The following is a 144,179-nucleotide window of genomic DNA, read 5'->3' as shown; positions in this document are numbered from 1 at the left end:
AGCCACAGCCTAAAAATAAACGAAATGGGGTACCTCAGATTCCGGCTTTGATGGGCTGTCGTCGTCAGTTTCGGAGCAGTGTGCATTGTGAACGGTCCGGGACGGAGGTGTTGAGCAGGATGCATTTTGTGTACACATGGTTGTACCCGCAAGTTTACTACTTCGTTATAGTTTCTTCTTATTCATTTTATACAAAATTGCAACGGTCGTAATGCTTTTCAATGGCGGATTTGTTTCCTTCTTAATCGATTCAAAAAAGGGAATCCTTACAAAAAAAAATCAACAGGAACTTTTTTTGAGGATGGCTATTCTAATAGCAAAAAAACTGCGAGCAGGATACTCAATTTAGGATAAAGGGATTACGCAGGATTTTTGGAAGTGACACGCAGGCTATGAGATCAACAATATAGGCCTATACATGACACGACAGACCTGTCGTATGAGTCATGAGAAAATGTAAATACAATTTTTTTGTTGGGGGGGGGTCTAGGTTTTCAGGCACAGTTTTCTCGAGTATGACTTAATTTAAGAAAAATATATTTAAAGTCACCTGGAAATATATATATATTTTTTTCAAACATAAGAGTATATGCTTACGAACAATAAAACAATTTGTTTAGTAATTGATTGTCACGATTTATATGTTTAAAAAATATATAAAGTTGTTTGGGGGCTGACTCCGCCTACCCCTTTTGTGACGTCAATCGAGGCAGACTTTGCCTGCAATGCGTATAGTAAACACACGTGCAAAGTACATGTACGTCCAAGTCGTGAGTTGGTACATTTCAAAAAGTGTTTTTCTGCATTCAGCAGCAATACACCTGGTCGGCATTGCCGGAATTTTTTTTTTTTTTTTTTTTTTTTTTTTAAACTTACAAACTCAAAACTTGGTCCGTACATGTACTTTGCAATTGTGTTTACTCTACGCATTACAGGCAAAGTCTGCCTCGATTGACGTCACGAACAGCGCCCTCTCGGGTCGGGGTCTACTCTTAAATTTGTAAATAACATAAGAACTGATTTTTTAAAACCTTAGTTAACTGTTTGTTCACATTCCACTCATCAAAACACATATATTAGTGACAAAAGCTTTATTTTGAAAAAATATCACTTCCAGGTGACTTTAACAAGAAAAATGCTTCCAGTATGAACTTCATAATCAGTAAGCTTCCAGACCCAAGTTAATCAATAGTGTTTGGTTATCTTGACCAAACATGTTCAGTAAAATTGAAAAGCAAATTAATGTTGTTTTACTTAAAAATCTTGCCGGAATTAAAATGGCTAAGCCGTGTAGAAGACTATTGAATTCATCATGCACACTGATCATTATAAACGGCGTTCATTACTGGTGACCTTTGAGAAAATACCCAATAATAAATCAGACGTGCTTTTTTTATTGATATAATACTCATAAAGGTTGGTCCAAATTGGAAATGTTGTGTTTTCTAGTCACAAGCGTATCAATCAATATCAAGAAACGACGTTAAAGGGGCCCCATTACCTTCAGAAACGGCCTTCAGATTGTGTGTAATTTCCTGAATGAACTCTGCCCGCTGTTCTGTAGACTCAAATTGTGGACTTCACAACATTTTATGTAGACCGCATGTTCTGCCGGTTGTGTTCAAAGAAGCAAGTCGATGTTTTTCTTTAAATCACTTATCACAAAACACTGAAATGTGTTTTCGTCCATGAACAACTTTTGATTAGGAAACGGAGAAATAGTAAACAGCAACATAATGATAGATTTTAAGGCACTGGGCACCTTTTGTAATTTTGAAAGACCAGTATTCTCACTTGGTGTTTCCAAGCATAAGTATATAATAACAAATCTTTGAAAATTCGGACTCAATTGGTGATCGAGGTTGCAAGAGAATAATGAAAGAAAAACACTCTCTTTGCACAAAAGTATGTGCTTTTAGATGCCTGAACAAAAGGCTTCAGACTTTTAATGTTTGAGTGAGAATTACTTCTTTCTCGAAAACTACGTTACTTCAGAGGGAACCGTTTCTCGCAATGTTTTATACTATCAACAGCTCTCCATTGCTCGTTTATACTAATAATTATTTTGAGTATTCATTACCAATAGTGTCCAGTGCCCTTAAAGACTGGACACTTTTGGTACTTGTCAGAAACCAGTCTTCTCACTTGGTGTATCTCAACATATGCACAAAATAACAAACCTGTGAAAATGTGAACTCAGTTTGTCGTCGAAATTGCGAGATATAATGGAAGAAAAAACACCCTTGTCACACGAAGTTGTGTGCTTTCAGCAGATGCTTGATTTCGGGACCTCACAATCTAATTATGTGGTCTGGAAATCAAATTAAAATGTTCTAGTGGAAAATAACGTTACTTCAGAGGGAGCCGTTTTTTTTTTTTTTTTTTTTTTTTGTACTATCAACAGCTCTCCATTGCTCGTTATACCAAGTAAGCTTGTATACTAATAATTATTGTGAGTATAATTACCAATAATTTCCAGTACATTTAAAGACTATGAGCTACTTTAAAGACTCCATATTCCAATCCAAGCACGATTATTACACATTCGTGCCTACAACAAAAGCAAAAACCACAAACTAAATACAAATTGTCTCCATAAATACTCACTGTTTTATTAACACTACAGCCATTATCTGAACATGTACAGTAATATTTACATACACTATGTATATAGGTTTTCTCGTGGAAAAACCCACTGTGTTCTAAATAGGTAACATATTAGAATATACAATGCCATAATTTATAATTAACTAATATTAACTAATATAGCAGTATACGGTACATGTCTTTGTCATCAGTTTAGCCTGATATCGATTTGGTTAATTATAAACAAACTAAACACATTACATAAACCACCGCGCCCTAATTTCATAGAGCTGCTTAAGCTTACAAAATGACTAAGCACAAAAAAAATGCTCTTACCAGAATAAGATTACCAGTGAAACTACCATTTCACAAGTATATTGTGTGACTGTTTGCTCATTTCTGCTTAGCAGGAAATTTTCAAGCAATAAAGTCTGCTTAAGTAGCTCTGTGAAATTGGGCACAACAGGGTACCATAGCTTTCAGTTTGTACAGCATTTTCGTGGTTCGTTTTCAAACAAGGATCCAATGTTAGGCCATGTTCGAATCGACGGCTACAGCTACGACACTGCAGCTAGATGTCCGCGTCATCGTGCACTGAGGTATAGGACGTCCTTAGCAACACACTTAGCAACGGTCGTAGCCGTAGCTGTAGCTGCCAATTTGGATACGGCCTTAATAGTGTGGCGAGAACGACAACGGGCGAGAAAAAAAAAAACTAAATTCAGTTTAGTTTTGATTGGCAAACATGAACTTCGTACTTAAATTTGAGCTTGATCTGCGAGTTGTAATTTATTGCAATCAACGAGAAATCACGTCACAACTTTGTGAAAGATCTTTGATAGTCAGTTTGATGAAAAATATATATATACACACATCAAGTGAGGGGTTCGACGATTATTGAAAAAGATTAAGGGCTATCTGCCACCCATTGTGCGTATTAAATCCACCTCGTCACCATAATATTCCTACCCGGCCTTGTTTTAAACCGCAATTTACATGCACTTAGATCTCACCAGGCGAAATATCCGGAAATGTATTTTTCCCATTTTGATTGCATTCTCAGGAAAAACAAAAAAATTATGACAATTTCTTTTCTATCAGAAATGCAAAATCTTCGTTTTGCGGCGAGGCGATTTAAAACCAGTTTGACGTGAAACCAGTTCGTATTCCGACAAACAACACGGATGATGTGACGTCACATTGTCGTTCAGGCACAACATCTGTCCTCCCCAAAAAAATTATGACAATTTCTTTTTTAAGAAATGAAAGATCTTGCTTTGCGGCTAGGCGATTTAAAATCAGTTCGAGGTGAAACCAGTTCGTACTGCGAACAAACAACACGGATTATGTGACATCACACTGTTGTCCATGTGCGAAACATGTACTTAAAAAAAATTGACGACAACTTCTTTTTTAGAAAATGCAAATTGTTTTTTTTTTTTTTTGCGGCGAGGCGATTTAGAACCAGTTCGATGTGAAGCCAGTTCACATAACGACAAACAACACGGATTATGTGACACTACACTGTCATTCACGAACAACATCTGTCCCCTCTTTTCTCGCGCCATCGCTGTGTTTTTGCTTTTCCGCGCCAATTTGTTTTGTGTGAAATGACACCACATCTGTCCATTTCAGCGTCAGATGTCAATTCTTATACTGTGCGTTGAGTCCGCTTCGGGTTTTTTCCATACCCGAGTCTCCACCATAATCCTTTATCACGGCTCATTTTTTCCCATCAGAAACATAGGCTCTTTACGAAACCACGGTATCGGCTTAAGGCTCTGGCTACGGCTCCGTCTGCACTTTTGAAAAACGTACAGTTCGTTACTGGACATCAAACAGGCAGACGGAGCCTTATAAGCCCGAGCTTAAACCGTCGTTTCGAAAACGGCTACATGAAACCAACTCTGCTGTAAAGAGACAGACGGGCTCCTTTTCACGTAAGAACCGCAAAGTCATTGTGGCCTTCTGGATATCCGACAGTCGAGCAGGAACCGTGATATAGGTCTATGCCACAAAGTCATATTTCTGTCTCATTTTTATAACGTCATTGAACCTGTCACTAAATTGAAGAAATATTGAAACATGAATTGTCATAATTATTTTTTAAATAGGCCAATAATGTCATTACGTCCAAACGTCAAGTTAGTGGGAATTTTTATTCAGCTGTTTGTCAGTGTCACTTTAAAACTAGTTTCATTTTGTCGATTGGTTGTCATTTTACCGTCAGTCCGTTATGCTTGTTTATAAGTTATCTCATAAGAGCCATTTTTTTGTTTATTTTTTTGTTTGTTTGTTTATTTATTTATTTACTTACTTATTTATTTATTTTCAGGTTTTATTATTTTGTTATGTATGTATTAGGATTTTTTATTTACAATGTTTTTTTAAATTTTTTGTTTTGTATTTATTTTATATTTCAACTTTTTTTATTTGTTTTTTCTTCAGTTCACTGTGATTTGACTTTTTGATTTATAGTTTGTTAATAGCCCTATGTTTTGAAAGAGTGTCTGGTCCACGATTTCAAGTTGTGTGTTCCACTTTGACGACAAAATAATCATCGTAGTCGTTAGGCTTGATTCACTCTTTAATGGCAACTATTTTTACCACTGAAATAAATAAAATAAAACTATTGGAAATGCCAACATCGTAGATTTCTTCCCTTAAAAACAAATAATTTCTTTTACCAAAGGATACTTTTTTTCGCTTCGCGAAAAACAGAAATTCGAGACTGATATTTATCTACATGTTGTTACTGGGGATGGTTTTTCTCGAGAGCAGCTTGGCCGTAATACGATGACGAGGTTATGCCTGGACCGGGAAACGTCTTGAAAACACCTTTTAAGGACCTAACAAATTCAGGGTTCGATCCAGGCTCTGTTGCCGCTGGAGCCACACATGAATAAATACAAAAAAATCCTTAATTAAAAGTAAATAATAAAAATACGGTGGTTATTTTTAGTATGAAAGAGCATTTTGTGTATATTTAGCTTTTTTCTTTTTTTCAGTGTGAAGGTTTTGGCGAAGTACTACTGCCTTGCATCATTGTGTTTGGGACAGCTGCAAGCAGTCCTATTCTATAACTACCCAGCACCTGCAATTCTATAAAAAAAATGCTTGTGCTCCATACGCTTTCGGCATAATAGAAACACTTTCAATTTAAGTGGAATTATAAATTATACGTTGAAAAACGAAGATTTTTTTTTTTTTTGGGGGGGGGGGACCCAAGAGCCGACGGTTCTCCGTGATTCTGCAATTCTCAAAAAAAAATATTCGTAAATGATTCATCGGGGAGAAAAAAATGTAACTTGGCTTTGTTCCTACTCACCTGAAAGATTTGCCTGTGGGTTTCATTTTACAGAAATCGGGAAAGTACTGAGTATAATACAAAATTAATGTATCACTGAATAATATAAACTAATCTGTTCATGTGTAGATGAACAAATTTGAATAATCCATGATCACAAAAAACGTTTCCCTTTTATGCGACTGTATTTTCTAAATATCAAACTGATTATTGTACAAAGGTCTTGATTGCAACATGCAAATGTTGACGGCTCTGATTTACCCCCAAAATGTATGTTGTGCCTCACTTCGAAGGTATCGTATACCCGGTTTTGGACCGTTCGACTGTTTTAAAACTGTCTTATAAGAACAGGTGCAAGCTCGCGTGTCACGCCCATGTTTCAACACTTTTTACTGATCATAAACAAAGGTTTATACACACCCACGTGACACGCTCTCCACCAATAGGAATAGCGAAACTGTCTGAAGTATTTATGAATGTAGAAATATACAACACAACTATAACCCGTGACAATTTGACTTCAAAACGTGATAGCGTTTGTTTTTTTGAGATACCTCTGAAAATTTGAAGCTGTTATGTTCACGCGGGAAGAATAATCCCTAATTAGATTACTGTGAGGAACGTTTCTCAAAAGCAACGTTTCTCAAATTGAACTTTTTTTTTTTTTTTTTTTTTTGGGGGGGGGGGGTAAAACTGACACCTGTTTCCATTACCACACTTCTTGGCTGAGGAATGATTCTCAAAATGCCTTATGTATAATCGAAAGCTGAAATTTGTATTGCCGTTAATTTTAGGAGTGCAAACAAAACGTGTACCTTCCCTTGAGGGCAATTCATTTCATTCTCGAAGGTCTTCTCCGTACGAAATACAGTCATGCTATCTGCCCTCAACCGGCGATATCGGACAGACTTGAAATAACAACGGCCGATATATAATGAGTCGAAAACTCGCCCCTAGATTCCTTGACATTTCCACGACCTTGTCAAGATCGTTGTCGTCAATCACGCTTATTAACAAGCTCAAATGATTGACGCTAAGGAATTTGATAGATTTCATTCCACAATCTCGTTCCCCCCCCCCCCCCCTCCAACACAGTGAACTATTTTACATGGTCATGGAAGCTTTGGTTAAAGGCACTGGACACCTTTGGAAATTTATCAAAGACCAGTAATCTCACTTCGTGTATCTCAACATTATGCGTAAAATAATAAACCTGTGAAAGTTTTAACCCAAACGATCATCGAAGTTGCAAGTTTGTGTGCTTTCAAATGCCTAAAAAAAGAGGTCTCGGGTCTGAAGTATTTTATTATTTAAGTGAGAGATCACCTCTTTCTCAAAACTACACGTTACTTCAGAGGGAGCCGTTTTCTCACAATGTTTTATACTATCAACAGCTCTCCATTGCTTGTAACCAAGTAAATTGTTATACTAACAATATTGTTTTCGAGTTTACCAATAGTGTCCAGTGCCTTTAAAACCATCGGACAAACAACATAACCTAAAAGTCAGATCCAATGTATTGCGCATGTTGCTCTTTCCGCGAAGTGTTTCCCCCGACGGAATCATCAAGGTCCACACCACCTTAAGAAAATAGACTCAATATTAAATGTTTGGATTGGGGTTTCAAATCAAAGACAGAAGGTGAACATTTTGCAAGCCGGGCCTTCCAATAGCTGCACGACGAGACGTAGGGCTTTCAAAACGAAACGATAACAGTGTGAGTTATTTTGAGAAACAATTATTATATTTAATTGCAACGGATTTATCGTAACGCCATGCACTTCCTGAAAACTTTGTTGAGAATTTCAACACATTTCTAAGCATTATTATAGGTTTTGTACAGAATCTATAATCATGTTTAAGGATGCATGTGAAAACTAAAGACATTGGACACCATTGGTAATTACTCAAAATAATTATCAGCATAAAACCTTACTTGGTAACAAGTAATGGGGAAAGGTTGATAGTATAATACATTGTGAAAAACGGCTCCCTCTGAAGTGACGTAGTTTCGAGAAAGAAGTAATTTTTCACTAATTGGATTTCGAGACCTCAAATTTTGAATTTGAGGTTTCGAAATCAACCATCTACAAGCACACAACTTTGTGTGACAAGGGTGTTTTTTTCTTTCATAATTATCTCGCAACTTTGACGACCGATTGAGCTCAAATTTCCACAGGTTTGTTATTTTGTGCATAAAGTCTAGCCTTTGACAAATACCGATAGTGTCCAGTGTTTTTAAACATGTTTTAATATATAGATTCTTGGGTGTGTTTGAATGCTACAAACCATTTGAGCAGGTGTCAAAATGATTACCAAGTTTATTATTCACAAGATGTGTACAGTGTGATGGTCTCGTCCGCTGCAAAATACAATCTAGTACTCGGTGGTATGTGAAAATAGTGGCAAGAAACATGTTTGCCGTTGGGTCTTTTTCCTCCCAAAACAACCCACCGCTTTCTCGTGCTACACGGTTGCCTGGGGCGCACAGGCCGCGGTACGGGCTCTATAGACCGTCTTGTAAAAGAACTTGGCCCGTTGAATAGCTTGCGTCAGTAACTTTCATATTTACCCTTACATCTGAAAATAATCAAGACCCCCTTAAAAAAATTAAAGAGGCAGCTGATGGAAATTTGATTTGAAACTAGTCAAAATGAAATAGGATATGGTGTGTAGGCCTAACTGTTTACTCTCTTTCATATGAGTTTGGCATTTTATCAAACTCGTCTGTTTGCAATTTTGTCACGGGTGGGTAGGGTCTATCGTTTACCTATTAACTTTACATCGAGGACACGGTTTTTGCGTGTGGGCGACGTAATGAAAAACACACGGTATGCACTCCATTTGCTTCACGGCTCGTTTTTCACGACTGGTTAAAATTGTGTCCGTTCAAATTAATGTAATAAAACGCCATGAACCTAGTTTACGGGCAAACAACTCCAAAAACGTGCATGGTACCACTGAGAAAGGAACTGTTGTGTCAATAAGTAAACACCACTTTTTCACAGATTCACAATCCGTTTTTCATGGATTCACAATGACAGATTCAAGATTTGTTATTACGGATTCACATACGGTGTTACGAATACGCCATTGAAGATAAGTGGGCTATTTGAAGGTCACATTGTCAGGTGGTTATGTGATTAGGACTAATGGATTTTGAATCTATATGAACGGATTGAGAATTATCAGAAAGGATTGTGAATATATTATAACGGAGTGTGAAAAGAACGGATTGTGGATCTATAATATTGGCAGAGGGTTGGTATATAACATAATCATGGATTCACGGATTGTGAATCTATAAGATCAGATTGTGATGCTATAATTTAGCAAACGTAAAACTAACCCAGAAGAACGGATTTCGATTAAACAACAAGAACGAAAGGATTGCTAATTCGTATAAACCGATTTGGAAATCCGTAAAAAGGGCTTCTTGTGAATCCGTAACAAAAGACATGAGCATCGATGCGGATTAAAGAAACTTGATTATGTTTACCCCCGTTTCAAAAACACTAATCAACCACATTTTAATTGATAATTAAACAGGAAGATACGATGAAACCTCATGCTGACATATTGATAGCAATATGCTAACAAACATCTTAAAGGCAGTGGACACTATTGGTAATTACTCAAATTAATTATTAGAATAAAACCTTACTTGGTAACGAGTAATGGGGAGAGGTTGATAGTATAAAACATTGTGAGAAACGGCTCCCTCTGACGTGACGTATAGTTTTCGAGAAAGGAGTAATTTTCCATGAATTTGATTTTGAAGTCTCGAAATCAACCATCTAAATGCACACAACTTTGTGTGACAAGGGTGTTTTTTGCTTTCATTATTATCTCGCAACTTTATCTCTCAAATTTTCACAGGTTTGTTATTTATTGCATATGTTGAGATACAGCAAGTGAGAAGACTGGTCTTTGACAATAACCAAAAGTGTCCAGTGTCTTTAATATCAGTTGTTAATTTAACTAGAACGGAGCCTACATTGCGCAAAGATTTTTAAAAAAAAAATAGGAAGAGGAAAGAAATTACAAACCAAATTGCAATTTCAGCCAAACATTTCAATCCAGCCCTAGTCCAAACCCGCAGTTGAGCTCCAAGCTAGAAGCTAGTAACTTTCTTTGTATATCCTCGACCCTCACAACAAATGTAGCGTTCTAATTCATTTTAATACAATATTCCATTTCATCCTCAATCCACCTTGAAGCAAATATGAAGTTGGAAACTTCAGTCTCCGAAAAGGCATTACATGGGACCTGGAGAGAGAGAGCCAATGGTGGACTTATTATTACTAAATCGACAGGTGGGGACGGCTCTTCCCTTGAATACTGATTTGCACCTGGCTCATAGAGCTCGCCTCGGTTTGTAGGAAATAACATCGCCCGGTCGATTAAGACAATTCAATTTGTATTGCCCCAGATCAGACATTACGGCGTGTGAAATACACGGCCAAATAGATCGGGCTTTTGGGTTTGGGTTTTTACTAGAGAGAGTAATTGATGTTTCGTGTGACGGTTGTTAAAGGTAGGGGAGATTGGTTTCTGTTAACTTAATTTATATTAGGCTAAATTTTTGAGAAAGATATGCTTGAACAGAAAATACTGCTTGAATGCCACTTGCTTAGCTATAATGAGCAGGATACCAGTCACAAACTGCACAGATGATTGTTTGGGCTGGTGACCTTATTCTGGTTAGTGTAACTTTGTTTTGCTTAGACTATTTTTGTGCTTTAGCGGCTCCATGAAATTGAGCCCTGGTAATTCTGATCGGGAGTGTGTGGGCTCGCCCGAATCCCGATCGTCCTACTTGTTTTTCTTAGAGCAAGACACTGTAACCATTATTGATGCGTCCTTCGGATGGGACGTGAAGTAATTGTAGGTCCTCTATTTTTTATATAGGATTAAAAGTATTGAACTGTTCCAAAGACAAAAGGTACATTGCCTTTAAATGTTGGATCATATAAAATTGTTTTTTTGTTTTTTTTTGACGCGTTACTATTTTCTTACATGTTGCTGCGTCTTTCGGATGGGACGTGAAGCCGTGGTCATGTATATTTATATAGGATTAAAACTGTTTAAAAAAAATATTCTACCCCTTTAAACTTTCACAGCCTTTTGTTTCTATGTACAATAATTATTGGACTATTATAAATTGCGGATACTGCATGGTGTTTGACATGTTACAATGGTGCCCATATACTTTAATAACTATCATGGTTTGCAGTGGGTGGCATTACCAGGCTGTGTATTTAATTGAGGGTTGACCATTGCACCTTAAGTATACATTTCAAGGAATATTACAAAATTGGTTAATAAAAAAACTCGTCTAAGATCACAGATTTACATAAAACTTACACGGTCTAATGATGATAATAGTAGAAAGCATCCCTTGAAATATTTGTTTGAAGATAAATAAATAAAGCTATTTTCCCGTTTTTAGGTTGTTTTGGGGTTGTTTTTTTCTGAGACGATGTCATGCAATTTTTTTGTGTAATCGTTTTGCACTATTCCCATAACCCATATGATCTCAAACTTTATACAGGTTTGTAAGTTTATGTATATGGTGGATTTAAAAATTCGTTAAACTGCCAGCAACTGTTTCGTTAGCAAAAACTAATTATTTCATGTTCATATGACCAATATGGTTGAATATATATGTCGATATGTTTTACTGCGGGTAAACCATTTTACCTTGTAAATGTAAGTATACATTAAAATGTGCATTATACATAAAAGGAAAATGCTGTATCAGAACATGAGGCTGTATTAAAGACACTGGACACTATCGGTAATTGTCAAAGACCAGGCTTCTCACTTGGTGTATCTCAACTAAGCAAATGCATAAATTAACAAACCTGAAAAATTAGACTCATTTGGTCGTCGAAGTTGCGAGAGAATAATGGAAAAAGAACACCCTTGTCGCACAAGTTATGTGCTTTCAGATGCCTTGAAATGTAGACCTCAGCTTATTAAATAAAAAAATATTTTAGTGAGAAATTACTTCTTTCTCAAAAACTACATTACTTCAGAGGGAGCCGTTTCTCACAATAATGCATATTATCAACAGCTCTCCATTGCTCGATACTAAGTCAGTTTTTATCCTATCAACTATTTTGCGTAATTACCAATAGTGTCTAGTGCCTGTAAACAGAAGGTCCGCTTTTTTAAACGTTAATTATTTTTGTTTATGATCGTCGGGTCGAATAAGTCTTTTGTGTACAGTGTCAGTCATCGTGAAATGTCACTGCTGCACGTAGCAACAAAATTAAACGTGTCAAATTAGAGGTCGTCTCGAAATGATTGCAAACCGAACATCTCACATAACGGCGGTTGCGATTGGCTGAAATAGAACGTAGAAAACCCTATAACGGCTGGCGATTGGCTGGCGTTGAGTAAAGCACGCGCTTGAGGAGAACATCATTCATATCAATGGATTAATAATGAAGGCATGGTGAACGTCACGAAGTTGATCATTTGTAATTAATTTGGCGTCGAAGCTGGCTCAAAGTATACCTTTACTATTGTTGTCACATCAGAGATATGGGCATCTGCGTATTATAGTGTCATGCTTAGCACAATTGTTGTCGAAATTATTTAGAGTGAGCATGAACCACATCCATAAAACATGTAATGTTTATTTTACGGTTTTATGATTCTCAATTCTCTAAATTGGACAGCGCAATCATTTATCAGTCAGTTTGACCGTCTTTTTTAATCACCTTCCTTTAAAAGCAGTGGACATTATTGGTAATTACTCAAAATAATGATTGGCATAAAACCTTTCTTGGTGACAAGTAATGGGGAGAGGTTGATGGTATAAAACATTGTGAGAAACGGCTCCCTCTGAAGTGCCATAGTTTTCGGGATAGAAGTATTTTTCCACGATTTTGATTTCGAGACCTCAGATTTGGAACTTGAGGTCTCGAAATCAACCATCTAAACGCACACAACTTTGTGTGACAAGGGTGTTTTTTTCTTTCATTATTATCTCGCAAGTTCGATGACCGATCGAGCTCAAATTTTCACAGGTTTGTTATTTTATGCATATGTTGAGATACACCAACTGTGAAGACTAGTCTTTGACAATTACTAATAGTGTCCACTGTCTTTAAGGGAAGGTACACTATTGGTAATTGTCAAAGACCAGTGTTCTCACTTAATGTATCTCAACATATGCATAAAATAACAAACCTTTGAAAATTTGAACTCAATTGGTTATCGGAGTTGGGAGAAAACGATGAAAGAAAAAATACCTTGTTAGACGAATTTGTGTGCTTTCAGATAGGAATAAAAGACGAAGTCTTTTATTATTTTAGTGAGAAATTACCTCTTTTAAAAAAAAATACGTTACTTCAGAGGGAGCCGTTTCTCACAATGTTTTATACTACCAGCAGCTATCCACTGTCGTTACCAAGTCAGTTTTTAAGGTAATATTTGTTTTGAGTAATTACCAAACGGTCGTGTAGCTTCCCGTTAAACAACACAACTGACGGTCGATGATGGTGGTTTTAGAAATGGTGCGCCAATCTATATCGAAAGAATCTATATAAAAATGGAGTTTCTTGCCTTACTTGGGCCTTCAATGGAAAAACAGTCTAACTCAAAAATGTTGGTTTCTTATATAAAATCATTTCTGGGTTAATTGAGGGACATTTTGTCCATTTCCAAACTTCAAAGGCAATTATGGATGTGAATATACCATGACCTATCTCAGCTTCTTTTTACACTTCCATCCTGGTTTGTTATTATTATTAACACAGCTGATCTCTTATGTACTTGCTTTTATCAAACTGTTTTTTTTTTTACGTTAGGCTGTTTTGCCGTAGAGTAGAACCAAAGAACACAATTACGGCATTTCTTGCCAACATTTATTTATATCAACTCCTCTCATGACCATCTATAGAGAAAGCATGTTGTAATATATCAGCTGTCCAATAAGCAAGCGTTAATACAAACGCGATCTTTACTCAAACCCGTCGCATTCATCATGCTGGCTTTGGCTATTAACATAACCCATCGTAGCCTGTAAGCAGTTTATTTCGCTTACGATACGGGGCAGCCGTACTCGCTTAATGTAAAAGAGTGAAAAGGCACTCTTTGAAGAGCCACATGAAGGACAACTCTTTTTCGAGTGGTCTTCTACTCTTTTAGATTGAAGTTTTGCACCTTTTTTGTGTGATTTTTCACTCTGTCCTTGGGTGAAACCCCACTAAAAGATTGAAATAACCACCACTCTTTTTGAAGAGCCATATGAGGGACAGCTCGAAATGTAAAGAGTGGTGTTTTTCACTCTTTGACATTTAGAGAGTAAGCAAAATTTGCACTTCATAAACATTGCTAATCATATAGCGTAGCAAAAGGCACGCTGGCTCGCCGGTGTTTGTTGCCAGCACATTAACGTCGCAGAAGCTCAAATATCATTGCTGATTATTTTGCACACACCCACACACAAGCTGTCAAATTGCCCCCTTGATCGTTTATGAAAATACACTTTTGTTTACATACATTTTTCCCCTTCTTCTACTGGAGTGGCGAATTACATTAATCCCAGTGCCTGTAAATTCATTGTGAATAGCGCATTCTTTTCCAGTACTGTTTAGCATGGACTTTAAATTAGAAATAAACACTGCATTCCATTTTCATTGTTTCACTCATAAGGAAAAGGTGGCTAATTATTTTGCTTGTTTATACGTAAATGTCCATCAACTTGTAGTACCTGATACTCTGCAGCACTTGACGACAGGGTAAAATGCATAACCAGGCAAAAGCTGTTTGTACATTAAAGGATGCAGTGTATAGGCCATGGCCATTGGACATTTTTGTTCTTTCAATGTTTAAATCTGATAGAAGTTTCCCAACACTTGTGGTTTAGGATTTAGTATATCAGACATGCATAAACTGTGGTGTTCAAATTAACACCATAGGTGTTATCACATAAAAGATACCAAAGAGATAATAACAAAAATCAAAGGGTGTTAAAATAACTTAGGTTAAGTAAAACAAAAAATCAGAAATTAGTTTTAATTTGGATTTTTGTTTTGTATCTATAAGGGACAACACCCATTGTGTCATTTTAACACGATAACAAGATCAGCAAAAAGCAACTTCCTTAAAACCTACTCGAGCACGTAGTCCAGCGATAACAAGATCAGCAAAAAGCAACTTCATTAAAGCCAACTCGAGCATGTAGGCCAGTCATTGTACTATCTTGTCCGACTTGTTTCCCCCAAGTGCCAAATACCATTATGAGATTATGAGGTTTTTGCGTGTATAAAAACAACTTTCAGGGACACAGCTGTGGACGGGCTGAAACGCGGGTTAGTTTAAAACCTTAAACAACCATCGTGGCTCTACTGACTTGAATATAGACGTTTACTCAAGTCCCAATACCGTGACATCAACAGTAAACTGTTGTTTTGTGTCACGGTAAGCACAGTGTATACGGGTGGGTTACAACGGCGTCTTTTCGGAGTGAATAATGCGACTGCTTTGTGCAAGGCTAGCCTTCCCCAACCTGTTCCGCACGCAGGACCACATTGTGACGGCGAGCGCGTTTGATAGTGCAGTTGGCGCGATATGCTAAGCGACCTCTCACACGAGAACGGGACTTGAATCAAGTCTAACTTGACTAGTGCGTCTTGGGTGCACCGTTAGCCACGCCATTCCTTGGTTGCTGCTTGTTTGCTAAAAAAAATGACCCATGGGCAGCTGAGTCCACACCAGCCACTCAGTTTCTCATTTTGACCAATCTGGCTGTTTATAGATAGCCTTGGCTTTTTAGTGTTTAGATTATGAATGCACGACAAAGATGAACTTTGGATGTTATCATTGATGCCCCCAAGGGTATAGGGAAATTATGCTATCATATTTTTCGTTTTAATCATGCTGTATGGGCGGTTGTGGCTATACTTGGATATAATCACTAGTATATAATGGTTGGTGTTTTCGATCACACATTTTGGAAGTGGTAGATCAATTACCCAAAGAAATCTTCATAATTATACAGAATACCCAAACCAACATGTTAACATTGTTGCATAATAACACAATAGAAGTTAAAATGGCATCGGGGGTAAAAAAAAAAAAATTGTTTTACCATTAAACGCCGATATGTGTTAGCACTGTATAATTAAAAAAATTACAGGCATATTATTCGGGTTGGATACGAACCCACGACTTTAGGAATTCTAGAGCAGTGTCATACCAACTAAACCCGCGAGATTATGTAGTCAAGAACAAATTAAGAGCGAGTCTCCACTTTGCAATTTCGACCTTTAACATTGAGCGCTGTAATGAGTTGTATACAGCGATATTATTGAAGCTTTTATGTACAGGTTTATAGTTCCATCTTCACAATTCCAAAGTATATACACTCAGTATAGCTAGTACGTTTTTCGATTTAAAGACACTGGACACTATTGGTAATTGTCAAAGACCAGTCTTCTCACTTGGTGTATCTCAACATATGCATAAAATAACAAACCTGTGAAAAATTGAGCTCAATTGGTCATCGAAGTTGCGAGATAATAATGAAAGGAAAAACACCATTGTCACACGAAGTTGTATGTTGATTTCGAGACCTCAAAATCTAATTCTGAGGTCTCGAAAGCAAATTCGTGGAAAATTACTCCTTTCCCGAAAACCACGGTACTTCAGAGGGAGCCGTTTCTCACAATGTTTTATACTATCAACAGCTCCCCATTACTTGTTACCAAGTAAGGTTTTATGCTAATAATTATTTTGAGTAATTACCAACAGTGTCCACTGCCTTTAAGCTGTGTTGGGGTTGTTCCGAATACACCATGTATATTATGCAAATTTACAACATTTGTTTTTTAAGCATACTGCGTACAAACACTTTATACATTACCCTTGGATTATTTATATTACAACGTAACGAAAATAGCTTTAACAATTTTCAGATAGCCTCCAGAAGGGTGTATGTAATGATATAGTCCTTGTATAGCAAACACAATGTACGACAGATGTTGGTGTATTCTTCATGCGTAGTTGTATTCTTCAAGCTTAGTTGGTGACTGTTTTCTTTAGCTTTTTTTTATTGTAATTTCTTAAAATTGTAAACTATGAAAAGTGCAATAGTGTCACTCGTTTCTTGTTTTCTTTTTACGTAATCTGGCAAACAGTTTACGTGTGTGTGAGGTTTTTTCTTTCCTTTTGGAATTTATGTGATATTTTTTTCTTCAAAAAAGATAAAACAACAAATACTAGAGATTTATTGTTAGACCAGACGTGGAGACCTTTGGTTCGTTTTACACCAAACATTTCCAATGCTGTTGTGATAAAGACTTTGCAGGAGAACACTCCTATATTATTGTCAAACACTAAGCAGAGATCATTTTTGTAATCAAATTTTCAAACAGTCCGCTTATTCTGCGGCCTTAATCATTACTGCATCGTCACTATACCTTAAGCATTACTGAAAACGTCATGGCTGCCTGCGAAATGTGTGTATACCTGCAAACCATATCATTCAAAACACCCTTTAACGTAACCGGTTTTTTCTATAATTGGACCGAACCCTCCACAGAAAATCAATGAGTCAAAATTACATTACTATCACACACATGCACTCACTGCGTCGCTTGGTTTGGTTTGTCAAGTTACATGTAGATTTCAGAACAAGCACGATTGAAAAAAAAACGCTGTTTTGGGGTCTATTTCGAATTTTGCTCATGTTACTGGTTTCGGAAAGTGCAATGCAAAGATTACAGAGCACTTTTCTCTCGTTGCATGATAGTATTTGTTTAAACCATAGCAATATGACGTCAGTACTGTCAGCTGTAGAGCGAACGTGCCCATGCATGTGTTTGAAGTGGAGTGACAGGGATACTCATAAAGGCACTGGACACCTTTGGTAATTTGTCAAAGACCAGTATTCGCACTTGGTGTATCTCAACAATATGCATAAAATAACAAACCTGTGAAAATGCGGACTCAATTGGTCATCGAAGTTGCAAGAGAACAATGTGTGTGCTTTCAGATGTATAATAAAAGGCTTCAGCTGAAGTATCTTATTTTTTTAGTTAGAAATTACCTCTTTCTCATAAACAACGCTACATAAGAAGGAGTCGTTTCTCACAATGTTCTATACCATCAGCAGCTCTCCATTGCTTGTTACCAAGTAAAATTTTATGCTAATAAAATATTTTGAGTAATTACCAATAGTGTCCAGTGTCTTAACTGGAGTGAAAAGGGTAAACTCTTAACAATATTGAACAGGATATCAAAATCAGCCGAGATCTTTAAAGCGACGACTTTCGACTGGTTCACGAGTCGAGATCACTAGCCTTAAACAGGATTTCAGTAACTCCTGTTTTTTTTTTTTTTTTTTTTTTTTGCTTATCTGAAACGAAATCGCTCGTAGTGGATTTATCGAGCGCTTCATGCGAGAAATGAAAGATGCCCAGCGATCCTTGGGTTGGTTTCCAATGAATAGTGTAAAGCTCTTTGTTACAGAGCGTGGAGGGCGACAGGAAAATGCGTTGGATTTCTCGGTCTGTTTGGCGTTTAACTGGCCGCCACGTGTTGATCACTTTTTTTTCAAATCTCTCTCACTCGGTTGTTTCCAACTGACCTCTGGTGGTGAAGTTGTTTCCTTCCACCGCCTGTGTTTAGGCATACTCACCGTGTTAGTGGATGACGTGTGTGTGTGGGTGTGCTCACATGCGGGTTGACATGTCCGTGGTGACGACTGATGTGTTTTTGGAGTACCTCTGGCGTTGCTCGTTCCGACTGAAGGTGAAGGCTACGTAAAACGCGTGCCGGTATCTCTTATTAGTGACCGTGTACACGAAGGGGTTGACCACGGAGTTGAGGTACGTTAAAGTCCGGCAGACGGCCAGGATGATCGCCATGTGTTCCCGCGCAAACGTTTGAATGTTGAGCTCTCTGAGTATTAGATTTGCGAAGGAGGCGAACTGGAAAGGGGCCAGACATATGAAGAATAGAGTGCCGTTGACGATGAGCATTCTGGCCACCGTGTTCCTGATCTGGTGGCTCTGGGTCTGCGGGGCCGGGGCGTTAGTGGCCGACCCCTGCCTGGAGGTCGTCTGCTTCTTCTCCTTTGCCGCGACTCTCTTGTTCAAATTGGTAATGATTACGATGTACAGTAAAATGTTGCCTACCATTGCGATGGCGAAGGGTACCGTCTGCATGCCTAGCGAGACGGATAGCATCCACTCGTGGGACGGTACACAGGTTGCCGTCACCTTGGAGAGTCCCCTGAAATGCTCCAGATTCGGCCACGTGAAGCAACTCACATGAATGTCTGAGTTAGCCGGGACGAGACAGCATGCGAATGTCAGAGCTAGGAGCCAGCACACGCCGACTAGTTTGACCGTCCGTCCCTTGTCGCTTAGCATCCAATGTTGAACGGGCTTACAGATTGCGTAGAAACGTTCAAGCGATACCAGGGTGACCAGGAATAGCGACGCAAAGAATGTTATTAGCTTGAGGAGGTTGAAGGCGATGCATCCCGAGCGTCCCATGAATGACGCTGTGTCCAGCTCGATCGGGGTGGCCCAGTAACCCCACATCTTCTCCCCGATCGCAGCAACCAAAAAGGAGATATCTGCCACAGCGAGATTAGCCAGGTAATAGTTGGTCACTGTGTGCATCCACGACACCCTGACCATTACGAAGAGGAAAGCCAGGTTACCTGCTAAGCCAACAACGAACAAGATGGGCATAACCACTGTTAACATTGCAATGGTTATATTGTCCCGAAACCATCCATCAAGGAGGTTGGAATCTGTGATGTTCCCGAGATCATGGAAAGCGGTGCAATCCGATTGTTCAGCTCCCATTTTGACACGTTGGTGTGTTGTTGCCGAAAGAAAAAATGTTTTGTATCAATCCACACAGTAGACTGCACTAAAGAAAACTTCACTCAGGTAGTTATTCAAACTGCCAGCACTATCATCAGATCGATCAGTCCGTCATGACGATGTACGCTCATCATCCAAAACTAGGATGCAGTGTGCCTCTCTTCGTCTCTCTCTCTCAGTCTCTTCCCTCCCTGCATCAGGTGTACATTTCACCGAGACTGGCTGAACAACCCGCGCCGTTTATTTTGCGTATTCATCGGGTTGAGTCCGGAGCAAGCACCAACTGAGGCCACTTGTAAACTCTACTCCCCGTGTCATCTCCATCTCTCTCTATATATATGCGCGGCTTACCGGTCGTGACGCTCTCTGCCTCTGAAGCATCCAACAAGCCGAAGAGAAGAAGTAGGCGTGGTCTAGATGTGGCTGATGCTCACTCCAATGTTCGCGCACGCGCGGTTTAACAACACGGGGAAAGGTATTGGATGTTTGCATGTTGGGTCGTCATTGAGTGTCCAAATACACTATGGAGCTGTAGTTGTAATATGAACACGCACAGAGGTTCTACGTGAGATGGCTGTGTGTGTGTGCAATACCATGATGCTACCGTGATTGTCGGGGCGAATGTTTCTTTGATATGTGTACTGGCTAACTTTGTGATGATATCAAATTAAATCGAGCCCTTCCTGGTAAAGACTCAACCATACTGGTTGTAATATTAACGCACTCACCGCTATACATAGACTTTTTGAAACAGCCTGACTGTTTCATACATGCAAGACTGACAGTATGTCTGATCGTTAATGCAGTGAGTCGTGACGCTATTCGTGTAGTATTTTAATTTAATTTAATTCAATTAAATTGATTAATAACGTCACGTTAATAATCCAGGAGATTCTTTTTGAGTGGGCATATTACACTCAAAACACACCCCCAAAAAAATAATTTTTAAGTACAAAACATACAGTAAAAGACAACAGCGACCGTTTTTTTTTTTAAATCATGATCAATTATTATAAGGGAATACAACATAAAAACCATCAAAAATAGGGGAACATAAATGGAACTATAATCAAAGGAGGCCTAAACTTGTTTTAGTAGATGCCAGTAAACCAGGGGGAAACTGTGACAACGTGAGGGTTTATCTTTTGCATTTAGAGTTGAATATGTGACAAGCATTAGACAGATGACATTCTGAAAGCGCTTAGTGCGGGGGTTCGGTGGAATACTTCCTGAACTGAAAAGTCATGTTTGTGCAGGTTTGAAGCCATTGGACACTTTCGGTAAACAGTATTGTCCAAGGCCCACACTTCGTGTATCGCAACTTATATATAAAATAACAAACCTGTGAAAATTTAGGCTCAATCGGTCATCGGAGTCGGGAGAAAATAACGGGAAAACCCACTCTTGATTCCACACGTTTCGCCGTGTCATGACATGTGTTTAAAATAAATCCGTTAATCTCGATATCGAGAATTGATTATTGTGTTAATGTTTACTCAAAAAGTGAAGCATTTCGTTGAAAAAAATTTCAAGAGATGTCTTTCACCATTACCTTCTGTAAACCCTGTAAGTTATTTGTAAATCTGTGAACTTTTAAATTTTTTTTCCCGAAAGTGTCCAATGGCTTTAAGAACCCTGCATTACCTTCTTGTTTTGGGTTTTTTTTTTTCGTTTAATTTTGTGCGTGATTAATAAGTTTTTCAGGGCCTAATAAACGTCTAACCAAACCCATATTACAGACTTATTATTTATGTTGATAACTTTTGTCTAGGGATGCAGCCACATAAAACTTGTCATAAAAGACTGATGAAAATTCTCGCGAAAACGACAGATAAGAGCAGTTTTAATCATACGCCACTTTTTTTCTCTCTTATTTTTTTGTTCTTTTCAATCAAACAAAAACAAAAGATACTGGTAATAGTCTGCCATATATTTTTGTACCAGATATGAAGACGAGTTTACGGTTTTGTTTGTTCAATAACTCTTGAATTTATGTGCAATTTAATATGATACCAAAATTAACAATTCCATCTATGACTAGTGTGGTATGTTGCCTACCAGAAAGACCATGGAAGGTATACGTAGTGCACTTTTTTGTTTTAAAGACAGTGGACACTATTGGTTATTGTCAAAGACCAGTCTTCTCTTCTGGTGTATGTCAACTTAAGCTTAAAATGAAAACTTGAGCTCAATTGGTCGTCGAAGTTGCGAGATAATAATGAAAGAAAAAACACCCTGGTAACACGTATACTATCAACCTCTCCCCATTACTCGTTACCAAGTAAGGCTTTATGCTATTTTGAGTAATTACCAATAGTGTCCACTGCCTTTACAAGTTATTTGTTCTAACAAAAGATTCTCTCCAGCGAAACAAGAAAATACTAATGGCACAAGAGCAATCTCAGGTCTGAAGGACAAGGTACAAGGAAGTGCTCTTTTCTAATCACCACTCCACGTGGTGTTTCTTCTCTGTCTATAAACCTATACATTAAAGGCACTGGACACTATTGTTTAATCTACTGGAAAATAAAAACTTGAAAGCATGAAAACTTACTTGGTAACGAGCAACGGAGAGCTGTTAAAGGTAAAAAGTATTAAATGCACTGCGCCTTGAACACCCAGCAGGGTGGATATGTGCGCATTACAAGTCTTATTATTATTATTATTATTATTATTATTATTATTATTATTATTATTATTATTATTATTATTATTATTATTATTATTATTATTATTATTATTATTATTATTATTATTATTATTATTATTATTATTATTATTATTATTATTATTATTATTATTATTATTATTATTATTATTATTATTATTATTATTATTATTATTATTATTATTATTATTATTATTATTATTATTATTATTATTATTATTATTATTATTATTATTATTATTATTATTATTATTATTATTATTATTATTATTATTATTATTATTATTATTATTATTATTATTATTATTATTATTATTATTATTATTATTATTATTATTATTATTATTATTATTATTATTATTATTATTATTATTATTACTGCATAGTATTGGTATAGTTGCTCAAAATAATTGTAAGCATGAAAACTTACTTGTAAGCGATGTTGATAGTATAAAACATGGTGAGAAACGGCTCCCTCTGAAGTAACGTAGTAACACGAATGAAGTTCTGTCTCACTAAAATATTTGAATTCGATTTCGACACCTTAGAATTTGATGTTGAGGTCTCGAATCAAGCATCTGAAAGCACACAACTTGGTGTGACAAGGTTTTTTTTGTTTCCATTATTTTCTCGCAACTTCGACGACCATTTGAGCTCAAATTTTCACAGGTTTGTTATTTTATGCTTAATGTTGAGATACACCAAGCGAGAAGACTGGTCTTTGACAATTACCAAAGGTGTTCAATGTCTTTAAAGGGAATGTAAACGTTTGGTACCCTCCTTTAAAATTAATGGCAATAGCAACAAGTATTAGTTAGAAGTACATTAGCTTTCGATTTAATGAAGCATTTCGAGAATCATTTCACTTCAATATATAATGTTGTTTATGAAAAGAGATACAATTTTTTCGAGAATTCTAATCTGAGAAACGTTTCAGTCAGATACGTTTATCAGATCGGTTTACTCTTCTACTTCTTTTACATGCACCATGTAATAATTTACAAGGTGCCGTGGCGCAATAAATATGCTGCCAATCAAACCAGAAACACCGGGGCGAACCCCTTATCCTTATACGATTCGTGCGTGAATACACAGCGACACAAATGTATATTGATACCTCACAATGCAATGCCTCAAATCCCATCATACCCTCTCCTCGAACTGTGAACTCATTATCATTAGTTCGTCAATCATGACGGAGCACCCTCTCCTCTTGTAATTAAATCAATGTTGAAACCAACTCAGAATTGAAATTATAGTCTCCCCCCATTTAGGGGTAAACAACTCTCAGACTAGAAGGGGCATTAAAACATGCATTGCCCGGCAACGAGCGGCTTTCGAATCGGGGCCAGGGTATCAACTGCGGCACTGCACTATTTGAATGATGCATTGCCCGCCTGTGTTCATGTCATTTGAACGGGGACGGCCATTGATGATGTCACGTGAAAGTTTGATGATTGACTAGCTTAGGTTTTGTTTTCAAGAGTTCTGATATATTTTTTATAGATCAATGTTTTGGCTATGACTTGAAATTCTACTCACTGTGAATGAAGATGTGTATTTAAACATAATCTGTAGACATTGTGTGTCGTGTCGTACAAAAAGTACCCAAACCCTCTAAGTGACAATCGTGTAAAAAAACAAAAAAAAAAACATATTTGGGGAGATTGTTTAGTCGAATGAATTTGGTTGGTAAACTTATGTGTGGAACCAGCTCGGACAGTCGTTTCATCTGGAAGTGGTTGGTGTTGGAAGAAGGGTTTTGCGGCATATTAGTCCCTTACTGCATATCGTAATTTCAGCAGGTATAAATAAAAAATATAACACAAGGGAAGCTGACTGTGTAAATTTTTTATGATTTGGGGATGAACAAAGAGCGGGATGTGAACTAACGACCTCTGTATAACCGTGCCGGCACTTTAATCCGTAGGTTGGTGTTCCAAGGGAACAGCTTTGCGTTCGTCCAAAGGACAAACGCCTTACATCTATTATGTTTTTTAATTTAACATCTATTAAAGACACTGGACACTATTGGTAATTGCCAAAGATCAGTCTTCTCACTTGGTGTGTCTCAACATATGCATAAAATATGCATAAAATTGGTCGTCGAAGTTGCGAGACCATTATGAAAGAAAAAACACCCCTGGCACGAAGTTGTGTGCTTTCATAATGCTTGATTTCGAGACCTCAAATTCTAAATCTAAGGTCTCGAAATCAAATTCGTGGAAAATTACTTCTTTCTCGAAAACTATACTACTTCAGAGGGAGCTGTTTCTCACAATGTTTTATACCATCAACAGCTCCCCATTACTTATACTCGTTACCAAGTAAGGTTTTATGCTAATGATTATTTTGAGTAATTACCAATAGTGTCCACTGCTTTTAACTTGCTTACCGCAAATGAACATTGACTCTAAAAATGCAGTCCTATTTTCGCTTGCAATTAGGTTGTGTGTTGTGTTTCATTTATAAGCATACTCCAGATGCTTTGTACTAAGACAGATCCAAGATAAATAGCAGCATTCACTAATACATGAGATTCAATCCTTTGTTTCTCCGGAAGCTTACCACAGCTGGTGCCAAGTGGAGTTTAATTAATTAAAGTGTTATGCCTTATATCTAGTTACTATTATACACAGCCCATAATGGATGAAAACATACATTTTTATTTTTTATGGACTTACACTGTAAAAATGTACCGCATGACCAATGATTTAGTGTCTTGCCTACCAGAAAGGCACTGGAATGTGGGTCACGCGTTCTGTAGACCATGTAACCTGTTTACAAAAGAGCCAGCGAACCTGCTTTAAATTTCCCGCAGGCAAGATTTGTAAACAGCTCAATCAATGTAGGAAAACAGAAACTGATTTTTTTTATTTATTGGTTTATTTCATAAAAACATTACAAAGGAATGAACAGTATGACAACCGATATGGTTGAATTGCACTAGAACATGTACAGTATAAAACATTCTTTAAAATGAGCTAAAAGGTTAAACAGTTTTAACCACACAATATGTGATGAGCAAGAATTACAAACAATCAAAACAACAAACAATCAACCAGCACTTTACCAAAAAGCATGAGACTTAACAAAAATAGACGTAATCAAAGGGACAAATTGTGGATAAAAAGCCAGCATTAGAATCCGTTAAAATATAGAAGTTTCCACTCTACCTGATTTCTATCCACTTTTGATATTTTCAGCTTTTACTTTTAAAACTCTTGAACTTATTAAGAAATTGTGACGCGAAATCTCCCAGTATGAACTGTGTATAGTGTCTTACCTGCCAAAAAGGCCCTTGAATGTCAGTATCACTCATTCTGTGTATTAAAGACATTGGACACTATTGGTATTTGTCAAAGACTAGTCTTCACAGTTGGTGTATCTCAACATATGCATAAAATAACGAACCTGTGAAAATTTGAGCTCAATCGATCGTCGAAGTTGCGAGATATTAATGAAAGAAAAAAACACCCTTGTCGCACCATGGTCACACGAAGTTGTGTGCTTTCAGATGCTTGATTTCAAGACCTCAAATTCTAAACTTGAGGTCTCGAAATCAAATTCGTGGAAAATTACTTCTTTTTCGAAAACTACGTCACCTTAGAGGGAGCTGTTTCTCACAATGTTTTATACCATCAACCTCTCCCCATTACTCGTAATCAAGAAAGGTTTTATGATGATAATCATTTTGAGTAATTACCAATAGTGTCCACTGCGTTTAAACAAATCGTTAGCAAGGTGGAGAAACGGAGTCGAATGCAGAACTCGTAACCATTTAATTGTAGGCTCTCAACCTTTAAAGTCGACCCCCGTTGGCAGAAAGCTTGAACTTCTCTCACACCGGTTCGTGTGGATATTCATTTTTTACAGTTATATTTGGAAGGTTATTCGGGCAAATCATTGATGTGTTGGTAAGTGGATACAGTCTTTCTGAGCGAGGGCTGTAGTGGGCGGGGGTGGTGTTCATAAATCGAACTCTTTCATTTCAATTTTTTTACTTTCCGATACTCTAGATTGTTTTCGTTTTATGTCAACAATATGTATTCAATAAATTTCATCGCAAATGCTGGATTGATGTCTTTGGTCGAGGCAGTTGTTTTTTGTATGATTGGGATGCGTTTATATTGAGTTAAAGATGACTGTGTGTAGATAGTTTAGTAATTTGGTTTTTTGCTTTTTACAAATTAAAATTTATACAAAAAAATAGTGTGTGATTCACTCAATCCCATCTGAATGGATTGTTTACGTTTGGTAATTGGAACCCACCGTTTGTTTCAATTCTTGAGTGCGTTTTGGCGACCCCCAACCAGAAACATTGAGCTTTGTTCATCAGATACCAGAAATACAGAAGGCACCCTATACGTTCTTCGTTCATTACAAGCGTGTACAGTTTGCCGTGCATAGATCGGAACGTTGGTTGTGTGTGACCACGCAACACCAATGGTCTTGGCGGAACCAAGACTAGGGGCCAATTTCATAGAGCTGCTTAAGCAAAAAAGCACAAAAATAGCTTGCTTATTTTTCACATGTTACTGGCCAAATGTCATGCCACATGCATTGCTTGTGACTGGTTTTTAGCTGTTGTTTACTTAGCATAAATTTGAGTGGAGTCTTTGCCAGTAATCTGGTTTTACGAAGCAAGGATTTTTTTGCTGAAGCAGCTCTATGAAATTGGGCCCTAGTGCTGTTCCTTTTAGCCTTGACTGCCCCTATACGGGATGAGAAAACCTCACTAGAGAAAACAAAGTAACATCAAAACAAATCTCGATAGTTAAGTCATTGGCAATCGTTAAAAGAGCACTATTAACCCCCCCCCCCCCTCACAGTTGTTTTGTAAAATATCGACTCTAAGGATAATAAAATAATTTGGCTCTTGCCACAAAATTGTAACCAAACAATGAAATTGTCTTTCTTGATGGTTATACTACCTAAAACCAAAGCCGTAGCAATTAACAGTATGAGCGGTGCTCCAGATAAAAGCTTTGACGAGCTATTGGTTTATTCATTTTAACTTATAACAACTTGTAATCATTACAAAATACTGGCAGCCGTTTACGAGAGGCACTAATTTTTGCCCATAAAGACTGATTACTTTTGAACAAATATAACTGAAAATGACAACAATTGTACGTAAATGAGAAGCCTTGGCTATTTTGCAATTTTATTAAACTATGATTATAGTCTTAAAGGCAGTGGACACTATTGGTAATTATACTCAAAATAATTATTAGCATAAAACCTTACTTGGTAATGAGTAATTGGGAGAGGTTGATAGTTTAAAACATTATGAGAAATGGCTCCCTCTGAAGTGATGTAGTTTTCGAGAAAGAAGTAATTTTCCACGAATTTGATTTCGAGACCTCAGGTTTAGAATTTGAGGTCTCGAAATCAAGCATCTGAAAGCACACAACTTCGTGTGACAATGGTGTTTCCTCTTTCATTGTTATCTCGTATCTTCGATAACCGATTGAGCTCAAATTTTCACAGGTTTGTTATTTCATGCATATGATGAGATACAGCAAGTGAGAAGACTGGTCTTTGACAATTACCAATCGTGTCCACTGTCTTGAAAACCCAATCTATTTTTATTAAAGCAAACTCGGACGGTACGGTGCAGGGACTAAAGAGTTACAAAAATATGCCTTTTATCCGAGGACTTTGACCTTATGTTTTGCAAGCACGTTACGAAAACGAAAAACTAATCGTCATGGGGATGATGTATTGTTTGACTTCCCTGGCGCATAACCGTGTTGTTAGAACATGGAGATATTGACCCAACGCTTCCTCAGGTGTTGTCGTCTCCGAACCCTCTTAAGATTACACCGCCCCGTACACTTAACACTGACAGGAAAGATCTCTCTTTATTGTCCCATCCCGCAGACAGCCATTAAAGGCACCGGACACAACTGGTAATTTACTCAAAATAATAGTTAGTTAATCAAGTTACTTGGTAACGGGCAACGGAGAGCTGGTGACAGTATGAAGAAATGGCTTCATCTGAAAGAACGTAGCTTTTGGGAAAGTGGTATTTTCTCTCTCAAAATACTAAAACGCATCAGCTGGAACGTTTTAGTATATGCATCTGAAAGCACACAAAGTAATGCAACAAGAGTGTATTTTCTTTTACTATTCCCTTGCAATTTCGATGACCAATATTGGACCCAAATACATCAGGTTTGTGTTGTTGTGCATATGTTGGGATACACCAAGTGAGAATACAATACAGGTCTTTGACTGTTACCAAAGGTGAACCTTTAACACTGACGGGGAAATATATCTTTGTTGTCCCTCGCCGAAAGCAGCCATTAAAAGCTTCGTGATTAATGAGGGAGCGTAAATGGAAAGTTACTAGTTTAGGAGATTTAGACCTGTTGTGATGAGTGAGTTCGTTCGCATGAATTTATTTTTGTCGAAGGCAAAAGTGATTGTCTGTTTTCTATTTGCCGCAGTTGTTGATTCTAGAAACGGCAAGTATTAATATTTTATTCCCCTGGCGGTTTGGATTTCATGAGTCCCAGACACATCTAAAATGTCATGTATTAGTTTATGTTTCTCTTGTTGTTAATGTAATTTGTGAATCCGTTTCTTCTTTTTATTGAGTTTTTCTTTCCCTGTAACACTTTTAAAGGCAGTGGACACTATTGGTAATTTTCAAAGACTAGCCTTTATTACTTGGTGTATCTCAACATATGCATTGAACCTGTGAAAATTTGAGCTCAATCGGTCATCGAACTTGCGAGATAATAATGAAAGAAAAAAACATTGTCATACGAAGTTGTGTGCGTTTAGATGGTTTATTTCGAGACATCGAGTTCTAAATCTGAGGTCTCGAAATCAAATTCGTGGAAAATTACTTCTTTCTCGAAAACTAAGGCACTTCAGAGGGAGCCGTTTCTCACAATGTTTGATACCATCAACCTCTCCCCATTACTCGTCAGTAAGAAAGGTGTTATGCTAATAATTATTTTGAGTAGTAACCAATAGTGTCCACTGCCTTTAAAACATTAATTCAGTATCAATAAAATCGTTCCTTAGGCTCTAAAGTCTGTCCGATCGAGAGAGAGTTATTCAGCCTCAACAGTACAGCTAAAGGAATTGAAATAGAATTGAAACGATAGCAATACTTGTTTAATTCATTTGATGTTTTTGACATGGGATACTTAAATGCTAAGTTCATGAATGCAAATAGCTTTCTGGCCCTCTAAAAAATTTCTGAGAACTGACCCCCCCCCCCTTTTTTTAATGTGAAATAACTCGGTTTAGGATATCAATAACTATGACGCCCAGGTCATTATAATGGCTTAATAAGTCATTAGAGGGTTGATAAAGTTGGAACTCAATCTCCCTTTAGGTTTTTTCTTCGAGCATTATTAGCAGTATACAATCATTTTTTTATTTTTTTATTTTTTTTTCGTAACCGAGACGCTTTAGGCAAGTGAACAACGTTTGTAATTATCAGAGACCAGCATCCGCACTACATGTGACTCAACATTTTACATGAAATAACAAACCTGTGAAAACGAAATGAAACGGAATGTATAGGTTTGGTAATTACTTTCCAAATAAAAAACTGTTGGTTAGAGGCCTACATCAGCTTCGATGGCAAAATGCATGTTTAATGGATTTGGGTACCTTTTCAAAATGTCCATAGATTTACATTAAACTTACAGGGTTTGAAGATAATGTTAGTGGAAAGCTTCCCTTCAAATATTACCTACTGAGGTGCTGTAGTTTTTGAGAAATGAGTTAAACAATGTCATGAAAATACATCTGTAAATGCTTAAAATAATTGTCGTCACATGAGACGAAAACTATTTCCATGACATTGTTTTCCTCATTTCCCCAAGACTACAGCACCTCAGCACGTAATATTTTCAGGGAAACGTTCTACTATCATTATCTTTAAACTTCAAACTGTGTAAGTTTAGTGTCAATCTGTGGACATTGTGTTTTTTTGTCCTGTAAAAAGTTTTAATACACCAAATTTTTTAATCCAAAAAGCGTTACTGTCAGTAGGCTTATGCTTCTTAAATTGTTTATATCCATTAGGGATTAGTCTTCCTGCGCAGACTGTCCACTCCAGATATTCTCAAGATTGCGACCACCTTTTGAAATGAAATGTTCACAAGTCAGTTTCATTGTATACAGTCTACATTTATATGGGATGAAACAATCAAACGGTTCAACAACAACACAAATTATACTAAGCCTTTGAGCTCAATCGGTCATGGAACTCACGAGAAAGTGGTGTAAAATATGTTCATGTTTTTACTGTTAAACATAATAGAACTTTCCACTTGGCCCGCTTGGTGGCAATAATATTTGTGTCGTTTTTGTCTTGCTATACAGTGTGCGACTCTGTAGGAAGACGCTACTATTCATACGTTTTCTAAAGTCAATGCCCTCGTCTATAGCAGTAAAACCAACAAAGATTGTAATGGACATAGCCGTTCTGGCAACCACTTCCCATCCTCCTCTGACCCCATCCTCTTTGGCCACTTCCCTCCTTCCCTGACCTCATCCTCTTTGGCTACTTCCCGATCCCCATACCCCATCCTCTTTGGCCACTTCAACTTACACTGCGTCCGACGAAAAGCAACAAACAAAACCCTCAACGTATGCGACTAAAGGATCAATTATTTGGTGCTGTAGAGTAGCGTTGTCATTGCTCATTATTTTTCAAGACGAAACAGGACGGGCTCGGTAGAGAGAGGAGGCATTCTTCTCTTTCGGCGCTTGCACGTAAGCCGAGAATGGTGATCGTAGGCGCGGAATTGGGCGTTAAGCAGGTCCATGAAATTGGGCTCAAATAGCTATTACACTAAGTATAATAGAGATCAGGAGTGCAGAGTACAGTGTTACTTATCATAAGCCATTGCTCGTTTTCACGGTGAAACAGGAGGACATTTTGGTATAGATAAGATGACATGAAAGCCATGAAATTGGGCCCAAATATATGTTATACTAGTATAACAGAGGTCAGAGGTGCGGAGTATAACGTTACGTAGCATAAGGCATTGCTCGTTTTCACGGTGAAACAGAAGACGCACGTATAAGTAAGATGACATGACAGCCATGAAATTGGTTATACTAGTATAATAGAGATCAGTGGTGCAGAGTGTAACGTTACTTATGAAACAGGAGGACCTTTTGGTATAGATAAAGACCAACACAATTTGTCAAATTCTGTTCCAGACGCACACAGAATGAAGCATATCTGAATAGTTGCATCTGGTATTACGTATCATGCGATAACAGCCCATGCATCCTTCATCTAGACAGTGAGATGCTTCTCTTTTGGTATCTTTTACGAATATTTTGTTTTGCTATTTTAGAAATATTGATTCAAGAATTGTAATTTTTGACTTCACGAGACTTGATGAAACTTTAACATCTGTGGTTGAAATGTTAGATTGGAACACAAGGGCTATATATATGACGATTTCAATACCAAAGTAGTCGACATTCTTCAAATGACCCTTAGATAGTTTTATCCCGCCTTAGTATTGATTCATTGATCGTGACTTCTTTGAAGTGAAGCCGTCTTGTGTTTTGTTGTTGCAAAAAAATAGCACACGGGCAGCAGCATTCATAACAGGTTTGGCACGTTATACTGGCAAAGGAGGCAATTGTCCACATGCCCTTCGTCATTGCTTTGGTGCCCCCTTGCCAGTGTAATTGTACATTTCTTTCATAAAAGTGCCCCTATACTAAAACAACAGAGTAAGATTTTTTCAGTTAATGTAATCAGCAACTTGTCTTTCCGCCTTTGCCCTCAAGTTACAACAGTTGTCTTTAATGTTTGCGACTTTAGTCCTGAAGTCTTTAAATATTTTTAGTGAATAATTACCTCGATAAAGCTCAACATACGAAACCCGTACGCGATTACCTAAGTCAGCCTTCCTATAAAATAACCCGTTAATTATATTATAATTGGTTACACAACTTGCTTTCAGCCGTTGATAATTCAATACCTTAACCCGTCAGCATTTGAGCCGAAGCTAAGTTCTTAACCGACATAATTTTACCGTAGCAGGGCCACTCGACGCCCCTCTAGAATATCGGGGAGTCGCGACGCGTGCCCGCCGGCTTGGCGTGAGGGTACACGGATGGCACTAGTTATCCACTCGACAAGTGTGTCCCGTCAGATAAAGTTTCCTTGCAGCAGGAAAGACATTTTGATAAGTCCTGTCGTTTTTTATTTTGTTTGCTTGGAAAGCAGGATTATTTAATGACCAATTGGGAGGTAAAAGACAAGGGTGGTGGATTGAAAGGTTCATTTGAAGTTGTTGACCCAAAGCAATAGTGTTTTTGTGTTGTTTGATACCGGTATGGTTTGTTTGTTTGTTAGGGTGTTGGGGTGTTTGTATGTTACCCTTTACTTGTACTCTACCTAACTGAGTTCAACAGGGCACAATAATATTCGGTGTAATATTGGAATGATTACCATCTCTCACGCGCCGGAGTATCGAAAGGGATCATAATTTCCCCCTCTCAAAAGAAGACGGTTGCATCACGCTGTACGTGTTCCGTATCTGCATTGTCCACCCATCCGTAAAAAAAATTCGTATGAAGTAATTCATATCAGGGCTTCCCGTATTGCTCGTATCCGTATACGAACATATTCGTTTTATCCGTAAACATAAGCGTGTATTCGTATTACGATTTTTTTTGTATCCGTATTACTAGACTTAACCGTAAAAACATCCTCGTAATCATAATAGTGTAATCGAAATATCCATAATAAAATATCTGTATTTTCGCCACTTGGCCCCATGGTTATGAATCTTTACCTGAACTTGCAATGTAAAATTTTGCCCGAAGTCAAGAATTGGCGTCAAAATTCACATCTCCGCCTAAATTGCTTGATACAATTAAGGCGTCAACTTCAAAGTTCACGCTTCTGTGAGTAATGTGGAACATGAAGGCCTCGGGTTCAATTTCTCGATTTGACGCGAATATAAAAGACCGAAAGGGAGACATCATTTTCCCCTGTCAATTTCGGTTTATAGCTTGAAAAGAAGTCGGTGGCTTAGTGTCTGTAATTTCTCATTTGGACGCGAACATTAAAGACAACAGTTCTGCGTGTGACTTGGGGGCAACGACGGGAAGGGAAAAGAAATTACTTTCATGTGTGAGTCACCTGTACTTCAATCAAACTGTGTTGAGGAAAATACAAGATTCGTTTTTACAAATCCAAAATTATGTAGATGTTATTTACATGTAATTTTAGTAGTTACGTTTCACTCCTAAGCTAGGAGCTACGTCACACTGGTGACCATGTCCAATACATTTACACCCTTTCTGGGTGGACATAAAACGCCATCTACTCTTTCAAGTAATGATTGAATTAATTCACTCGAGGAATATGAAGGTGCACAAGTGGCGTGACTGAAACACTTAAGGATTGGGCGCTTATAGGGCTTTTGAATGAAATGTATATGGTTGGAAAATGTTTTTAAAGTAACATATAATGATAAAAGCCTTTATACACTTTCGGAACAGATAATTTTTTTAGTTTAAGTTCACAGATTTACAAATATATTTCAGGGTTTACAGAAGGTAATGGTGAAAGACTTCTCTTGAAATAGTATTCCATGAAATGCTTTACTTTTTGAGAATACTTTACAACAATTATCAATTCTCGATACTGAGAATTACGGATTTATTTTATGTCATGACACGGCGAAACGTGCGAAAACAAGGGTGGGTTTTCCCGTTATTTTCTCCCGACTCCGATGGCCGATAGAGCCTAAATTTTCACAGGTTTGTTATTTTATATATAAGTTGTGATACACGAAGTGTGGGCCTCTGGACAAATCTGTTTACCGAAAGTGTCCAATGGCTTTAATACAACTTTTCCTCTAAATTATCACGTTTACCTTTTACTTCGGAACTTTAACACAGTCTGCGTTTTTGTGAAGTTTTGGAATTTTCAGTCTAAATATAATGATCGTGTTACGTAAAATGGTATGGACTGGATTGTTATTTTCACCTTCTAAAACATCTTTTCAGCCATATCCCATTCCTTAAAAATGAAAATGTAGCCCAAATCGCCCAATCCAAGGCAAGGTGTCTCTATATACAATCACACTTGTCCAGTACACTATTGTTTTTCTCTAAACATGTTTTTCCAATGTAGATATTGTCCTATTCTGTTGAAACAGGCATTTGTTTTGGCTTTTCATAATGTCTTTGTTTTTTGTCACGTTTTTAACGATTGTAAATTATGTCGCAATTCAGCGGTATGTGTCTTTAAAATCTTTTAAATAATTATTCAACAGTATGCTAAACAGTTAACATTTTGTCAAAGATAAACGAGTTTTTCTTGGATATATGAATCACCATTGACAAGACAACATAAACGTCACAAGGCGTGGAACGCGACGACGCCTGAATGTTATGCTCCAACGACCTGTCGTACACAGATACACCTTTTGCGCTTGTAAAAAGAACTTCCCGAATAAAATTTTCACAACTTGTCATAGTTGTGTCTTCGACTCTAGTCTTAAAAAGAGGACACTGTTGGCAATTACTCAACATAATAATTAGAATAAATACTAACTTTGTTCCGAGTCTTGGGGAGAGGTTGAAAGTATAACACAATGTGAGGAACGGCTCCCTCAGAAGTAACAATGTTTTCAAGAAAGAAGTAATTTTCCACGAATTTGATTTCGAGACCTCAGATTTAGAATTTGAGATCTCGAAATCAAGCACCTGAAAGCATACATTTTCGTGTGACAAGGGTGTACTTTCTTCCATTATTATCCCTCAACTTCGACAACCAATTGAGTTAAAATGTGCACAGGTTTGTTATTTTGTGAATATGTTGAGATACACCAAGGGGGAAGACCGGTCTTTGACAATTACAAGTGTCATTATTCAATTCAATTCAATTCAATTCAATTCAATTCAATTTTCGTTGGTCCTACCATGGAGGAAATTCATGCGGAGGATACCTTTGGTAAACAATCCTAATTCATATTTATTTATAAAATATTTTGAGCAACTATTCTCTTAGAAGGAAGGTACACGTTTGGTAATTACTCAAAAAAAGGACAATTGGAGATCTGTTGATAGTATAAAACATTGTGGGAAACGGCTCCCTCTGAAGTAGCTTAAATTTTGAAATAGAGGTAATTTCTCGCGAAAATAATAAAAGACTTCTAGCTAGAAGTCTTTTATTCCTATCTGAAAGCACACAAACTCCTACAACAAGGGTTTTTTCTCTTTCATCATCATTTTCTCCTAACTCCGATGACCAACTGACCTCGAATTTTCACAGGTTTTTTTTTTTATGCATATATTGAGATAAGTGAGAACACTGGTCTGTGACAATTACCAATAGTGTACGTTCCCTTTGAAGGAATGTGGTTTTATAGAGAAGGATTCACATTAAAGCCATTGGACCATTTCGGTAAACAGTGTTGTCCAAGGCCCACACTTTGTGCACCACAACTTCTATATCAAATAACAAACCTGTGAAAATTTAGGCTCAATCGGTCATGGGAGTCGGGATAAAACAACGGAAAACCCACCCTTGTTTCCGCGCCTTTCGCCGTGTCATGACATGTGTTTAAAATAAATCCGTAATTCTCGTTAACGAGAATTTATATTGTTTTGCTGTTTTCTCAAAAAGTAAAGCCTTTCGTGGAATAATATTTCATGGAAGACTTTCACCATTGCCTTCTGTAAACCCTGTTAATAAATCTGTGAACTTTTATTTTTTTTCTGAACCGAAAGGGTCCAATGGCTTTAAGATAGAAACATGTCAATCTGGGAAACATTTCTGCATGAAACGTTTCTCAGATTGTTTATTCCAATTACGCGAAACACAACCGCTCGACTTTTTATGCGATATCTCACAGACGCACTGCAAAAACTGGGGCGTTAAATTGATTCTTACTGGTATCTATTTGTGACAACACCAACATAGTGTTAATATCCCAATTGCTATATCGTTGGTAAAATTAACACCTTGTTGGTGTTGTCACATACACATGCCAAAAAATTAACACCCCAGTTTTTGTGATACTATCCCCATTGCTATATCGTTGGTAAAACTTACACCGTTTTGATGTTATCACATACACATGCCAACAAATAAATTTAACACCCCAGTTTTTGTGTTACTATCCCCCTTGCTGTTATCGATGGTAAAATTAATACCGTGTTGGTGTTGTCACAATAGTTATGCCAAGAGAATCAATTAAACAACCCGGTTTTTGCAATGCGCTTCCACTTTTTGAAATGAAACTTTCACAGATACGTTGTTTTGTTTTTATCCAAACACCAAATTTACTATGCCCTTTAAATCAAACGAAGACCTAATTCCTTGAATAACTTCTCTGAATATAGACATAAAAACATAATGCCAGCCAGTCGCTTGTTTAATCCCATTTTCAGAGAAAAGAAGTCCAGTCTAGACAGTTGTTGTTTGTTCTGACAGGTTATGTCGTCCAAAAAGTATTTTAAACAAACCCACGGCATAATATTTTGCAGAGAGATCTGTCTCATACTTTTCTAGATCTTTGCCGAGGGGAAGTCTCGGAGAGAGACTATTTGCATCGTGTAATGACTTGTGTGGAGTGTTTGGGTTGATTTAAGTGTACGGGAGACACCCTCTTGAGATTACTTGTAATGCAAAATCCACAAAAGAACGATTTCAACGGGCGGCTTTTAAAGGTATTTGGAACGCACTGTACGTTTCAATCTTTTATATTTTAGTTGTTGACCATAAAACTAAGCTGAGAACATTTATTTTCTTAGGTGCTGCCGAAAGCATAGCAGTTATATTGTTCACACACTGCAAAAACCGGGGTGATAAATTGATTCTTCCTAGTATCTATATATGTGACAACACCAACTTGGTGTTCTTGATCCCCTTTACTGTATTGTTAGTGAAGTTAACACTGTGTCGGTGTTGTGACATATAAATACCAAGATACTCAAGTTAACACCCCAGTTTTTGCAGTGTCCTCATGAAGAATAATCTACAAGGAATACACAAATTAAGAAAAATTACTTGTCAGTAACGCTTCTCAGATACAATTTGTTTTAAGTGGATAACAAATAATATCTTTTCCCATATCCGCATTACTTCGGATTGAAAAGTTCCTCAAAATGCAATCCTTCATCAAAGCTGCTGTACTTTTTATTGCCATTAATTTTCAGAGTCATTACCAAACGTTAACAGACCCTTAAAAAAAAACCAAGGATTTATCTGTACATTTGTTTGGCTAAAGCTTCTTTGTCAAGCAAACAAGGGTTGAGGCTTGAAGGATCAGAACAACACCCTTTGCAACAGCCGCAGCCGCAGCCGCAGCCGGAGACGGTCAGAGCCCATGAAAAGTCACACGCGGAACTGCGTTGACAGAAAAAGCAAAATGGCGGCCTCGTGTACGGTTTCTTAAGTTTTGTGTAATGCTACATTATCCCGGGGTAAAACGTGCATGCAAGGCCCCAGTTCATCAAGCATGTAAGCACAAACAAACCGCTAAGCACAAACAAACCGCTAAGCCAAGGGAAATCTTGCTGAGCTAGCAGAACAGGTTACCAGCCAGCATTCTATAAAGTTATACATTGTTGCTTAAAAGTTTTGTCAAGCAGTATTTTCTGCTAAACAGCTGGGGCAATTTAACAAAACACTAAAATTCATTTTAGGGACATGTAATGTGACACCACACTTTGCTTAAGATTGATACACAGTTAAGATCGATCTTAACTCTTTGTGAAATCGACCACTTGGTTGATTCCCGTTTGCGTGAACCGTGTGCAGCAGGTGTTTCGTGAAACCCCAGACAAAAATTGTTGCGAGAAAACCTTTAACATATGACTTTAGCATAAGCCAATAAAAATGTATATATATACACTTGTTTGCCATCAAACACATGTTTTATTCAGTTTTCTCTTCACGAAAATGGACAAGGTCTGTACGGAATTAGAATTTCAAAAAACCTCATGTTTTTAACTGAAGTGGACTTACGAATTTACATTTTGACCTTTCGTCTGGCTTAAGTCAAATCCTAGGTATTTGAATATATGGTATGTTGTACGTATTTTCAAAGGAAAACAGTTTTTAATGACTTCATAAATCCTTGATCCAGATCGTTTTAGTTCAACTGAATTAATTGAAGAATCGTTTGGATCATAAACGGTTTGGTGGTTTCGGGGAAAGGATTCTGTTTGATTGTGTGTAAAATATTGTTTTCTCTTTTTTTTAAAGAATGTCTACATCTCTCTTTTGCTCGTTACCAAGAAAGTGTTTATGCTTATAATTATTTTGAGTAATTACGAATAGTGTCCTGTGACTTTATGCTTCTCCGGGAAAATGTAATTACTTTGGACTGGATGATTGCATTATTCATAACAACAATCTGTGAGTGTGGGGTTCTTCAATGGAGGCCTGAGTTGGTCTTCTGCCGTCCTGTCGCAGTTTTGTATAATGTCATCATGTGAATAATAAAGAGCAGCGACGAGCTCTGTAGGTCGGTGTGTTGCACTGTTATGACTGAGACGCCTATTTCCGACAGTTTCCGGATTCGTTTGTGCGCGTATAGTCTTGGAGGAAGACGTTCTCGTTTTCCTACCACACATAGCGCGGCCAACTCACCGACAGCGCCCGCGTCGCCCGTAACAAGAAACGTCTTGCACTAAGACTAACGGTTATAAACAGAGTCCAGCTGGTCATTATCAAACGCTTAAACACCCCTACTCAACGCACTCTCCGCCAATAGGAATAGCGAAACTGTCTGAGGTATTTATGAATACAAATTGTATATCTATATCAAGCACGATACCAATAAAAGAAATTCCGTATGAAATGTTTTTGATCTGGGACAAAAAGAAAACTAAAAGTCTGCAAAACAGTATCCGTTTTCTACGACGTGTATAAACTCTTGTATCCGTTGCTACGTGTGTGCAAAATACGATACTCGCGGATACGCATCACGTGAAGACACTAAGTGTCGACGAATCGGTATCTGTATGTGTATCCATAGACTTGCGAAACCTTTCTATTATATGGAAAGGTTTGCGGTAACACCATGTAATGACTATTTCTGGCTGTGGCTGTTGTATGTGCCGTAGCACCTTGTAAACCCTTATAGTGCTAACTAATAGGGTCTCAAAATTCATCACTGCAATAATCTATCTTTCTGAAAGTTTGTATATACTCGGCGCCTTGAGTACCTTGTTTGGCAGATACGTGCGCTATATGAGACTACGATATTATTATTGTTATTCCACTAAATAAACCCTCTTTATAGAATATGCAGTGGAAACTGCTGCAAGAACAGTACTTTATAGAAGTCGCACAGCTTGTTTTGTACAGTAAGTGGGCACATTTATTGTTTTCTTGAACGTGTTTCCTCTGCTCAAGTTAATATGGGGGGTCAGTCTTGAAAATGTCCCTCAATACTTTTCAGTAAATCGGACCGTTAGTTTCAGGGCCTATGTCATTTGAACATGTGTATGGAAAATGCGCTATATAAATACATTATTGTTAATAAATGTCATCCAAAATACCTCAATTTGGAAGTCCACAACGCTCAGGTCAAAACTGTGTAATGTTTGTCTATACACTGTATACACGTGTCCCTTTTTGTCGTGCTCTCATATTTGTCAATGAAGAACATTTTAATGACGCAAACGTTCTGTTTTCTTATATTCAGGGCTGCACACACAAAGAAAACAAAGTGTCGGCAATCGAGTAGTGGATTAATATGCTGTCAATTGAAGGGTAAGCATTTTATTATTTATAGATTACTTTTTTAATTTCCTCACTCTGCGGTTAACGCGGTTTGCGGTTAACCTGGTAACGCTATTTGTTATTTTGATTGAAAATTTAGGCCAAGTAAAAAAAGAAAAATGCTAAGCGTCACCGCCCGCTTCCTTTTTAGAGGCCGCCTCTTTTTTCATTTCATTTTATTATTATTTTTTATGCACATTGTCTTTTCTTTTTTTAAACGATCTCAGCTAAAACAATCTGAATGTCTTGTCCGAATGTCTTGACCAAAATGGTTCATTTATGTATTGTGTGTTTGAGCATTGGAAAAAAAAACAATGGATATTTGACATTTTAAAAAGAATGGCGGCCATCTTGAAATATAAAATAAATAATAAAATCCCCTCCTCCTTCCTTTTTTTTTGAGAAGTCCGAACGCTAAACATGTTTCTTTTTTTACTCGGCCTTAGCTGTTATTCCAATTGAAGCTGTTGAACATTGCCGATCGGGCGATGTGCTCGTTCGACTTTCACCAAAACTGTCGTTGTCTTTCATCATGGTGACTGACAATAAATGTGGCGTGTCACGGCCTAGCTAACGGAATTAAGGGAAACTGACTCAAGCTGGTGTTTCCGATTAGCAGTAGGTGGGTTAGAGTCTCAGTCGTGACATTTCTGCCCTTAAACGAAACACTTAACCATTATGCTTCGTGCTTCGGATGGGACGTAAAGCCGTTGGTCCCGTGTGTTGTGGATCACACGTAAAACAATTGCATTGCATTTATCAAAAAAAGAAGAGAAAGGGGTTTGCCCCGGTGTTTCTGGTTTGATTGGCAGCATATTGCGCCACAGCACCTTGTAATTCTTTACTTGTTGCTATGTAAAAGGAGTAGCTCATAATTCAAACGTGAGTCCCACATACCTTGCAGGAAATACTGTATGTTGACGCTGTATCACCCATAAATGTATTAAAATTCAACCTTAAATGTAAAAGTACGTAAACGTCATTGTGCGTCTACTATTTTTGAAGCCTGTACTCTAATTGTGTACTTGCTGTACTTGTTAAGCAAACCAACTCACCCACGAATCCAGCATTCAATTACACTGAGTTGTAATAAATAAATGTATTTGGCGAAATTACTTGGGGAAAAAAAAGGGTTAATTGCAGAGATTCCACGTGATTAGTCTAATCAATTAATGTAAACAAAAGCCCGCGTCTGGACTTAACGATTTTGGCTTTTTAATAAGGCTGAAAAGGCAACAGACGGAAGTTTGTAATACTGTTATAGCAACAGCCGAATACATCAATTTTAAAATGGTCGATGTTTATGTTATTATCATTAAACAGGCTCAGCTTGTATCTACTTGAGCTTGGGTAAGCGTACTCACTCTTTCTTATTAGTGATTTATTTCTGGGAGAGGGAATCCTTACAACAACTGTACTTCTGCACTTCATCGCGTAATACATGTTTATTGTATCCCGTACCTGCATGAACTTACAGCAGATGTGCACGAGTTCATTGCAAGGTTGGAAGTAGCCCTATATAGATAGGACTCTTTCTCTGTGCTGTACGTATACGAAAGTGTAAGGCCGCCAGGGCTAGGTCGAAAGCTACTCGAGATTTTGTTCTATTTTCTGTTCTCATATATAAGGAGTCAGTATGAAGGTATCTTTGGTTAAACAAAATGATAAATGAATCCATGCCCATTCATTCTGTAGTTTTCGATGAACGCCATTAATAAATACCTTTCGAAATGCGGTTAACAAAATAGAGATAGGCCTAGTCTGAAATACATATATACGGTAGGTAGTGGTAACACTTTGTATAGGATTTGAGGCATTGCATGGTGAGGTATCAACGCGGTAACTTTGCGGTCAAAGTGGAGGGAGGTGGCACACCCGCACGACTAAGTGGCGTAACTAAAGGGGAGGCACGCTCCGCCCCTTATTTACACCACTGAATGATACACGAACTTAAAGCGTGCAGCTGTCGTCAGAAAATCTATCGAAGTAAATAACAAACGTCAACCTCCGAATTCCACTTAGGAACACAGAAAAGAAATACATTTCGTTTCGATTTTCTGGATAATAACTTATCCATTTTTGTTATTTGTCAACTTGAGACGTGTCTATAGCTGTGAGCTGGTAGGTAGTAAACGCAAGCTGAGCAAACAGCACATACAGCCAGTGACGCTGAAACGTAACATGTCAAAACTGGTGTCTGGGTTGAACCGGGGCCCGGTTCGACCGTCGGCTTTGCGTGTGGCGACAGAATATTGCTTACAGATCAATACAATCTTTGCATTGTATTTTTTTTAATGATTTAAAGGCACTGGACACTGATGGTAACTGTCAAAGACCAGTCTTCTCACTTGGTGTATTTTAATATATAGACAAAGTAACAAACCTGTGAAAATTTGAACTCAATTGGTCGTCGAAATTGCGAGATAACAATGGAAGAGAAACGCCCTGTCACACGTGGTTGTGTATTTTCAGATGCATGATTTCGGGACCAGAAAATCTAATTCTGAGGTCTCGAAATCAAATTCACATATTTTAGTGTAAAATTACTTCTTTCTCAAAAAGTATAGGTTACTTCAGAGGGAGCCGTTCCTCACAATGTTTTATAATATCAACGGCTCTTCTCTATTGCTTGTTACCAAGTAAGTTTTTTATTTTAACAATTATTTTGATTATTTACCAATAGTGTCCAGTGCCTTGAAGCAAAAGCATCGCGTATCTGGGTTTAATTAAATATAGACCAACTCTCGGTAACAACGTTGATTTAATGAAATCACAGCGCACTGTAAGACATTTGCAGTTGGTATATGTAGGCTTTGGTTATGCTCGTTTGGACAAGTCTTAACCCTCACCCCGCCTCATCTGATCTAAGCGAAGTGCTTGGTCGGGAAGAGGTGCTTGATCAAGCCAGACCCTCTCTGGAGGAACAGCAGGGACCCCCCCCCCCCCCCTCCCTCAAACAGGACAATCTGTGGTGGAACTTGAGCCAGGCAGAGAAACGGGCTTGTTATATTTTACAAGTCTTGAATCTAAGTTGAAACTATGACCCAAATTGTACAATTAGTAGTGTAGTAACTTGCCTGCCAGAAAGACCATGGACTTTACATGTGTACTCTTTTTGTAAACTTGTTACATGGTCTATACACAATCAATACTACTCTGAGGATAAAACATGAACATGAAAGCTTCACATTTTGTCTTATTTCTGTATAACTTTTTGGTTGAAGACTGCCCTTACAACGCTCGTGATGCAGCTGGGTTTTTATCTTCGTCACTGTATTTGGTTGAGACAAAAATCGATCCCGTTTGGACCCGATTTCCTGACCTGATTCTTATTGAACCTTGCTGAAAAAGAACCTGTGCCCTCGTCAAATAATTGTGTTTTTTTTCCCGTTCAGTCTGTTTTGCAAGACAGGGAAATTACGAAGGCAAATTGAAGGAAGAAAAACATTGGCACGTTTTGCTTGTCAACAGAGCGAACTGCGTTCTCTCTAACAACATGGCCGCTGACTGGCAGGGGGGTAAGAGGCTCTCAGACTCATTCCAGATCCAGTGTCGTGTTGAGAAGGAGGTTAACAAAACACGTGGACATGATTGAAGTGTGAACAATTTGCTTCAACTCCAATCACAACATCGTTCCCTCTCGAGAGGGTTGAATAGGGGAAGGAAAGCTGCCCAATGCAATTGTACAGTAATTCTCTAGACATGGTTAAAGGGGTGTAATGTACACATAATCGGTATGTATAGACAGAAATGTAGATATAACAAGGATGTTGACAATAGGGAGTCCGACAACGTCATCCGTTATAAAAACCGGATGTCTTTGGTTCGACCCCAAATCGTATATCGTGTCTGGCTTGACAACAGCGGCTACGGCTGTTGGATAAGGAAGTTGCATGTTCACGCGACGATCAAGCCATAGCGGGAACCGCAGCGGATATTTCGCTTAATGAGCTATCGAAGATGCTCTTTTTACAGTTGATTTTTTTTCTTGCTCAATTTTGCTGAATCTACAGCTTTTTATTGACGTAAACTCTCGAAAGATTGCATTTTTGCCAATGTGACCTTCCTTATTCCCCACATCATGATTGTATATTGGCCCATGCAAACTTCCTTTTTCTTCGTTCAATCTGCGTGATTGCATTTTCGCCCATGCAGACTTCCTTATATGTTATCGTGTGATCCACATCATTGCATTTTCTCCCATGCAATCTTTCTTATTTCATCGTGTGATCCAAATGATTTCATTTCCTGTCATGCAAACTTCCTTGTGGGATCCACCTCTCGCCCATGCAAACTTCCCTATTTAAACCTGTGGATCCACACTATAAACTTTGAATGAGGCATCTGTCGTAACCGAAAAGGAAGTGCATCTATGTTAAAGCTTTACATTCATAGCCAGGAGACTGTACTTTGGTATAATGGAATGGTTGTTGGTCATGTTACACATCACGTCGGCAACATCCTTTTAAAATGTGTGCCATAAATGCATTTTCTCCCATGCAAACTCCCTTATGTTATCGTGTGATCCGCATGGTTGCACTTTTGCCCATGCAAACTTCATAATTTCATCGTGTGATCAACATAATTGTATTTTCTTTCATGCAAACTTTCTTATTTCATCGAGTGATCCACTTTTCACCCATGCAAACTTCCTTTTTTTCATCGTGTGATCCAACAAATGATTTCTCATTTCCTGTCATGCAAACTTCCTTGTGGGATCCACCTCTCGCCCATGCAAACTTCCCTATTTAAACCTGTGGATCCACACTATAAACTTTGAATGAGGCATCTGTCGTAACCGAAAAGGAAGTGCATCTATGTTAAAGCTTTACATTCATAGCCAGGAGACTGTACTTTGGTATAATGGAATGGTTGTTGGTCATGTTACACATCACGTCGGCAACATCCTTTTAAAATGTGTGCCATAAATGCATTTTCTCCCATGCAAACTCCCTTATGTTATCGTGTGATCCGCATGGTTGCACTTTTGCCCATGCAAACTTCATAATTTCATCGTGTGATCAACATAATTGTATTTTCTTTCATGCAAACTTTCTTATTTCATCGAGTGATCCACTTTTCACCCATGCAAACTTCCTTTTTTTCATCGTGTGATCCAACAAATGATTTCTCATTTCCTGTCATGCAAACTTCCTTGTGGGATCCACCTCTCGCCCATGCAAACTTCCCTATTTAAACCTGTGGATCCACACTATAAACTTTGAATGAGGCATCTGTCGTAACCGAAAAGGAAGTGCATCTATGTTAAAGCTTTACATTCATAGCCAGGAGACTGTACTTTGGTATAATGGAATGGTTGTTGGTCATGTTACACATCACGTCGGCAACATCCTTTTAAAATGTGTGCCATAAATGCATTTTCTCCCATGCAAACTCCCTTATGTTATCGTGTGATCCGCATGGTTGCACTTTTGCCCATGCAAACTTCATAATTTCATCGTGTGATCAACATAATTGTATTTTCTTTCATGCAAACTTTCTTATTTCATCGAGTGATCCACTTTTCACCCATGCAAACTTCCTTTTTTCATCGTGTGATCCAACAAATGATTTCTCATTTCCTGTCATGCAAACTTCCTTGTGGGATCCACTTCTCGCCCATGCAAACTTCCCTATTTCAACCTGTGGATCCACACAATAAACTTTGAATGAGGCATCTGTCGTAACCGAAAAGGAAGTGCATCTATGTTAAAGCTTTACATTCATAGCCAGGAGACTGTACTTTGGTATAATGGAATGGTTGTTGGTCATGTTACACATCACGTCGGCAACATCCTTTTAAAATGTGTGCCATAAATGCATTTTCTCCCATGCAAACTCCCTTATGTTATCGTGTGATCCGCATGGTTGCACTTTTGCCCATGCAAACTTCATAATTTCATCGTGTGATCAACATAATTGTATTTTCTTTCATGCAAACTTTCTTATTTCATCGAGTGATCCACTTTTCACCCATGCAAACTTCCTTTTTTTCATCGTGTGATCCAACAAATGATTTCTCATTTCCTGTCATGCAAACTTCCTTGTGGGATCCACCTCTCGCCCATGCAAACTTCCCTATTTAAACCTGTGGATCCACACTATAAACTTTGAATGAGGCATCTGTCGTAACCGAAAAGGAAGTGCATCTATGTTAAAGCTTTACATTCATAGCCAGGAGACTGTACTTTGGTATAATGGAATGGTTGTTGGTCATGTTACACATCACGTCGGCAACATCCTTTTAAAATGTGTGCCATAAATGCATTTTCTCCCATGCAAACTCCCTTATGTTATCGTGTGATCCGCATGGTTGCACTTTTGCCCATGCAAACTTCATAATTTCATCGTGTGATCAACATAATTGTATTTTCTTTCATGCAAACTTTCTTATTTCATCGAGTGATCCACTTTTCACCCATGCAAACTTCCTTTTTTCATCGTGTGATCCAACAAATGATTTCTCATTTCCTGTCATGCAAACTTCCTTGTGGGATCCACTTCTCGCCCATGCAAACTTCCCTATTTCAACCTGTGGATCCACACAATAAACTTTGAATGAGGCATCTGTCGTAACCGAAAAGGAAGTGCATCTATGTTAAAGCTTTACATTCATAGCCAGGAGACTGTACTTTGGTATAATGGAATGGTTGTTGGTCATGTTACACATCACGTCGGCAACATCCTTTTAAAATGTGTGCCATAAATGCATTTTCTCCCATGCAAACTCCCTTATGTTATCGTGTGATCCGCATGGTTGCACTTTTGCCCATGCAAACTTCATAATTTCATCGTGTGATCAACATAATTGTATTTTCTTTCATGCAAACTTTCTTATTTCATCGAGTGATCCACTTTTCACCCATGCAAACTTCCTTTTTTTCATCGTGTGATCCAACAAATGATTTCTCATTTCCTGTCATGCAAACTTCCTTGTGGGATCCACCTCTCGCCCATGCAAACTTCCCTATTTAAACCTGTGGATCCACACTATAAACTTTGAATGAGGCATCTGTCGTAACCGAAAAGGAAGTGCATCTATGTTAAAGCTTTACATTCATAGCCAGGAGACTGTACTTTGGTATAATGGAATGGTTGTTGGTCATGTTACACATCACGTCGGCAACATCCTTTTAAAATGTGTGCCATAAATGCATTTTCTCCCATGCAAACTCCCTTATGTTATCGTGTGATCCGCATGGTTGCACTTTTGCCCATGCAAACTTCATAATTTCATCGTGTGATCAACATAATTGTATTTTCTTTCATGCAAACTTTCTTATTTCATCGAGTGATCCACTTTTCACCCATGCAAACTTCTTTTTTTTCATCGTGTGATCCAACAAATGATTTCTCATTTCCTGTCATGCAAACTTCCTTGTGGGATCCACCTCTCGCCCATGCAAACTTCCCTATTTAAACCTGTGGATCCACACTATAAACTTTGAATGAGGCATCTGTCGTAACCGAAAAGGAAGTGCATCTATGTTAAAGCTTTACATTCATAGCCAGGAGACTGTACTTTGGTATAATGGAATGGTTGTTGGTCATGTTGTACATCACGTCGGCAACACCCTTTTAAAATGTGTGAATAGAAAAAAAATCAATTTGAGCCTTTTGATCTAAATGCGTTGCCTTTCCACACTCTATCTTAAAGTATAGTTTTATGCCCTGGTTTTTTCCCGATAGAGGTTTCGAATTGTTTCTGAACTAATTGATTGATAAATGATGGCGCTGTCCATTTCAGAGATAAGACTATTAGTTGACTTAAGAAACACACACCGTCAACTTTTGATTACATGTTTAATGGACATTTTTGGGGAAAAACTTGAATGGAGAAATATTTTGCAATTGTTGTATCACAGCATATAGTGTATAGCCTTAACTAAACTTAACTCAACTTAACTTAAATGCATTTATAAAGCGCTTTCAGCGCTGTACAGTCAAGAAAAACATTAAAATGCAGGATTAAAAAACAATACATGTAACAATGCATTCATTTCAAACCCTTGAATTTCGTTCTTAAAAGGGGCTTAAGCATTTTCCACGGGTAAGGGGCACTTCTATGACGAATTGAAATTTGTGTTGGAAATTTGCAAAGGGGCACCGCGGGAACAAAAATTATGACTGTATATACTTTAATAACTAAGAAACACGCGTATGGTGTGATTTCTCACACTAGAGACGGAGAAAAATATCCCGAAGCACGTAATATGATGTCGCGAGCCGGCAGCGTTGGAGGAAAAAAGAAAAAAACACTTTTCTGTCTGATGATAGATAATGTGTTTTGCTATTAAACGCCAGATGCTTTGTTTGTTCGGGCTTTACTGACAGTGCGGAAACGGCTCCCGAGGGATCCTTCTGTCAATTATGGTGAAACTCAGGATATATTTCTCATCTATTTTTGTTCTTCTCCTAATTTTTTTTCCTTTGTATTGTCATTGTGCACGGGTTCACGAAGCGGCACCGTTGCTGCGGCAAAGTGTGGGTGCATATAACGTTGGTGGGGTTGGACGTTAGTATTAGTGTACATTTTTAGCCTTAAGCGCGTTCCATACTTGACATCTTTCGGTGGTCACCACTTGACTTGGCCGAGTTTCTATCGATTTATTTTTTTCTGCAAAACACTCGATAGCGGGCGTTGTTTAAAGAGTTTCGATACTTTTTGTTTGTGGCAATGACATGAATCCCTACTCACTGTGAATGAAGATGTATGTATAATATAATTTACTGGTAGAAGTTTCAGCTTCATAATTCGTCAAATTTGTTAGCGAAAAAAATGCGATGTTTTCATGAGAGTCACGTAAAATACGCGAGCAAATACGTGAACGTGAACATCAGGAAATTGTGTGAAAGTCTCACATTGTTATCAAACGTGAAGATACTTTTTAATGATTAACACCAAGTTGGTGTTGTCACTATAGATAAAAACAACACATTTTGTCTGACGTTCACGTTCACGTTGACGTGTTTGCTCGCTCTACGTGCAGCTATAGCTTGGTATTTATACCAGTACTGGTATAGACCTGCATGCCAGTTCTGTTAAGAGAAAACATTATTTTCTTTACAATAGTTTACTCACTGCTCGAAATCTCCAGGGCCCAATTTCATGGCTCTGCTTACCGTAACCACAGAATCGGCGCTTACGGAAGCAGGGAATTCTGTGCTTACGGCAAGCGTATTTCACGGGTTGGCGGCGAATTTTGGCTTCTGCGCGTGCGTACTCCACGTTACTAGGCATTCTATGCTTACAAGGCTAGCGCAGAAATTCGGCGCTTGTAAGTAAGCGGGGAATCGGTGATCGTAAGCGCAGAATTCGGAGGTAAGCAGAGCCATGAAATTGGGCCCAGTACCTCCGCATGTAATATTTTAAGGTTGCCTTTCTATCATCATTATCTTCAATCCGTGTGAGTTCAATGTAAATCTGTGGGTATAAGGGAGGTTTCGCACGCGAACGGATAGGTTTACGCATACGTTAAGCTATCCGTAACCTAGTACGTGTTGAAAGCAGGATATCGATGTCGTCTGCACGTATAGCGGGTAGCGAGTAGCGTATGACGTCATAATGATGACGTATCCGTCGCACTTACCGTATCCGTTCGCATGCGTTTTGTGTTCTACAAAAATTACCAAAACCCTTTCAAAACAAGCGAACAGAACGAACGAATGGGAGTTAGTTATTTCCTTGTGTACGGACATTTTTCATGCATCTAAACCCCAAAGGATGTAAAATAGGTATTAACCTACGACGACATAACACTTCTACTTCTGTCTCATCCGCTCCTAATTAAACTGGGAAGACTTTCGGAACTTTTAAGTTATCCGAAATGAGATCTTCACTCGGAGGATCTGTCAAGTAATTTCACACTCTTAAACATTCCTGGGGTTGATTTCACAAAGAGTGAAGACTTGTTTTATCTCGAGATAGATCCGTGCAGACTCACACCATCTTTAGTGCTACTCCAACCAGCAACAATATTCCTCAACGGCATTTTCCATACATAATAGCCAAAAGCCAAATATCAAGAGATTTGTCCCAAAGAAACCAAGCGCATGAGGTTACATAGGTTTGCATATTGCAGGCATATCACATCCACACATATCGATCGATATTCGCCCCAACTGACTGCATATTCCTTTAGGTCTACGTCATGAATGTGCCCTCTTGTATAAGCTAAGGTTTCACACCTTTTTTTCTCTTTTTTTTGCGATACAAACCTGTACATTTTGAAGGAATTTGCATTTATAAATGCAATTTAAAGTTATATCCGGAAAGCATTTCTTTTTAATGTGATGCAATGTCTTCTAGTTTTGTTTGCCGAGTCATGATATAGGCAAAGCAAATACAGTATTTTGCCTGATGAAGTGTTTGATACACCAGGGCCAAAATTCAAATGGAAGTTTGCTAAGGGTTAGCGTACTATTCACAGGTTAGTGACAATGGATTTAGCATTGTGACGTCATTCATTCTCGTGCAATAAGCACTGGAAGGTTAGCATGCCTTTTCGTGTGCTGACGTTTAGCGGCGCTATGCAATGCAAACTCGTACAGAAAACACAAATCGGCCGTTAAAACCAGTATAAACTATTGGTAGTTACTCAAAATATTTATTAGCATAAAATCTTACTTGGTAACGAGTAATGGGGAGAGGTTGATAGTATAAAACATTGTGAGAAACGGCTCCCTCTGAAGTAAGTTTTCGAGGAAAAAAAAGTAATTTTCCACGAATTTGATTTTGAGACCTCAGTATTAGAATTTGAGTTCTCGAAATTAAGCATCTGAAAGCACAAAAATTCGTGTGACATGGGTGTTTATTCAGCGACCAATTGAGCTCAATTTTTCACAGGTTTGTTGTTTTATGCATCTGTTGAGATACACCAAGTGAGAAGACTGGCCTTTGACAAATACCTATAGTATCCAGCCGTCGATTTCACAAAACTCTTCCTAACTTAAGACTAATCTTAGGACTTAGGACGAGTCCCATACCCTGCACTGTAGCATGCAGACCTTAAGATTAATCTTTGTGAAATCAACCCCAGTGTCTTTAAGCAGCTGTATGAAATTGAGCCCGATCGCTAACGCAACCAATTATTACAGACAAAGAAATAACATTTTTGACATCATTCGTTTACGGGGATCGCACATAATTTCACATGCGTGGTTTTGTATAGCAACATGGCGGATAGTCCCATTAGGTTGAAAGCATGGCGCCAAAAGGATGAATCTCAATCGCTTTATCAACCAACATTCACTCTCTAATGCACTAAAACGAATCCCTTTGTCCACTGTACGGCACGTCAGACAACACTATACGACCAAATTAACAGATTGGATAATCACTTCTCGTTTCCCGCCAAAAACCGAATGGCGTAATGCACGGTTGAAAGATCAGTGATGACGTGGTCGTTTCACACTGTGTCCCGTTAAAGTAATCGTATCCTTAATGTAACCCATTACACGAGAGTAATGAGAGAGCCGATCAGGATGCATTTTTTTACTGCACACACCACCTTCTCAAAATATGCATCCCTTTGAAGACGTCTTCTGTTCTTTCCACTGTCCTTGTAGTTACGTTTTTTTTTCATAGACCTTGTACCCCAAAAAATCCTTGTGGAGCACCCGGTCTTTAGAATTTCCTTGTGGGTCCTTTTATTGACCTTTTTTTGTCTTTGGTATCAAGAAGGTACCGGAATGTGAAAGCATTAGAATTGCCACTGTCGAAGTGCTTTTCAATGGGGATTTTTGCTTTTCTAAATCGATTAAAAAAAAGGGAAGACTTAATGAAAATTATAACGTGCAGAAAACAAAATTGCGATCAGGGTAGCAGGACAAATTTATTGAATGATTTACGCAGCTTAGTGTGTCATTGATTGACAAAACATGTCCACTTGATTTGATTTAAACTTGTAATTTTGTCACTTTGTGAAAGTCTATTTTAACAATCGGTAAGCTTGCATTTCACACGATGATGTAATGGGTTTATTTTTAGTGTACACCGCGGTGTTTGTACATCACAATGTACGACTTGTATGTATTCTGTTAACCATGTTAAGAACTGCTTTTAATTTGAACTCTGACCCAACACGTGTTGTATAATGAAGTAGAGCAAGATGACAAGATGCAAATAACACCAACTTTTAAATTGTGCTTTTGTTTTCAACGAGTTTACTTTGTTTTTCTTTGCAATGTAAAGGAACATCCCTTTAAAGGGAAGGTACACGTTTGGTAATTACTCAAAACAAATATTAACTTTAAAACTGACTTGGTAACGAGCATTGGAGAGCTGTTGTTAGTATAAAACATTGTGAGAAACGGCTTCCTCTGAAGTAACATAAATTTTGAGAAAAAAAGGTAATTTCTCACTAAAATAATAAAAGACTTCGAGCTAGAAGTCTTTTATTCCTGTCTATAAGCACACAAATTCATCCAACGAGGGTGTTTTTTCTCTTATAATTTTCTCGCAACTTAGATGACCAATTTAGCTCAAATTTTCATCAGCTTGTTATTTTATACTTATGTTGGGATGCACCAAATGAGAAGACTGGTCTTTGACAATTACCAATAGTGTACCTTCCCTTTAAAATGTTATACTCATTCGTCGACAGGAGCTGAGCATTATAAAAGCAGGAAACAGTGTACAACCCGAGAATACACCACGGGCCTGGAATCAATTTCAAATTAATTGCAAATGGAACTCTCCGTAGAGCTTAAGATTTCACTCACTGCGTTCTGATGTGGGGATATCTGGATCTAAGATTCGAGGCTTTGCATAGTGGAGATGGAGTGACAGATAGATTTTCGTTCTCGGTGTATAAAAACATGTCGCATTCTTATACGATCGTTGCAAGACAAAACGGGCTCTGCTGATGAGATTCAATTCGGTTCAGTTCAAGATGACGTATGTTCCAGGCTCTTTATGTAAACTAGTTCCATTTGAGAAGGTAACAAAATCAAAAGAGCATGTATACAAAGTTGATATATTGTTAAGGCAAATAAAATATAAATAACTAGGAAATAAGGAACGAGAGCATGAGGCTGTTGGGTAAGCCGTGGTTTGTACAGTCTTTATACAAAAAAACAAACAAACAAACAAACAAACAAACAAACCCACAAACAAAAAGCGAATCACGAAATAAGGACAAGGCAGACAAGACGACGATGACATTGCAAAATGTTGACGATAACGTTCAGAGAATTAAAAATCCATGCTTAATGAAGACGACAAAAGTAAATAGATAAGTAGTGAAGGAGGGAAAAGGCTATGTTACACAGTGAGAGAGGAGGACTCTTTTATACGATAGCTTGAATCGACCCACGGACGGCATTTCTTAAATAATTGGAGATGAGCTGCTTGGGCTGTTCCCCGGGTGTCTTCCGGGCACTGGTGATGGGTTTAGGGGGTCTTTGAAGAGTCGTTTGTCAACCCCCTGTCCATTTTGATTACACTATTGACTCTTAGACAGAATGCACTTCTCATTTAGCTTGCAAAACCCTGAAGTGTGTAAGGTTTTGTGTTGAGTTTCATAAAGAAGCCTTTAGTAGATAGTTTGCACATAAACGGATTCACCAACCAGATGTTTTGTAGAAGGAAAGATCCACAATAAATGCCAACAAATTGGTCTTTGGTGAGGCGTTTGTCAACCTCTTGTCCACCTTGATTACCTTAAATGGACATTGACTCTTATACACAAATGCAATCCTCTTTTCGCTTGCAAAAATCTGCAGGATGTAGTGTTGTGTTTCATTAATACGCATAGAGAGATAGTTTCACATGAACGGATTCACCACCAGGTGTCTTGTATAAAAAGAAAGATATTGGGGGGAATTGAAAGGGTGTCTTTGGTGAGGCGTTTGGCAACCCATCTTAATGTCTGCATGCTACAGTGCAGGGTATGGGACTCGTCCCAAGTCCTAAGATTAGTCTTAAGTTAGGAAGGGTTTTGTGAAATCGACGGCTGGATACTATAGGTATTTGTCAAAGACTAGTCTTCACAGTTGGTGTATCTCAACATATGCATAAAATAACAAACCTGTGAAAATTTGAGCTCAATCGGTCGTCGAAGTTGCGAGATAATAATGTAAGAAAAAGCACCATTGTCGCACCATGGTCACACGAAGTTGTGTGCTTTCAGATGGTTGATTTCGATACCTCAAATTCTAATCTGATGTCTCGAAATCAAAATTACTTCTTTCTCGAAAACTACGTCACTTCAGAGGGAGCAGTTTCACACGATGTTTTATACTATTAACCTCACCCCATTACTCGTAATCAAGAAAGGTTTTATGGTAATAAATATTTGGAGTAATTACCAATAGTGCCACTGCCTTTAACTTGATTACCGCACATGGACATTGACTCTAAACATGCAGTCCGATTTTCGCTTGCAATTATGTTGTGTGTTGTGTTTCATTTATAAGCCTAGATAGATAGTTTGCACATGAACGGATTTACCTCCAGATATTTTGTACTAAGACAGATCCATAATAAATGCCAGCATTCCCTAATACACGAGATTCAATCCTTTGGTTCTCCGGAAGCTTGCCACAGCTGGTGCAAAGTGGAGTTTAATTAAAAACTTCAATAGAGATAACATTAGTTCACCTATAGGAAAAATAAGTGGGGATTGTGGGATACCAATATCCTTAAAGGCAGTTGACACTATTGGTAATTACCAATAGTGTCCACTGTCTTTAAACGTAGCTTCACCAGATGATCTGTGGCTAAGTTTGCTGACCTAAACTACTATGCCCCCAACCCTATTGCGTATAAACCTTTATCATGCTACCTCAATCTTGGTCATGTACCTCGCATCAAATAACAATAATGAATGCCAATAATCATTTTGAAAATAGGAATCATACTTTTTTTGTTTTTCCAACCTTTTTTGTTACATTGATATCAATGGGAGAATTTCAAGATGGCTGCACCGTGGTAAAGAACTATTTAGCGATGTCTTGATGGTGATTTGTATGCGCATTAAATGAGACATTGTTGTGTTGTACTGTCGTATTATTTAGCAACCTTCACTTTATTGAATATCGAAAATTTCCCTTAAAGGGTCTATGTACTTGTTTTGAGTAAAACAAATAATTTCTGTCTCAGTTTTAGCATGAAAAAACGTATTATGCTATGGTTATGGGATTTTACATGCTAAAATAATTTTCGTCTTCCTGTGACGAAAAGTATTTTGTGCCTTGTTTTACTCATTTCTCAAAAACTAAACAGCACCTCAGTTTTTAAGGGAAGCTTTCCACTATCATGATCTTCTAAACCCTGTAAGTTTAATGTAAATCTGTGGACATTTTGAAAAAGTACCCGAATCCTATTTGAGGAAACTTTTTTTAACAAAATGTTTAGTTCTTTATAGAGCATTTAGAATATATGGCGGAAAAATAAAAATAGTCATAATTTATTACAAAAGGAGAAGTAGCAGATGAAAATAACATTTCCAATTTCCTGAAGAAGGATCAATCATTGATACAGACTTCCGTTTGTCTGATAGCGTACGATCTCCCTAGAACAATGTCGTTCATCATTTACAAAGGTTCCTGTGGTCGCCCTCAACGAAAGACTTTGGTCGACGCCACAAATGCCCAAATAAATTAGACCTTTGATTGCAAATTTTCCGTCTTGACGTTAAGAGTTGTGTCAAACATGACTCCGCTTAAGCGCGGGTTAAAAAGTATCCAACGTCATTTTTGTTTTTACAATAAAACTGTAAAGTTAACATTTTCACCGAGGTACTCATTCGTCCGTCAATTGATGTCACTATTGTAAATATTGCTATCTCATTGTTTAATCTGTCATTAATTTTGAATTTGTTTGTACTTTGTTTTATTTTTTTTTTTTTTGATATGGAATCATAGGGGCTAATGCTTTACCAGTGAGTGTTTGGTCCGATGCTTAAGTAAAAGATTCGGCAACCATTTCAAAGTTAAAATGCTCAAAAACGGCTGAATTTGATGGGTTTTTTTAAGGACTGTTCTTCTTCATTCCTGGAAGACAGTTGAAGTCATATCGTAGTCTATTTTGTCGCCCAAATAGCCCAATTCGGCCGGTGTGTCCCTTCAAACTAAAATTTTGGTTTTACCCATATCCATCGATGTGCGTAGCACTGTATACTCTGTGAACAAAAAATCTAATCTAATAAAATACCTGAACACGGAGTCTGCGCTATAGTGTGCTATGTTCGTATGTCACAGTTGGTCAATATGATCACGTGGATGGTTGAAAAAATCCCCAACCCTAACAGTGCATTCGCAATTAAGTTTGGTATCCATACGTTAGTATCCTCTCGATGAAGCTACACCAATCCTCACTGGAATATTGCAATACTGTACTTTTCACTTTGCAAAGGCGAAAGTAGGCAGGACCTTCTGGACTATAGAGAAAGTCAACAAGGTATAGCATTGGGAACGACCTTTCTAAAGTATAACTCAAGTGGATAGGTCAATATTGCCCCCCCAAATGATTGAAACTCCTTCGTATCGCATGAGTTGAAATGAAGATTAAAAGAGAATGCTTCAAGTGGATCCATACCACTCCATGTTTGATACCAACGGGGCTGAGGTTGTGCGTTGTTTTTAACATTTAGTAGATCGGTGGGCCGTGTGGGTGTGTAAGTGCGGCTCACTTAGGGCTGCTTTGGGGTCTCAATTTTGTGCTTAAGGTTCCGATATCGGTGGGGAAAAGATTCAATACTGGGCTTGGGTATTAAAATCATTTGTAGCCACCATACTTAGACGAATGTGAGCCTGTGTGTACCGCATTGGATTATACTGATCAACACCGGTTTGAAGTTGTGCAATAATCGGCGCCCCCACGACGTTTCACGGTACTTGAAGTTGTAAGTTGGTTGTGAAAAGTGGGCCAGCGATCTACCTCGAGTGCCGTGAGGGTCTGACACCCTACCCCTGCCTCAGAGTGATTTGGACGGGGGAGCTGCTGGCTCGCTTTCGGAAGGTTTTTATTTTTTCCCGATTCCACTTAAGACATACGGTCGATTTCGTTTCATTGAAAATGTTTGAAAACACTTTTAGAACCATCAGGGTATACCGTTACGGCCTCGATATACACTTCTGAGAGTGAAGTTCATGGGTTTTTATTTCTCGTTGTTTTTTATGTGAGTGGATATCGATGGTTAAGGCACTACCCGTGCCCCCCTTTTGAGTCGGTTCAACTCTCTGAAGCAAACAACAGCACGATAGTAAACTCAACACATTTGCTGGTTGTAATGGTGTTTTCAAGGGGGGCCCAGAATTCACATGTAAAGTTCGCACACTTGCCTAGAATGCTTCTTTTTTCCTTCTTGTGTCTTAACCGGGAATGTTTAGCCGAGTTTTGGTCTAAAAGGTCCCGTCGATCTTTATTGACAGCCTCGGGAGAGTTCTCCTGGAGTCACATCTTTCTCTTAGATCAAGTTATCTCTGTAATGAATCGACCCTTTTTAAAAGGCTCTTTTTTACGATGAATGCAAAAAAAGATGCACGTATAATCGTCTGGCTGAACCGAAAACTGGTACACAAATGGGTTTTTAGCCCGGATTTTGCGTCGTTTTAACCCACTTCTTTGCCATTTTTTCCCCCTAACCTATGCCTAGAATGTAATTCAGAACTCATTCGTAACAAGAGATGAAATAACATAATAGCTTTTACACCCCAACAAAGATTGGCAATAAGGCAATAACAATAGAGATTTCCTTCGCGTTCTGAAAAATGCTTCCGTAAAATCCAAGGAGGGCCTTAGGGAAAAGTTGTAATAGAAAACTCGAAAATGCCGGCACTTTTTTTTTTTGTAAACTTACATGCTGTCAGTCTCGCTCAAAGAAGCTAATAAATTGTATCCGCCGTTATAGTCCCACCAGCAGTATGGATGGCATAATCCGTTGCGGCAATAATGCAACAGAGATCCATCATGAAAAAAAAAAAAAAAAAAAAAAAAATTCTCAAAGTGCAAGGAACAAAACTGGCAAATTTACATTCGAAGAAACCCTGCATCCGGTTATTTGTGTGAAAGGGTTTCGCTCTTATAGCACCGTGCACTAATAATCCAAGAAGGCTTGAATCTGAAGTGATTAATTTTGAAGCCTGCTGTCGCAATCAAATAAATGAACTGACATGGAAACTTTAGAAGATGTAAACCGGGTGAAGTTTGGTCAGGAATGAACAAGTCAATCCCTTCATGGATTATTGGATATCTAGTGTGTGGTGAGTCTCTTTCAATCTCGATTCATTGGATTTTGAAGGAACATGACACATAGTGAAGTCTCTATTTGAACTGTTTTGTGTGTGCAAACTGCTTTTGAATTTTTGTGAGTGAAAAAGTAAGACTTTGATATATGATAATATCATGGTAGTGTTGACAATTAACAATTGCCAGAGCAGTTTCCGGGCACATTTTGTATATTGGGGGAAAACAGATCAAAGTGAATTGGTTTGAGAAATCTTAAAGCAGAGGACACTATTGGTAATTACTCAAAATATTTGAAATTCTTCACGTTAATAAATACTACATACAACTTCATTCACAGTGAGATAGGGATTCATGTTATGGCCAAAAACTCTCTACCAAAGGTATCAAAACGCCTTAAAGGCAGTGGACACTATTGGTAATTACTCAAAATAGTTATCAGCATAAAACCTCACTTGGTAACGAGTAATGGGGAGAGCTGATGGTATAAAACATTGTGAGAAACTGCTCCCTCTGAAGTGACGTAGTTTTCGAGAAAAAACTAAGTTTCCACGAATTTTATGTCCAGACCCCAAATTTAGAATTTAAGGTCTCGAAATCAAGCAACTTAGTGTCACCATGGTGCGGCAAGGGGTGTTTTTTCTTTCTTTTATTAATATCTTGCAACTTCGACGACCGATTGAGCTCAAATTTTCACAGGTTTGTTATTTCATGCATATATGGAGATACACTAAGTGAGAAGACTAGTCTTTGACAATTACCAATAGTGTCCAGTGTCTTTAAATGATTTGAGTAGCCTACATGGTATCTCCCAAGAATATTACCGCACAGCAACATTCAACCATAATTGCTTCTATAAAACTAGGAAGGTAGTGCATTCTGCTCTATACTAGACTTGACTCGAGTCCCAATTCCATCGTCAACCGTAGAAAAATACTGCTTTGTGATGCTCTGCATTCCACAACCTGTTCTGGACCACATGTTGACGGCGAGCGCGAACTGTACTGTCATTAGGGACCTCTCACACGAGAATGGGACTTAAATCAAGTCTAGCTCTAAACCAGCCAGGCCCCTATAATTGATGATAACCATGCCTACATCCATACAGACTGTAAAGTCTGTAAAGTGGTTAACCCTGTTTCAGCCAAAGGAGTATGTGTGGTAACGTACCGCTGAAAAAAATTACTTGGGTTGACAACCCAAGTGTAATAGCCCTCAGCTTGACGTCGTCGTCGTCCGGTTTTGTGATTTCAGGCGATATCTCAAAATTTTGACTCCACAAAATTGCCGACCGTGTTTGTTCGCAGCGTAAAAGGAAAATACTGTACAATTTCGAGGCATGTTTGTGTGGATCATTTTATTCCACTCTTAAATTATCTATCTATCCATACGCATTTCAGAACAAACGGTTCAAAACGATTGTTAAAGACCAATTCGACCGATTTAAAGCAGCGTGTTCGTTGAATGGTATTCAAAAGGTACCTGGACGCATTTTTTTTTTGCACCGCAGCTAGGGGTTTAGACTGCAAGTTTCTGTTTTGAGTAGGAGACTACGTTACACGCTTTTTGAAAGAAAATCCTCCAATGGGGAGGTTCGCATAACGGCGTTATAGTCTCATCTCAAAAGAGCAGTAAAAAAAAACATCGTTGTGGTGTGAAGCAAAAAATTCTACCCGTCCATCATGTGGTTACAGCTTTAGTCCTCTTTCGTATTGACTGTATAATTATGGCGGCTTTCCTTCATTTGATGAGATGTCATATGAATTGACATCACTCACTTGAATGTTTCCCGTGCAAACAAAGTTCTGGGTCAAAAGCTCTCAGAGCAGCTGGACCAATGTCTTGGGTCCTCTTTCGTCATTTCTTTCCTCCGTCGAGTTTTTCTCTGTTTCGTTAACTCTTAACTTCTTCAGACTCATCTCTTACCAAAGTCTATTTGTACGTGCGCTGATATCTTGATGGTGGAAAAGTGCATTTGAAATGGTTAAAATTATGTTCGGTTATGTTATTAGACCATGTGGACCTCTGTTTACAATGAATGTGACGTTGTACATTATTTGGGTATTCTGGCAGGCAACATACTGCATTGGTCATGATGGGAAAGTTGACATTTTGTGTCATAACTTCCACATAAATCCAAGAGTTATGAAAGTAAAAGCTGGACAAGTTTTGAGATGTGCCCCTTTTTATCATATCAAAAGTTGATAAGAATTAGGCACTGCAGTCTCCATAAAATACATGATTTTATGTTTCCTTCCAATAGGCTGTGTACAATTCGTGCCTGCGGGAAGTCCAGGCTCTGTGGTTCTTTTGTTAACATGTCACGTCACAGGTCACATCGTCTATATTTTCTGCGATGAGCATTTTTTTTTACGCTTATCAGATTTCTGCCTAACGTCCCCAGCTAATGTCCATGCCCCACCCCTTTTAAAAACCAGGAGCCTTTTATGTTAAACTGCTCACAGATAAAATGTTGTGACATTTTCAAGCTGTTGTGTATTGGAATAAATTTAGAAATAATTGTCTTAGAGCCATGGGACACTTTCGGAACAGAACAAAAACTAAAAGTTCACAGATTTACAAATAACTTACAGGGTTTACAGAAGGTAATGCATTGGTTAAAGACTTCTCTTGAAATATTATTCCACGAAATGCTTTACTTTTTGAGAAAACATTAAAACAGTATCAATTCTCGATATCGAGAATCGAGAATTACGGATTTATTTTAAACACATGTCATGACACGGCGAAATGTGCGGAAACAAGGGTGGGTTTCCCGTTATTTTCTCCCGACTCCGATGACCGATTAAGCCTAAATTTTCACAGGTTTGTTATTTTATATATAAGTTGTGATGCACGAAGTGTGGGCATTGGACAATACTGTTTACCGAAAGTGTCAAATGGCTTTGAATATACACGCAGATTATGTATTTGTTTTTACCTCCACATCAAACTGTCTTAATGAAAAATACAAACGCAATAATACAAATTTCATTGTCCCCGAAAATGCTCTTACAACCAAAATTAATCCCATTTTAATCAAACTGAAACCTTACCTTCACTCTCTAGATTCAATGAGTGTTGCACGACGACAACAATTCGATATAATTTAGGTGTTGATGGATTATTCTTGACGATATAATTAATATAGGTTTTCTCGGTCAAATTCGGCAAATGAGCAGTCAATTAAATTTGCATGCGTTCGAATTAAAGCTGTTTTTCTTTTCCAGTTGTACTGCGTTTCAAATTCAGAATTCGGCCATTCAGTTTCGTTTTGGGTCGAGTCAAATTCCTTAAGCACTCTGTTCAATTTAGCGTAGCGTCATTCTTTTTCGTGACACACACGCCTCAAGAAGCGTCTGTGAATTTGCATGCTGCTTTGATGAATTGTTACATTGAATGATTATTTTGTTAAATCCAAATGACACAATCGAATGACCCTTTTGAGAAGCATTCGATTTTGGGCGAAATAGAATAGCTTGGTGGTTAAATTGGCTGCTCTTTTTTTCCGAAATTGACCGAGAAAACCTATATTTTATCTCCTTGTGACATCAACGTTTCACATTCGTTGTGTACTTGTTATTCGATGACACTTAAAGCCAGTGGACACTATTGGTAATACTCAAAATAATTATTAGCATGAAACCTTTCTTGGTGACGAGTAATGGGGAGAGGTTGATGGTATAAAACATTGTGAAAAAAGGCTCCCTCTGAAGTGCCTTAGTTTTCAAGAAAGAAGTAATTTTCCGCAAATTTGGTTTCGAGACCTCAGATTTTATAGAACTTGAGGTCTCAAAATCTAAATCTAAACGCACACAACTTCGTTTATTATCTCGCAACTTCGATGACCGATTGAGCTTAAAATTTCACAGGTTAGTTACTGTGAAAGCTAGTCTTTGACAATTACCAATAGTGTCCACTGCCTTTAACATCACAATACTAAAAATGCTGTTATTGTATGACTGCATTTCAGAACTTTAAACCGTAAAGTTTGACAATTTTGTACACCGGACGCCAAAGTTTTCGAGAACAACCTAACTCGGGAAGGTAAGCAAACCGCACGCCACTTCTCGGCATAAAAAAATGTCGACCATTAATTTGCTATATTTCCGCAAAAGAGTTGTTGTCTTGTCAGGGTTTATGTAAAGAGCTCTTAAAAATTGCTGACTATAAATTATTATTTTATTATGAATTCAAATCGATTATTACAAATTGGCTAGTGACTTTTAGATAAGTCTCGATGCATTTACTTGTATCAGTAACCCGTACAAGAACAAATATAACGTGTTGCTGCATGTAAATTGAATTTCTGCCTGCGCTTAATTATCAACCAAAACATCCATGTCTTAAATTCGTTTGAAGAAATTTACAACCCAGTGTAACATTTTGTTGTCCACAAGTCCAAAGCACTGAGCGTGAAACTAGAAAAAGCACGTTTGTTTGGTTGTTTTGGGGATTTTGTTTATTATTTTGTTGAATATTTTTCATTTAATATTTATATGTACTTTTTTTGTGGGGGGGGGGGGGCAATCGTTTCTTCTGTTCCATTGACGTCACAAGCTATAAAAAAAAACTTTCCACTTGATTATTTCTCGTCGTAAAAAATGAAAAATGTATTCTTCGCCGTTTGACTTAAGTTAATTTTTAACAGATGTTGTACAAACTTTGTAGTGCAAAACAACAAGTACTCCAGATTAATATTGACTGGAGGTAAATATTTATGACTTTTGGGAAAACATCTCAAAATATAACATGGTATATATCGTCAGTAATTAATAGTTGAGAGTAATTCGCCAATTTCAACCATACAGTTTTGTCTAAAACAACATACTCCAGACTAATATTGAGGTAAATATTTGTGACTGTGGTTGAAACATCTCAAAATATGGCATGGACAATATTGTCAAAAACGATTGCGAGTTGAGTGTAATTCGCTAATTTAGCTTAAAATTTGACGGCAAGTTTTGGCTGTTCCATTAAAATCTCTCACACTACGCAAACGAATGTAGAGGTTTCTTTTGCCAATGCCATAAGCTAATCTTAAAATATAGACGCTCTGAATATATGACAGACTTGCATCTTATAATACCCCTCGATGTCAGCAACGGCTGAGAAAATAATCCTCAAGTCGGTTTGTCACGTCACATTAGCCACTCAACGAAAGACGAAATTCTTGTCCTTTCCCCCCAAATTCCTGATCCAGTCTTTTTAATACTCTCTCTCCCCCCCCCCCTCCTTGTTTTCAACCTCCCATCCCCCGAAGACGTAAGAGCATCACTATGTTAATAGACACGGGTCTTGTTTATGTGTATACGGCCAGCTTAAAGTGGCCTATTTTGAAGGAAGCAGATGTTGAATTTCGGGAATTGTTGAGATGGTTTCGTAGCAATATAAGAACAAGAAATCTCTAAATCTCCACAGACGAGGTCTGTACATGATACGTTCAGCCACGAAGCGGCTTAAAACAACAGCGAACATTGTAACGACAACGAGTAGGCTATTACGTGTATTACCGACATCTGAGTCGATTTATGTTCGTATCATATCGATGCTTGTCACTGTACATCAATATGCACATTAGTTATTCGAGATATAAAAAGACAACCTGATACTTGTACAGTACAGGTTTGTTTATTGGGTTCTTGGGGTTTTTTTTTTGCTGATAATTCACATTGATGTGTGTTAATCTATACCAGCTCAGTACCAATAAATCATATAAAAACCAATCAATCAATTAATCAGTCAATTAATCAATCAATTTATAAATAAATAAATAAATAAAAAGTCAATAAAAAAATATAAATCGATCGTTCAATCAGTCAATAAATGAATAAATACATCAATCAATCAATCAGTCGATCGATCACTCAGTCAATCAAGAGCCAACATCAAGAGTTTGCTCGCTGTCGCTTTTATAGAGACGCGAAATGATTGGTTAAGCCTGCTGGAATGGGTGAGCTTTGAGGAGTTGTATACTGTCATTGACTATGTTGAATGAACAGTCCTCTCCATAAAACATAAAGCTTATTACACATCTTTGGGAATGTGGAGAATCTTGCACCCAAGTAGAACATTGAGCTTTGAGCTCAACATTAATGGATCGAGATGCAGGCTAGATAATGGACGTTGTCTCTGATGAGATCTTAGTTTGAGCATGTCTGTGGTCTACTGAAAGGCTTGTTTGAGCTTTGAACATTAGAAAGATATCTCACTTTAGATCTTTGTTTGAGCATGTCTGTGATGCACTGAGGGGCTTGTTTAAGCTTTGGACATTGAAATGATATCCATAAAAGTTGTCTATGTTCAGATTATAGATTGGGTTTTTAATGGTGAGCTTTGAATATTGAAAAGTACCAATCGAAGAAATCTATGTTGAGATCTTAGTTTGATCAAGTCCGGTCTTGAGCTTTGGTCATTGGAATGATGTCCATGGAAGATGTCTGTGTTCAGATCTAAATTTGAGCTTCTCTGCAATGTACTGAAAGGTTTTTAATTGTGAGCTTTGAATATTGAAAAGTATCAATGGAAGATGTCTATGTTCAGATCTTAGATTGAGCTTATCTGCGATGTGCTAAAAGGTTTTTAATGGTGAGCAGCTTTGAATTTTGAAAAGTACCAATGGAAGATGTCTATGTTCAGATCTTAGATTGAGCTTATCTGCGATGTGCTAAAAGGTTTTTAATGATGGTGAGCAGCTTTGAATTTTGAAAAGTACCAATGGAAGATGTCTATGTCCAGATCTTAGATTGAGCTTATCTGCGATGTGCTAAAAGGTTTTTTAATGGTGAGCAGCTTTGAATTTTGAAAAGTACCAATTGAAGATGTCTATGTTGAGATCTTAGTTTGAGCAAGTCCGTGGTCTATTAAAAGGCTTGTTTGAGCTTTGACCATTGTGATGATTTCCATGAAAGATGTCTATGTTCATATCTTAGGTTGAGCTTATCTGCGATGTACTGGAAGGTTTTTAATGGTGAGCTTTGAATATTAAAAAGTACCAATGGAAGATGTCTTTGTTGAGATCTTAGTTTGAGCTTATCTGCAATGTACTGAAAGGTTATTAATGGTGAGCTTTGAATATTGAAAAGTACAATGGAAGAAAACTATTTTGAGATCTTAGATTGAGTTTGTCTGTGGTCTACTAAAAGGCTCGTTAATGGTGAGCTTTGACCATTGGAATTATTTCCATGAAAGATGTCTGTGTTGAGATCTTAGATTGAGCTTATCTGCAATGTACTGAAAGATTTTTAAAGGTGAGCTTTGTTTGTTGAGATCTTAGTTTGATTATGTCCGTGGTCTACTAAAAGGCTCGTTAATAGTGAGCTTTGAACATTGGAATTATTTCCATGAAAGATGTCCATGTTCAGATCTTAGATTGAGCTTATCTGCGATGTGGTAAAAGGTTTTTAATGGTGAGCTTTGGACATTGTGATGATTTCCATGGAAGATGTCTATGTTCAGATCTTAGATTGAGCTTATCTGCGATGTACTGAAAGGTTTTTAATGGTGAGCTTTGAATATTGAAAAATACCAACGGAAGAAATCTATGTTGAGATCTTAGATTGAGTTTGTCTGTGGTCAACTAAAAGGCTCGTTAATGGTGAGCTTTGACCATTGGAATGACTTCAATGGAAGATGTCTATGTTCAGATCTTAGACTGAGCTTATCTGCGATGTACTGAAAGGTTTTTAATGGTGAGCTTTGAATATTGAAAAATACCAATGGAAGAAATCTATGTTGAGATCTTAGTTTGAGTTTGTCTGTGGTCTACTAAAAGGCTCGTTAATGGTGAGCTTTTAAAATTGTAATGATTTCCATGGAAGATGTCTATGTTCAGATCTTAGATTGAGCTTATCTGCGATGTACTGAAAGGTTTTTAATGGTGAGCTTTGAATATTGAAAAATACCAACGGAAGAAATCTATGTTGAGATCTTAGATTGAGTTTGTCTGTGGTCAACTAAAAGGCTCGTTAATGGTGAGCTTTGACCATTGGAATGACTTCCATGGAAGATGTCTATGTTCAGATCTTAGACTGAGCTTATCTGCGATGTACTGAAAGGTTTTTAATGGTGAGCTTTGAATATTGAAAAATACCAATGGAAGAAATCTATGTTGAGATCTTAGTTTGAGTTTGTCTGTGGTCTACTAAAAGGCTCGTTAATGGTGAGCTTTTAAAATTGTAATGATTTCCATGGAAGATGTCTATGTTCAGATCTTAGATTGAGCTTATCTGCGATGTACTGAAAGGTTTTTAATGGTGAGCTTTGAATATTGAAAAATACCAACGGAAGAAATCTATGTTGAGATCTTAGATTGAGTTTGTCTGTGGTCAACTAAAAGGCTCGTTAATGGTGAGCTTTGACCATTGGAATGACTTCCATGGAAGATGTCTATGTTCAGATCTTAGACTGAGCTTATCTGCGATGTACTGAAAGGTTTTTAATGGTGAGCTTTGAATATTGAAAAATACCAATGGAAGAAATCTATGTTGAGATCTTAGTTTGAGTTTTTCTGTGGTCTACTAAAAGGCTCGTTAATGGTGAGCTTTTGACATTGTAATGATTTCCATGGAAGATGTCTATGTTCAGATTTTAGATTGAGCTTATCTGCGATGTACTGAAAGGTTTTTAATGGTGAGCTTTGAATATTGAAAAATACCAACGGAAGAAATCTATGTTGAGATCTTAGATTGAGTTTGTCTGTGGTCAACTAAAAGGCTCGTTAATGGTGAGCTTTGACCATTGGAATGACTTCCATGGAAGATGTCTATGTTCAGATCTTAGACTGAGCTTATCTGCGATGTACTGAAAGGTTTTTAATGGTGAGCTTTGAATATTGAAAAATACCAATGGAAGAAATCTATGTTGAGATCTTAGTTTGAGTTTGTCTGTGGTCTACTAAAAGGCTCGTTAATGGTGAGCTTTTAAAATTGTAATGATTTCCATGGAAGATGTCTATGTTCAGATCTTAGATTGAGCTTATCTGCGATGTACTGAAAGGTTTTTAATGGTGAGCTTTGAATATTGAAAAGTACCAATGGAAGAAATCTATGTTGAGATCTTAGATTGAGTTTGTCTGTGGTCAACTAAAAGGCTCGTTAATGGTCTGCTTTGACCATTGGAATGATTTCCATGGAAGATGTCTGTGTTCAGATCTTAGATTGAGCTTATCTGCAATGTACTGAAAGGTTTTTAATGGTGAGCTTTGAATATTGAAAAATACCAACGGAAGATGTCTAGGTTGAGATCTTAGATTGAACAAGACTGTGTTGTACTAAAAGGCTAAGTGAGCTTTGGAAAAATATCCATGGAAGATGTCTCTGTTTAGATCTTATCGCGAGTCTCTATGATATACAATATACTGATGGGCTTGTTTAATAGCGCGGGACGCTTTTGCTAATTACTCAAAGTAACTGTTGGCATACGAAAGTGCATGCCCTGACAGAACAACAAACAAACCCACTAACAAGCAGACAGACAAACAAATATATACTGCTTATATAGGCATGTAGGCTACATGTACTATAGGTTACGTGTACAATAGCTTTTGTGTTTTGTTCTTCTCGGGACAAGTTCGGTTGCGAGTGGTGAACAATACCATTTTGGAAGATATTTCACTGCAACAACTTCCGATAGTGATACATAAGTTTCAAGTAAAATCTTATCAGTTTACACACAAGAACTAATAACAGGACAATAGGTCAGGACACTCGTTTTCTGAACAAGTTTTAAAAGTTTATTGGAATAACATTCAAGTAGAAAATATTTACCGTGCAACTTTGTTTAAAGAATACACCAGTAAGCTCATGTAGCTGCGAGTCACCATCATCAGAAACTGTCGACAGATCGGGGGAAATGTCACGTCATGGCTCTGCTTTTTACCGTGGAATTCTGCGCTTACGGCCCAACAGAACCGCCCACTTTTAAAAGGGCGCCTCAAGCGCAGAAGTGTGCGGTAAGCAGCGCATGGTAATGTAGACATGGCTTTTTCCTTTGGGCGGAAAATGGTTTTAAGAATTTGTCCCCCATCTCACAATAACAGTATCTGTACAATCGGGAAGACCTATATATGCCATCATTTACTTCCAGCGTCACTGTGTGTTGTTTTAAAACACAACAAGAAAACAATGCTAACAGCACTCTGAATTAATTTAATATAGATGTTAAATTTGCATCGGGGATAGAGAGTATTTATTTGTATTTTACCCAAAACGCTGTGTGTAACACTGCATGTTTATTACTTGTTATACTTTCCCCGAGTCAAGTGTAAAACGGAATTGGGGAACGTACTGAGTATTCATCGGCGTATTGGGTGAAACACAATTTACACTCCAGTTAAAGGAACACGTTGCCTTGGATTGGTCGAGTTGGTCTTTGAAAAGCGTTTGCAACCGTTTTTTTGTTATAAAATGCTTATGGGTAGAAAGATGTTGTAAAAGTAGAATACAATGATCCACACAAACATGTCTCGAAATTGCACGGTTTTCCTTTTACCTCGTCAATTAACACAGTCGGCCATTTATGTGAGTCAAACTTTTGACTCCCATAAATGGCCGACAGTGTTAGTTCGCAAAGTAAAGGGAAAACCACGCAATTTCGAAGCAAATTTGTATGGATCATTGTATTCTAAAATATCTTTCTAACCATACGCATTTTATAACAAACGGTTTCAAACGCTTTTTATAGATCAACTCGTCCGATCCAAGGCAATGTGTTCCTTTAACTTGTTAGAAAGTTACATTTTTAGGAAGCAGATAATACGTTACCGATACGAACCAAATAATGTACCGCACAACGGCCTTGTAACACGAGACAATTTTTTCCCATGCAACTTGGAGGCAACCAACTGCAGTTATACATGCTACAGGATCACTTCGGTATCATAGAGTAAGTAATATCTTACGATCCCTAAGAAGAATGTGAGAACATTTGAATGTGAATGCCTTCTTTCTTGTATTTTACCTGGAACTGGCACTTTGCCTGGAACTATAGTTTGCCTCGTGTGGCATGGTCGTAACGTAAACTAGAGGTGCGGTAGCGTTCTCTAAGTATTATCAGTAGGATTTGAAACTTTGCATGGTGGAAATACGATATGGAAAGGTTTGCGGTAACACCATGTAATGACTATCTCTAATGAGTTGGAGAACCACCCCAACTCATTAGAGATAGTCATTACATGGTGTTACCGCAAACCTTTCCATAACTGAGTATTATCGTTCTCACTCCATAACAGTCTGCACACCAGTGTAGAGTCCGTACAATTACTTGTAACAGTTTAAAGAAGGCATCCATATTTTTATGAGAAACCCTTACCTCTGTTTTTATTGTGTTGATGAATCTAATGAAACAAACATACCCATCGAGCACGGGTGTGTACCATTTCCAATAGAGAGACAGAGATAGTAACTGCAAAACAGCACTTAATAGTATAGATACATCACCCGGGCGCCACAGGGACCACTATATTAGAGTAAAATCCTGCCTGTGGCTTGTATACACAATGAGTATGTTATGATACAGCGTCTGCTGTTATCCCCGTGGCTAACATAAATGCACAGTACTTCCTGCTGGATGGGAGTCGAGTCTCTTAAATCCACTTGCTGAGCCAACATACAATTTTGTAATAACTTTTTGGCGGCCATTTTGATGTTGCTCAGAGGAGCAGAGATAGGTGACTGGTAGCGTTCAACCTGAGGCTTTCACGAGTGAAAACTTTGAATGATTTTCGTACAACAAAATGGATTTTCAAATCGAGGCTTGCATGAAAATACATGCAAGCCCACGGTGGCCATTTAACAGGGCCAAGAAGGGTGCCACACGCCACCCCACCCCCTCCCCAGGGATTGTATTTGCATCTGCTCTACATAAACACATGGCAGGGTGGAGGCTTATGGCCTTGACACACGAGGCAACTTTTACAGGCAACCTGGTGGCAACCAACTGCCATATATGCTACCCTACATAACCACTTCGGTAGCACATGAGTAATTATTTTTGTTAACTAGTGTCAGACAGCAGGAGGGTTGATGATACCATATTGCAGAACAACATAGTTAATGTGTCTTTCAATACAACATGGTATTAAATGGTCAGACAGTAGGAGGGTTGACCGAGTAATGTGTAGATGCCTTCACCAAATGATACCCATTGCAGGCCAACAGTTAATGTGTCATTCAATACAGCGTGTGTGATATTAAATGGTCAGACAGTAGGAGGGTTGACTATTAATGTGTAGCCTTCACCACATGATACCATATTGTAGGCCAACAGTTAACGTGTCATTCAACACAACATGATATCCAATGAACAGACAGTAGGATGGTTGACTGTGTAATTTGTAGATGAAGTCACCACAAGAAACCATCTTGCATGCTCTCTATCATCAAACACCACTGCCATTCAACTACCACGGAACCATGTTACAGATTACACCCACACTCAGTGTCTATCAGTAGGGACTCACGTTCAGCTTAGCTTAATACTTTCCTTTTCTGCTCATCTCAAATGAAGATGGCCGTGACAGATATAGGGCAAACCAAACAAAGGGAAAACTGTAAAAATACAATTCTAACTGTCCTTGTGTTTTTGTTATCACAATATGAAAAACACCGAGATTATGGCTACAGAGTGACAGCGGTGATGTGTGCATCATGGCTCAACACTTTGTCAGTTACAATCACTGTCGGTGTTTATTGTAGTTTTTGATTGTTTCACGGGGTAATGATTAACCAATTAATAACCTAGATCATGACAGTTGCCCTAATGAAGGATTGGTTTGTCAACACACTGAAGAGAGACTGATCAAGTCACTCGGAGGTCAACAAGCCAACCCTTCACCCCCCCCCCCCTTTCCTGGGGAGAATAAAGCAATGTTCACACTGGGCTGGATTGACTTGCAAAGCAGGAGTGTGTTGGCGACCCCAACAATAAGCATGGTCAATCGGTTGAGCGTGTTCGGTTGAGGCCAGTGACGATGCTGTTCAGACCAACCGGCGTAACCGACTTGTTGGCTCGGTTGGGCTTTGGTCGGGGTCGCCTAAACGCACTCATTATGTACATGTAGTGCAATCATCAAACTTCAGGCCTTTATGCTTCGTTTTTTTTGAAAGGGCAAGGGCACCAAGGCATTTTCTCCCTGGTAAAGGGCACCCTATGAGGAAATTGTAAACTTCTACTTGAACATTTCAAGGGCATCAAGGCAATAACCAAAGGGCATGGAGGGAATCGCCTCTGTTACCTCCACGAATTATTAGGCCTGAAATGTTCTTTATCACATTTCTTCAGCCGGCAACAATACGTCCCCTCCAACATTATATAACGATTTCCCTTTGATAGCAGAGCAAAACGCTACACAAAATGCTTTAGTTGCTACTAAAAAACCAGCAATTGTTACTCAATACTAGCATCCAGTGTGCACAAAGTATGCTAAGTCTGTGGAAATATTTTGCAATGCCAAAGTGCTAGGTGAAACCGTTCCCTGTTTGGCCAGTATAACTGAAAGAGCTTAAAGGAACACGTTGCCTTGGGTCGGTCGAGTTGGTCTTTGAAAAACGTTTGTAACCGTTTTTTTATAAAATGCATATGGGTAGAAAGATGTTGTAAAAGTAGAATACAATGATCCACACAAAGATGCCTCGAAATTGCGTGGTTTTCCTTTTACCTCGTCGACTAACACGTCGGCCATTAATGGGGGTCAAAATTTTGACTCCCATAAATGGCCGACGGTGATAGTTCGCACAGTAGAAGGAAAACCGTGCAATTTCGAGGCAAACTTGTGTGGATCATTGTATTCTACTTTTAAAACATCTTTCCAACCATATGCATTTTATAAAAAACGGTTACAAACGGTTTTGTTTTGACCAACTCGTCCGATCCAAGGCAACGTGTTCCTTTAATTAAGTAAATATTAAATTAAAATCCTACAAAGAATGTCCAGGGTCAAAGCAACCAAAACATAACAAAGGAAATGTAATTTGTTTGTACCCTGGAAATAATAAAGCCATGTAAGAATAATTAGGCACGCTTTTATATTTAATTATAACATAAATGCATTCATAAATCCATTAACAATGAAGTCAATTATTTCCCAAGTGGACGGAACTCTCTTGTTTTGATTTAAAAAAAAACGTAAGATATTTCGATTCTCAAGATCGCGGTTGAAGGTTGTTTCATCTATGACGTGACTTTACCCAGTCCGGGCTGTTTGAGGTTGAAACCACCGCCAGTGAAACGAGGGCCGTCCGTACGCTGTGGTTGGATGGGGGCTGAACCAGCCTGTGCCATTGACCGATCTCGCTCTCTAGAAATTAAAAAAAAGTAACAAAATTAAGAGTTATGTACACATTCGTTTTGACTTCATGCCTCTTTCAGATTAAAGGCACTGGACACTATTAATTGTCAAAGACTAGTCTTCACACTTGGTGTATCTCAACATGCATAAAAAAACTGTGAAAATTTGAGCTCAATCGGTCGTCGAAGTTGCGAGATATTAATGGGAAAAAAAACCTTGTCGCACCAATAGTCACACGAAGTTGTGTGCTTTTTAGATGCTTGATTTCATGATCTCAAATTCTAAATCTGAGGTCTCGACATCAAATTCGTTGAAAATTACTTTTTTTCTCGAAAACTACATCAGTTCAGAGAGAGCCACTTCTCACAATGTTTTATACTATCAACCTCTCCCCATTACTCGTTTCCAAGTGAAGTTTTATGCCTTTAAGGCGTTTTGATACCTTTGGTAGAGCCAGTTTTTGGCCATAACATGGTCCCTATCTCACTGTGAATGAAGTTGTATGTAATATTTATTAACATGAAGAATTTCAGCTTCATTAGTATTCAAGTTTTTGAGAGAGAAAAAAAGGAAAATTCACAGGGCAATATTTTCAGGAGAGTTGCATAAATCCGTTGTACGTATATACATAGTATAAAAAATTATTTCATGAAATTGTGTCACGTATAACTCAAAAACTACAGCACATTAGAAATTATACTTTAAGGGAAGCTTTCTATATTAATATCTTTAAAGGCAGTGAACACTATTGGTAATTACTCAAAATAATTATTAGCATAAAACCTTTTTTGGTGACGAGTAATGGGGAGAGGTTGATGATATAAAACATTGTGAGAAACGGCTCCCTCTGAAGTGCCATAGTTTTCGAGAAAGAAGTAATTTTCCACGAATTTGATCTCGAGACCTCAAGTTTAGAACTTGAGGTCTCGAAATCAACCATCTAAACGCACACAACTTCGTGTGATAAGGGTGTTTTTTCTTTCATTCTTATCTTGCAAGTTCGATGACCGATTAAGCTCAAATTTTCACAGGTTTGTTATTTTATGCATGTGTTGAGATACACCAACTGTAAAGGCAGGTCTTTGACAATTACCAATAGTGTCCACTGCCTTTAAATCGTGTAAGTTTTATGTAAATCTGTGGAGATTTGTGTTTTGTGTCGTTCAAAAAGTTCTCAAACAAATTGATACTAAAAAACGTTAAAAAGAAAACACCCATTTATAGTGACGAAAAAAAGTAGACTAATGAAAACAAATAATATAGCATATAGTATAAACAGAGAGAGAGGAAAGGTATAAACAATAAATATTTATTCTGAACTGTACAAAGCGGGCGAATTCATCCTAACAAAATACCCCAAAGACATCTACATGTATTTAACCAGGGCAGCCATAAAATATATGTAAATATGAGTAGATCTAAAAGACAGTGCATAGTGACGTAAAAAAAAAGTAGAATAATGAAAACAATTAGTATAGCAACTAATATAAATAGAGAGGGAAGAAAGATATAAATAATAAATATTTATTCCGAACTATACAAAGCGGGCGAATGCATTAAACAAAAATATCCCGTAGACATCTTTGTATCCAGGGCAGCCATAAAATAAATGTAAATATGACTACATCTAAAAGGCAGTGCTATCTTTAAAATAAACCAAAAAAAACGTTCTCACTGTATTTCCTGAAGAAAAATACATAAAAAACACTGCTCCTCCAGAGAAATCAATATTGTTTATATTAAAGTGAGATTTGAATTGAAAGAGTATTGGTTGAATCGATGGAGTGGGAAACCCACTGAAGTGGAAGAAAAATCCGAAGAGATTTCGAGCAGATTCTAAAAAGGGAACGGTATTGTGAAGATTTTACTGATAAGAGAACTCATTCACGCAATACATAAATTGTTAGAACAACTGACGTGTAAGAAAAGCAGAACAAGTCATGCTGATTGAGGCAAAGAGACTATATTCCCAGGAAAAATGGCACCAAGTCCGGGCATAAATATGACACAAACATGAAGAAGAAATTGTGTGAAAAACTTTGTTCTGGACAGTAAAAAAAAAAAAAATGTTGATGTAAAAAAATAATTGAGACCAGGGCCAAATTTCATCTGAACGATTCCAAAAACTAAAGGTATACTTTGCCTTTGGTTATTGTCAACAACCAGTATTCTCACCTGGTGTATCCCAAAAAATGCACTAAAAACAATATGTGACCATTTTTACTCAATTGGTCGTCGAAGTTGCGAGAGATGGACGAAAAAACACGAAATTTAGTGCGAAATTACTTCTTTCTCAAAAACTACGTTACTTCAAAGGGAGCCGTTTCTCACAATGTTTTATACTATCAACAGCTCGTCACCAGCTCGTTATGCTAACAATATTTGGAGTTAATTGCCACTAGTGTCCACTGCCTTTAAATGAGGACAGCTGTAATAAGGTTAATGACACAAACATCCACTCATGATGAGAATATCTATCTGTGTGAGGGTCTGGGACAAAGGCTAAGAGAGTCAACGACACCTCTCAATAGATTGCTCCTCATCGGCTTGAGGACCTCATAAGCCTCAGGGTGAGGATGACGCCTCCTGTCAGTTACAACAAGGCGTGGGACGACTTACATTAAAGCAATGCTAAAAGTCGTTAAAGACACTGTACACTATTGGTAACTACTCAAAATAATTGTTAGCATAAAAGCTTACTTGGTAACGAGCAATGGGAGCTGTTTATAGTATACAACATTGTAAGAAACGGCTCCCCCTGAAGTATGTAGGCAGATGAAAGCACACACATCATTCTCTTGCAATTTCGATGACCAATGAGTCCAAATTTTCACAGAGTTGTTATTTGATGCATTTGTTGGGATACGCCACGTGTGACTACTGGCCTTTGAAATTGCCAAACGGGTCCAGTGCATTTTAAGCGTAGTTGCCGTGGCACTCAGTGACCTTGCAAATTATACAGATTTGTTCATGTGTCTAATATGTACTCTGAAAAAAAGGTCTCGACATTTTCGACACTTATCTAGCCTAGAAAGTAACGTGGAGAGGGTATAGGATTAAAGCGTAGTACTGTATGTAAAGTTGGTATTATTTGAGTAGAAAAAGAGTTCACGCATGCATCAGTAAAATACGCGTAAACTAAGATATTTTTACGTAAGGTCACGGCAAACATTTCACAAAGCTGTTAACGAAGCACAACAAGTAGCAATATATATGCTTGAAAGGTTGCCAGCTACAACAGCATGAGCATGTGATGGTATTCTGATCATGATTGTTTTCGTTTATGGAAAATAGCCTGGCAATATTTTCTGCCCTAGTGAATTATCTTGTTGGTTGATATACTAACACATAAAATATAATGGATACAAAAATGAAAGTTTAGATCTCATCATAGTGGGGGTGAATTTGACATAAAGTATATGATTGCCTAAACGTGTTACTCTACGTGTGTAGATAACATTTATGTGGAAGCTTTGTAAACTATTGTTAATTGTGCACCTGTGAGGCCTAGCTTTAGGGCTCGTATTACACGAGGCCAGAGTCTCTGTTGCCCTGGTTTTGATGGCCACTGTATCCCAGTTAAAAAATTATCCCATCCACCTTACGATCTTCCAAAGGAAGCCCTTTCACAAAATGAAATATTGCCTTGCCCTACTCAAAGATGAATATCGAGGCAACGGTCTCTGGTCCCGGTCTAGGCCTCTGTACCCAAGTTAAAAAAATGTACCCCAGTTAAAAAAAATGATCCCATTGGCCTAACGATCTTCCAAAGGAAACCCTTTTCACAAAATGAAAGATTGCCTTGCCCTCTCAAAGATGAATAACCAGGCCAGGGTCTCTGATGCCCTGATCTTGGCCTCGATCTGTACCCCTTCAAAAATTATCCCACCGGCCTTACGATCTTCCAAAGAAAGCCCTTTCACAAAATGAAATATTCCCTTGCCCTCTCAAAGATGAATATCCAGACCAGGGTCTCTGTTGCCCTGATCTTGGCCTCTGTACCCCTTTAACAAATTTCCCATTGGCCTTACGATCTTCTAAAGGAAGCCCTTTACACAAAATGAAATATGGCCTTGCCCTCTCAAAGATGAATATCCAGACCAGGGTCTCTGTTGCTCTGGTCTTGGCTTTGTACCCCCTTCAAACAATTTCCCATTGGCCTAACGATCTTCCAAAGGAAGCCCTTTACACAAAATGAAATATGGCCTTGCCCTCTCAAAGATGAATATCCAGACCAGGGTCTCTGTTGCCCTGGTCTTGGCCTCTGTACCCCCTTCAAAAATGCTCCCATTGGCCTAACGATCTTCCAAAGGAAGCTCTTTTTTCAAAATGAAGATTGCCTTGCCCTCTCAAAGATGAATATCCAGACCAGGGTCTCTGTTGCCCTGGTCTTGGCTTCGTACCCTCGTCAAACAATTTCCCATTGGCCTTACGATCTTCCAAAGGAAGCCCTTTACACAAAATGAAATATGGCCGTGCCCTCTCAAAGATGAATATCCAGACCAGGGTCTCTGTTGCCCTGGTCTTGGCCTCTGTACCCCCTTCAAAAATGCTCCCATTGGCCTAACGATCTTCCAAAGGAAGCTCTTTTCACAAAATGAAATATTGCCTTGCCCTCTCAAAGATGAATATCCAGACCAGGGTCTCTGTTGCCCTGGTCTTGGCCTCTGTACCCCTTTAACAAATTTCCCATTGGCCTTACGATCTTCTAAAGGAAGCCCTTTACACAAAATGAAATATGGCCTTGCCCTCTCAAAGATGAATATCCAGACCAGGGTCTCTGTTGCCCTGGTCTTGGCTTTGTACCCCCTTCAAACAATTTCCCATTGGCCTAACGATCTTCCAAAGAAAGCCCTTTACACAAAATGAAATATTGCCTTGCCCTCTCAAAGATGAATATCCAGGCCAGGGTCTCTGTTGCCCTGGTCTTGGCTTCGAACCCCCTTCAAACAATTTCCCATTGGCCTTACGATCTTCCAAAGGAAGCCCTTTCACATAATGAAGATTGCCTTGCCCTGTTATATCATGGAGGTAGCTATATCTAGGCCTGCCAGCTCCTACTAATGCTCTTCTCTTCCTCCATACATGGAGAGACGAATTAGGACAGTATCAGGTCGTTGCTCCGTGTGGAAAAACGCACATAAAGGTCTCCCCGTGACTCAGATCTCTACAGATCACTACAGGTGACCAATCATGGCTTTCCACAAGCATGCACTTTTCAGGCAATAAACCAATATTACACGATTCCCGACTCCCCTCCGGTCAAGTAATACCACTAATAGTAACCCATGAGCTCTTGTTTGTTGATACGAGACACATACACAGGGCACGCAGTCTTTACCCGTCCAAAACGCTTTAGCGTGACCCTGTCAACTAACAGTAAAATACAGCATTTATGTACTGGGAGCTCCCTGAGCTATTCATTTTTATATCTTAATGGCATCTTGCCGATTGCATTCTGGGTTGTATTTTATTTCCGAGAGGATGGATGGAGGGGAGGGGGGATAATTCCACGGCACGGTGATCATAATCTTGATGGAAAACAATTTCACCCTGTAGCCTGTGGGAGAGTGTGTGAGCACTAGCAGAAAGGAGCAATCCAATCTGGGGTTTCATCCAGTATTCCAATATGGACAAATCCCTTCCTGCCTTAACGGTGGATTTAGAGACGAACATTATGAGTTGAGATGATAAGAAGTTATCTCTCATGAATAGCAAAGTAAAAACAATCTTTTATACCAAATAACTAAAAACCAAGATTAGGTGACATTTTGTTTTCTTAAAATGATCAATAACCACCGAACATTCTAGCTTTGACGACAGGCAGCCTTCACGGTAGAAGTGCTGTTCCTATTTTGCCTGGGTGAAAAGCAAACAGATGTAGAGACTTTTTCGCAAGACTGGCAGATGATAGATCATGGATAATTAATCTAAATTGATGCCTCAATGACAAACAGACAACTCCGAGTCTGTTTGAAGTTTCTTCCGTCGTCAATAATCAATACTGTGCGCTGCAGGGCCAAGTTAAAGGGGTTGAGGCTGGTTTTCCCGTAGAGTTAGTACTGGATACTGGATACTATTGGTAATTACTCAAAATAATTATCAGCATAAAAACTGACTTGGTAACAAGCAATGGATAGCTGTTGATAGCATAAAACATTGTGAGAAACGAATCCCTCTGAAGTAACGTATAGTTTTCGAGAAAGAAGTAATTTCTCAGTAGACTTCATGTGACATAAAGGGTGTTTTTTCTTTCCACTCGCAACCTTGTTGACCAGTTGAGCTCAAATTTTCACAGGTTTGTTATTTTATGCATAATGTTGAGACACACCAAGTGAGAAGACTGGTCTTTGACAATTACCAATAGTGTCCAGTTTCTTTAAACGTTGTGGTATCTATTCTGTGTAAGAACGCTATATAATTGCTTGGATTATAACTATTACTAGTATTGTTATAACTTCCATGAACAAACTAATCTATACAGTGTCTGTGTCATTCGATGCTTACCTGACTTGTTGGTCCTTTCGTTTCTGTGTGTAGTACTTCTTCTTCACTTCTTGTAGCTCTCGAGCGAGTCGTTCTATCTCGTACTTATACTCCTGAACTTGAGACTCGTACATGTTCAGCTCTGATGCCATCCCCTAATGAATGAGGAAAAAACAAAAAGGAGAAAGAAGTTTAAATCATGTGCCAACCTCATTCACAGTGGTGTGGTCTCGGCCTAATGAATGAGTAACAAACAAAATAGATAAGGAAAGTTAAACTCACGAGTGTGTGTGTGTGCCAACCTTGTTCCCAGTGGTGTCTGATTCGATCTCGCCAAGTATTGATAAGGACCATACCATTTGGTAAACAAATCGAGCTGATGGACATGGACACTCGAATGTCAGCAAAACACTCATTGTCTTAATAAATGTTTATAACCAAATTCAACATTTTCTGCAAACTTTCATTTCAATATGTACCTCCAGTGTGGGCATATTTCCTTTGCTTTTGATAGTTGGATAACCGTTTTGGACTATAGGGTGAGCCACCTGTATAAGGTCTGACGTCAATGCTTCAACGGCTCCTCGATCCTCCCATGTTTTTGTGATTGGTGTGCATGCATGCAGTCAACGGCTATATCAAATGTTGGGAAACAGACAAGACACACACACACACTCCCCGGTTGGAGTGATATCCGAACATGGTTATTGCACTTAAGATACCCTAAACAGCTTGATATAAATGCATGAGGAGGGAATCCAAAGGTGAATGTTCAACTCATCAGTGGAATAATACAGCATCCCCCAACGTCCTCACGAACAGAGTTCCTATTTCCTCATTTAAATATGTTGGTACTCGTGTTGAGGTTGGGGTTTTGTTTCTTTCTCTCTTGACGTTTTCCAAAGTTGATACACGTTCACGGTGCTATCGTGTTGCACTCTCTTGGACTTGCTACAAAACCCCTTCCACCCGAGAGCAATTTAGCTATAGTGCCCCTTGCTAGTGGTTGTACAATTTTAACAAAAATGTACCTCATGGACAACAATTTTCTCTACTGTCAAGTTCTCATGCAAAATCTTGTCAAACATTGCTATAACCATGCTAAAATCAAGCCAGGGACCCCAGTTAAATTGCTGTCGTGTAAAGAGCACTAAGAAGGGCCATCAAATTGCTCCCTTAGATTGGAGTTGGGCACTACCTGCGTGATTAATGAACTCTGAAACAATTTGTTTGACAGCTTTGGCATTTTAAGATGTCTAACCGCGGGCAAAGTTTGGGTTGGAATTTGTCGCAAGGAGTTCAAGGGAAAAGTGCGAGTCTGACTACGGGATTTGACTACAGTTTCATTGCGTTTTGGTTGTTCATTTGTAGAGCAGCGCCATGAGCGCCGCTTGCGGCGGACACCGACGCTATAAAAGTGTCCATTGTTTTTATAATTATTATTGGTTCAATTTGTTTTGGGTTCATACAGAAAGCTTGACTAGAGCGGGATTTAAAACAGTGATCATCAAATAAACGTGTCGGTGCTCTAAAAACTGAGCCGATTCGCCCTTATAATGGCAGTCTCCCAATATTGTTGTCAGTATCTTCGTTCAGAATGAATGCCAGTCATAAGTCATGTGTATGTGTGTAACTTTACTCCCCTCTTTTGGAGACTAAAATTTATTCCAGAATACCAACCTCAAACGAAAACCATTTCAAATGGATATGAATGGCCATTTTCAAAAGAGAGAAAATGAGAATTTCTCTAACAATTTGTCTGTTGTTAAAATAAAGAAGAGCAGCTAAGTGTCGTATATTTGAACAAGTTGGCAATATGATAACCAAATGCCAACGGACCCAACTTTAGAGAAAACCCAGTCTCAATGGAGGCACTTAGTTTGTAAATTCTTTGGATAAATTTGTTAACTCTACAACTCTATGGAGCACAAATCGATGCTGGATAAAAAGGCTATTTCATCCTCAAAGAGTTCTGACGGAGAATCTGAGACTAGTCGACAAACATCACCAGCGATGGCTTTATAAATAAATATATAAAAAAAACTTCTTTTTGTCCTTTGGTAACCTGTAGGCCTACTCGTTTTCGATTTCTGAGAGTGACAAAACAAAAACCACACAAACCAAAAGGTAAATGGGGGGGGGGGAGGGAGAGACACAAATGGGAAAAGGGTGAATGTAACTTATAAGTGCATTTAACTTAATGTGTTCAGGCTATAATATGAGCAGTACGTCATTGCCTGCAGAACAGCATGCGTGTTTGCACAGGCATAGAGTGGAAATTATCCAGTACCCAACATTGGTAAAGAGAAGGGCTGAAGCCCTGCATCACAAACCCGCGCATTTCACCCCCATCCATCCGCACTCTTGACTAGCCTCGGGGAGTCGACTGATTTGTAAGGGGTCAATTGAGGGGAATTTAATAGACCCCCTCTCTCTTTCATCCTAAAGAGGAGGTGGTTTATAGCCACTGAATCTGCTGGGAAAGAAGTAACATTCTTAGCGATCAAAGGAAAGAAAATCTGACTCCCCGCACGGTTTATGTGTTCACCCAAAGGAGAAAGTGACTCAACTCGCTGCTTTGGATGCAATTTCAATGAAAAGGTTCCATTGGGAATTGATTGGTACAGGTTGCTATAAATGTTTTCCCTTTTGTATGCAGTGAAAGAGCCTGTTACACTAAGCCAGGATAACAAAGTTAAATAAAAGACACTTTTGCTATGAATAGATTTCTCTTCTGTTTGAAACTTTGTATCCACAAGGATAAAGGCAGGCACTGGTCCTACGGGCTCACTGATTTCATTTGGATAATGGTGAAATTAGATAAACGCGCAGTCACCAATAAGCTTTCTATATCGGTGCTGTCAGCCACACGTTTGGTCGTCTGTGGTGTGCCAAGTTTGTATTTAGTGTGAGGTACATGCACGCATGTAATGTTTATTTAAATATATGCATGTACGTAGGATTTGACTTTGAATATCTCAATGTGATATGAATGACAGGTCAAAGGTACATTTGTACGGATCCGGACACTCGCTCAAAGCTGGTAGCTGGCGTAGTTCACGAGCCTCGATCTGTGACGTCAGTTGTTCATGCTATTTATATTGGTGCATTCGTTTAGCTTCCCTGGGTCGACCCCGGTCTGCCCCCGGTACGTTCGAATACCTCTGACGTATATCTAGGGACTCACCCGGGTCACTAAAAAGAGTGGGTCGTCACTTGGGGGTGAACCGAGGTGCATGCCGTCACCACGAGAGGGCGAGTGTGATCTTTCGATTAGCTCTTGTCAGGGGCCCACCCGAGTGAAACCGCGGGGTCGACCCAGGGAAGCTAATCGAACGCACCCAACAAGTAGATCCATGCACCATTATTGCATGACGCGCCATGTTTTATTTCAATAGCCAGACAATGTCAACCTGTGTTGTAGTTCCAAAACAATAAGGCTACGAGCTCATCCTGCCATCTTTTTTTGCCCATTAGTTTTAGCCCGCACTCCCTGCTTGTTCAAACAAGAGAGCCCTTGGGACCCCCCCCCCCCCCACCCCCTGTGTTTGCTCAAGATCGAGTGACACTTCCGGCATTAGAACAAGAAAATTGCATATGATACAGATCTTTACGGTTTATTAATATCTTCATTTTAATAAAAACGGGCAGTTTATGGCCTTGTTATTTGTAACTGGGTAGCTGCCGATGATTGCCGACAGGCAGGTAGTAAATTATGCGATAAAACCATCAGATCTCTTGGAATTAATTACTCGGTATAAGTTAAAGGGTACTGGACACGTGACTGTTTAGGCGTTTTTTAATTTCGCGCGAAATAGAGTAACTACATGTATTGTGGCTGTGGTTCATGCCTCATTGTTCAAACATTTTCTAGGAACATTGATGATTCCCATTGCTTCAAGGTGATGGAAATACACTTGGGCATATTAAATGGTCCCAATATTCAACTACGAAAGAGGCTTGAACGGACTATACATTATAAGCCCAGGGCATAAAAAATGCCTGCCGAGTTATTCTTTGTGCTATTTTACCTTTAGGCGTTTCCTGATTAGACGAGCATCATAAAATCAGTGCACATACCAAATGGGGGGACATATTATAATGAGGGGGTGATATTGAACACCTCGCCTATCAAACAAATGTGTGACTATGAAGAAGGGGAAGATGAACACACGGGGTGAGCTCATATTCGGTACCTTCTGGAGAGACCAAGGACAAAACATAAAATGGAAAACAAAAGGACTCTGCAGTCCTTCTGATATGAAAATCACATGCGTGTGGGAAAAAGCACTCCTCGATTTTCCCGAGGGGTGTGATCTTCGGAGTGAAATTGTTAGCGCGTAGCGCGACGCCATTACGGCGTGGGGTCTGGGGCCCGCCACGTATGGAAATATTCTAAAGACCGGGGTGGTCCACAAGATATTTTGTCTCATACAAAGTCTATGGGGGGAAATCTTAACTCTACAGGGACAATGGAAAGAACAAAAGATGTCTCCACAGGGATGTATATTTGAGAATGTGTGGTTTGAAGAGTGTGAGTGGCTATTGATATCATGGAGGGGGGTTTTTGTTGGGGTATGGTACTCTTCTGTCAGGTTAGAATGAATCAGGAAGGGCTAACCCCTGCTCATCATCAACCCGAGATAGCAATAACGTGAGACGCCTTTGGTTCGCGCAATAAATGAATCAGCAATGTATGGAGGGGAAGACTGAGCAGCCAACAATGGTAATTTGTCAATATGGTTCAATGTATTGGTGATTGTCAATGGTAATGTATCTCTGCACTTTATTTGACTCGGCACATGAAATGACAAACCATGTGAAAAGATGCAGCTCAATCGGCCAGTGGAGTCACGACAATAGTGCACATTCCATTATACGTTTTCTCTGTCTTTAAACGTCATGGTCTCAAAACTAATTTGTTAACTCATCTCTCACTAACTACAGCCTTTCAGGCAAACAGTTAACGTCCAACCTTGACCACTACCATAAGTTATTTGTAAATCTGAGAACTTTTATCTAAAATATCTTAGAAATGTTTGCATATACCTTTAATCATTTCTTCACTATAGGATCTAATAAAGATTAATTGAATTGAATTGAATTGAATTGAATTGAATTGAATTGAATTGAATTGAATTGAATTGAATTGAATTGAATTGAATTGAATTGAATTGAAAGGGGGAAAAACGAAATCCTATGTATTGGTCTGTTTATGTTCGTGTGTGATCAGCGAACTACCCTACTTACGAGACGACCTAGAATGACCCAAGTCAATTTGATTTGATTTTCAAAACGTATTTGTTTTGAACTGAATAAATTTTGTTTAGATGTAACTTGTGACCAAGCAAGGCATTGTATAGTAGACCATATTATTCAAATCTAATTCGCGAATGGCTCCCTGCTTGGCCCATGTAAAAGTCACGCTACACATTGGTGCCCAATGCTCTTATTAAAGCAATCGCACAACATCGGTAAACAGTATTGTCCAAAGGCCCATCACACTTCGTGTATCACAACTTATATATAAAATAACAAACCTGTGAAAATTTAGACTCAATCGGTCATCGTAGTCGGGAGAAAATAACGGGGAAACCCACCCTTGCTTCTGCATGTTTCGCCGTGTCAAGGCATGTGTTTAAAATAAATCCGTTATTCTCGAGAACTGTTGTTTTAATGTTTTCTCAAAAAGTAAAGCATTTCATGAAATAATATTTCAAGGGAAGTCTTTCACCATTACCTTCTGTAAACCCTGTATTGATTGTAAATCTGCGAACTTTTAATTTTTGTTCTGCTCAGAAAGTGTCCAATGGCTTTAACATAATAGCTGCACATTCAAACTGAATGAAAAGTGCTGTAACCTTGACAAGATATACAGGCCCGCTGGCTTCACTTGTGACAAGACCACTCCACCTTGTTACCACACAAATACAATTCCAGCATTAGGTTAATTTGACGTGCCCAAGAAAATAACAGTAACTGGATTAAGACATAAACCTGAAGGCTAGGAGTACTTTTCGAGATCGTCTTCATACTCAACTCTTACTTATACATTTACAAAGTCAGAAATGAAGAGACTCGACAAAAGACTGAAATTTTCCGTGAAATTAAATTGCAACTTTGCTGATGGGGTGAATGATTTAAACCAGATCATTGGGAGCTACAGTCTAGACCAAGAGTGTGTGTTAACCGAGATTCTGCTACTCGGTGCATTGCTCAAAAAGTATTTCATGCATGCATTAAATAGTTCATATTTTCACTCTATTTCCCTCGTCTCGCACCCCTAGTCTCTTCCTATAAAGGGGCAATACATTCTCAACAACTCTTATTAATTCTTAAAAATTCGATATTTAGGTTTTATTTGTTTATTTCAGTCGCACCTGTATGCCTATACGTGCCTTTTTTACAAATGTGATCGGTCCACACCTACCCCCCCCCCGGGCTCCACATATTTTTCTCGAATGCCAAGTTCTGAAACGGGTTTAAGATACGATCCACTGATTCAGATTATGTAGTAAAATAGGCCACTATCTGAACATGATCACCCTAATCCATCAACATTTGAACCTATACTTGTGCATTTAAGTCAGAAAATACAAATTTCTGCGAAAACATCCACCCCCGAGAATCTTCGTCATGTAACATATTGTCTACAAATGCATGTTGTTTTGTTTGCCTCAAATGGAGATAGCATGTTGTCTTTGAGGGTAGTGATTATTTCGGAAGGAGAGTGAGCATTGTATGAGTACATGTAGAACACGAGAAAAGTAACGCACAACACACATATCCTGGCCAGGAATCGAACCTTGACTAAAGTTTAAGAGGCGAGCACTTTACATAATAGCCACTCAAGCCATCCCATAACAAAACATGCTTTCCACTTGAATGAAACTTCTGGCAATGTTTCACCTGCAGCTACAAAGTGTCTTTGTTTTGAAAGTACAAAAAAGGCACTGGACATTTGTTAGGTCAAAAACCACTTGGTTTGGTGTATTCCAATGCATCAAATAAAAAACCTGTGGAATTTGGGCTAAATCAAATTGTCAAAAGAATAAAAACACCTTTCCCTATAAAAAAATTAATTGCTTCATTACTTTGTGTGCTTTCAGATGCATAAGTTGTTTATTGATATTTGAATGAGAAATTATTTCTTCCTCAAAAACTACGTTACTTCAGAGGAAACCGTTTCTCGCAATGTCTTATACTATCAATAGCTCCCCACTGCTCGTTACCAAGTAAGTTTTATACCAACAACATTTTGATTAATTACCAATTAGTGTCTAGTGCCTTTCATGACCAAAAGAAGATAGCTTGCATAAATAGTTTGTTTCCTCTCGACAAACTTCAATTCCGAAATTGAAGACAAAATAAATGTTCTCTCAACCTATGATGATGTATTGGTTTTCCATAAAGACACTGTGTGTATACACCACCAGACTGATTTTCCTCCGGACGGATTTGTAAATTAATACCCATGCTGAGAATTTCAGGCTGAGGGTTTACTCTATCCATCAAGTCAAACAGCATTTCGTATAAGGTACGGCATATCACTCTATATATCCACTCAGAAAAAACGTGTATTGACAGAGACAATAATTTACATTAGCAATCAGTCAGGACCGTGTCCATTACGGACTGTTTTCATGACATCACATCTCAGGGTTTATCCAAAGAAACAAAAACCATCAAGAATAACACATGGTGGTTGATTCAATGGGGAGGTAGAGTGGCCCTAACGTAGATTACGACGAGCTAACACGTGCACTCTATATATACACCTATAGAGTATAGACTTGATTCAAGTCCCAATCCCGTGCCATCGCAAGAAAACTATTGTTTTGTGATGCTCTGCATTCCCCTGACCTGTTCCGCACGGAACGGGACAAGCACCCCACATTGACTGCGAGCGCGCACTGCTATTACACCTTACAACCCTGTTGTCGGTTTTAAGCACCTCTCAAGGTACAGTTTACCTTGTATATAAATATTGCTGTTTTTAATCCATGCTAGATACATATTTTTATACCTGATATTCTTAATTAATATTGTTATCTATCTGTTTGTTGTTAAATAGTTTTAAGCGTTTTTGTCTGTACTGTTTGAATCATGGCCAGTTTTAATTTCCCCAACGTGGGATAATAAAGTTCTTATCTTATCTTATCATACTGCCTCCATCTTGGTCATGTTCCTCGTATCGAATAACAATAATGTATGCTAATAATCATCTTGCAGTTATAGGAACCAGACTATGTTGTTCTTCCAGCCTCGGTTTGTGTCATTGATATCAGAAGGAGAAATTCAAGATGGCTGCACGCTATGAAGGTCTATTATACGGCTTATTTGCTAGTTGGCGTGATTAGGGACCTCTCACACGAGAACGGGGCTTGAATAAAGTCTATATATACACACCAAACGTCAAATCCCATCCTCTCTGGCTAATTTGAATTTCGAAATTGAAGATCCATTCCCGCTATGTTTCAATCTTGAAAAGGTAACGAGGGGGAGAGCTTAATTTAAGAGAATTGTGTGCTGAAGACATTGTCAACACACACTGAGATGGCACTTCCAGAAATTGTGTATTTGCCGACAATGTGAAGGCGTTATTTCCTGCTGCTCATTTGCGTCAGACGTTAAAATGTTTTTCCTGTGAGCGGATCTATAACGACCATTAGTGGAACAAATCAATAATTGCCCTTAACTGAAGTGGACGGCTCTCTGAGTAAAAAAAAAAGAAGAAGAGTAATTTGGGTATTTGTTACGCCTCTTTCAGAAGCATGATCACCAATTATGGTAAAAGCTTCCAAAGTTTTTAGAGCAGTGCAGTTTCTTGAACAAACTTTAACGTTTTACTGAACTTATCTTAGTTCCAAGTGATCATAAATATATTTTGGAATATAACACTTCATTAACAAACATTGGAGAAAAAGAGAAGGATTATGAGACATAGTGCATTTACCTCAGTCCTTTAATTTGTAGGAGGGCGTGGCGGTGTCATATTCTGTTTTGTTCCTAGTAGAGTTCAAGCATGATTCAACGAGCCCTTCTCTACCATACTGGACTAAATTTGGGTAAACTGCGTGTGTCACATATATGTAAAAACTTCAAAGAAAATGTAGTATGCCCACACTTTTACACAACAAAACAAACCTGTAAAAGTTTAAGCTCAATTGGTCGTTGAAGTCATGAGGACAAACAGGGGGAAACCGTGTTTTCACTACGAGTTTTTGACCTGCATGGAGTTTAAAGCATGGATTATGACGTCAGTTTAACATCAGTTTCGGATCATTTTGACAAAGAGTATGGGTCATACTGACCCAGAAATGGGTCAGACGGTCAGACCCCAATGGGAACATGAATCCGGGTCAATTCTGATGGCCCAAGTGTGTTTAAAGTGTACTACAATGTAATTTGTTATCATTTTAAAAATGATCACATATACATGTTACTTTCTTTATGAACTGTAAAGGCCACGACAAGCGAGCTAAACTTCCTTATTGTGTTACGCGATTGATCTAAATGCCTTGGGGGACTACTTCAACTCTAATACTATGGTCATAGCTTGCTCTATGGTCATAGCTTGCTCTATGGTCATAGTTTGCTCTATGGTCATAGCTTGCTCTATGGTCATAGAGCATGCCCTATAGCAGGGATAAAATGAGATGGGTGAGGGAACAGCTGCTTTTCAACCAGGTAGAGACTACCAGTAGCCATTAATATTACACACTAACTTACTAGATTTGTGACTACTGCACTATAACTAATTTAACTTTAGGTCAATTTGCCCGATTGTTGAGCGAATCATCTCGCACAAGTTGGCGCTGATTAAGGTAGGGTATTAAAGCTGAGCATTAAAGGAAAAAAAAAACACCTTCTTTTAAGTATTGCTCCTGTGGTGGTCCGGTAAAGAAAGTGCACAATTACTACGTTAAAATATAAAATATTGATTGGATGCCATGTATACGTCGGTCAACGTCTTTCCAGACACCTGTTAAAGATGCGATGTCAGATTTTGGGCCGATTTGACCCAAAAATTTTGATTTAAAATTCAATAGGTAATTTGATCGGGGTCGAGAAAGTTACAAGCTTTCGTTTGAGCCATTGCTCGAAAAAGTCCGCTAATTATTAGTAGCAGTGAAACAAACTGCTCAAAATTAGTTTTTGTCGGGATCCCGACAATATATCACGTGACCAATTCTTATGTGTTTTATAAGAAACGTTTTAAATTGTTGTCATGGTTCCTGACCATTAAAAGTAAAAGTTAAACTTTTTTTCGTTAGAGCGGGTGATACTCTTTGAAATGCCATTCACTCAAAAAAATATATTTTTTAGTACAAAATATCAAGCCTCTGCACGTAATACGGTATATAGGTCTCCCAATGTTTAAAAAAAATTGCTACAGTCCCGGGCCAGAATCGGGCTTGACCCGTCACTAAAGCAGACTCCGAGTGAACACCCTTTTAAAAAAGGGGGTTCTGAGAACACTTTTCTGTCACATATTTTTCGTAGTGTCAAATGGTTTAGGTTGAACGATCAAGTAACTGTGTTTAGGTTAAACACTGTGTTTAGCAACCTTTCGTCTTTAACTGAACACCTTATGCTTCCTATATAAACACATTATAAACACAATATAAACGCATAACAGGTCAAACTAAACGCGTCAAGCGTTTACAGTTTATACAGAGCAAAATCTTGGTCAGCCTGACCACGAAATGGGTCAGGTCCCCCTGAGACCCAGAATCCAGGTCATTATTCTGACCTAGGACTTTTTTGTTGAGTGGATCTATTCTTGTGAAGAACAGGTGAAGAACAGTTGAGGCCTTTAAGCGCAATCTCAAAATCTATGTGTGTTCATATTGCTGATGTTGTTTTTGTCTGTGAAGCGAAATTGTCATTTTTGGAATTGCGCTATATAAGAGCTATACTTAAGAATGAAAAAAAAAAACACTCAGCTGCCATAACAGCGGTTGTGTAAGGACAGTTTAAACAACAAACAGGAAGGAGCAGGTTTGGGCAAACATTTCAAACGCTCCATCTTATCTTTAATAACCTTTTCGGAATGAAAAACGGAGGATTCTCTTCAAACCCTATCATCTGAGGAAATCAACTTTTGAATATTGGGTACACGTTGAGTGAGCCGATGATCTATATAGATAGGGCTTGTCCTGGGATCTTTCTACGCTGACAATTTGAGCCGTTTGTTAACTGGGAACGATTCTGGCTTTAGCTTCGAGAGAAGCAGAACACTGTCCACCGTGTTTGGTTTTTATCAGTACACATCCCAAGACAGATACATATCTAGTGTTTGTTATTGACGGACAGTATACAGTCGCGAAAACATGTTTGCTGAAGGCAGACCGATATCAGGCCTGTAGTTAAACGGACAGGCCACGGTGACCACGGAGACCACGGCCACCCTGGCGCCCGGTGTTGGCCTTGGTGCCTCCTTCAAGTTTCCCATATTCTGCATTTGTGAGGTGCCCTTTGCAAAATGAAAATGGATTTGTCCTGCAAAAGATGAAATGCAAGGGCTGTGATACCGAATGTTCAATGGAAAGTTGTATCTATAGCCAAGTCACGGTTTGGGTTTGGGTTCTGTCAACATAATGCTGATTTTGTTTTATCTATTAGGCAAAACTATCCACTGCAAAAACTGTGTTTAAAATTTAAACCCTATGTTGTACCCATTTTTTAAACATGTTTTAATGATAACCTTGCTTATCATTTGGACACCTGCTCACATGGTTTCTACGATTCATATACACTAAAGAATGTAATCATGTTTCATGTTTAGCGCTATAATAATAGGACTCTTACTCTGTGCTGTCACTGTTAGTATAGTGTAAGGTCGTGTACATCTGAAAACAAGTGTGTACAAAACTTATGCTTCGAAAAGTGTTGAAAATCAAATACTATTTAAAGAATGTATAGGTACCGTGATCTTTAAAAGTCTACAGTGTGTATGTTTCAGGGTGCAGCAGTGCCTACTTGTTGAGAAAACAGCGACCACAGAATGTCGAATTTATCCACGTTTAGCGAGGTGACAGCCGGTACCATGGGCTGCACCTATGGACGTATATTGAGGGCGGCATTTCAAGCTGACACCGCGGAAATGCCCAAAGTTGCTTGCAGGCATGCTTATGGAAATTCAAATTTTCCAACATTGATTTCTAATCGACAGGGGCACTTTAGACGAAATAATTTCGCGGGATGCCTACTGGCAGTACACGAAGGCCAGGGAGGACAGGGCCCAATTTCATAGAGCTGCTAAGCACAAAAATTTGCTTAGCATGAAATTTCTTCCTTGATAAAATCAAGATTACCAACCAAATTTCCATATGTTGCATATTGCTTGTTACTGGTATTCAGCTGTTGTTTGCTTATCCTGAAAACCAGGTGGAAATTTGGTTGGTAATCCTGTTTTTATCAAGGAAGAAATTTCATGCTAAGCAAATTTGTGCGCTTAGCAGCTCTATGAAATTGGGCCCTGGTAGTCTTGGCCTTGGTGCCCCTTCAACAATTTCTCATAGACTAAAGATTTCCAATTGGAATTCCCCTTTGCAAAATAGGGGCCTTGCCCTTCTTTAAAAGCTGAAATTCCAGGCCTGCTTTATAACTAGCAAGCAGGCGATTGGATACAGAACTACATTTTCTTTTCGGTACATTACCAAAGTAATGACACTGTGTCTGTTTGAGGAACAATTATGGGTAGACATGTGTATTTGCTACACGGCTACAAATCGTGTTGAAATGGAAAGAGAACTACATTATACAAGTTGAAACCAATATGTTTGTTTGGAAATGAGACACCAAAACTAAGCTTTCATGTAGTATAGGGTCAACATGGAAACTGTCTGTCAAACTACGCTTCAACAACATGTAATTTCATTATAGACGATGTCAGAATTCAATTTGTCAGCAAAACCTAAGTTTGCTGTTATAACAGTTTTGCTCCCAATATAATAAAAAGGGACTCTCTGGAATTCTATCTGAGCCTGTCGTCAAACATACTCTTACAAAATAAAATCCTCTTCATGTTTTTCAACATCCCCATTTTGTCCCAGGTTGGGAAATATTACCGAGTGATCGGATTACGGGGGAAAGCTGTTTCAGATTTGAAACACATAGACATGTAACTCAATATAGATCTCCATTAATGGGGTTTTGATATCTCTCCTTAATGACGTTATCCCAAAGTTGTTTCCCGATGTAAGCTTCACTCTTTCAACAGATGACATAAAATGGTTATCTCATCTTATTGTTGTATACACATAATTTCTCCCTTGACATAGTGCTGTTTGTTCATACAGAGTGGTGAGTATTACATTAAAACTTCTTTAACAAGTTCCTTTGTAATACCTGCTTTCAACCTGCGTCCAATGCCGCACACGGCTGTCAGGTTGTGTTTTGTCACCAATCAATTTTTGGGGAAACACTTTTACGGAAAGTAGCCTCATAACTCCTAAGGAGTAAATGCTATGGGGTTGAGATGGATTCAGGGGTGCTTCGGGCCAATGAGCATTGACAATTTAACAAAAGGCTAATAAATGTAAGATGCTTTGAATTGTAACTGTATTGAAGAAGAAAGAAACTTCCCTGTCTTCTGTCAATTTTGGTTCTTGGCTAAGAGGTTGGGTGGAGAGGCCAAAATGCTATATGAAACACTTTCATAACACTGTAAGAAGTTTGCGTCACAGTTCATGTAAATCCCCTGGGCCTTTATAGACAGTATTTCAACGTCATTTAAACAGAACCCAAAACCCGAATACTTAGGCTTCAGGCAATCCAGATTTGTGTAGATAACCTTAGGATGAATGTGATCCGATATGCAGAATAACATGTTTTCACCATGCTGAAATTTCAATTTTTTTAAAAGGTTTCCCCCCCCCCCTGTGATTCTTTTGTTTCTTTTTGGTCAGCTAATCTTAGTCTCCCCTTGAAACTTGGGGTTTTGACGTACTTAGATGAAAACTCAGTTCTCTTGTCTCTTCCCCCCCCCCCCCCCACCCCCGGCATCCTTCCCAGGGTATGCCATGGTACATCATGGGTTGATTATTGCAAATGGACGTGTGCAATTGAACATCTATTTTAAACTTTTTTAAATACATTGTTTCGCTTCTTTTGTTGGGGTTTCTCCAGGCCCTGAAGTCGTCAGAGGACTCTACACACAATCGCATCTGCTGAGGATCCCCCCCCCCCCATTTTCATTAAGAGGAAAAGTTCACACACACAAAAAATTTGCACAAAGACCGTTTCTTTCAACATTCATCAGTTTTTTGATTGCCTGTGTCTCTTTCTCTATCGTTTCTCGGAAAGAAGACGGAGTGTTATCACAAGCAAAAATCCATCTGGCATGGAATAAACTCCACATAGTTAGGAGGGTTGGGATTGCAGTCAGTCAGGCCCAAATGTCAAATGACGTCACGGCTGTACCTGAACTCATCACAATCACAGGACAAAAATTAATCTAACACCAGTCCCCAGTTTGTCACCGAACATCAACTTGTGTCAATATTATTTGCAGTCTGGAGCTGGTTATGGAGAGTACACTTTTGAGTTGAAGCCAAGTCATTTGTTCTTGTCAAGTCAATCTTTAAGACAATATAAGCTCTTCTGTACCCAGTACAAAAAAAGGACAAATCCCCAAATATTTCCCTTGTGGGTTGTCTTTATGTTGCTTGATATTTAACAATGTTAAAGGTGCAAATTGAAAAATGTTTCTCAGTTGAACTTTTGAGTATGTAGACCTGTCACCTGATTCATCTGATGTCATCATCACAGTAATATTTGTAGCACCATTTCTGAAGCAAGTGTCTCTTTAAGTATATTTGGTGCACGCACTTTTTAGGCCACATGGCGTTCATGCTTTAACACCATAAGAGCAAGTTCTTGGGCCAATTTCATGGAGCTGCTTTAAAAGCCAAAAAGTTACTTAAGCACGAAAATAGCTTGCTTGTTTTACCCATGTTACTGACCCGAAACCACCGCGAAAACCGCTACGCCACGATCACCGGCTGGTGCTTGGTCCGTCGTTGGTGACGATAGAGAAGAAGCACTGTAGCATGGTAAATTCGAGAGCCTCGTCACAGTTTCTGGTCAAGTCTGGTCGAACTTGCTCTTATCTTAATCCTAAGGCCGTGTCCGAATTGGCGACTTCGGCTACAGCTACGGCTAGGGCGCGCGCGTCTGCTATTCTTCAACACTGACAGACGCGCTGATGTAGCCGTAGCTGTAGCCAAAGTCGCCAATTCGGACACGGCCTAAGATGGCCAGTGTGGCAGACTATAGACTGGTCCCCTGTCTTAAAGACAGGCACTGGTCTTACAGGCCAAACGATTTCATTGGATACAATGATTTCAATGAATAAAGGTGCAGTTACATATAAGCTTTCCATATTATTTCCGTATTATGATTGGTCTGATGTGATGTTATTTGTCAGCTTGCCAGTAACTATTGGAACGTCCAACATTTGAGTAATTCCTGTGGTTACTCCTAGTTGTCAACTTTTTATGAGTTTTGAGTCTTGAGGTGTTGTACTCCTCTAAAAGCATTGCTGCTGTCCTGTAGATGGTGGGTTGCAAAATCCATATGTGCTTTATGCTTTCAATGTATTTTGTGTGTTAGAATGTTTAAGCATTCCCAATCATTTAGACCTTCACAATCGTTGTTAGTCTTGTAAATAGAAAAAACACTATACAAGAAATGTGGATGATTCATTGACTTACCTTCAGCTGTTTGGTCTTGTCCTTCATAGTCTGCTGGTAGATCTGCAGTTGCTCAGCCACCTCGGGACCAGGCTGTCTGGCCAGTATGTGTTTCAACTCAATATACAGTTTTTCTTTCTCCTGTTGAGGAAGAAACAAACAAATTAAATCAGAGAACGTTGAATACACTTTAATGGGTTTTTTACAAAGTTAAAACGTGGTTTTCAAAATGATCTCTCTGCTTGCTGTGGAGTGAAGATTAACTTTCTGTTGCAATTTTGTTTTCACACTTTCATCAGAAGGGCGTGTGTAAGTTTAGAATTAGCTCCTAGCCACAAACTGGAATTAATTTGTTTTTGTCAGGAGGGTCTTAGAGCTCTATAGGGACAGTCTAGACACTCGTGTAGGAGCCAACTAGAAGCATCTTTCTGTCTGAAATCCAGAATTTCGATTTGAAGCAAAACTAATTCCCATCAACAAGGGGGCAAGTTCTCCTCAGTGAGTGAAGAAATAAATTCAGTCATGTAGAAGCACATTTTACATCTGAAATTCTGGTAAGAACCAAGCCAGTTTCATGCACAGCGATGTTTGAGATCCCCCCCCAGGGGGGTTATTAGGCGTATGTAAAGAAAAAAATTCAGTCATGGTAAAAGCCTATGAGTTCGGTCAATTGTCCAGGGCCCAATTTCGTAGAGCTGCTAAGCACAAAAATTTGCTTAGCATTAAATTTCTTCCTTGTTAAAGACAGAATTACCAACCCAATTTCTGTTTGTTCCATATTGCTTGTTACTGGTACAACCAACTCTCCTGCTGAACAGCAATGTTCGAGTCATTCAGTCAAGAGAGTAAATTTGTCAGGTGTATGTAAAAACCATGTACAGTAGGTGTACGGGGGCCAGGTTACCAACTACACGTAACCCCCCTGCACAGCATTGCTCAAGAAATTTGTTCAAGAGGGTAAGTTTGTCAGTAGTGTTAAGAAACAAATTCAGTCAGGGTTAAGCTACGAGCCCTTACAGAAGTCCAGGTTTTGATAGAAACTAAACCAACTCTCCTGATGAACAGCAAATGTTCGAGTCATTCAGTCAAGATGGTTAATTTGTCAGTTGTACATGTACATGTACGTATGTGATTATAAAGTTTAGACAAGTCACCTCTTGTTAAAAAGTCAATAGTCTCAGCTTTTTTCCTCTCTGCTGCTGGACACACGTCTGACAAGATGCATCTTTAAGGTCCTTGTTCAACTAGAAAGTAATCCTGACGAGTATAGATTTGATAACGATCTTCCTTCATAATGTCATATGTCTGGGTTGCGTTTTTTTTTTTGTCTCCTCCAACATTATGTCAAAAAGCACTGAACAGAAACAAACATTGTGCGATGACGAGCTTGTATGTGCAATATTTAATTTGATATACTGTCTGTTTCTATTTAATTCTCGTTTGATGAGTTCACCTTTCACGTCAAAACCATCATCTTTGGTTCATGCCTTAAGGGTATGATGTCAAGTCGTTGGAGACGTTCTTGATATTCGAGGGCCAGTAGCTCATAAGTTTGTCTTGTCAAAGATAAACCTGCTTGCCTTAAAAGCAAAATGTAATGCATTTTTGCCAATCTCTGTTGTCAGATGTCTTGTAAATGTACCATTTGACGTTTGATATTATTCAATTGCTGTCAATAGACCCTTCCCATTAAATGTGTTAATTGCACATTGCGCGTGCGCACTAACGTTTTGGTTGGCAAAATGAGGGAACATCGCGCTGTTTTGTACACGGCTAATGGGTGCGTGACGCAGACGCGATTGCGCGTCTGCTTAGTGCCAACCAACAGGGTCTGTACGCATGCGTGAATGTAATTAGCATATTTCATGGGAAGGGCCCATTAAATACATGTATGCATCTGCGGCATCTGGGGAAAATAGTCCCAAACCACCAGCGTGTGTGATGATAATGTATACCAGTCATAAGGAATGTCATTTTCATTGTATACATGTATAGGGTGTTAAATTTGTACCAGGATGGAGTATATTACATGTGTTTTACCCTTTACACATAAGAAACAAAATCCTAGGTACATCTATAGGTCCCACTCCATGGGGTGTGAGCCATTTCTAGGTCAGGCTGACCTGGAACCTGCGACAAATTGACCCAGAAGTGGGTTATTACTGACGCAACATTTGAGATTTTTTTTTTACAAGGATTCTGATCAATTAAACAAGAAGTGGGTAAACGAGACAGAATCGATAGTAACCAAAATTTAAAAAACATGTTTAACTCTTTCCGGTACACACTGACCCTAAATGGAGCAGGCCTCTCAGGCATGCCATCCAGGTGGGATTTGAACCCAAAACCCTTCTATCAGCAGAATATTTGAATATTTTCACAGGTTGATTGACTTCCAGTGCACAAACAAACTTTGATTCCTATAACAAGTTTTAACACAGAGGACTACCAAAATTCATGTTCCCATAAATATTAAGCTTCTTCAAAGGGCGGTTTCGGGTGGGATTTGAACCCAAGACCTTTGGATTTCTACCAATAGATAATTTTGAATAGTCTACAGGTTCATTGTCTTCCCGTGCACAAACATGTTTTGATTCCTAATTATAAGTTTTACACAAAGTAGAGGATGTTCCCATAGAGAAGGAATCTTCTTCAAAAGGTGTAGCTTTTTCCTTCTACTTTGTCTGAACAAACAACCACCCCTACGCATGACACACATCGAAGATCTCTTTTGTTCCAGTGTCGGCAACAAGCCTTTAATTTGCGTGTATCCTTTCGAATAGGTTCAAACAAATACAATAAACTGCCACTCAGTGCCGCTGGCCATCATGTAACATGGGAAATCAAGTATCTCTTCCATCTGCCAGGCTTGTGTCAACAAGAGAAAAAAAACTGGCTGTTATGAACCCAAGAAACAAACTACATGTGTATTGACCCTTTTTTAAACAGTAGAAACACATTTTTATGTTTGTCATGTCTCCTTCTTCGTTGAGTGTACTTCGTAGTCTTTAAAGGCAAACTTTACGATTGTTTTTATCCTTTTATAAATATAGATTCAAACCATAAAACTAACATGTGAACATTTATTTTCAAAAGGTGGTCGTGTTTTTGAGATACCGCCGTAATTCTGAAGCCCTTATGTCCATGCAGGAAGAATAATCTGCATATGGTATACACAATCTGAGAAGCGTTACTGCAGTCAACGCTTCTCAGAATTAATCTTTGGGGGAATATAAAAAGTGATATCTTTTTTCCATAACCGTAGTGCTTTTTTCACAAAATGCTCTTTACTATTGAAATAGTTTTTATTGCTCCTAATTCCTAGGGTGATAACAGATACCGCAAACGTACACCTTCCCTTTAACACACATCCCAGGTAAATGTCTTTCAAAAACTCACATAGTGGCTATAACATAACCCAGAACAACACCCATTAAAATAACACTGCAGGAAAAATAACAGTGTCTAAGGAGAAAAACAAATTCCACCACTCGAAATTGCTTTTTCTGTGTTTGGACAAAACCCGCATGCTGTTTGATCTGAAGACACAGTACTCAGTTTATCAACTGGGAGAGTTTGAAAACCTTCTGTAGTGAGTCAAAACATAGGTTTTCGGAAGCAGGCACAATTTGTTTTATATGAGTATCAGTATTTGTTGCTGACAAAAACCACATGAAACATACAGTGAACACTAAGTGCGTACAAGGAATAGGCCCTTAACAAACATTATTTTTTTTTTACATTATAAAAAAAAACATTGTGGAAATTTAAGACTTAAAAGCGAAGCCTTTTAAAAAATCTACAAAATAAACACAAAGGACAATGTTAGAGGAACACCGACAAAATTTGAAAAATCGCTTCAGTTTTTTAGGTCACAGATTGTCTATACTTGTGAAATTGTCTCATTTTTTCACAAAAGGCCATTTTTGAACAAGAGTATACGAGTAGGCGATGAGTTCTAAACTGGCTGATTAAAACCAGCAGGGTCGCAGCCGTGCGATAAAGGCCTGAGCCGAAAGCGAGTGCATTTATTTCATTGCCACGACCCTAACAAAAAAAATTTGCTCAGCAGGAAATTTCTTCCTTGATAAAAACAGGATTACCAACCAAATTTCCACTTGATTTTCACGATAAGCAAACAACAAATCTGAATACCAGTATCACGCAACATGAAACAAACGAAAATTTGGTTGGTTATCATTGTTTGACCGAGGAAGAAATTTCATGCTAAGCAAATTTTTGTGCTCAGCAGCTCTATGAAATTGGGCCCTTGGGCCTTTCTCAAACCTCAGCTTGGGCTCCGGCTCAGGCCTAGGCTTCGCGCGCTATTTACGCAGCTCAGCCTTAAACCTGCATGTTGGAGCAGCGCGTATTGCACAAACATCGGCACGCAGAGCCTGAGCCTAAGCCGAGGTTTGAGAAAGACCCCTGATCTCTCCACTGTCTTGTCTCTCATGTGCGTGACTTGAGTATCAAGGCTGCCGAAGAGAAAAGAAAAAAAACTAACCTGAATCAGAAGTTCCTTCTCCACCACCTCCTCTGTCTTCTGTATAAGACGCCTCTGCAGAGTCTGGATCTTCTGAATCATCTCGTAGGTGCTGGGGTCAGAGCCCTCCAACTTCCTCCAACGGTGGATGTTCATGGGGTTCTCCAGCTCCTCCTCCAGGGCCTTGCAGCGAGTTCGCTCCCGTAGGAGCTCTCGCTGGAGGTGGTAGACTTCTCGTCTGGAGTGGACAACAAATCAATAAAGTCATGACTAACGTGATCCTCTAATAATCTAATATCTGTCTATTTTTAATGTATAATCATAGCCAATGGCTTTTGTTAGGCCTGGGGGACTAGTGAAATTCACTGCTAGACTAGTCCCACTACAAAAATAGTCGCGAGTTTAATTATATTTTCAACAATAGTCGTGAGGAACACAATTGGTTCACCAAAAAAGGTATTTGCGCCTACTTTAATAGTTCAGTAGTTGTTTGCCTGATTAACCGGTCCAAATTACATTTAAGTTTGCATTGTTGTGACTGGTTCCCAACTTAAATTTTGCTTAGCAAAGTAATTTGTCAAGCAGTATTTTCTGCTTAACAGCTTTAATATTGGGCCCCTGGTATGTGAGGGTTATCTCTTTTGACTGCAGGTTTGGGGGTTTTCTTTACAGTCCTTCCCTGGATGGTTTCTGCTCAGAATAATATTGTCCAAAGAATAACTCTTAAAAAACAGGAAGAGTGCTAAAAAAGAAGAAAAAAGGTACCTTAGATCATCGACATTGGCAACACTCTTGTTCAAAATATTCTTCTCCCTTCTCAGTTTCTTGATTTCTAATTTCAGGAGTCGGACGTCTTCCAGGCGCTGCCGGTACTGCATCTCCCCCTTGGCCAGTGTGGACTGCTGAATCTTGATTTTTTCGTAGAGTAAGGCCAGCTCGTCGTTACGACGGACCAGTTGGGTACCGAGAATGTCTCGCTCGCTTATCACCTTGTTTCGGAATGAGGGGAGAAAAACAAATCGATTATAATAAGGTGGGTGTTTATTTCTACTTTCTCATTTTTAAAGCTTGTCAGTGTGGAATATTGGCAGACCTCAAAATGACTCTCGGCCATCAAGTCGAGCACATTGTAAGAGCTCGACCCACAGCACCCACAGCAATTGTCAATGTGCCCAGTGCTTTTGCTGTGGTTTCAACACAGACTTGCATTTTCCCCATAAGTGTCCCTTACATGTACCACCAGGAGAAAATTGCTGTGCCGCTTAAAGAGTGACGTTCAAGGACTGTAGGTGTGGTTTGGGAAATGACAAAGATCTCCATACAATAAGAAATATTCGTGTTTCAAACAAACATGCACCATGACGCACAAGTCCTCAATCAAACTTCTTAAAAGAGATTGAAGTCACACATGATTCTACCGAAAACCTCACATAACAAAAAACCTCACTCATTCAATACATACTAATGCAACTTTTGGTAGATAAATCATAAAAGATTAACTGGCTCAATGCAACTCATGGTTGGGCTTCTAGTAATCAGTGGAGCCAGTTTGTGTGTGATGGGCATGGCTTACAGTGGTTCTGGATAGGACAAGCAGTCAGTCCCTGCATGCCTGATACTTCACGAAGACAACAAGGGCGATTGCCTCCATGCCCCCTGGTCATTGCCTTGGTGCCCTTGACTTGCTCCAGTAGAAATTTTTCAATTTTACTCATAGGGTGCCCTTTACCAAGGGAAAAATGCCTTGGTGCCCTTGCCCTTTCAAAAACGAAGCATACAGGCCTGAACTGTCTGTGTGGATTTAATTTAATTTGTTGTCTATAATTTGGAGCTCCTAAATTGAATTTGTGAACAAAAGTGGTTCAGAAATTGTTCAGAAAGAAAACACAATCGTTTTTCAAGAAAACAAAATCATATTGTGGATTTCCAGTTTCCTTCTTAATCGGATTTAGAGCGTGCTTTAGAGAAAGGTCTTTTCTCTACAGTTCATGCAACCTATTACAGATGTGGAATTGCAATTGATTACTTTACAGCACTTAGCCGACGATCTTGTTATTTTAAAACCTTGCAATACCTCCCTCTAAATAGGGATTTTGAGCTGTGTGTCTAGAGCACGTAGGCTCTTCTCTGTGCATTTGTTTTGACATGTTCTTCCGTGCAATTTCATCTTGCTACACAAAGGGCTTCATCTTTTAAAGTCGTGTGTCCACAGGCACTCTAATGACCTACAGAATGCATTAGCGCAGTTTATTTGTTATAGCTGTCAATGCACTTTACTGCAGTCAATCGAATTACAAGTGTTTACTTTGGACTTAACTAAACGATCAAACAAAATGTGGAAGTTCACATTTGAAAGAAACTATTTCTATTTTGTGCATATGCTACGGAAATATTAAATATAAAAGTAAATAATTATGTATACACAAACAGCTCGTTCTGAACAATATTTTTGTTAAAGGCACTGTACACGTTTGGTAATTATCAAAGACCAGTTTTCTCACTTGGTGTATCCCATCATAGGCATAAAATAACGAGCCTGTGAAAATTTGGGCTCAATTGGTCATCGCAGTTGCGATAAAGATGAAAGAAAAATACCCTTGTTGGACGAATTTGTGTGCTTTCAGCTAGGAATGAAAGACTTCTAGCTAGAAGTCTTTTAATATTTTAGTGAGAAATTACCTCTTTCTCAAAAACTACGTTACTAGAGGGAGTCGTTTCCAACAATGTTTTATCAACAGCTCTCCAATGCTCGTTACCAAGTCAGTTTTTAAGTTAATATTTGTTTGAGTAATTACCAAACGTGTACCTTAATTCCCTTTAACACTGTAAATAACAGTGTAGCCATGTGTAGTCCACATAGTGTTTCAAGTCCCTATTTTAGTCCACACAGTGTTTTTAGCTCATGTGGCCTTCTTTTGTTCTCGGGCCCACACCGTATGTTGCCAAAGTCTAACCACACGGTGCCTGCAAACTGGTGCCCAATTTCACCAAGTTGTGTTAAGCAAAGCTTATAGCAAGTTTAACTGACACAGCAAAAATCAACAGGGAACCAGTCATAAACAATTAATGTACACTTTGGCTGGTAACCTGTTTCTGCTCAGCAACATTTGGGGAGGATAGCATTACAGAAAAAGTTTCCTTTCTTAAATAGAGACAATAATTTAACCACCAGTTTTATACAAACAACTTTAGAGCTTTTTAAGGTAAATACAGGCGTCAAACACCTCCTTTAAAAGGAGCCCTCCCCCCTCCCCACACCCTCGAAAAAAAAGCAAACATAAAAGGCTTGATGCGGCCACACGCCAGCTGGCTCGCTCCTAAACATGCATCGTATCAATTGGTGCACTCGTACGTGATCTGATCATGTTGAAATCATGTCAACATGAGTGCAGTATTAAACATAAAGCAGCTTGACAAGACCGTCAATATGCGTTTTCGTCAGCATTGCCACAGATTTACACTCATTCACCCTATACACGCTGTGACCCGTGACATCACACGTTTACAAAAGAGCCATAGAGCCTGGACTTCCTGCAGGCATGATTTGTACACAGCTCAATGGAAGAAAACATAAAATCTTATATTTTATGGAGATTGCACTGTCTAATTCTTATCAACTTTTGATACGATGAAAGGGGGCACATCTCAAAACTTGACCAGCTTTTACTTTCATAACTCTTGGTTTTATGTGGAAATTGTGACACAAAATGTCAACTTTCCCATAGGACCAGTGTAGTATCTTGCCTGCCAGAATACTGAAAGAATGTACAAGGTCACACTTATTGTAAACAAGGTTCACACGGTCTATAGAGCAAGGGTGTTACAGACCATTGCAATCTGGGCCTTCAGCTTGCATTAAAGGCACTGGACACTATCGGTAATTACTAAGAAAATAAATGTCAGTGTATTAAAGCTTTCTTGGTAACAAGCAATGGAGAGCTGTTGATAGTATCCGTAACACATTGTGAGAAACAGCTCCCTCTGGATTATGTATAAGAATTTGAGAAAAGGGTAATTTCTCACTCAAATAGGCTATTGAAAGACTTCAGGTCTGAATCTTTTTATTAGACATCTGAAAGCACACACTTTGTGCAACATGGGTGTTTTTTCTTTCATTTTTCTCTTGCAACTTTGATGACCAATTGTGACCAATTGGGTCACACAAATTGAGAATACTGATCTTTGACAACATTACCAAAGGTATCCAGGTCCTTTAAAATAAAGAGAGGGTATACTTTTTGTAAATCAACGGCCATAAACACTTACTTGGTAATAAACACACACTTGGTAAGAAGCGTTTCAGCTGTTGATAATCTTATAACATTTTGGGAGATATTTCCATTCAAAATGGTAGATAGAGAGGGATTCAAAACCATTTAAACTTAAGAATTTTTTTCTGCACGAATTACTGATTATTCTTCCTGCGGAGAACTTCAGATTTTCAGCAATATCTCAAATATTCCAATGTAACTGTGTTCACAGAAAAAAGTGTTATTGTGACACCCTATAGGATGTAAATTTTGTTTCTTTTGTGGAACCTATAAAATGTGACAACACCCTTGGTGTCAATGTAACACCCAAGTTTTTGCAGTGTTTGAATGCGACACAAAACGAAATGTCTCCACACTGCAATCAAAATGATTTCTCGAAAAACTTGAGTTGACACGACTTTGTTCCATTGCACTGTGATCATGGTGTCTTTCAAGAACAAACCTCAAAAGGGCTTGAGTATGAAATTGATTTCCCTGGAAAATATATTATTTAGAAAAAAAGAACTGCAAGTTGATACAGCAGTTGAGAGACTTCCCAATATCAGAACAGCTTAATATCCCCACGTCATCCCCCACTCAAACAACCCCAATGTTATCCCGGTGTCTGAGACATTGACACCCACGTCAAAACCATTATCCCAGTGTGAAACAGCTCTGTAAGTGTCGTTTTAGGATTTAATTACAAATCCTCCATTCACTCCAAATCGCTATCTGATACCGGAGTCTTTGTTTGAGGCAGGTGACACTCGAGAATGACTTTCCGTTTTATCCCGAATCACAACAGTTAGGGCTATCTCTATCAGAGTCATAATGCCCATACGAGTATAGCCAAACCCATCAATCAAGTGCACTTGTTGGAAATCTAATCCAACAAGTGCACTTTTTTTGTATAATATCATGCATGATTTTCTAATGTTACAGGGGTTCGTGGTATAAACCTGGTGGTAAAGTTATCCCCATATTGATTAAAGGCAATGGACACTATTGGCAATTACTCAAAATAACTATCAGCATAAAACCTCAATTGGTATCGAGTAATGGAGAGAGGTTGATAGTGTTAAACATTATGACAAAAAACAGCTCCCTCTGAAGTGATGTAGATTTCAAGAAAGAAGTATTTTTCCGTGATTTTGATTGTGAGACCTCAGATTTAGAAATTGAGGTCTCAAAATCAAGCATCTGAAAGCACACAACTTCCTGTGACAAGGTGTTTTTTTCTTTTATTATTATCTCACAACTTCGACGACCAATTGAGCTCAAATTTTATGCATGTTGAGATACACCAAGTGAGAAGACTGTTCTTTGACAATTACCAATAGTGTCCAGGGTCTTTAAATCACTGCACTTTTATCAATGGCTAAGTAGCTAACTATATGGCCCTTTTCGTAACTATACGGACTATGGCATGGGCTTATAACTATAGGAAAGAGCCCAAAGCAGCCTCAGTCAAAGCCCTGAGCCCAGGACGCCGTTTCGGTGCAATTTCATGGCCCTGCTACGGTGGAATTCTGCGCTATTGCCAATAATCATTGTGGCTGTTTTCGAAACCACTGTTTCGACTTGAGGATTCTTGGTGGGTTTCGTTCACCTGTTTGAAGCCCCGTAAGGAAAGCACACACTTTCTGAAAATAACTGATGAAGCCCAAACCAAAACCGGCAATCCCAAGACGTGGTTACGAAAAATGACCACTTTACTTTACAAAGACTTTAGAGTCTGCATGCCTTAAGTTCTACTTTCACAATTGAGTACAAACGTAATTCAATCATTGAAAGCAGAGATGTTAAATTTGCATCTGGGATAAAAAATATTAATTTTGGTTTTTAACCATGCACCGATGTGTGTAAGCAGTGTAAACTCAGTACTTTCCCGAGTCCTGTGAAAAAAAGTCTAGTTGGTATGACACTGCTCTAGAACAACAAGGGTCATGGGTTCGAATCCCAACCAAGTAATACATTATGCCTGTAATATTTTATCACGGGACTCGGGAAAGTACTGAGTATCACAGTGCTAACACACATCGGTGCATGGGTAAAAACCAAAATTAACATTGAAAGCATTTTCTTCTTCTTGTTTTTCAAAGAAAGAGCCAAACAATAGAAACATCATTCCCTTTAATGCACAAAATCAAGATTGATTTCTTTTCCGCGCCAATGCTTGACAAAATACCCATCATGTTTAATATCACCTGAACTGTGTGAGATAGAAACAAGCAGGCAATTTACACTCTCTTGGCCCCCTGCAGGTGCTACATGTATGTGTTATATGCTGAGGACCCAGCGCCTGAGACGACCGATTCAGGATGTGCAATCCTTCTGATAATTGTTTGCGGTTAGTTGAGCACATTTTTCAATTTAAAAGGTAATTTTGAATGGGAGAAAAAAAACTGTTGCCAGAAGATGTATTTTCATTTTTATTTTTTCATTTGGTTGGATGACGGAGGGAATGACCAAATGAACTGCCACAGGGATTGCTCCTGTAGGGGGTCGATTAATTTGCACATTACATTATACTTCTATCAGACAGATTTGACTGTATTAATTGGAATGTTTTAAAGGGTACTGAAAACGATTGGTAATTACTCAAAATAAATGTTTAGCGTAAAAAATGACATTTCTCACATAGCTCTATAGTTGCAAGGGTTGTGGGTTCGAATCCAACCCGAGTAACATGCCTCTAATATTTTTTTCACAGGACTCGGGAAAGTACTGAGTATACAGTGCTAACACACATCCGTGTATGGGTAAACAACCAAAATTAATATTCTTTATCCCCGATGCAAATTTAACAACTTTTATATCATTGCGGTACCCGCTGCCAAAACATAGGATTTGAACTGCCTGTAGCTACCGGGCAACCTCGGTAGTCTAGTTGGTAAGACACTGCTCTAGAATTGCAAGGGTCGTGGGTTCGAATCCCACCCGAGTTTACATGCCTGTGATATTTTTTTCACAGGACTGGGGAAAGTACTGAGTATACTATACACACGTTGCTAACACATCGATATGTATGGGTAAAAACCCAAAATTAATATTCTTTATACCCGATGCAAATTTAACATCTCTTATCTCCATTGCTCGTTAAGTATTTATGCTAACAATTATTTTGAGTATATTTTTTTTTTACAAATAGTGTCCAGTGCCTTTAAGGCGTAGATTTTGCTTCATGTTTTCTTTCATTTTAGTCTGCTACACTGTGAGTGAAACTCCACTTCCTATTACAGTGGAGGTTGCAAATTATTACCACAATGATGTAGTCAAGCCGTAAGTGCTTTCAATTCGACTCATGGGAGTACTTAGGCGTGACTCCCGCCAAAAGTGCACACAGATTACCGCCCTTATTAACATTCCATTTAAGTACCGTTGTTACGACAGAGACCAATTTACCCGTGTTGTTGTTTCTGTTCTCTTATTTTTTTTAATGAGCAAAACGTACAAACAATTATCCCCGAACAAACCCCTTGCCTTTATCGCAGTGCGCCGAGCGGTGGTTGATCATGGAGTTGATGTATATCATGTACTGTGATTATTAGTGAGGCAATTATAATTATATACGGTTTTAAGTGCAGCAAATGAACAAGACAAATCATGATTTCTACTTCGGTTGTGTACATTTCAAATTTAAATGGAGTGAATTCATTTGAACATTGGTTGTTGACTCTACCAATTCTGCAACTATTTGGTGCATTTTTTTGCAAAATATTCTCAAGAGAGAGAAAGAGAGAGAATAATCTACTTTTTTATTTTTATAAATACCGTAATTACCGATGACATTACTCTTTCTCAGAAATAAATTCCCATCCGCATCCCCAAAGGCAGCTGCCCTTTTTACAAGCATGCCAATTTCCATTTAAACATTCATTTAATTTATAATGTCAACATCTCAAAATATAAATATTCATCAGACGTCCCAGATAATTTTCTATCAGCTAACTTTGCGATTTGTCGATCCAGATTTTGGCAGCAATAGTAGACTACATTGTACCACTTCCCTGGTAACAGATCATGCCCATGCATATTTTTTGTTTTCCTCTCTGAAATACCACGTATAATCAACGGCAAATAAGGGCAATCAATCTTAAAAAAAAAAAAAATTAAAAAAAAAAGATTTTCAGCTCTTTGTGCGAAAATGCCGCTGGAATTTCCGGATTTCGAATTAGAAACTAAACACCTTCTCTCGAGGGGGATTAGTGACAGGAAGAGAAGTTAGAAAAATAATAAATAACCACAAGTTCAGATGAGATGTGTTCTTTGAAATATTTCCCCTTCAATCAGAGAGATGTTTTTTTGTTTTTGTTTATTTATCGCAGACACATTGATATTTTTATGTCCTCTAAAGAATGTGAACTGTAATCTTCTGACAAACTGCTTCTGTCAACACCAAAGGCAAGTGCTTCTTCGTACAGCGAAGGTATTAAAAGGAGGTCACAGCCCTTCTCTGTTGCCCTGGTCTTGACCGTGGTGTCTGTACAAGTTTTTTATAGGTTGGAAGTGCCGTTTGCAAAAATGAAAATGGCCTTGTGGCCCTCTTAAAATTACAAGCCAGCGGTGAAACACAGCTTTTCATCTTTTGCGCCCAAAGTAATATCGGTCTCTTAATAATGTCCGCAATCTTACTTGTTATGTTAAAATATAAGTTAAAGACTCTCCTATTCCCATTTTCAACAGTTTTTTTTATTCAATTTCAGTTTAAAATGATCGTCCGTCTCGTTAGCATTCAATTGTCATAAGGAGTAATTCAATTTCAAACAGTTTATTATTGATTTCACTGGTCAAAATATGGTCATTCAATTTCACAAAAGCAAAGAGCAAGAGGCCGGTCAGTCATTCAACTGAAGTGTAACTAAAAATAGTCTTTAATGACTATAAAAAAAAAGAATGACTTAAAAAACGATATTTGAATGGGAAGAACGAAATCATGTGTGCACAATAATGAATTTTGAATGCAATATGGCTTATAAAAGACTTGTTTGAATTATGATATTGATAGGCATTGCATGGATTTGAACGGATATAAAACTGGATATTTTTTTGCTAAGGTTAGCCCGGAAAACTTATATTAGTTTTGATGCATTTTGGTTGCGGAAAAAACAATTTATCCATGTATGATCAACGAGTCACTGTTATGGGAGACACTGCTTCCTTCTCAAAAACTAATGACATCATCATTAAAAGTGCTTCCATTTGAAGTGCATGAAATATTGCTTTTTGTGTGAAAAATATTGACGTCAAACATCTCATATTTTGTTCAGATTCAGCTGAACTAACCAAACGTTAGCACTCCAGGAGCATTGGTTGTTGGCAGAGTGATCCTGTCTTGTTTTGATATGGCGCTTGTGTGGCAATTTAGTATAACATGATCATTGAGCCAACTATGTGCTGTACGCTGAGATGTTTTGTTAAAAAACCCTCATCGCAAACATTTGACAGATGAAATTATTATTTCTTGGAAAACATTTTTTTGGGTGCTATACTCCTTTCACATTTGGTGTCCGATATGTGACATTCATCCCCCCTTAATATAAACTGCTTCTTCACAGTTTTTTTTTACCCAATGTGTTGTCCTGTCAAAGCGCAGGAAATATCCCACATCGCATCCATGGGTCCTCATTTCAGTATCGTATGCGATTTCAATCCTGATACTTCACCGAGGCAACAAGGAGGATTGCCTCCATGCGCCTGGTCAACGTTGCCTTGAACCCCTTCAATGCTCTGCTGGAAATCACAACAATTTCCTCACTATAGGGTGCCCATAACCAATGAGAAAATGCCTTGGTGCCCTTGCCCTTTCGAAAACAAAGCATACAGGCCTGCAATTTAATCCACAAAAACATACCCATAAATCTCGCAGTAGGCTGATGGTGACATCGTTTCAATTCCATGCCATAATTTTTCTCCCTCTTTACATGAAGTATACATTTCCTTTTTGGATCTCAGTTTCCAACTTTCATTACCAAACAGGAAGCACACTGAACACAAAATCAATGTTTCCCTCCATTTATTTTTAGCGTCCCCCATTCTTTTGCGGAGGTGACGGTAGTTTTCAATTCCGCAACAATTTGTCACCTAAGTGCAAACAACGCCGACAGCTAGATATCAAATATTTGCCCGTCTCAGGATTAAAAGTTAGTTTTTTTCACCCTTGGGCTTATCGATGACGGAGTCGAAAAACTGCTTCCTGTGACAAAGAGATCACTATATTCAATTTGGGAAACAGCTGAGATTATTTCCGATCAAACTATGACGCAGATTGTTTTAAGTTTGAATGATGATCGTTCCTGAGATGGCACGAGTATAGTGAATGGCAAAGATGGGAGAGCCTGATCAAACAATAGGTGATAGCACGTTCGCAGACTTTATTGTGGCATGGGGATTGTTGAACATGTGTATTTGCCCTGTCCACCCCCACCCTTCTTTCTCTCTACCGTGCTTGCCGATGAAACGTTTTCCCTGTCCACCCCCATTCCTTCTCTTTAACAATCTCTCTCTCTCTCTAGCCGATAGAGCACTAATACCCTGATGCAAAGCCAAAGGTGAACCACTCTGGGTGTGCTTTGGCAACCATGACCAGAACCAATTTTCTGACAAAAAGTTCACTGACCCGAAACAATTTCGGAGAGAGCTACGTAAAAGGGAGTCGGTAACCAGAAACAGTTCAAGACGTAGGTCGATCATTTCAGTTTTGCAGTATTCAGAGAGGTGCGCGAAATGCAAATATTGTGTCCTCCATAATTCATGTAATTTGTCAAGTTGTTTGTACAACCTGGCACCACTGTCACCTGGTTTTATTTTCATAGCGATTTAAAAAACTCTCTTTTTGTTTATTTTGGGGATTGAATGCATCAGTTTCTCTTGTGGTTTAATATCCTTGATATTTTTTGTCTACTTAAGATATTTACATAATGCATACTAAATGGAGATTAAACAACAAACAATCACAGACTTGACGGTGACTAGTGAAATAAATTGAAATAATTGAATCTAGTTTGTGAAGAACTTTGTTTGTACAGCCGACACTATTTTCACCTAGGTTTATTTTAATATCGATCAAACTTGTTTTAATTTTCTTTTTAGTTTTGGGTTATGAACACATCAGTTTCCCTTGTGGTTTATTTGATTATTTTGTTAACAACAGTACCAAAATTTGACTTTTTAAAAGATGGTGCATTTAGTGGTGTTTTTCCTGGCTGGACTAGCTTTTTAACCTTTGTCTTTATTCTATATTTTGCTTGTTGTAAAGATTTTGTGCTGTTGTCGTATATCCGTAGTCTTTATTTAAACTAGGCTGTTTTCTGTTTTATAAATTAAATGTTTATATTAGCACAAGTTTAATGTATTTGTAGTTGCTGAGCATCTCTGAAAAACAGTATAAAGTTTTTCTGACACAATCGCTACGAGTTTCAACAAACTGACAGAACCTTAACTATGGATACAGCGCCTTCACAGATCAATTAGCCCCATAGTCTGAACATCCAAGAGATTGACCGACAACTTTTCGTCTTTCTTTTCCACAAATATCCATCTGTTTAGTCTGTCTCATTCACAAACTAATTACATTTCTCCCAACCTTTGGTTTTGTCTTTTGTATTTCCAACTTCTTGTGCTCAATTCCCCCCCCCCTTACCCCTCACAGGTCACACAGTGTCTTGTTGAAAAGTGTGGGGTAATTCTGAACTATAAGCATTTTTTTTGTTTTTAGTTTCTATCAGTGAGCTGCCCTCAACGTCGAAAAAACTGCCCTTGTGAAGACCTTGTGAAGTAAACACTTAATGCATCTATTGCACTGTTAACACATCGCAGGGGTCATTCTAGATTTTAAAAGTTCAGCTGTTTGTTGTGTGGACATGACAAAAGACAATAGATCTGTACTGGCCATGGGAATGGCTGACCAATTTCTCCATGCGACGTTTCCTGATATCAGTGAATGTAAAAGTACAAACATATTGTACTAAAGAAAAATTATAGTGTAGCTGTACATAAAACCTTACATAACTGAAATTCTATAAAATGCCCTTTGTATATTTTATGGTCAGGGATGTACCACACGCACAGATGCAATCCGACTACGGTTTAGGTTACTTGATAAAAAGCAGAAGTACACTCGGATACTCTACTTCTGTTAGGGTTACATGAAAATGAATGCCAGTGTTTCTCCCTTGCCTGTACATATGATACGTAAGGTGTGCTCCCACAAAGTTTAAGAAGTGTCTTTCAAATGTTTACGGCATCATGCGTTTTATGCTAACACAAAACACAGCGAAAAGGTGGCACAGGCTGCAATGAAGTACTATCATGTCTAAAAAAAAAGGAGAATAAAAAAAAAAGTGCTGCAGACATGAGGTCTCAAACCGAAAAGATTTTTATTCCCGCCAATGGACAACTGAGTGACAATAAGAAGATATTTTCACTTATCCGTTTTTCAAGTTAGTGTAACTTTTCTTTCATTTACCTGAAACTAACTGAGAGTGGTTCAATATGTGAATGAACCATGCAGGCTAAGACTGGAAATAGTAAACAAAATAGGAGGGCCTAACCAATATAAAACTATTATTGGAAAAAAAATTGTGCAAACTGTGGGAGGTTACACATTAATGTGAACACTTCTTTTGTTGTACACTACAATGTATCTGTACTTTTTAAAGTTAAGATGGAATGAAAGCCAAATAAATGATTTTTGTTGTTGTAATAATTGCATGGGATATAAAGAATACTGTTTTATGTTTGTAGTTTTGTTATAGCCCGTCACATATGAATGATTTATTAGAACTACATGAATGTGCAAAGCTGGATAGTCAAAGTCTCCCCCATTGATAGTGCATGATGCTTAAACGCACTGGACACCTTTGGTAATTCTCAAAGACCCGTATTCTCACCTGGTCTATCCCAACAGCTAGAACTGCATAATATAACAAATCTGTGAAAATTTTGACTCTATTTGTCAATAATTAAGAGAATAATGGGGGGGGGGGGAAATAATCGGGGGAAAAAACCTTGTTGCAAAAGTTTGTGTGCTTTCAGATGCCTAATAAAAAAGCCTTCAGACTTGAAGTCTTTTTAATGTTAGAGTGAGAAATTACATCTTTCTCAAAAACTACGTTACTTCAAAGGGAGCCGTTTCTCACAATGTTTTGAACTAACTGAGCTCCCCACTGCTCGTTATCATGTTAGTTACAATGCCAACAATTACTTTGTGTAATTACTAATAGTGTCTATGGCTTTAATGTTGATTAGTAATTTACTGTCTTTCAAAAGCTTGTGTAAAAATACATTTCCCGGGAGACCCCAATGACAATAGTTCTGAGAATATAACTATTGTTCAGGCCTGAGTCCATTCTGATAAGACAAGGGGTAAGGCACTTTGCCTGGGACCATCAGAGATAATGGACACATTTAGTAATTGTCACTGAGCAGTAGGGCCTATTCTCACTTGGTGTATCTCAACATATGCATAAAATAACAAACCTGTGAAAATTTGGGCTCAATTGGTCATCGATTTTGCAAGATAATAATTGAGGAAAAAACCCTTGTTACATCACTTTAAGTGCTGTCAAATGCCTAATAAAAAAGGCTTCAGCTGAAGTCCTTTATTATTTGAGTGAGAAGTTTACCTCCTTCTCAAAAACTACGTTACTTTAGAGAGAGCCGTTTCTCAAAATGCTTTCCACTATCGGCAGCTCTCCATTGCTCATTACCAAGTAAGTTTTTATGCTAACAATTATTTTGAGTAATTACCAATAGTGTCCGGTGCCTTTAAGAAGGACAAACGTCAGGCAATGACCGGGGAGCAATCCACTCTTACTGTGCAAGGCCGACCTGTGGTGTACATCTCCTCAAATCAACCAACAACTCCTGAGTGTTTGTGTTTAATGCATTGTGTATAATTTCATATTTGCGTCTATATGGACAAACTAAGTGCTTCATCTCAGATTCAAGAATCAATCATCCATGAGAAAATGACTCAAAGTTGCTTTTGTACATAGTATGTGTAATTTTGTGAGTAATTTTGTTTTCTCTCAGAAGGTTGCCGATTGAAAACCATTGTTTCGAGGTGACATGACTACTAATAGTCACCAATAAATAACTTAGGTATTATTACTAATGTAATGTTACTAAAATATCAAGAGGGCTTAATTTTCTCTAATTGTGTGCATTATTAATTATTTACAAGACGGAACTGAAGTAACAGCTCGAGTGTATACTTCAGACCCTTAAGCGCAATGGACCTTTCGTTTCTTCAGCTTGAAACACGACCCACTATGACTGACTTTTTATCTACACAAGGTAACATCATCTACATTCCTTAATTATAGACTTTCCAATTGAAGTTAATGAGTAAAAATGTTTCACAGTATTGCAAACACTTTACTGCATGCAGTATATATAGCTCCACTGCTGAAATGCTGCTACATTGATATTTCGTTTGCTTACTTTGAAGAAACCTAACCGCAATTTAATTCCATCAGTAATGTAGCCGCAGTGCAAACACTGTAGCTCCTGCTGAAACGCTGACTTACTGTGGTATTTTTTTGTGCTAACTTTGACTAGACCCAACCGCAGTTTAAATTCCATCAGTGCTGTAGCCACAGAGCAAACACTGTAGCTCCTGCTTAAACGCTGCTACCACTCAGATGTTTTTTGCCTAACTTTGAAGAGACCCAACCGCAGTTTTAATTCCATCGATACTGTAACCGCGAAAAGCCTGCGCTTGATGGTTTCATGATCATTTCAAAGTATGTTAATCTCTTTGCTGGTGGCCACGCTGGAGCCATACCTATTTAAAATTCTGCCAAGAAGACCAGCATTCCCCCCCCCCCCACACACACCCTCTGGCATCTATGGCCCATAAGTGATGAAGTCGGCCTAGTGGTAAGCAAAGGCGTCCAATTACACAATCGGCGAGTTTTGGGTTGCTCTTAAGGCTTGCAGTCATGCCATTTGATCTTTCGCTGCGCAGTCCTCAATCACAGAATGAGTGGACTAATTAATAATCATTTGATGCGGAATTGCCAAGTACTTATTCAATTCCACAATCTAAAATTCTGAAACCTGTTAGGGACAGCTTTAAAGGGTTTGTACACAACCCTGCAAGGGGTCAATACAGGTGTCCTCTTTTTATAGAGCTGCTTAAGCACAAAAAAGTAGCTAAGCACTGTAACCAAATTATGCTTACCATAACAGGGTTACCAGTCAAGATACTAATTTGTGATTGGTATCCTGGTCATTTCCGCTAAGTAGCAAATTTTCAGGCATTATTTGTCGCTTAAGTAAACAGTAAGCACATTTTCTTTGTGATCACTTCATCAGAAAAGTTTGCTTAGCGTAAGCATATTTCACAGGTTAGCAAGAAAATTAGGCAGCCAGCTTATGAGTTCACCATAATAATGTCATTCAACTTGAAACAGTAAGCAACAAAAGGTTGTCATGCCCTTGTGTGTGCTTCAGTTAATAAACATCAGCGCTATGAAATGGACACTTGGCAGTAAGCACAAAATCGGTCGTTAAGCTTCTCTATGACAACTGGCAATTTCTCGCTGTAAAGAAAACCAAATTCGTCCTTGAAGAAATCAGTCCATATGTAACATTAGAGAAAATTTCAACTGGAAGATTTGTTTAAGACGTTGATCATGGTAATGTCATCTTATTTTAATCTAATACAAGTCAACGTAACCAAATTAAACCTGGAAGGACAAAACCATGCGATCAATTTTGGTACTATTACATTTTTCTCAATGATATAACGCTGTAGTACTAATTCACAATGTCGACAAGCTCAGAAATATTATATTATTATATGTATTCATTCAAGTGTACTCATGGGAAAATATACAATTTTCACACACACCACTTGCTCATACTACTCTCTTGTTTTACAAAGCCATGAAAGCCATCGTCCGATCGAAACAATTGCACGCTTCAGCGCCCGAGTCACATGAATGAGTTTCAAATTAAGAATTTTCCAATAGACAGGGGGACCCCTTATCTGTATCAGATTGAGCTTTCATGGTCCTCCATTTATCAAGTTTCTTTCTTCGGTTAAAGGCACTGGACACTGTTAGTAACTGTCAAAGACCAGTCTTCTCACTTGGTGTATCTCAACATAATGCACAAAATAACAAAACTGTGAAAATTTGAACTCAATTAGTAGATAATAATGGGGGAAAAAACCCTTTGTCACACAAAGTTGTATGCTTTCAGATGCTTGATTTTGAGACCTCAAAATCTAATTTTCAGGTCTCGAAATCAAATTCAAATGTTTTTGTGGAAAGTTACTTCTTTCTTGAAAACTATTTTACTTCAGAGGTAGCCGTTTCTCACAATTTTTAATACTATCAACAGCTCTTCATTGATCGTAAACGAGTAAGTTTTTATTCTAACAAACTATAATCCTTTGAGTAATTACCAATAGTATCCAGTGCCTTTAAAAAATTTTTTAGCTGTAATGCAAGAGGAACTAAAACTGAGCGTACCCAGATTGTTTACCCCATCAACAAGTCATGTCGCCCGCTCTTTCTTATCGACTTTCAAATCAATTAATGCTAGCCGACTGAACCGGTTTGGGGTTTCAAGAAATTGCCGCAAAACACCTACCTGATCAAGTTCCTTCTTCTGGCGGAGACGCTCCGCATCTGCCTCGGAGATGATCTTGAGGAGTTTACGTTCCTCCGCTTCCTGGGCCTCGATGTAGGCCTTGCTCTCGGTGGCCTGCTGTTTCATGCGTTGCAGCTCTCCCTTCAGGGCCTCTTTCTCCTTCTCAACCCTAGAAAGGAGGAATAAACAAGGAAATGCAATCTTCAAGAAGGTGGACGAGCAGTTATGCGTTATGTATTGTCACGTTCGGCATTTTGAGTGTGAATTCTCGGATAATGGCATCTCATATATTAGCTAGATATTACACACGTTGGAAAATGTTGCTGGGGAAAAATTAACCATTTACTTCACATTGGTGATGAGTGAAAAATCGAGGGAAAGATAAAATTTGTCTGTATTAAATTTGCTATGTTTTTCCCGTGAGACATTTAATAAATTTCTTTTGTAATCCGCACTTAAAGGATTCAGATACCTTTTTAAAATGTCAACATATTTACATTAAACTTACAGTGTTTGAAGATATAGATAGTGGAAAGCTTCCCTTCAAATATTACTAACTAAGGTTGTGTAATTTTTGAGAAATGAGTAAAACAAGTCACAAAATCATTTTGGTCTCACGAGACCAAAATGATTTTAGAATATAAAATCCCCTAAACCAGTTATGATATTATACCAAAACCATAGCATAACTGGTTAATACGTTTTTACATGCTAAAACTGAGATGAAAATTATTACTTTTACTTGTTTCTCAAAAACTACAGCACCTCAGTAAGTAAAATTTCAAGGGAAGCTTTCTACTATCATAATCTTCAAACTGTGTAAGTTTAATGTAAATCTGTGGACATTGTGTTTTTTGTTAGGAAAAAATACATAGACCCTTTAATCTGGAAGGAAGGACTTTATGGGGGTCAAGGTTAATTTGAAAAGTGGGAATTTAGGCCTAGTTCCTTTTCGGGTTGAAAGTTTTTAAAAAAACAAGCGCTTATTGGTTACAAGCAATGGATAGCTGTTGATAGTACACAAAATTGTGAGAACTGGCTCTCTCTGAAGAAACGTAGTTTTTGAGAAAGAAGTAAATTCTCACTAAAATATTTGAATTAAATTCAAGACCTTAGCTGAGGTCTCGAATTCAAGCCATCTGAAAGCACACAACTTGTGCAACAAAGGCGTTTTTTTCTTCCAGTATTCTCTCGCAACTTCAATGACCAATTGAGTTCAAATTTTCACAGGTTTGTTATTTTATGCTTGTTGAGATACACCAAGTGAGAAGACTGGTCTTTGACAATTACCCAAGGTGTGTCCACAGTGTCTTTAAGAACACTGTGTTTACATGCTGAAATTTGTGCATGGTTTTTCGTTACTTTCTCCTGACTCGCACAACGAATTAAGCCCAAACTTTCACAGTTTTGTCATTTTTTTTTGCATCATCTAATAGTTGATCGCACAAACCGCAAACACCGTCTGCCACAGTTTTGTCAGCTCTACCAATCTTATAAGGGGCAGGTCCCAGTGTTTCTGGCAAGGGGTGGCGCCAATATGCACAACCTCTCCTTGTATTTTTTTAGGGGTAAATAGAGGTTGCTTAATGTTGTAAATAATTCTTGATCGGCACCAAGGGGTTGGTTCCTCAAAGCACTGAGATTCATCTTAAGATGAGTTAGAAGTATTACCATTAGTGATCTTTTTAATTACTTTTTGCTTAGCAATTAAGATTGATACACAGTTAAGGATCATGGTCCTTAAAGTGTTTGTATATGTTTGCTAATTACTATGATAATTTTTGTCAACAAAAACTTGACTTTTATTATTATTATTTTGTTTTTTTCTTATAATATAATTTTCTTTTTACAGGAAATCATGGTCCTTCAAGGGAAGGTACACGTTTGGTAATTACTCAAAACAAATATTAACTTAAAAACTGACTTGGTAATGAGCATTGGAGAGCTGTTGCTAGTATAAAACATTGTGGGAAACAACTCCCTCTGAAGTAACGTAGTTTTTGAGAAAGAGGTAATTTCTCACTAAAATAATAAAAGACTTCTAGCTAGAAGTCTTTTATTCCTATCTGAAAGCACACAAATTCGTCCAACAAGGGTGTTTTTTCTTTCATCATTTTCTCGCAACTTCGATGACCAATTGAGCCCAAATTTTCACAGGCTTGTCATTTTATGCTTATGATGGGATACACCAAGTGAGAACACTGGTCTTTGACAATTCCCAAACGTGTACCTTCCCTTTAAAGGGTCTGTATACATTTGGTTATGACTCTGAAAATTACTGTCAACGAAAACATACGCAATACCTTTGGGTGGTATAATGCCTTTTGAGAAACGTTTCACTTTGAAGCACTGTGGTTATGGAAAGAGATATCACTTTTTATCCCCCAAAATTGGAATTTGGAAGCGTTACTGGTAATGCTTCTAAGATTGTGTATTCCTAATAGGGGTTATTCTTCCCGCGTGGACATATTCACTCTGAATTTCCAGCAATATCATTGGGAAGGTAGTGCTTTCTGCTCTACCGGCCAGGCTTCGAATTGATGATACCCAAGCCTACATCCGCATGGACTGTGAAAGGGGTAATCCTGTTTCAGCCCTAGGAGTAGGTGGCAACGGCCTCTGGAAACAAAACAAATTGTAGCCCACACCTTGAAGTGGCCTTCAGGCCTTGTGTGTCTGGCGACTTGCATAACAAAATATTGTTAAAAAATATCTCAAAAAGGCAACCACCTTTTGAGGTGAACAATTTTTTGTTAGTTTTATTTAGAAGCAATGTATCTACATTTAAATAGGATTGAAATTTTCAAAGGGTTTCATAAACCATTCCTATTGACTCCTTGCACCTGCGTCACACGCGGCGACTGTACCAAGTTCAACATTTTGGTGGTCAATAGGTTTATGTGTAAATGCCACGTCGCCTAAAATGTGCACTTCGCTGAATAACGCACAAATGACATTGCCCACCAGTATGGCACATCCAAGATATTCTGAAGATGACGTCAGGTGAATTGGGTCAATACGGACCCTTTAAATGTTTCATTAATTATTGAGTTCTTACCTTTGATGATCAAGATGCTCCTTAACCAGTGCTGCCTCCTTGGCAGTAATCTCCTCCTTCAGCTGATCTATCTGATGGTTCATAATCTTCAATTTACGTTTCATCTCCGTAATCTCATCCTACAGATAAAGAAAGAGAGGTACAGAATTTATACCAGTGAACAGGGCTCGAAATTAACACTGGACCGCAGGTCAGTACGTTTAGCTTTGGGCCAGTAAAATCGCGATCGGACAAGCCTGGCGGTCTTGTGTTTTTCAGTTCAGGCCTGGAATTTTATCTTTGAAAGGGCGAGGCCATTTTCATTTAGCAAAGGGCACTTCTGATGCAAAACTTTTGAGGGGCACCAAGGCGGAGACCAGGAGCAACGGAGGCCATGGCCTCTGTGGCATGCATGTTATTCCAGGTTTGCAATTGACTAATAACAGAATATACATATGCCAAAGATATGCCAAGGATGGCATAAATCATCCCAGACACTGCTCTAGAATTGCAAGGGTAGTGGGTTCGAATCCCACCCGAGTAACATGCCTGTGATATTTTTTCACAGGACTCGGGAAAGTACTGAGTATACAATGCTAACACACATCGGTGTATGGGTAAAAAAAACAAAATTAATATTCTTTATCCCCGATGCAAATTTAACATCTATTATAAATCATCCCGTTGGTCCATTAAAAAGTGCTGAGGCCACCATGGAGACATTTTGCTACTCTCATTCAAGAGGACCCCTAAAGGTTACTCATAAAGAAACACAGAGATGACACTCATGAATGTAAATGGTATGCAACAAGATACTGAGGCCACCACAGAGACATGTTGCTACTCTTATTCAAGAGGACTCTAAAGGTAATTCATAGTGGGTGAGAAAAGAGGCATGCGTGATTTATAATCGCAAAGTGACAAAAGGTCAACATCTGAGCTTGCTCATTGCAATGCAAAGATGGGGTGCACGATTGTTGACGATCGCAACCAATACCTGTTTGGGTTGTGTTAACCATTGATAACCATTTGCTAATAACCGAAAGAGCTATTAGTTACAAACCCGAAAACATTGGCCTGGTTGGTGTAGCAACATGTCGTCCATTTGGGTAATGGTATAATTACTAGAGATCAGTGGGTCTTCTACTAAGCTTACCTGAGACTCAATCAAGTTCTTGCTGTACAGGTTACGGTCACTGCGCACTGCTTCATACAGATTCTGCTGCTGCTTCAACTTGGTCTCTGCCTCCGCAATCTTCTTCTTGTAGTCAAAGATCTGCATCTCACGCACTTTGACATCCTCCATGTGTTGAAGAACCTTGTGGGTAAATAATAGGCGAAATCATGACATGTTCTGGTACATGGGCGTGTTCAGGCGGCATGTCAGAAAATAGTTTCTGATGTAATGTTCCCTGACCAAAACCTTTTCCCGAGAGCTGCTTGAAAACTAGTCAGTTTTGTGACATAGTAGTTAAAAGTTATTGTTGTCAAAAGAGTACAGCTTTAATTTCAAGAGTTTGGAACTTTGGTCTTTTGAAATGTTATCAAAATGTTAGGATTGATATGCTTCCAAGGTTTTTCCATTTTTAACAGAACTTTGTGGAAATTTTGTTGTTAGTTTCTTAACTTTACCATCTTGAAACCAACGCAAACAGCGCCACATCTTGGTAACAGTTTGGTTGGAACAGCTGCATCACAGTGGTTGACCCAAACTCACAAACAAAACTAAACCAATAATCGAACCAGCAAGTTTTTTTGTGAACTAATTTTTCTTTATTCATTCTGGCTGAAATTTTCGCAGATTGACATGCAAATCGGGCGTATCTGCCTGATACGCAAGCTTTGGCAATAGAAGAACCCTGATCAAAAGAAAAAGTAGCTAGTTGGCGTTACCTTTTGGGTGAGATCACTGGCCTCATTGATGTATCTATCTCTCTCTTTCTCCAGCTGGTAGATGATCTTACGTTGCTTCTGCGCCTCGTCTTTATAATTCTGGATCTCCTGCTCCAGGTTCTTCTTGGACTGTTCGTGGAGCTTGACCAGGTTGAGCTGCTTCTGCGTGGCGTTGGCCGCCTTCAGGAGGTTCTTGTTGAGGATGTCTCGTTCACGGACGAGGTCGTCAATCGCCTTACGGTCCATCTCAACTTGCTTCTTGTTGGTCTCGATTTCTGCGAGAGGAAACAATGTGACGAGGTGTGTACAAGAGATTGATATGAAAATAGTGGATTCTAAATATATCCTTCATACCCTAGCCCTAAAGAATGGTACACCAACTACATGGGGTACGTTTTGGCGAACGTAACCGGTAACTGTTTCAGTTGAATTGGCCTATGGTAAATCACTGGCCAATGACCGAAACAGTTGATCATTATGACTGCCAAGTGGCACCCTTGTTAAGCACATTTGCCAGCCAATCAAACGAATTCTCTTCTAAGGTGGGTATAGTGTCTGAGTTTCTGACACCATATATTTGACAAACGGCCAAGTGGTCAAGGGCAAAGGACTCGACCTCTCGTATCACCCAAGTAGAAAATGACCTTTAATCTAGGTCACTACCCAGGTCGAAATTCTAGTTGAACCTAGTTAAACTGAGTTTAACTGGAACTAGTTGAAAACCAGTTGATAAACTAGTTAAACACAGTTAAAACCAGTTGGTTTAATATGGAAAATGGACAGACACCAACTGGTTTATAAACCTAGTCCAAACCAGTTGGTTAATATGGAAAATGGACGACTTTGGTCACTATCCATTTGAACCAATTGACCCCAGTTAACTAGGTTCAACTGGAATTTTGACCTGGGTACACTTGTGTCCTTAGTAAACCATTATAGCTCCGGGGCTTAGGGGCATAAAGTGATAGGTCCTGTGTGTTGTGTAATGCATGTAAAAGAAACCAGTACACTTATCATTAAGACAAGTGATTGTTAAGGACTGTGAAAATGGTCACCCTGTTTCAGGCCCAGGAGTAGGTTGCAACGTGCTCGTGGTGGCAGTTGGTCAACAGCCAAAATTGGTTGTAGCAACAGCCTTGAGATGTAAGGTGATTTCTCACACACACACACACACAAAAAACAGAAAATAAAACAATTCTTCAATCTCACCTCGTTCAAGCGCCACTATCTGTGACTTGAGTGTTTCTTTCTGGGACTCTGTGTCAACCTTCTGTTCCTCCACGTTGCGGAGTTTACGCTGAATCGTCTCACGCATCTTAGTAAGGCGTACAGTGTCTGTCTTCAAGGCACCGATCTCATCTTCCTTTGCCTAAAGGGGCAAAAAACATTGAATGTTTTGCATAAAAGTTTACCATTACCATTCTTTGCTTACATAGGACCTCGTTACACCAGGCAACTATTACAGGCAACTTGGAGACAAACAACTGCAGTTCATAAAAAAGGACAACTTAAATGCTCACAAAAATTTAGGAAACTTTTTTCAATCAAGTATATTTTCATCATTTATGATGCTGTTTGTATTAAGTTATATCAATGCAAAGCTGAGGTGTTTCTCTTTAAAATGATACCACATTTGCAATGATGACATGTTGCTGGAATTGGCTCTATGAATGACAATGAGGCAAGTCAGAAATCAATTGTGCCAAAATTACCGTTATCTGTACTAAAAAGTCAATAGGTAATGATCAATAATCAAACCGGTCAGGCTTCAGAACCATGAATGGTTTACACAAAGATTTGCACCAGTGAGAACACCACACACAATTACCCCCCATCTCTTGAAATACACATTGCTTGGGTATTTGCAAGACTCTTCACTGAACTTCTTGTCTCAATAAAAAGTGGATTAAGATCAGTAAAGTTGCCTTGCTTGCTTGCTTAAATTTCAGTGTCAATAGTTTGTTCACACAGTAACACAAAATTGCAACTTTTGGCACATTTGATTTGTGACTCTGTCTCTTTCTTACTCATGTGGCCAAGTCCAGCAACATGTTATCATTGCACAGTGGTTAAAGACCCAGACATCAGGTCCGATTTTTTTTTCTGAGATAACTACATATCTTTGGTGACATGAACAAGACGAACTAATTTGTTGAAGAATTTTAATTTTTTTGAAATTTATTACCCTGGTTTTTTAAGGAATTGTAGTTCGTATATTGTGACATACGTTTATATTCAGCAAAAATCACAAACCCTTATGTTAAAAAAATACCTGGGTAGGCATATACAAATTGTTTAAGAAAACAAATATTGTTTTTAAATTACCTGTATAAGTGACCTTTCGCACTGTAGAAAATTAAATACGGACCGAAGTTTTGATGATACGGCAAAAATGCTTTGAAATCTTCGACTAAAATGTCAAAAAATGCTACTTATAAAAAAAAAATACCGCCACACATCTTTAAAATAAGCCATTAAGGGCCTGGACGAAATGCTAAAAATATGTAATAGATTAGTAAAGTAACCATTCGTTGTGGCTAGAAATTCACGGTAAATTAGGGAAAATGAGTTTTTACTCCTGAAAATGAGAATTTTCAAAAAAGCAATTGTTTACATCGCAAAATTAAGGAAAATAAACAAAAATCAAAACGTTGGATATTTTCCCAATCGGCCACCAACGGCCAACATATTTTTTGTATTTGTTTCCATAAAATGATAGAGTGACTACTTAGCTTTGGAAAAAAAAATAGCGCCGAAATCCCGCAAGATCGCCTTCACTCCCAAAAACTAAGTTTTCAGAATGCTGTTTTTAACCAAAAACATCGTGTACATAGACCTTTTCGCAAATACTGGGGCGCGCGCGTAAAGCTTGGAATTAGATGCATTGTGGTCTAGCTGGTAGCAAAATTTGATTCATATATATCCCACAATGCACCTCATTCAACAGTCTGCGCTTGCGCATTGGTATTTGCGATAAGGTCTATTAACATTACACACAGAAGATATAGCGCCCTCTGTTGACTTCACAACCACATCATAAAAATTGTCACAATAATTCGTGAATCACGACACGGATCGATAAATTGTGGATTATTTTAATGGACAACCACGTTTTATCTACCTAAAGATGACATTGAGACATGCTTGAGATACTATAAAGGTATATTGACCAATTATAAAGGTATTTGACCGATTATTGTACAGAAACTTGTCGATGTCGGGGTCACATAGGGTTTTAAACCACTGTGCATTGCAAATGTAGTATTTGTTCAACCCCAACAATCATCATCTTAAAGAGGAACACTTCAGCTTTGCATGATATTTAGCTTAATACAAAGAGAGTAATAACTAATAAAAATAGACTTGATTGAAAAAAAGATTCCTAACTTCTTGTAAGCAGTCTACATAAAAGGTGGCACATGAGTATTTTTTAAAACATTGCCTTACAATTCCAAATAAAAATAGATTGAACATTGAAATGCGAATGGCTTTTCTCCCTTCAGGCAAACTCATGGAACTGTAAATTGCCTGGTGTAACATGGCCCTTAGTTCCCAGAAGCAAGTGACACCTACATAAACCTAATGGGGTTTTTTAACCTTAAAAGCCAGATGCTGGTGTAGACCTTTCCCCGAGGGTGAATGTGCTGTGACCAAGCATATAACTGTTGGATGAACACTTGCATGTGGTCCATTTCCGAGCGATTATTTATCAAGCCTATGAATTTTTTTAACTTTTTCAAGCTTTGAATTTCATCTTTGAGAGAGCAGTTTCATTTTGCAAAGTGCAAAATCAACCCAAGGGGCATGCCATGTAATTTCAGGCCTGCGCCTATAGATCGTATTGAATAACCCTTTTTTTGCTATGAAAGTCGCCATCTTGTAGGGCAAACTGTATGTGTGTCTAAATGTGTACATCTATGAGCACGCAGCACGCAGCGTTCCCAGTTTGATTTCTACTGAACATGCATGCACACCCCCACGCACACGCTCAAAGACGCCATGTTGAAGGGCAGATATTTGAGTAGTGACGTCATATTCAATAAGGTCTATACAAAATAATTAATCTCTCTAAAATAACTTAAACTGCAATGTTCTATTTTCCCTTCTTTTTGAACAGATTATCATTAAAGGGAAGGTACACTATTGGTAATTGTCAAAGACCAGTGTTCTCACTGGGTGCATCTCAACATATGCATAAAATAACAAACCTGTGAAAATTTGAGCTCAATTGGTCATCGGACTTGGGAGAAAATGATGGAGAGAAAAACACCCTTGTTGGATGAATTTGTGTGCTTTCAGATAGGAATAGAAGACTTTTAGCTAGAAGTATTTTATTATTTTAGTAAGAAATTACCTCTATTTCAAAACTTATGCTACTTCAGAGGGAGCCGTTTCTCACAATGTTTTACACTATCAACAGCTCTCCAATGTTCACTACCAAGTCAGTTTTGAAGTTAATATTTGCTTTGAGATATTACCAACCGTGTACCTTCCCTTTAACCTTGTTTCAGGAAAGAAAAATTGGAACATTCCAATGAGAGGCTTGATGGCACTGACCTTGAGTTCAACGACCCTAGTCTGGTTCTCCTGAGCGAGACCATCGCAGCTGATCAGCTGCTGCTCATAATCTTGCTGGAGTTTGCTGAAGCGCTGATTCAAAACATCCGTGTCCTTCAGGGTACGCTCATACAGAATCTGTGTAAAAAAAAACAAGTAAATTCTTGTGACTCAGTGGTAAGATTGGAAAAATAATTTGCCTTTTTTCCCTTACACTGATGTGTATTCAGCACTGTATGTTCTAAGGTGAGCCATACGTTTTGTATATTTCTTAGGACTATTCCTAAGTTCTAACTTTTTGTGATATCGACCCCAGTACTTTCTTGAGTTCTGTGGGGAAAAAAATTGAATCATAAATGACAGCATTTTAGACTCATTTTTCATGATATAAAGTTGTGGAAAACTCCCTTGAAATAAAATGTTTTAGTTTTCAGAGAAATTAGTAATGGTTGGTTTTTGATTTTGCAAGTTCACCATGTGATTTTTTTAGACGTTAAAAACAGAGAGGTTTTTTTCTCTACAAATTTTTTTATTTTAATTTTATAATTACTTACTATTTTGCTCTTTATCTTCTAGACTGTTGAACAAGAATAATGTGTTGAAACTTTTTTAGGTTGAGGAAAAATGTGAAATTTTAAAATATTATACTTCTAAATTACCTCTCAGGATCAAAAACCTCATTTTCAAAAATCTCACAAAAAATGTTTAGTCTTTCTCTTTCAAATTTCTGACAGTCATGTTCCTGTCCCGTCAAAGGACAAGAAATTTCAGTGAGTATTTCCTCGAGACTAAAACAAAATTTATCACCTTCTGTTCTTTGAGCTGAGTCTCCAAGCGGCCGATGTCGTCCTTGTAGCGCCCGGTCTGGAGCTGCATCGTTTTGATGTCGCCCGCTTTCTGCTCGAGCTCCACCCGGGATTGCTTCAGTTCTCGATCAAGCTTCTCCTTACGTCTGGTCTCACGCTGCGCTTCATTGCTGCGGACTTGAATATCTTGAGCAAGCTATTTACATCACATGGAGAAGAAGAACAAAAATTGAGTTTCAAATTCGGCCCAGAATTAAAACTTTGGTTAAATGTCACATTGGGAGTTGAGATAAGTTGCAGATTTGTTTTTAAGAAAAACCATGAAAGCCATAGATATACGTTTCATGAGAACATGCAAGCTTGGTTTTACAGATAACTTCTTTTGAACTTTTTTGGGTTTTTTCTCAACTGACTTTGAAAGTTGGTTAGCTTGTGAAGTACAAACAGTATGATGAACTACATGTAACACCATCCAGAAAGAGCTTATTATTTTGGTATGAAATGATGGTATTTAAGTGAATTTAATACTATTTTCACATAATTTAACTTTAATTTCACACATCTTTCCTTTAATCACTAATCAGAGGAACATTCATTTCACCAGCTCATTACCCATTCATTTTTCTAAAGTACTGTTCCGCTACATGTCCCTCCAAGCCATTTTGTAACTCTAGTAATTATTGAAGAAGGCAATTACTCAAAATTTTCCCCCACATAATTTTACGACCCTCATGTTCTTTCCCTTCACACAGGAGCAAGGTTTTGTCTTACCTCTGCAATCTTATTCTCTGCCTCGCTCCTATCTTGTTCAGCTTTCTGTTGATTAGTAGCACTCTCTGTAAGTGCTTCACGGAGTTTGACGATCTCGGCAAGCTGCTCATCTCGCTCTTTGGTCAGGTCTTCCTTGGCTTTCAGCAACTCATTCACACTGGGGCATAAGTTACACAAACGTTTCTCAGATTTCCAGATAGTGTTTCTTCAGGTTTTTATACTTTGGTAAGGACTGAGGTTTGGGGCAACCCCTCTAGCATAGCTGGTAATCAAGGGTACTTTGGTTATCTGAGGATGATTGGATTTAAAGTGACCATGGCCACTGGCCATTGCTGTGGCTTCTGACTGTGGCTTCTGACTGTGGCTTCTAACTGTGGCTTCTGACGGGAGAGTCGTAGCCGTAGTGCCATGTCAAAGCCATGACAAAAGACCTTTCGCTAATTGGCATGGATGACCAATTGAGAGCAAAACATTAAATCGTGTTAACAGATGTTGTGCCAAAATTCACCTTTTTTTGCAAACTTTCAATTAAATAAAATACCTCCCATGATTTAAGGTTGCTTTGTCTGCTGGGTTGAAAGAGCGATAGCTTTTAATCAACAATTTTTTGGGGAAAACGGCCTTTCCCTCTCCATTGAGACAAATGATCAGATAATCAGGCAAGAAAGACCTTAAAGGCACTGGACACTATTGGTAATTACTCAAAATAATTCAACATACAACCTTACTTGGTAATAAGTCATGGGGAGAGGTTGATAATACAAAAAATTGTGAGAAACAGCTCCCTCTGAAGACCCATAGTTTTCGAGAAAGAAGTAATTTTCCACGAATTTGATTTGACGACCTCAGGTTTAGAACTTGAGGTCTCAAAATCAAGCATCTGAAAGCACACAACTTCGTATGACAAGGGTGTTTTTTCTTTCATTATTATCTCGCATCTTCGATGACCAATTGAGCTCAAATTTTCACAGGAGTTTGTTATTTGATGCATATGTTGGGATTCACCAAGTGAGAAGACTGGTCTTCGACAATTACCAATAGTGTCCAGTGTCTTTAATTATACAATCTCAGAGGAACTAAATGAAACAAAATATTATATAACACTTAATAAGAATAACATTTTTGCCCTTATTTAAACCCATTGTTACCAATTCGGCATGGCATAATTTTTGCCGTGTTATGGTACTTGACATGGACCAAAGAAAAATAAATGTGGGTCAAACGACTGAACTTTAAAACTAATCTATTAACTGAGGTTTGGATCTTGTTGTTTTTAGTTGCCTGGAAGTTTTGCAGTGCAGTTATAAATCTGTTTCAATTCTTCAAATTGTTGATGTCAGCAATGTAAAATTTCCCACCAGGTTTTTCTAGGACTGATACCGTACTTCATAAAGTTCAAACTTCATGGCAGGCCCATAATTTCATCTTTGAGGGGGCAAGGCAATATTAAACTGCTCTCAAAGAGAAATGTCAGATAGAAATGGAACTTAACTAGCACTGACTTCTCTCAAATCTAACAAGGCCTGACTTTACAAAAAAGTTTGCTTCCCACAAGACCCTTAAAGGCAGTGGACACTATTGGTAATTACTCAAAATAATTATTGGCATAAAACCTTTCTTGGTGACGAGTAATAGGGAGAGGTTGATGGTATAAATCATTGTGAGAAACGGCTCCCTCTGAAGAGCCATAGTTTTCGAGAAAGAAGTAATTTTCCACGAATTTGAATTCGAGACCTCAGATTTAGAACTTGAGGTCTCGAAATCAACCATCTAAACGCACACAATTTCGTGTGACAAGGATTATTTTTCTTTCATTATTATCTCGCAACTTTGATGACCGATTGAGCTCAAATTTTCACAGGTTTGTTATTTTATGCATATGTTAACATACACCAACTGTGGAGGCTAGTCTTTGACAATTACCAATAGTGTCCACTGCCTTTAACATTACCGTTACAAAGCAAAGACTAAAGCTCACCTGTGTTCCTGTCCCATAGTCAGACCAGCTCCCTGCTCGACGAGCTTACTCAAATTGGCAATCTCGAGTTTTAGAGATTGGATCGTCTCGCGAGCTCGCTGCTCTTTTTCGTGGGACGCGTCCACCATCTTCCACGCTCTTTCAATTTCCTGACCGGGAGCAAGACAAAATAACAATGGTTGATTTCAATTGGAAGGAAATCATTTTCTATAAAAAGATTATAGGCCTACCAATAGGGAAAAAAACAAGTTCTTTGGAAAGCAAACGATAGAAAAAGTGTTCAACTTTACAATGAAGTTTAAGATTAACAGCCATAATTAAGTGGGAAAAACTATGGTTAGTAAACTTGTGGGAACAACATTGTTTAAAATTCTTTTGGGAGAAGTGTTAGCTTCTGAGAAGAGCTGTTGTCGTCTAGACATTTATGAACAGGGTCCAATTTCATAGAGCTGCTAAGCACAAAAATTTGCTTAGCATGAAATTGTTGATAACAACAGGATTACCAAACAAATTTCCATATGGTTTTCAGGATAAGCAAACAATGGCTGAACACCAGTAATAAGCGATATGCAAGAAATGGAAATTTGGTTGGTTAGAGCTGCTAAGCACAAAAATTTGCTTAACATGAAATTGTTGATAAAAACAGGATTACCAAACAAATTTCCATATGGTTTTCAGGATAAGCAAACAATGGCTGAACACCAGTAATAAGCGATATGCAAGAAATGGAAATTTGGTTGGTAATCCTTCTTTTTTTTCCAAGGAAGAAATTTCATTCTAAGCAAATTTTCGTGCTTATAGCAGCTCTATGAAATTGGGCCCAGTATACTCTGCTCATCTTCAGGAGACTGCTGCTGATGTTGAAGTTCAAAGGCACTGGGCACATTACATTTGATAACTAATCAAAAATATATATTTGCATCAAAACTTTCTTTGTAATGAGCAACATAGAGTTGTTGATTGTAATGTATACAACTTTGTGAGAAACGACTCCCTTTGAAGTAGCATAGTTTTTGAGAAAGGGGTATTATCTCACTTAAACATTTGAATCTGAGAAAGACTTCAAGCTTGAAGCCTTCCGCCACATCTGAAATTTTCGGAGATTTGTTTATTTTATGCAAATATTGGGATACAACAAGTGAGGACACTGGTCTTTGACAATTACCAAATGCGTCCAGTGCCTTTAAAGTAGAGGGATAACTTTCTGTATGGCGCCACCACTTTTTCACTCATTTTTACAAAAAGCGATATCTCATTGAGGTAAATTAGATTTCATATCAAATGAAAAAGTGGTGGCGCCATACGGAAACTTTTCCAAGTAGAGCTGGAGGAATGCACATTGTGCCAAGAATATGAGGTGGGTACTGGGTGCGTTATTTTATTATTAGGCCTAACTATTAGAATTCTACCGCATATACCTCCATGAGGTAGAATTCTGCCTCCATGGTAAGACAATGCAGCTTCTCACCTACAATAAAGATGTTTCTGTAGCCTCCCCAACTACAAAGTACGTACCTTCTTAAGCTGGGCAATGGTCGTCTGGTCCTCTTGGGACAGCCGTAGTGCCGTGGAGACCTTTGCCGAGTTGGCAACGATCTCGCTGTTCAGCTCTCTGCATTTGGTCATGAGTCTCTTCTCGCTGTCATGCGACTTACGCAGGGCCCTGTGTAGCTTCTCATACTCGACGCGGAACTTCTCCAAACTACGATCGCCCATCAATTCATTGAGCACCTCTTGGAAGTCTTTCTCCAGGGACTCGAAGGCGCTGTCCTCTATAGCACCTTTGTCCTTACTGGGACTCTCCGTCTCTGGCTTCTTGTCCTGTTTGTAAAGGAAGTGTTGAAATCATTTATTATTAACAATTTTAATTAATTAAAGAGAGGGCACATGCCACAACCAAGATATGTCTACAAAAGTAGAAACTTGAAACGTTTAGCTTTTGCCGACAATATCAACCTAAAGCCCGGTTCATACTTCCTGCGAATGTGATGTGAATTTCACATGAATTTGACGTCACAACCCTCCTTTTGCAGCATTTTCCCAAGTGAGTTGAGAAGAGTTGAACTGCTGCAAATTATTTATTGCGAATTTGTGATGTCAACCTCGCTTCGCTTAGGCAGAGTGTATGAAATGGGCTTTTGGCATGCTATTGCTATCAAACAAAGTAATTTTTACATTTTTGTATTACAAATTATTTGGGCGGTCAATTGAAGGGATAACTTTCCGTATGGCGCCACCTCTTTTTCACACAGTTTTACAAATAGGGATATATCAATCAGGTAAATTAGATACTATATTATTTTAATTCGAATAAAAAAGTGGTGGCACCATACGGAAACTTTTCCAATTGAAGAAATATAATTATATATAAACAAACAAATAACAAATAATAACAAAAAATTATTACAAAGATAAAATCAGATCGACATTTGAAACTAGACCTAAACACCAAATATAAGAGATTTTATGGGGTTATAAATCAAACGTTTAGCTTGGTTTAGCTTTTAACAGTTTCAAGTTATTTATTCAAAAACAGACCAAAGTTTGCAAGATTCAAAACAAACAGGACAGGACAAACAGTAAACACAAACAGTAAACCAAATTCTTGATACTAAAAAGTTGTCTAAATTACTTCTTACCTCTGACATGTTTTCAATGTTGCTCCACTACTGCTGCTGTAGGAACCGTGTAAAACAGAATTGAAAATAAATGCAGTAAATGATTTATCAACATGCAATCAACATTCTGAAATAGCAGACGTTCATGACCTTAATTTCTTAGTTGATTTTTTTTGATCATGCAGAAACTGTTTACACGGGAATCTCCGTTACTAAGCCAAATGATTTACTCATCTAGAAAAATTATACCGCGTTAAAAAGTAGTTCCTTTAGGTTACATTGTTCACCTTGCGGGAATATTTTTATATTCAAAACCAAATAATTATAATTTTCCTGCGTCCCTGTTCGATGTTTTTGGTACATATTCGAGTTGAATATAAAGAAAATTTGTTTTCATACATTTCGTTTTATTTATGATATTCGTACGCCTTTACAAAGGATTCTGGGGGATGAGGTTCAAAGGTGATGTAATATCCAAGATGGCGACGACCATGCAACTTTTAGGTGTGGGGGCTGTTACTCGGCAATTTTTAGTTAGAACAATTTCTCAAAGTCTCTGCAGAAGGAATGCTCAAAGGTATGTTGGACAAGTTGTTTCAACTTTCTCTTGTTATTTGTACGATCGCAAGTTGACTAGGGGGAACACGGCTGAACGCACCTGCGCACACACAATGCATGCCGTAATAGCTAGCACGGATCAAAGCCGCAAGCCTAGTCACAGACGCTCACAGACAGTCGGTGCCGCGCAGCGTGACGAATGTATGCGTACTTTACGGCGTGCGGACGAGCTGTTAAATGATGATGTAACCAATACAATTCACTTTATTTCCAAATTAACAAATAAAGAAACCACCTATGAGTGAATAACGAATTATGTTTTCCAAGCAAATGGTCGATGGAGGGGGCCCTTAAAAGCAAAGCTTCTCCAGTATAGACCCGTACCCCCCTCTTAATTAAAACGAAAGCAATGAATGAAGCAAAACGAATATGTGGCCTGTGGCTAGAGCAAGTAAAATGAAGTGGCACAACAATCAGTTTACAAAAAGAAACAAACACAATACAGTACGTACCTGTGCTAAATAAATACTAAGCAATAATTTAAGAGATGAACATTAAACAGATAAACAAATGAACAAAAACTTTACATCAATAATTTAACAGGAAAAAACATGGCAAGCAGGGTGTGTAAATACATTAATACTAGAGATCAATCAAAATCACAGAGGGCTCTTCCTCTATGGTGATGTAACATCGATTTGTGACTTGTAAAGTTGTTAATAACACTAAACAGCGTTCACTTTACAGTGTCACCTCACTCACTGGCACTGCTCAGCTGGAAGTCGGGTCATCTCGTACCCAAGTCAACTCGTACCCAAGTCAACTCGTACCCAAGTCAGCTCGTACCCAAGTCAACTTGTACCCGAGTACAATATTTTGGGTACGAGTTAACTTGGGTACGAGTTGACTTGGGTACGAGTTGACCTGTTTCGCTCAGCTGCAATGCAATGCAATGAATGGGGGGGGGGCGAATGAGGCTAATATGGTTTCTGGTAGCCCCATAAATCGGTCCAATCCACTCCGTATCCTTGGCCCCAGCACCACTGATATCAAAACCTTTCGGAAAATCATCTGAACTCTCCGCATCATTATTATTATTATTATTATCATGAAACTTACGGATCTAATACTTCAGAAGTTGCAGATAGCCCTACACTTGGAATCGTTCACATAGGTATCACAGATTTTGAGTAAAAATCAAGTAAATTTTGAGTGTGAATTTTCTCAACTAACGCTCTTTTACCGCTCATGCCGATATGCCGGTTGTTGTCCCCCGACCGTGCGCAGATTTTTTTCCCAGGACAAACGTGTGGAATCATCTGCACACGTTCGTCCTGGGAAGAAAAGATACTCAATCCGCGCTTCGTGTACAAACATATGGACACGCGTCTGGGAACTACAAAGAATGGTTCCCCAATCCATGCTTTGTGTACAAACATACGGACACGCGTCTGGGAACTACAAAGAATAGTTCCCAGACGCGTGTCCGTATGTTTATATACACGAAGCGTGGATTGGGTATCTTTTCTTCCCAGGACGAACGTGTGCAGATGATTCCACACGTTTGTCCTGGGAAAAAAATCTGCGCACGGTCGGGGGACAACAACCGGCATATCGGCATGAGCGGTAAAAGAGCGTTAGTTGAGAAAATTCACACGCAAAATTTACTTGATTTTTACTCAACATCTGTGATACCTATGTGAACGATTCCAAGTGTAGGGCTATCTGCAACTTCTGAAGTATTAGATCCGTAAGTTTCATGATAATAATAATAATAATAATAATGATGCGGAGAGTTTCAGATGATTTTCCGAAAGGTTTTGATATCAGTGGTGCTAGGGCCAAGGATACGGAATGGATTGGACCGATTTATGGGGCTAGGTTTCTGGAAGGCTCATAAAACAAATTATTTGGAAAGATTCCCGTATCCCGTCACACAGGTTTCATCACTTTTTTACCCTTTTTTTTTTTTACCAAACTAAACGACCACATTTATCCAACACTAAGCTTGGGCGATATCACAATATTAAATCGAATATCGCGATATTAATTTGGACACGATTTCGATATCGGATCGATTTGGTTTTAATCGAATTATTGATATACCACGATAATCGCGATATATCGATATATCGATTATCGCAATGTATTTGCTAGCTGAGACATCTTGCACCCCATAGGTTTGGAGTTAAACCAGAAGAATAGGTCATTAGAACACCTCTCTTATGCTAGGACTGTCTCTTCTACAACGTTCACTTGGAGTTTGAAGACTGATGATGATGTCGAATTTCATTAATCGCGATTATATCGAATATCACGATATTTTGTCGGCGATATATCGTGAATAAAATAAATCGATATCGCCCAAGTTTATCCAACACGTACAATTTCGACCCATGTAGACAAACCAGTCAACAGATTTGCCCCATTTTTACCACTTTGAAAAGCATTCATGACACAAATTCTGATAACACAAACTTGATCCTCAATGTCTAATGAATCCATTCGAAGTATTACTAACTCATGTACGCTAATCGTACGCAACCACCCCACATTAAATTTTGTTTTTGCGATAGGTTCATGTAGAGGAAGCTAGGAAAATCATCATCTGAAAGTTTGGTGTAGAAATTGTTTCAACGTTTTACTTAAAGGTGAGTTCAGATGTACTGTACTTTAAAACCTATACTTTATGAAATATATGTTTACTCAATGAATTTTACATAATAACAATTTGCTTGAAAATTGTATACTTACTAGCAAAATATGACGAAGGAAAAAATTATAGATGAATATGGTCGTGCCACTTGCTACGTAAAACTGGAGAGTAGTGCTTTCTGCTCGACCAGCCAGGCTTCGGACTGATGACACCCAAGCCTACAAGAACGGTAAAGGGGGTAACCCTGTTTCAGCCCAGGGAGTTGGTGGTAACAGCCCCTGGGAAAAAAACAGGGTAGCCCACACCTTGAAAAAAGAACAGGAATTAATCAATTCGGTAAAATTGGATTGCCCTTATTTTTTAATATTATTGTTTTGCTTTTATCCATTTATCTTTTTTAGAGAAAGACAATGCCCCCCAAAAAGAGAAGAAAAGTGTGCCCACAGCCACCCGGTATTTTTGCACGGCATCTGACTGAAAATTTTGGTTCGCCTCCTAACTCCGACCTCCTAAACGGACACGTGCTGTTCCTGTTTGTTCAAAATGACCGCTCATATCACAGAACAGCTCTGGATATCAAGCACCTGATGCCAGACTTGACACTTGAGTGCAGCAAAATGAGAGTGAAGTCACTATTCGTCAAAACATTTCAGAAATACACACGTCCACATCGCAAAAATGAGCTGAAAAAATTTGATACAGTTTGCCGTGAGAAGTTTAATTGTGTGCCTCGGACACCAAGACTGAGGAAGAGGTCGGAACTAAATTATCTACTTTCTGGCTAAGAGAGGTTTGCAATAACACTGTGTGGAAATCTCTTTTCAGTATTGTTGGCTCTGAAAAAAAAACTGGTGGCCGACAATGACATAAATTTGTTTGGGTGGTATTTGTGCAATACAATTTGCTTTGAGACTTGTGATTGTGCGCCTCGGACACCAATACGGAAGAAAGCTAAATTGAAGAAGAGGTTGGGACTATTAACAAATGTATTACTTTGTGCCTAACAGAGGTTTGCATTAACACCATGTGAACATCTCTTTTCAGAGAAAAGGCTTTGAAAAAAACTGGTGGTCGACAATGACATAATTTGTTGAGGTGATTTTTGTGCAGGAGTGATTCTGATCAATTTTTGTACAGTTTGGCAAACTCTGATTTACTTAAGAATACAAATAGAATTCTAAGTCTCATCTCATAATTCCTAAATCTAAAAGAAGGACAAAAAAATCTTTTCAGTTTTTTGAGCTGTTTTAATGTGGGGCATTGTTTTTCCCAGGTTTTCTTCATCATTATTTTTGTTTAAAGCCCGGTTCATACTTCATGGGAATGCGAAGCGAATTTGTTGTTTAATTTGACATCACAGCTCTACCTTTCTGCAAATGAGTTGAGTAGAGTTGAACTGCTGCGAATTATTCGTTGCTAATTTGTGACATCAACATTCGCTGCACATTCGCAGGAAGTATGAACCGGGCTTCAGTCAGGGAAGTGCTCTTCCATCAAAGTCAGAATATTAAGAGCTGAAGAATTGAGTTTTTTAAAAGATCTTTGAGAGCTTCAGTTTGAGTACCAACTTTCATTTGGATTAGCTATGTATTGAAAGATTCCTACATGTAGTTCTGCTCAAGAGCACCGGTAATGAACTAATAAATAATAAATTTTAATTACTGAATTTGTGCATGAACTTTACATTGTTGTTACTCCTTTTCTTAAAGTCTATTACATCTTCGGTCGTACTAGCACCCCAGTGAATCATTATAAGGTCTGCCACATCATTCGTAAATTTGCTTTGATTTTCCATCAACAATAAATGCCACAAAATGACGATATTGTAACAGAACTTTCATTATGGCCTTATTGCAACTAGTGTCACTCTTAAAAATAGTATTAAAAACTTAGAAACCTTCATTTCAGTTAGGAATCTATCTTACATGTATATAAATAAAGTGAGATGGAAGCTGGTTATAATTTTATCATTCATCAGCATTTTTCATTTATCAGCTACGTGTACAGTAGCCACCAAGTATTGCTGCTTCGGTTCTAAACCTACGATACTATCATGATACCATAAAAGAGCATCCACTCTTATAAACTGCTCACAAAAAGTAAGGAAACTTTTTTCAATCCAGTATATTTGTCATTATTTAATACTCTCTTTGTATATGATATATATCAATGCAAAGCTGAACTGTTCCTCTTTAAAATGATACCACATTTGCAACGATTACATGTTGCTCGACTTGACCACGCAAATGAGAATGAGACAAAGTCACAAATCAAATGTGCCAAAATTTGCAATTTGTGTTATGGGTGAACAATCAAATTGACACTGTAATTCAAACAAGCAAGACATTACTTACTGATCTTAATCCACTTTATTGAGACAAGAAGTTTGGTATAGAGCAAGACAACTTAGCTGATATTAATACACTTTATTGATACAAGAAGTTCAGTAACGAGTGGATGGTCCCAAGATGTTCCATGGGATTCAGGTCTGGACTGTTTGCGGGCCAATCCATCCGGTGCACCCCAACATTGTTCAGGTAGTCAGTCACCAGTCGGGCTCGATGGGGGCGAGCGTTGTCCTCTTGAAAGATGGCATTTGGTACAAGAGTCTGCAAGTATGGGACTGCATCCGGCTGTAGAATATCGTCTTGCAAATACCCATCAAACAAGGTGTTTTTCAAGAGGTTAGGGTTAATTGTGTCTGGTGAGCTCACTGGTGCAAATCATTGTGTAAACCATTAATGGTTCTGAAAAGCTTGATTATTGAGCATTACCTATTGACAACGGTAATTTTGGCACATTTGATTTGTGACTTTGTCTCATTCTCATTAGGGTGGTCAAGTCGAGCAACATGTAATCGTTGCAAATGTGGTATCATTTTAAAGAGGAAGAGTTCCGCTTTGCATTGATATATATCATATACAAAAAGAGTATTAAATAATAACAAATATACTGGATACAAAAAAGTTTCCTTACTTTTTGTGAGCAGTTTACAAGCAAGGTAGATTTCGAATTTGGATTTAAAGTCTAGTACAATGACTTGCTTGATCACAAATTACCACTTACATTTGAATTCCTCAGACTATAGAGAGAGTTGCTACAATGAATGTCAAGTGGTTTGGGGCAAGCTTTTGTATAGCAACCTCCAGATGAGCAAACTTTGGTACCATTGTGCCACACACTCACATTCAGAATTGTGTTTCAGTGTTCGCTGTCTCTTACGTAACTTCGCAAAAGCTTGCCCCAAATTACGTGACGTAGCAACTGCATGGTCTGAGGAATTCAAATTTAAGCCTTAACTTTTGATCAAGCAAGTCATTGTGTCGGACTTTATTTAAATCTAACTTGCAATATTGCTTATTGGATGGTGACACCCATAGTTTGCAAGACATTTTTTTTGAACATTACACATTTCCTCAATCAACAGAATCCAATGGCAATCAACGGAGACTCAAAAAGCAAACGATTCACAGTCGACAGAACAGACGGACAGTCAAGCGGCTGGAGAAGGGGTGAGCGCATCGGAGAAGAAGCTCCTAGAAGAGAACAAGAAACTTCAAACGCAGATCGGTGAAGTCACTGTAAGCCAAATTCTTTTTTACAGTTTAGTTTAGTTTAGTTTTTAGGATTTGAAACTTTGCATGGTGGAAATACGATACAGAAAGGTTTGCGGTAACACCATGTAATGACTATCTCTAATGAGTTGAGGTGGTTCTGAAAAGAACCCTTGGTTTCAACTCGACGTTTCAATCAGTATGCTCTGATCGTCTTCTGGAGAAAGCAGTTTAGTTTATTACCTTTGTTGCACAACCATTCAAATACCGTGGTTGGGTTGCATAGAGGTATCTTTCCTCAACCTCCAAATAGGATCCCTTGTCGAATCATATGTGGAGTGGGTTTTTTAATTGGCCTAGAAGTATCTTTTCTCACCTTCCACCCATAGGAACCTAGTTTGAATCGTGCCGGGGGCACTGTGTGGATTAGGTTTTCAGTCTCTTCATGGCAGTGTGGAATTTTCTCTGCAATAATTCCGTGGGGTTTTCCTCCCACATCTAAAATTGAAACTACTTTGTCTTCTCTCCATTGGGTTCTTGGCTTGTACAGTGATTAAGTTTGCTTTTCTGAGAGACATTGGCTTCACAACCAGAATTAATTAAATGAAATGAAACCATCTTGATTGATATTCTTTTAGAGTCGCTAATAATCTTTGCTAAATTTCATGAAACCTTTGTAATGGTTTCATGTTTCAACATTGTGTGTGTTTAATGGTAGGGCCATCGATTGTTTTTTCCTGTCACCAACAAGCTAATTTACACGTATAGGTGAACTTATCAAGAAAGATGCAAGAAAAGTTAGCAGTGAAAATTTCAGCCAATAAGGGTCACTGCTATTCTCGTCAGAATATTGATCCATGCACATCGTTTAGCAAGTTGACAGCCAATGAATACTGTTTAAATATCTGCTCGTCAACATGGCGTGTGTGTGCGTGCTTTATTGATGTACGTGCATACGGTTTGCATTACAAGTTGACGACTTTCATTGCAAAAAAAGAGGTTATTCAATACAGTATATAAGCACTGGTTGCAGTACTCACAAACAGACACCATGCAAATTTGAATCTTCAAACCAAACCCGCCTTACAAGTGTTTTTAAAATTTCAGATTTCTGATGCTTACAACCAAACCCACCTTTGCCTTTGGACACAAATTTTTTAAAGAAGCCAACCATTTCTTTAAAATTTTAAAATTCTGAATTATCCTTAAAGGTAAATTTTGATGTCATATTTTCAACACAGGATAAGTACAAGAGAGCGCTCGCAGAAACTGAAAATGTCCGGACAAGATACAAGCGCCAGCTGGATGATAGTAAGCTGTACTCGATACAGGGTTTCTGTAAAGATCTACTAGAGGTGTCAGACGTCTTAGATATAGCAACTAAAAGCGTCCCAGATGAGGAGCTTAAAGGTGGAAACAAACATCTGAAGAGTCTGTACCAGGGTCTGCAGATGACAGGAACGCAGTTACAGACGGTAAGGCTAGTAAAACAAATTATGGTTGAGCTTAGGCTGATTAAAGCCCGCTTCGTTCCTCCTTTGAATGTGATATGATTTTTGACGTCACGTCACAGGGCTGTTTTCGCAGCGAATGTTGAGCACAAGTCAACTGATGTAAATTATTCGTTGGCAATTTGTGACGTAAAATTTTGTATGGCATTTGCATATTGCAGGATGTATGAACTGGGCTTTTGTAGAGAAAAAACAAAACTTTTAAGGGAATGTCAACTTTTTGGGTGACCAGCCGTTGATTTCACCAAACTCTTCCAAACTTGGGATTAATTTTAGGACTTACGACGAGTTTAGTTCTGTATCCAAATACGTAGGAAGCCGTGAACCCACCCTATGTTAGGAAGAGTTACTCAACTAACTCGAGTTAGGATTAATCCTAGAGTTTCGTGAAATCGGCTGCTGGTAGCTTGTCACTTCTCACTTATCTGTATTTCATATCTAGTAGGGATGTTTTTCAACTAGGCTGCTGTAGCATTTGGGAGTTTGCATTTGGCCAGCAAACCACTGGGAGAACGCTTAACGTATACTTTTTGTAATCACTGGTTAAGTTAATGGCAATAAAACATGTAGTGGCCAGATAAGGGAAATATTTGGGGGAATTGTGCCTTCAGGCATGTACATGAATGAAGCACGCAGCACGCAGTGTTCCTGGTTTGATTTCTATGGCACCACACCCACACGCACACGCCCAAAGTAACCATGTTGTGGGGCAGGTATGTGAATGGTAACGTCATACTTGACACGGTCTATTTAAGGCCATTGCAGATCAGGGTGCAATTTCATAGAGCTGCTAAGCACGAAAGAAAAAACAGGATTACCATCCAAATTTCCATTTCTTGCATATCGCTAACATGTATCACTGGTGTTCAGCTGTTGTTTGCTTATCTTGAAAATCATGTCGAAATTTGTTTGGTAATCCTGTTTTTATCAAGGCAACAATTTCATGCTAAGCAAATTTTTGTGCTTAGCAGCTCTATGAAATTGGGCCCTGACCATTAAAACACTAAAGGAGGAATCACAATCAATTTACAGAATGTTTAAAATGGCTTACTTGAGCAGTTGAGTCAGTGAAACTCTAACACTGGATTTTTTTTGGTTTTTTTTCTTCCTTCCCTGGTTGTAGGTATTTAAAAAACACAACCTCCACAGAATCGACCCACCTGGAGAGAAATTTGACCCTAACCTCCATGAAGCTCTGTTTGAAGTTCCTGCTGCAGAAGGCAAGAACCCCGGAGAGGTTGCAGTGGTCACTAAGGTCGGCTACAGGCTCCATAATCGGACTTTAAGACCGGCACTGGTCGGTGTTGTAAAAACATCATAATGCGGTGGAGACTTGTAATCAGGGAACAACATTTTTTGGGTCTAGCCACGAGGATACCAAGGAGTTCTGATCATGAAACATACCGGAGGGGCTGTCAGCATTTTTCCATTCAGGACAAGTTAACAGAGAGGAGCAAGTAGGATATGAAACTTCGCATGGTGGAAATACAATATGGAAAGGTTTGCGGTAAGACCATGTAATGGCTATCTCAGAGCATAACTTAAACTTAAACTTAACTTAAATGCATTAATAAAGCGCTTTAACACTGTTTCAAAGCGCTGAACAGCATATTGATCAGCATACATCAGCATACTGATCAAAATGTCGAGTTGAAACCAATGTTTCTTTTCAGAGACAGGGGCAAGTTCGGTCAGCAACCGTTTGTCAATCACCTGTCACCCGTTTCATTGTAACCTTTGCATTTTATCCCATCCTGGGTACCAAGCAAAATTGCTCGATGGTCGACCGCTAGTCAACTGTAGTCCATTGATTGAACCTGCTCCATGGTAATCCTTTAGAGACCATAGCGGCCAGAAATGGTCCATACCAAAATGCCCATAGCAGTCCAGAAACGGCTGCAAGATCTGACCTATTTCCACTCAACCAAAAAGGTCAACCTAAATGTCATGACCTGAATTGACATTTTCCAATGTTTTCCATGTTAACATAGTATCTTTCTTTCTGATGAAAAAAGTAACTCTTTTTTTTTTATACCTATTTAGACACTTTTACAAGAAGTTGTCTCAAAAAAAATCAACACTAAATCCATGTTTGGGTATATGGTGATGTTAAGACAGAAATTTATGGCGTGTAAAGGGTTAAACACTACACTGTATAACGTAATATTTTCTTAAACCTACTTTGTGTAAATATCTAGTTGTAGTCGAGTCACTTGTGTCAAGTTGGAGTCACTTGGTCCAAGTCACAAGTCACTAAAAAAGTAGAATTCTTGAAGCAACTTGCTTAAAAGACAGGATCACTATTGATTGCAAACCAAATGTCGTGGAAATGACAAAATAAAACACTTATAGTTCAAACTGCATACGCTTGAACATAAAAACCATGTGGTGTGGTTATGGAAAGAGATGTTACATGTACTGGGTACTTGTTATTCCAAAAATGTGAATCTTATTACTGCCATAAAGCTTCTCAGATGTGTATTACTTCCATTTGCAGATTATTCTTCCTGCATGGCAAAACTGCTCCAGATTTTGAAAGGAAATTTTACATTCGGTTTTTATCATTTTTTTCACCCCTACACATTTGAATTCTGAGAAACGACTCTGCTTCTCAGATTTATTTGATTGGCGGAACATTCAACGATCTGTTGTGTCAATTCCTGAATGCTGCCAGCAGAGATGTTGTGGTACCTCACTAAAACGTGAAAAAGATTTTGACTTCTCGGTGAAAATACTGCAACAATTCGTTTTCTCAACAAGTAAACCAGGGCCCAATTTCATTGAGCTGCTTAAGCAGAAAATATTGCTTTGTATTCCTGCTAAGCAGAAATGAGCAGGAGGCCAGTCATGATTGGTACATGTGACATGGTAGTTTGGCTGGTAACCTTATTCTGGTAAGCGTATTTTTTGTGTGCTTAGCATCTTTTTTGTCCTCTTTGAAACTGGGCCCTGTATTCAGGCGTTTCTCATACATGTGACATTAATTGTATCTTGCTCTATAATTTACCCTATAATCCTGTAAGTTAATTGAGTCTAATTTATAATGCAAAGTTTGATAGGGACTCTACCTACCATCATGACGAATGAAAGAGATTATGTCAGATAGCACTTACCAGCCAGCAAACGTCATATTTTACAGCGAGTCAAAGTTTCTTTTGTCTTGGGGAAGAGGGCGCAGATAGGGCACTTAATCTCTTTTGTTTGCAAAAAAAAAGAGCTATTGTGTTTATTGCTTCATTGTGAAAAGTCTAATTAGGCTTTGGGTCGCCATTGTTCAATGTATGCGCTGATTATAATCATGATTGTACAAGCAAACTACTTTGGGCAGGAAAATAAAGAATGGATGGTCAAAATACATCAAGAAAATGTATCAAATTCATCAACAGATTCAATCGTTCTTATTTCTTTTTTGTTATTGTAGAATAATATATGCTAAATCCAGCACTTTTATAAATTTGGGTCAAAATGCTGAATGTTTTTGTAATTTGTCAAAAATGCTGTAGTTATCCCCCTATGAGGTTTTTTCTTCAGTTTTTGACTAAAATTCGACTAAAATTGGAGCTTACCCCTTGTGATTTTGTTCAATTCTTGATTAAAATTTTATAAACATGCTGCTGTTACCCCTTGTGATTGTTTAAATTTTGAACTAAATTACATAAAAGTGTTGAGCACCGCGCACCATTTACTGTTGCCTAGATTTACTGTTGCCTAGATTGTGCACAAAAGGACACCGCTTAGTAACACAAGGCCTTGTAACCATTTTTAGGCAAAATTTGCAAAGTATCACAAGGCTAGCCTTGTAAACATTTTAGCCAAAATTTGCTAGGTACCACAAGGCTATAGCCTTGTAAACATTTTAGCCAAAACATTTTAGCCAAATCACAAGGCTAGCCTTGTAAACATTTTAGCCAAAATTTGCATAGTAACACAAGGCTATAGCCTTGTAAACATTTTAGCCAAAATTTGCACAGTAACACAAGGCTATAGCCTTGTAAACATTTTAGCCAAAATTTGCAAAGTAACACAAGGCTAGCCTTGTAAACATTTTAGCCAAAATTT

General features: G+C 38.4%; 3 protein-coding genes across 3 annotated transcripts; 1 reads left to right on the top strand and 2 right to left on the bottom strand.

The window, feature by feature from the left end:
* Positions 1–18,585: 18,585 nt before the first annotated feature.
* On the bottom strand, positions 18,586–19,731 carry LOC139940277 (neuropeptides capa receptor-like). Its single transcript, XM_071936473.1, has one exon. The coding sequence runs from the start codon at positions 19,729–19,731 to the stop codon at positions 18,586–18,588; it is 1,146 nt and encodes a 381-aa protein (XP_071792574.1).
* A 48,341-nt stretch (positions 19,732–68,072) lies between these two features.
* LOC139940494 (cilia- and flagella-associated protein 58-like) lies at positions 68,073–132,054 on the bottom strand. Its single transcript, XM_071936778.1, has 16 exons — positions 131,863–132,054; positions 130,739–131,044; positions 129,224–129,372; positions 127,246–127,402; positions 126,476–126,670; positions 125,669–125,806; positions 122,321–122,480; positions 121,112–121,386; positions 120,375–120,536; positions 119,240–119,358; positions 116,182–116,350; positions 100,091–100,314; positions 99,347–99,563; positions 94,861–94,980; positions 79,160–79,293; positions 68,073–72,661 (listed from the first exon to the last, which is right to left on the bottom strand). The coding sequence occupies exons 1-16, from the start codon at positions 131,869–131,871 to the stop codon at positions 72,535–72,537; spliced, it is 2,661 nt and encodes an 886-aa protein (XP_071792879.1). The 5' UTR covers positions 131,872–132,054; the 3' UTR covers positions 68,073–72,534.
* A 247-nt stretch (positions 132,055–132,301) lies between these two features.
* Positions 132,302–143,499, top strand: LOC139940466 (grpE protein homolog 1, mitochondrial-like). Its single transcript, XM_071936734.1, has 4 exons — positions 132,302–132,418; positions 138,483–138,636; positions 139,851–140,084; positions 141,244–143,499. The coding sequence occupies exons 1-4, from the start codon at positions 132,321–132,323 to the stop codon at positions 141,439–141,441; spliced, it is 684 nt and encodes a 227-aa protein (XP_071792835.1). The 5' UTR covers positions 132,302–132,320; the 3' UTR covers positions 141,442–143,499.
* The last annotated feature ends 680 nt before the right edge of the window (positions 143,500–144,179 follow it).

This window comes from Asterias amurensis, chromosome 8, assembly GCF_032118995.1.
Source record: "Asterias amurensis chromosome 8, ASM3211899v1".
Classification (NCBI taxonomy): Eukaryota; Metazoa; Echinodermata; class Asteroidea; order Forcipulatida; family Asteriidae; genus Asterias; species Asterias amurensis.
Note: the sequence above shows the minus strand (reverse complement) of the source record. Positions and strands in the feature narration are given on the sequence as shown.

What these genes read in the sequence shown, in the direction of transcription:
- LOC139940277 (XM_071936473.1), bottom strand. Translation starts at nt 19,731, where the DNA reads ATGGGAGCTGAACAATCGGATTGCACCGCTTTCCATGATCTCGGGAAC.
- LOC139940494 (XM_071936778.1), bottom strand. An exon ending in CCAGTGATCTCACCCAAAAG is followed by an intron (nt 120,537 to 121,111) that starts GTAACGCCAACT and finishes TTTACCCACAAG; the next exon opens with GTTCTTCAACACATGGAGGA. An exon ending in CGAAAGGACCAACAAGTCAG is followed by an intron (nt 72,662 to 79,159) that starts GTAAGCATCGAA and finishes TTTAATTTCTAG; the next exon opens with AGAGCGAGATCGGTCAATGG.
- LOC139940466 (XM_071936734.1), top strand. Translation starts at nt 132,321, where the DNA reads ATGGCGACGACCATGCAACTTTTAGGTGTGGGGGCTGTTACTCGGCAA. An exon ending in TGCAGAAGGAATGCTCAAAG is followed by an intron (nt 132,419 to 138,482) that starts GTATGTTGGACA and finishes CTCAATCAACAG; the next exon opens with AATCCAATGGCAATCAACGG. An exon ending in CAGGAACGCAGTTACAGACG is followed by an intron (nt 140,085 to 141,243) that starts GTAAGGCTAGTA and finishes CCCTGGTTGTAG; the next exon opens with GTATTTAAAAAACACAACCT.